This window comes from Xenopus tropicalis, chromosome 8 (genome assembly GCF_000004195.4).
Source record: "Xenopus tropicalis strain Nigerian chromosome 8, UCB_Xtro_10.0, whole genome shotgun sequence".
NCBI classification, from domain to species: Eukaryota; Metazoa; Chordata; class Amphibia; order Anura; family Pipidae; genus Xenopus; species Xenopus tropicalis.
The window spans coordinates 45,747,485-45,865,778 of NC_030684.2; the positions used below are offsets into that span (position 1 = coordinate 45,747,485).

At 39.7% G+C, this 118,294-nt stretch overlaps 6 protein-coding genes across 7 annotated transcripts; 4 read left to right on the forward strand and 2 right to left on the reverse strand.

Moving 5' to 3' along the window:
- The first annotated feature begins 301 nt into the window (after positions 1–301).
- On the forward strand, positions 302–45,812 carry atp7a (ATPase copper transporting alpha). Its single transcript, NM_001374597.1, is given in 23 exon segments — positions 302–866; positions 16,548–16,692; positions 19,897–20,380; positions 22,156–22,899; positions 24,755–24,964; positions 26,575–26,738; positions 27,579–27,740; positions 28,425–28,501; positions 29,229–29,451; positions 30,264–30,497; positions 31,509–31,600; positions 32,067–32,194; positions 35,562–35,716; positions 35,827–35,961; positions 36,178–36,372; positions 37,085–37,267; positions 37,879–38,086; positions 39,346–39,492; positions 40,155–40,297; positions 40,823–41,026; positions 42,056–42,173; positions 42,621–42,723; positions 43,730–45,812. Coding segments are annotated over 22 exon segments (4,506 nt in total). The 5' UTR covers positions 302–866; positions 16,548–16,572; the 3' UTR covers positions 44,007–45,812.
- A 10,391-nt stretch (positions 45,813–56,203) lies between these two features.
- acod1lb (aconitate decarboxylase 1 like gene b) lies at positions 56,204–61,194 on the reverse strand. Its single transcript, NM_001103172.1, is given in 6 exon segments — positions 56,204–57,690; positions 58,916–59,121; positions 59,477–59,581; positions 59,850–60,037; positions 60,581–60,635; positions 61,119–61,194. Coding segments are annotated over 6 exon segments (1,497 nt in total). The 5' UTR covers positions 61,140–61,194; the 3' UTR covers positions 56,204–56,768.
- A 25,264-nt stretch (positions 61,195–86,458) lies between these two features.
- Positions 86,459–89,353, forward strand: phyhdlb (probable alpha-ketoglutarate-dependent hypophosphite dioxygenase-like gene B). The gene is made up of 6 exons (XM_002931805.5): positions 86,459–86,665; positions 87,051–87,267; positions 87,396–87,487; positions 87,632–87,771; positions 88,375–88,479; positions 88,735–89,353. The coding sequence occupies exons 1-6, from the start codon at positions 86,536–86,538 to the stop codon at positions 88,840–88,842; spliced, it is 792 nt and encodes a 263-aa protein (XP_002931851.1). The 5' UTR covers positions 86,459–86,535; the 3' UTR covers positions 88,843–89,353.
- Positions 89,354–99,102: 9,749 nt separating this feature from the next.
- Positions 99,103–101,619, forward strand: gatd3ala (glutamine amidotransferase like class 1 domain containing 3A-like gene a). Of its 2 annotated transcripts, XM_004915745.4 has the most exons (4): positions 99,103–99,276; positions 100,112–100,283; positions 100,405–100,606; positions 101,340–101,619. In XM_004915745.4, exons 1-4 carry the CDS (start codon positions 99,169–99,171, stop codon positions 101,533–101,535), a joined length of 678 nt encoding a protein of 225 aa, XP_004915802.2. In that variant the 5' UTR covers positions 99,103–99,168; the 3' UTR covers positions 101,536–101,619. The 2 variants fall into 2 exon arrangements, with proteins under 2 accessions (XP_004915802.2, NP_001120061.1); NM_001126589.1 differs by having other exon boundaries at positions 99,125–99,276; positions 100,405–101,617.
- Positions 101,620–109,230: 7,611 nt separating this feature from the next.
- LOC116406583 (probable serine/threonine-protein kinase DDB_G0277449) lies at positions 109,231–110,667 on the forward strand. The gene is made up of 3 exons (XM_031890855.1): positions 109,231–109,303; positions 109,701–109,829; positions 110,064–110,667. Exons 1-3 carry the CDS (start codon positions 109,283–109,285, stop codon positions 110,190–110,192), a joined length of 279 nt encoding a protein of 92 aa, XP_031746715.1. The 5' UTR covers positions 109,231–109,282; the 3' UTR covers positions 110,193–110,667.
- An 830-nt stretch (positions 110,668–111,497) lies between these two features.
- Positions 111,498–114,760, reverse strand: phyhdla.3 (probable alpha-ketoglutarate-dependent hypophosphite dioxygenase-like gene a3 [provisional]). The gene is made up of 6 exons (XM_002931801.4): positions 114,526–114,760; positions 113,700–113,916; positions 113,494–113,585; positions 113,231–113,370; positions 112,869–112,973; positions 111,498–111,839 (listed from the first exon to the last, which is right to left on the reverse strand). The coding sequence occupies exons 1-6, from the start codon at positions 114,653–114,655 to the stop codon at positions 111,732–111,734; spliced, it is 792 nt and encodes a 263-aa protein (XP_002931847.2). The 5' UTR covers positions 114,656–114,760; the 3' UTR covers positions 111,498–111,731.
- Between the last annotated feature and the right edge of the window lie 3,534 nt (positions 114,761–118,294).

Genomic DNA, 118,294 nt, shown 5'->3' on the forward strand with positions numbered 1-118,294 from the left:
ATTGTATGCAATCAATTAACATTTAGTAACTGCAATTTTATTTTAACAGTAGCAGCAACAAAACACATGTAATTGCAACAAATTAGTTCCAACTATTTGGAACTATTTTGCCACAAATATAGCACACCTGCGAGATATAAAGTGATATTTGTGCAAGTGAGCCATGTATGAAGTGGTTCCAAGGGGTTGGTATATGAAATTATAATTATTGACAATTGTGATCATAGTAAGTAGTGAAGCAACGTAGTGCCCTTACTAAATATGGAGGAAATACCTGCACTCCAGAGTTCCGCATGCCTACGCCGGATTCCCTTGCCAGCAAACGTGACGTCTCTGCCTCCATGCGTGGCGCCCCCGCCTACCTTTTGGAAGCGTCCAATGGCGGTGCGGGGCACTTTGTCCTTCCACCTCCCATAGTGTGTGCGTACCAATAGCGCTGTGCCGCCGCTCTGGCTTGCTGTAAGTGTTACCTGGCCGGGGCTGTCAGGCACTTACTGAGGTACGTTGTGTCAGTCACGGGAGGAGGCTATAGACTCAGGCGGCAATCACGAGGGCTACTCGGGACCCGGAGACGTCAGGAATACGTCCCAAGCACCGGAACTTCGCCAGGAACCCCGGGCAGTGCTGCTGGGAGCCGGCATGTTTCTCTACGTTAAACACAGACCTTGCCATTTCAGTGGGTTATTAAGGAAGCATTAGCTAATACCGGCGATACTGTAGCCTTGCTTAGACTGTAACAATACCTCGCTGCAATAGGAGCTGTTCTCAGGGGCTCATTGGGTCGGGTCGGCCGGTTTCTATGTATATGATGCATCGCTAAAGGAAACAGAGCCGGGGCCAGTGTGCTGGCAGGACACCCGCTTTTGGTAAGTACAGACAACCCTTGTGTAATAATAAAGGCCAAGTTAGCCTGGACTGGCTGTTAAACTATGGTTAACTTTATTACATTTCTTATTGCCTAATGCAGGATTTCCATTGTAACTCAGTATTGGGGAAATGTTAGTGTTGACACCCCAGTATGTTTTTGGACATTATTTAGGACCCCTTAGCTTTAGAGGAAAGACATTTAGCATGTATTGAGCTGCTGGGTGCAATGTTCCCACAAAGCTTTGAGCTTGCACACACATTCATGTTGATGCCAAAACACACAACAATATTTTTCGCAACAAGAGTTTTGTGAGAAAACGCAAACTTTTCTCATTCTGACCTGAGCACACTGTTTTTAAAAATGTGCGCACAAGTTTAAAATGTGTGTGCAAAATAATGTTTTTGCGTGCATAACCAAAAGTCAGCTTTTGGCCAACGACTGTTCTTTGAAATCCTTGTTGTCTGCACAGGTTCACTTTGTGTCTAAACCAGTGATCCCCAACCAGTGGCTCAGGGGCAACATGTTGCTCACCTCCCCCTTCAGTGTTGCTTCCAGTGGCCCCAAAGTAGGAAAACTTTGGGGATCCCTGGTTTAAACAAAAGTCACAGCTACAAAACCGCAGGTTACTACAGTAATGTTTAACGTCAAATTAAACTCATCATCCATTATCTTAATTAATGTCTCATTTTGTTTTATTACACTGTAGCTTAAGCTTAGAGACATGACACAAAAGAAAAGGGATATTATCATTATAAACAATAATTATTTTTTCTTTATTCTTTCTTTTATTTATAGGATCCATTATCTGAAAACCTATTATCCAGAAAGCTCCAAATTTGGGGAAGGCCAACTCCCATAGACACCATATTAATCAAATAATTCAGATTTTTAAAAATGGTTTCCTTTTTCTCTGTAATAATAAAACAGTACCTTGATCCTAACGTAGATATTATTTATTATTCGAGGCAAAACAATCCTATTAGGTTCATTCCATGTTTAAATGCTTTTTAGTAGACTTAAAGTATGCATTTTGGATAACAGGTCCGTACCTATCCTACATTAATTGTTAACTTGCTCCATTGAGCTGTAGAGATTTTGTATAAAGAGGGTCATTCATAGAGCAATTTGGTTGTTGACTTTGGAAGGACTGTCAACCATTGCTTCACATGAGAACAGCTGGAAATCTGTTTCATAAGAAAGCTCTGCAATCCCATAGGGTCTCGATTTTCCTGTTTACAGAGAGAACTCTGTCTGCTGATGTCTCATGTGGGTGTTTGTTGTGGGTTTGAGCAGCTTGTCCTGCGTCTCTTTAGACAGTTTAGACAAAAACAGAGCTAGGGGTTCAGTGCAGTTTTATGTTTATGATGAAACCATAAAGAAGCCAATCAACTCCATTTGCCTTAATGGGGTCCTCTCTAAAACTATTTTTTTTGCACAGTCAAAGAAAATGTATTGCTGGCTCAGGCCTCTAAACCAATATTGTTAGCCAGTTGATTAACAGGTCTGGAGGAGACCTGACTGTTACACTGTTTCCTGTCCCTGTCAAACCCAGGGACAGAAAAGGAAAAATAAAAAATACAGCTTTCAGTTGCTAGTCAGTTTAGGGCCATCTCCCATAGCAAATATTTGACATTTTTAGAAAAGATTTCCTTTTTCTCTGCAATTATAAAATATTACCCTTGTATTTGACCATGTTTTATTAGAAATACATTCTTTGCAGGAATGTATTAGCATTTTTATGTGCAAGGATATGATCATACAATTTCCAAGCCACTGTAATTCTGGTGGTCTTAGTCTACTTTCCTATATCTTGTTCCATAGCCATGCACCTTTCTGCCTGTTTGCATTATCTTGGGATAGGTGTCTTCTGGCCATAGGGTGGTCTCAAATGATGAGTCCCCTCAGCTGTAATTAGTATTTGTGGGGGATAGATCACCAAGTCAAACACCCATTTTACATGGGTATCGTAAGCGTAGCAATTTTATGATCCTAAACATGTAATTAAGAAGCCTGTTTTTTTTTTTTTAAATGTATGAATTAATTAATAGTAAAACATGGGGCTTGGAATATGCATCTACCAATCCCTTTTTGTGGGTTTTAAGATGCTTTGGTCAGATCAGCTGCACTTTTATTATAGTTTAGCTTTGGAGTGCTCCCGCAACATCCAGTGTGTTTTTAAAATAAAACAAACAGGCTCAATGGGAACAGCTTGGCACTAATGAAGTATCAATAACTTGGCAAATTTATTCATCTTTTCCCAGTTCTGGGATTGTATTGTAGTTACATGCAGCATTCACCATTGATGGCTCTAAAGATGGTCGTGGGCAGCATTTTTGGTACTTCCTCACAGCAAATAAAGCAGATCTGGTCCCAGCAACATACATTGATTCCCAGATTGGAGGTCCAGGTGTAACAGCAGCCATACATGGACTGAATTGTTATCAAAATTGTCATTTTGTGGGACAAGGGTAAAGACAGACGGTGCGATTAGTCACCACGTTTTTTTAAAAAAAAAAACTAGTCTTAGCGACTAATTACCCAGTCGTTGAAACTAATCACAGGGGCGCTACCTCCACTCTCAAACAATCAAGTCGTCATGAGCAAAGGTACCCGCGCGGCTACAAGTCATGATTAATTGTCACGATTAGATTTTTTAAATTGCTGCAATTAATCACCCCGTTTGTTTTTGCCCTAATAGCTACATTTGACATGCCTAGATATTGCCAAAAAGCATTGATTAGTTTATGTATTGCTATTAGGGATGCACCGAACCCACTTTTTTGGGTTCGGCCGAACCCCCAAACCCACCTAGCAGTATTCGGCCAAATCCTGAACCGAATCCGAATTCTAATTAGCATATGCTGATTAGGATGCACGCGGCAAAAAATTTTTTCACTGCCCATTTAACCTTTTTTGAATTCTAATCAGCATATGCTAATTTATGCTAATTAGGATTCAGTTCGTCCGGGACCGCAGATCCAGCCGAAACGGAATCCTTATAAAAAGCTGGGATTCGTGCATCCCTAATTGCTTTACTATGAATTAGTGGATCTGGTCAGAAATTCAATATACAAATACTCCATTTCCCCACCTACGTGTATCAACCTGCTACCAACAAGTCTCCTGTACAACTGCTCTGGGGTTAGGTGTGCAGTGCTTTTACCCACATTCTACTGCTTTAAGCCATGAGTCTTTATGCTATGGTAACCCTATAACCAAGATTGCTAGATCTCACTGGGGTGGAAACCTTTCTTTTGTTTTGCTGGACCTGAAGTCCAAATTTCACCTGGAGTGCGTCCCATTCAAACAATTTTGTTTTCCCACTATCTATATGATACTTTTCAGACTTATGTATAGTGTCCATAGTTTAGTTGCTATTTGGAAACGGTTGTTATCACCTACCATTATCCTAATGTCATGTTATAACCCCATAGTATTATGGTATGTGTTGTATGTGATGTTGTTTAGTCACTATGGGTATGGCAGGCAGAAAACAGACTCATGTTGGTTTTTATAGGTACAGTATAGCCACAGCAGGAATTGCCACCTAGGTTTGCTCATATTTTGTATATAGAAATACTGTAAAACAATATTAGCATAGGAACTCCTCTGTACGGAAGCAGAATGGAACACAAACATCAGAGAGTATAGTGGTCCTTTCTGTTATATATATATCTGCTGTTATCTGAAGCTGATTTTTATTCTATCCTGTAGCTACTGTGGACCTTACAATTGTGCAATAGGCCTCTCTGCCTTATCATGAGGACTTTGCCTGTGAAAAACAAGGAAGTTTGCTTAGGAAAATGTAATTGGCCAAAAGACATCAGTGTGACATACTGAATTTAAATTCCAATTCATATTAAAATATAGATTAGTATACATAAACAAGGATACCCTCTCCCTTTATCAAAGTGTGTTTTGGTTTCCTCAGCCAGCCAAGTAAGCTTTAGGAATAAAAAGTCATTATTTTGTTGAATTACAGCTTCTATTTATATGATTAATTGTCTGTTTCAGTCTCAACCATTGTGGTACATACTAAATGTATTTTCTCAGGCTGGGGCTAGCTTGCTTTTATATTGAGGACTAAATTAATTACTTGTGCCTGCTGTTACATTCACATAGAGCTCAAATAAAGTGGCAAATTTAAGTATGTTATAGTTTGTCTAGGTATAAAGGGTTGCATAAGGATTATATTTGCAGACACCTTGTAAGTACAGGTATGGGAAATATTATCCATATTTCTTGGGACCTGAGGTTTTTCAGATAAGAGATCTTTTCATAATTTGGATTACCATACCTTAAGCCTGCTAAAAACATTTAAACATTAAATAAATAAAATTAGGATTGCTTTGCCTCCAATATGAATTTATACAGCTTAGTTAGGATCATGTATCGGTTATAACTACAGAGAAGGCAATATTATAAAAAAAACTATTTGCTTGAAATGGACTTTATGGGAGATAGTTTTTTTTTTCATAATTTAGTGCTTTCTGGATAACGCATTCCCGGATAAGGCTATGTGTAATATATGCATGTAAAGAAAAAAGTTGACAGCTGCTAGTCCTCTAATTTGTTTATTACGGGGCTAATAAATATAGTGGTTATGGATTGTAGCGAAGGGGTAGAAATAACAGCACATACCAGCAGTGGTAGAGTTGGCATAGAAAAGGGCAGGGAGGGGTCAGCAAATTAGGATAGAAGGAAATGCAGGGGCAGTAGAAATAGATGATATGAAAGTGGCAGGGGCATTTCAGGGGTTTCTGCTGCCACCCCCCTTGCCCACCTCATGCTTACTTGTTTCATGTTGGGGCAGGTCTAGTGGGGGCTGCATCACTAGTGCAATTTTGCCCTCTGCACTAGCAGCAACAAATTGCTTTTTTTTTAAAAAACAGAAATTTGTCTCTTACAGTTACCTCCTGCCCCCTGTGTGGCCCACCACTTGTCTGGCTGCTGTGACTGCTTACTATTGTGTAAGCATTAAATGATATCAGTACTGAGATTTACTGGCCTCCCTGCATTAATCGCACCTCAAATTCAGACTGTAAAAACCCCTGTATTGATCACAGCTTTAAACTCCTGTATTGTTTACACCTGAACAATGTGTGCCATAGTCTGCCTGCCCTATGCTGCCTGTGCGTGCGCCATACTCTGCCTGCCCTATGCTGCCTGTGCGTGCGCCATACTCTGCCTGCCCTATGCTGCCTGTGTGTGCGCCATACTCTGCCTGCCCTATGCTATCTGTGTGTGCGCCATACTCTGCCTGCCCTATGCTGCCTGTGAGTGTCATTATATGGACCCTAAGGTGTGTAATTATGTGTTGAAGGTTGTTGTGCTATCCACAGGGGAGGCATATGGATTTAAAAGTATGTCTTAATTTGACAAAATAAACTTCTTTCACATATGAATGAAGGGGGGTATCACCACCAACCTTTGGGTTTTTGCTGCACTACCACCATTAATGTGGGTATGATCTTAAAAGCTCTTGTGATAACATGGGTGTGGTTTAAAGTGGGTGCATTTTAAAAAAGGGTAGTGGTCAAAACTGGCTTCCATTACTGGCCCTCTACCATGTAGGCCATAAAACATCCGGCCCTTGGTACCACAGAAGTTAGACAGCACTGATCTACACCAATGCAGCTCTTGGCCACAAAAATGTGGAAAATCTTGTTTTGCTGGTAATCTTGGTAACAAAATGTCAAGTTTTTTTCTCTGAAATACAGTTAATGGATGCTGCCCTCCAGGGCATTTTATTACTCATGAGAATGCCTAAAGGCAGCCATACAAGGACCAATCTGGAATGCTCTCTGACCAGTTGGCTCACAAGCCAGCATACTCTAAGACCCACTGGCCCATAAGCCAAAAAGTTGAAGAGCCTATGAGGGGTCTTATATGGTATGGCAACCTTTTCTATTGTTCCGATCCTTTAAGGCAGTGCTGTCCAACTTGGGTACCAAGGGCTGGAATTTTTCCGGCTTCTGTGGTGGAGGGCTGATAATGGAAGCTAGTTTTGACCACTCCCCCTTTTAAAACCACACCCACTTGAAACCACACCCATGTTATCGCATGACCATAGCCATATTAATGGTGGTAGTACAGCAAAAACCTGCCATACTCTGCCTTCCCTACTCTGCCTTCCCTACCCTGCCTGTGTGTGCCATACTCTGCCTGCCCTGCCCTGCCTGTGTGTGCCCTGCCCTGCCTGTGTGTGCCCTGCCCTGCCTGTGTGTGCCCTGCCCTGCCTGTGTGTGCCCTGCCCTGCCTGTGTGTGCCCTGCCCTGCCTGTGTGTGCCCTGCCCTGCCTGTGTGTGCCATACCGTGCCTGTGTGTGCCCTACCCTGCGTGTGCCATACTCTGCCTTCCCTACCCTGCCTGTATGAAGAACTCATTTATGAGTGCACTTCCTCCTATATCCTTTCCAAATGTTGAAATAGATCCAAACCACATATACACATATGTGGTACACATATAGTCAACCTATCAATGGCAATGGCAGCATATTTTTACTCTTTATAAGCTTAAGGCTAATGGCACACAGGGTGTTTTGACATCTGCTGCCATTCGATGCAAAACATTAGGGATGAAAACACCCCTGTCCATCTTTCACTGCCCATAATGTTTTTGAATGGAAAGCACCCTGTCTGGTGCACATGCAATGGTGACAGAGAGACTGGTGACAGTCCTTTCTATTCAATAACAGTATAAGGGTGACAAGGGCTCTATAGGACATCTTCATCTTTTCATTTGGTCTTCATTTTTATTGTTCTAAAATTATTCTTCTGGCTCTTTATAAGGTCCAAATAGGGTTCAATGGCCCAGCAGCCAAAAAACTTGCTCTGTGATGCTACCATTTTGTTATTGTTACTTATTATCTTTTATATTCAGACCTTATCATATTCCTCTTCCAACAGAACTGGACTGGGATTCAGAATAGGCCCTGGCATTTTAAGTACACAGAGGCCCAAACAGCCCCACATAGGCCCAATAAATATATTGCCAATCCACACCTATCTTCCAGTATCAGAACATAAAACCATCAACTCTGACTCCTTAGTTTATGGTACATGCTACTCCTGGTGATCAAAATTCTGGCAAAACCAGAGCCCTTTTTTTCAACAGAATTCCTCTAAATCCAAGTGTTTGGCTGAACAGAATCTGAACCCTTAAAATCATGTGACTTGCTCACATGAATAAGGAAAACACTTTTTTTCACACACACACACAATTCTTTTTGACCCTTGTTTACCCCTTTTTCAGGATTTGCAAAAACCTTTATGAAATCCCAAAATAGAGGAACGCTAATTTAAACCACTGCTAGATGTTAGAGGAAGCTGGAAGTTCTAAACTGGAGAGCTTCTGAACAAAAAGCTAAAAAAAACCCCACAAACAAATTAAAAAAAAAAAAAAAAAACAGTTGAAAAAAATTCTCAGGTATACAGGTATGGGATCCGTTATCTGGAAACTCGATATCCAGAAAGCTCCGAATTACGGAAAGCCTGTCTCTTATAGACTCCATTTTAATCAAATAATTCAGAATTTTAAAATTGATTTCCTTTTTCTCTTTAAAAAAACAGTGCTTTGTATTTGATCCCAGCTAAGATATAATTAATCCTTACTGGATGCAAAAAAATCCTATTGGGTTTAATTAATGTTTTGTTGAATTTTTAGTAGACTAAAGGTATGAAGATCCAAATTACGGATAGACCCCTTATCCGGAATACCCTTGGTTCCGAGCATTTTGGATAACAGGTCCTATACCTGTATTTTTTTGGCAGGAAAACTCTTTGGCTTAAATGCTTAAAGTCAGGGTTGGACTGGTCCGCCGGGACACCGGGAAAAATCCCGGTGGGCCCCGACCCTTACCTGTGCTCCCCCTGCCCGACCGCTCCTGCCCCGACACGTTAAATTACGCGCGTTCGGGGGAGGACGTCAGGTGAGGGGCCCTGCGAGGGGGGTCAGGGGGGCCCCCGAATGGGGGGGGGAGGAGGGAATTAGGGGACACGGCCGGCGGGGGCACCTGCAGGGCCCCTGGGGCGGAAGCCCTGGTGGGCCCTTCACCCCCCAGTCCGACCCTGCTTAAAGTTGCAGTAGCTAAAAATATATAAGTGGGGCAGATTTACTGTATTGTGGGAAAAAGGATATTCAAAAGTGCCCATGGCACTTTTACTGTACCAATATAAATGTACAGTAGTGACAGATCCTTGCTAATACCTTTGAAGCATGGGTTCTAATTGGTCGCCATGTTTGGCACCAGAGCTTGTTGGCAGCTTGGCTAGCAGGCAGTTAGTCACAGATAAGCAAGGGAAGATAACAACTTTGTTTGCTTTCTGTTTCATACCTTTTCGAAGGCCCTACAGAGGCGTGAGGTTGTACTTGTTTGTAGGAGGCGTGCAGATATTAATTTGTGCACCCTTTCCTTTTCTTCTGAATGCATTCAGTTTGGATACTGTGAAAACAGTGTATTCCTGGAAATCTCCATAAAGGTAAAAAAAAAGTGTGATATATTCTGGATAACAGGTCCCATTCCTGTATGTTATTATTTAGGTTGGTAATGGATGACCAGTGATATTTTTAACTGATACCCTGCTGTTTCTTATTAGTTACAAATAAGGTGAAAGAGTTAATTGTGAGAGTTATAACAAGCTATTGTTTCATTGCAACTTCCTGCTTTGTGGCACATGAAATATTTCAGGATCTAAACTTGTATTTTGAAGCCACAGCTTCCTAGAGGCTGCCTGCATTTATTCATTGACTTTTAGTTTTCTAAATTAATTGTCACATGCTTTATTTTATCTGAATTCACGTGCTTCTCACAATGCACCGCTAAGATTCCAGTTCAGTTTAGTGTCAGTCACAACATACAACTCTGTGTTATATTATTGTTACCCTGGAATCCAGAGACCCACTTACACTGTAGGTGTTTTCACTATCCTTACATGAACTAAGTTGTGTTTATCACTACAAGGTGTGGGGCCTGATATCCAGAATGATTGTGACATGGGGTTTTACAGATAAGAGGTCTTCTGTAATTTGGATAACCATGCTTTATGTCTACTACCCTTATTCCTGTATGAAGCAAGAGATTGTGTGTGTCCAAAAGTACAGTATCATGGGAGGGAAAGCAGGCCCATAATAAATAGATTTGTAAGATATACATCTTGGTGTGTTCAGTACAGTGGTGTGTTTGCACTTACATTCATTGAACATTAAATATTTGAAGTGGGTAAAAAGCTATTTCAGGTTCACCTTGAAAAATGTAGAAGTCATGCATGGTGCGAATTAGAGCTAAGTGAATAAAAAGCATTCGTTACATGCTAATTCCAAAAACAAAAAAAAAAAAATAATATTTTCAGCATCATTATCGTAACTGCTGGAATTTAATCAAGGATATATTTGTAGTGAAATATACCTTTGTTCTATTTGGCAGTTGTACCATAGACTCTTAATTACTTGGGTAATTAAAAGACTGTGTCACGTATGGACCGATTTGTCCGGGAACCAGTTTTCCATCCTGCTCTTTTATACAGAATATGTTGTAATCCATAATATTTCATTTATCAGTATCTTGGATAACCTGGCAAACCAGATCTGGGCAGATATAAATATAGCATAAACTGAAATCACTATAGAACTGCTATAAGGTACTACCACCAGTTGTGCCACCAATATGGAATTAGGCAACTTAGTTACCATCATTACTATACAAGGTACTGTTTTATTATTACAGAGAAAAAGGAAATAATGTGTAAAAAATAGAACTATTTGCTTAAAATGGACACTAATTTGTGTAGTGAAATGTGAACTGTCTAACGTGTCTGAAATAAATGTTGCATAAATAAAAATAGACTCTATTGGAGATTGCCTTCCCAAAATTTGGAGCTTTCTGGGTAACAGGTTTCATGATTAGGCATCCTATACCTGTTATAATCACCAGACACACTCTTACATTGGAATGGAGATCTCTAACAGAACAATATTCTCATCAAACTAAATCTGAGATCACATAACCACTATATGAATATTTTAAGGCTTCTTTTGTTTCCTTTTACATGTATGGGAACTGAGAGACATTCAAGGGGTGTAAATGTCCTCAAGAACTTTGTATTATTGCATCTTTTCTGAGAACTTTTTCATCATTGTTACTTTGCAGTAGTAGGCATTTATAATAATCTTGCACTGTCCCACACCATGTAGGAACACTGTCCTGTCTTGTTCTGGCAATTTGTGCTTCAGAATATCTGCTTGTCTGTCTGCCTGTCTATCTATCCTGGTTCAGACTCTCTCCTAGTGTCCTGTAGGCAAGCACACATTAACAAATTGTACCATAATTAGCCTACTGTTTAATATAAGGGGAAATATGGAATATGTCATTGGTTGTGGGAAGATGATCATCCATAGGACTCATTATCCAGAATGCTCGGGACCAAGGATATTCTGGATAAGGGGTCTTTCCGCAATTTGGATCTACATATCTTAAGTCTACAAAAAAATCAATAAAACATTAATTAAACCCAATAGAATTATTTTGCATCCAATAAGGATTAATTATATCTTAGTTGGGATCAAATACAATGTTCTGTTTTATTAATGCACAGAAAGAGGAAATCAATTTAAAAAATCTGAATTATTTGATTAAAATTGGGTCTATGGGAGACAGACTTAATGTAACTCAGCAGATTTCCAGATAACGGATCCCATACCTGTACCTGGTGACTACGCAGAGTAATCTGGATTCTCAACGGAGAGTAAAAATTCTGTTGTATCAATAATAAAGTTGGAGCAGAAAGCTCAGGTAGTTGTGATAAGTCACCGACATCACTGAGCCTTAAGCTGATTTATACCTGATGAATAGGAATGCATGTGCCCCATTTAATTTGTAGTACTCAAATTAGATATATAGGATTACATTTATGTAATGCTGCAGATGTCCTATAAAGCAAAGGGGCAGTTTCGCTAACATTTGTACCAGGTAGTCTTTTTCAACCGGTTTCCATTTTTTTAAATTTATTTCTTATTTATATTCTGCTTCTTTCTGTGAGACATCAGTTGTTTCATTATTCTTATTTTTTTATTGCTTATATTTCTATTCAGGGCCTTTACTATTAATATTACATTTTAAGATCATAACTGATTCTGATTTCGTAAGGCATTTAAGCCCTAGCAACTGGATAGGTTAAAACTTTTTTGAGGCCTGACATCTGTGCAACAGTGATGTAAACAATTCAAAAATGGCAAAAGATTTTTAAATTGGGCTAATTGGAGAATTATAATTTTACTTTACTTTTGAAATTCAACACGCCAACACGTCAACACGTTACTGCCTACACCATACTAAAATTACTAAGATGAACTACTCATTTAGATGTTTTCTTGACTTGCCAAACCAAATCGATTTGTCAAAATTAAACCAACTGCTGTGAGCACTAAACTCAACACCCTAATGTTGTGGTGCTTTAAAAGAAAGTGCATTGCATACAATTTAAGCAGTGCTTTTCTGTTGGCACTTTCTGAATCAGTGATTTTCCACATTACTACAGATTGCTAGTAAATAGGAAAATTATTTTTTCCAAGCACTACTACATTGGCTTGAAGTATTCTGATATTTTAAAAATCCTGTTCTCAGGAGAATATAGTTCTCATGATCTGAAATGCCTCTTTTTTTGGGAATGATTTGAATCCTTGAGTAAGTATGCCATTGTTGCATAGACTCCTAGATTTATTATATTGTTTTATTTACATTTAAATCACGGGTGCTAGACCTTTATAGCATAATGGCCAGTCAAGTAAATACTCCACATAGTTACACTCAAACTTCAAGGTCTTTCAGGGATCATAGAATCCTTTGCTACTAGGCATAATTTTCTAAACCTTGAAGGGGGGACGTTCGTAAGTGGGGAAGGCTACTAAAAATCAGTAAAGATATCAATAAATAATCTTAGGGGTGAATTTATTAACAATCAAGACAAACATCACCAGTGATGTTGTCCATAGCAACAAATCAGATATTTGCTTTGGTTTTCTAACTTGTAGGTAACTGTTCAAATCTAATTGCTGATTGGTTGTTATGGGCAACATCACTGGGAATGTTCGTCTCCAATTTTAATAAATACATTGTTGTATATGCTTGTTGGCCCGCGTCACCAAGTGGAACCGATTTAAAAGCGAAAGAGTTCCTGGCCCCTTTCACTTTTGTATTTTCTTATGGCTCATGCATGTGCCAGGATGAGGCGTGTTGAATTTACATTTTTAGACGAGACATACAGACCAGTTAGAGGGCTTTCTGTGCATTCTGTTCCCTGTGGTGCCAGTACATTGTTAGATGGTGTTAAGAATAAGGTCAAAATCTGCCAAACTGCAGAAAAAAGTGATATTGCTCAAACTATTCATGTGTTCACATTTGTAATTTAGGTACATTTTTGCTTTAATTGTAATTATATTAGCTGTTTTTTGATATCATGGTTCTAAATAGCTGTGCTGCACTGCTGCTCTATCCAACCAACCAGTTAATTGTCTGATGCTCCATGCTGCTTTGAACAGTTCTCTCACTAATCATTAGCTATCAGACTTATTGGCTTATGTAATAAATAGTGCAAAGTTTGCTACAGGGCTGCGTCAACTATAGCAACCAATCAGCAGGGAGCATTTACTAGTCACCTGCTTCAAAGCAAACATCTTTTTGGTAAATAGGTGGGTTATTATCCTTCATAATTAATCCAGCTGCATAGACTTGCATAGAGCTGCTTACGACTACAGTTGTTCATGCATTTCCACCCAAAAACTTATGTAAGGTAATTCTGAGAAACTCTCCAATGTGTATTAATTAAACACTTTTACTAGTTTTACAAGTCACTGAAATTCTATTTTTGTCATCTGTGCTTACTCCTTAGCTCTGACTTTTGAAATAATGTAGCAAAAGGCATTTCTCTTTCAGCACTATTACCAAGCTGGCTTCTGCTTTGTTGTTTCAGGAATCAGAACCAGAAGTTCAAGGAATTTAAAGGACAAGGAAAGGCAAATTCACTTGGGGGTGCCAAAATGTTAGGCACCCCCAAGTGACTTTAATCGCTTACCTTGTACCCCGGGCTGGTGCCCCTGTTAGGAGAAAACAGCACCAGCCCGGGGTACTTGTAGCGGAGCGCTTCCTCCTTCCGCCTTCGTTTTGGAAGGACATAACGACAGGCGCATGTGCAGTAGAGTGAAAAGCCGACTTCTCTGTTAAAGTTCAGCTTTTCACTCTACTGCACATGCGCGCGCGAGCGAGCGAAGACGGAAGGAGGAAGCGCTCGCTGCTACCCCGGGCTGGTGCTGTTCTCTCCTAACAGGGGCACCAGCCCGGGGTAAAAGGTAGGCGATTTAAGTCACTTGGGGGTGCCTAACATTTTGGCACCCCAAGTGACTTTGCCTTTCCTTCTCCTTTAAGCAGGCAGACACATGCTTCGTTCAGTGCATTTACATGTAACGTTTAAACTAGTGAAAAATTATAATTATTGTATATTTAAATTACATTTTCTTTAATTGGGCATTGGCCATTGAGGTGGAGGACCCTTTATAAAAATGTAAGCCTGTTCTTAATGCATACATTAAGAATAGCTTTTGTATAATATCCTGATAAAGGTGTGTGTTTTTACATTTTTGGGGGTGCTGTTTACCCAGGACCCTCCTTTGCTGAAGCTGAACGTATAACTTGTGACTAAGCACAAACACACCCAAAAGTGCTGTGTCACTGAAACCATTTTTGAAAATGTCTGTAAGAAAACATTAACATTTGGTTCTGCTTATGTTGCGTGGGAGATTATTGCTAGCTCTGAGCTGATAGTTTACTCTCGACACTTTTATAACAAAGCCGGCAATTCTTAGTGACTGAGGCAGCATAATCAGATGATGGGAGCACACTTCCCCTTGTGTCATGTGCCAAATTAATGTGACTAACACATTCACAGATCTACAAAAAGGAAGTTAAGAGGATTAATTCCATCTGACACCTTGTTTATGGACATGAAATGAAATTACAGTGCAATTAGTGTATTTTTATTGGATAACAGCAAATAATGTACAAGTCAAACATAAAAATAGTTCTCAGTTAACTAATACAGTAGCGGGAGTCTGTGCTGTAAAATGCACGTTCTGTGTATTAAATATATATCTGCAAAGTGCTGTAAGATGACTGGCAGCTGATAAAAGGCGGTTATGGGAATGTTTAATACTAGCTGTTGCTGAACTGCAATTTCCACCTTTCCAAACCTTGTTGCTTCAACACAATGCTGACAGATTGATGTTGATTCTGTAACTGCTTGAGTATGTAACAGTTGCTATTATTAATGATTCCCTGCTGCTAAATTTGAACTGTACTGTACTCTTTATAACACATTAACATGCACTCCCTGACCGTTCACTGCCGGCATACACAGGCAAGTACTTGCAGTAGCACAGTGATAAGTTGGTTAGATATAGATACAATCCTTTGCTTAAAGGAACAGTAACACCAAAGCATGAAAGTATATCAAAATATTAATATATTATGTACTATTCCCCTGCATTGGTGTGTTTGCTGCTGTGTAGCCATGGGGGCAGCCATTCAAGCAGGAAAAAAAGGAGAAAGAACACAGGTTACAAAGAAGATAACGGATAAGCTGTGTAGATTGCCATTTCATTCCATATAGAGCATAATTGTTATCTGCTATGTAACTTGTGCCTTTTCTCCTTTTTTTCCAGCATGAATAGCTGCCCTGACTTTGTTTATATAAACTATAGAAGGGTTTTAGGAAGCAAACACACAGCTTTAACCGGCACAGGCCAATAGTACATTACATTTTAATCACTTTAAAACATTTAATTTAATTTACATTTTCGCAGGAGGGATGTCATATCAGGAAGTTTAGTCGCCCGCAACAAGGGAGATTTGTCGCGGGCGACTAAACTCCCTTGTGTGCCAGAACCCTTAAGAGAGTTAGTTTATCTCTTCTAGACATCCTTTTTATTATAGGATGCACATTTAGCTGCAAAGCAGCAAGCTCGTTGAAAATTGAATAAGCGGGCTTTGTTGTCCTTTAGGCTGATGCCAGACATGGCGGTTTTACGCTGCGTATTTTCTAATTCTCTCGGCGGCTGAAAAACGCACAAAATCATCATCCATAGAAATAACTTAAACAGTCTCGATGGAAAACACACTATGCGTAAATACCCTAGAAAACATGTTACCACGGACTTTTCATGCATTTGCCGAAATACGCCGTTATTTGCACAGCAACCTATTCCTATGTATACACAAAGGCAGCTGCCAGACCTTGCGGAAATACGCAGCGTTTTTACTATTTCACACTATTAGCACCATGGGAAATGGGATTTGCTACGTCACCAGTACTAGGTTGAAAAATGCCATAGTCAGGGGCTGTGTGGGTTGTGCGGCGGTTTTAGGCGGAGAAAATACGCAGCCACATCTGGCATTAGCCTTAATTTCAGATTTGAGGACATTGGATGTGTGGTGCTTCAGGGTGAAGACACATGTGGCGATTAATTGCCGCGACTTTTACAAAAAGTAAACTTTCCCGCCATGGGGTACAGTGTAATGTCACTGCAACTAATCGTGCATGGGTTTTGCTGCACGGATTAGGTGACTAATTGCTGCTTGTGTCTTCGCCCTTATGGTACACTGTGCTGATATTCTCCCATTCCTTGTATTTAGTTGCAGAGGAGTGGACTAAAGCAGAATGGAAACTGACTCCAGGGCATTTTTGGCCTTTATTCCTGTGGAAGGGATGACCTGTAACTCCTGTGTCCAGACAATTGAACAAAAGATTGGAAGCATCAACGGTGTCCACAGTATTAAAGTAAGTATAAAAAAATACATTCAGATCTGGTGCATATTCTTTCAGGCCCTGGTTTAATTATTCCTGCTACACCGGTCTGGTGTACAATACACTAGTACTTCTATATCAAATAAAATGAAATTGAAGCAACAAATAGCCTTTTTTTTAAATTTTGCTGAATAACCGATAATAATAACTGAACTGTGTCAGATTTGAAGAAAGAATAGCACTAATTGGTATAAAATGGATCCGACTTGCTATAAATAAGATGGCATAAACTTTCTATGTGGTGCTCCAGAAATGTGTGGGAATGAGATTATCACAATAAATTGATCAGACTTTGGCAGGAATGCTGCAAAGCCTTCTTTGAATTTGTGGAACAATAGGCCATCATGCACACCAAACTTTTGAATGCAAGTACAAGTTGGATCAAATAATGAGCTATTAGACACCAATAAACTGCTACACTGCAGTGATTGGAATTCATTGACATTCAAATTATTCATTTTTTAAACCCTGTATTTGTTTTGAGGTGGGATTACACATGCATTGACCATAGTTATTTTTATATTATAGGCCCTAGGACAGATACTATCTGAGTAATGCCCTTCTCCTTGAAGAAGCTGCCAAACACATGCACAAAGCTTTTAAAGCCTAATAATCCACCAACAAGTAGATTGAAGTAGTTATCAAGAAAAGCACTTTGTCAGTCTTTCATTTTTTTTAGAGGGTTTCATCCAAGAAATACAAGAATGCTATAGTTTGTGCCTTTATTGTACCCTCCGCAGTCATTGCTGCTTGGCTGATTACAAGACACCAGTTAGCTATATAATCTTGTTATTATGATGGTTTCTAGGATTTTATAGATCTATATAATGACAAGCAAGCATGGAAAAGTTCATTTAATGTACTGTAGAGCCCACAGGTACAAGCAGCATCTGTTTGTTTTGATGACTGTATCCCGTTAATGCAGCTTCACCTTTTTAATTAAATTGCCTTAACATTTTACTCAGTTGTAATTGTTTTTTCCTGGAGCGTTTGACCTAAGGCAAGGGCACATTTTATATTTAATTTAATAAGTGTTGGAATTACTGCCAAAATGTGCCTGCTAACTGCAATAGTTTTTTACCCTCAGGGCAACTGAGGAGTCAGTGACGCGGGCAGATCTATTTAAATTGCATTACCCGATGTCTGGTTATAATACATAGGGCTCAGAGTCCTCTTTGTGCCCAGACAGGTTTTTCTGGACTCTGTATTAAAAATGTGTTTCCAGTGGTATATGTCAGTATATACAAAAGAGACCGGATTAACTGGCTGCTGGTTTCTTCTTATATAAATATGAAATATATATAACTTTTTTTAGCACATGTTTTCCTCTTTTGTAGATTTAGGTTTTTAAGGAATTACTTTATGTGGTCCTATCATTATTACAGCAGGGGAATATCCGTAATGAACTATGGTACTGTAGTACAGATTAAGGCTGATGCCACACCAGGCGTAGGGCTGATTTTTTCGGCAAGCGGAAAAACGCTTGCCGAAAAATCAGCCCTACGCCTGCTACTTGTGCCTGCACCCGAATGAATGGAATACACTCGGGTGCAGGCACATGTAGCCGATATACGCAAGAAAACACGAGACTTTGCATTCTCTCGCGTTTTCATGCGTATATCGGCTACATGTGCCTGCACCCGAGCGTATTCCATTCATTCGGGTGCAGGCACAAGTAGCAGGCGTAGGGCTGAATTTTCGGCAAGCGTTTTTCCGCTTGCCGAAAAAATCAGCCCTACGCCTGGTGTGGCATCAGCCTAAGAGGCTGGTAGAGGCTGAATGAATGATTCAGTGGAATTATTTGCCAATCATGGTCCAGCCTATTATCTGGATTTGCCCTGGACCTGAAATACAGAATGAGCTTTTAAAAATTGTGTAACCTCTTTCAGTGGGCCTTTTTGCAAGGTAACCTTTTCCAGGGTGCTTTACTTAACTGGAGATTTGATTTCCTTGTTTAGTTGATACTGCCACACCTTGTTCTCCATCAGGGTGCAGCCGTCTGTTAAACTCATTTTGTAATACAAAGAGGAAGTGAAATATGTTGGAGTTTATTCCAAATAAATTCCTAATGGGTTCCTTGTTAGCTGATTTCTGACCTAAGTGACTGTGTTTAGTCAGTGTTTAGTGTGTTTAGGCACTACAAAGGCACAATTTGAATGTTGATTTAAGAATCATTTGCTCCTTACATAGCATCAATTAATTAATTGCCTAATAACACACAACTGTGCTCTGTCGAATGACATTTCTTTATTATACCTAATCTTGCTCATCAACATTGACAAATGACCAGTATTCATTTCTAATTGACCCTAATGACATACAAGGTGACGTGGTTGCCTGTAAACATATACAAACTGACTGATAAGATAAAAGATTTTTTTTTCTTGTCCTTGTTAAGGGTGCATTTACTCAATACCACTGTTCTTTCTATGGCTGTCCCAGGAATATGCTGACTCTTTCTAAAACTCACCTAAGAAAATTTTCAGTGTTCTTAAAGGGTAAATGTGTGGCTTTAAGTGCACTTTTAGTATGTTATAGAATGTCCTATTCCTAGCAGCGTTGCAGTTAGTCATTTATTATTTTTTTATACTTTATGAATTATATGCCTTCCTCTTTTGCCTCTTTCCAGCTTTCAGATGGGGGTCACTGACCCCGGCAGCCAAAAACTATTGGTCTGTGAGGCTACAATTTTATTGTTATTGTTACTTTTTATTTCTTATCTTCCTGTTAGGTCCCTCCTATTCATATTCCTATCTTTTGTTCAAACCAGTATCTGGTTGCTAAGGTAAATAATGCTCTAGCAACCACATAGCTAGTGAAATGCTGAACAGGAGAGCTGCTGAAAAAAATCTAAATTACAGAAAAAATAAAATTAATGAAGGACAATTGCAAATTGTCTTACATTATCAATATCTACATAATACTAAAAGGTAATTCAGAGGTAATTAACCCTTTTTAAGGTAAAAAAAAATCACTTCTCAGTCTTTTCCTTCACTCCACGTGATGGAAAACATGAGTATCATGATATTTTCTTCCAGATTCAACTGTGAGGCAGTTTTGTAGAACGCTGTTTATGATGTTTGGTTCTCCATACAAATGTTTGTCAGATTTTAATTCTTTTGAGTTTTACCTGTAAGCTTTGCCTGCTCACTCTTTTTTTTGTTTTGTTTTGTAAAGGTGTCTTTAGAAGGAAAAAATGCTGCCATTATTTATGATGCTAAGCTTCAAACCCCAAAAGCCCTACAGGAAGCTGTTGAGGACATGGGCTTCGAGTCTACCCTTAGTTATGCAAACCCTCAGCCAGTGCCTATGGACAGCACCTTTCTCCGTCTTTCAGCCGAGCAGTCAGCTGAACAAATACGCAGTGGCCTTTCACAATTTAAAGGGGTTCTGGACGTTAAAACTTCTCTTGAAGGGAAAGTGGCCTGTGTGACTTTCATACCTTCTGTGGTTAACCCAGGACTGCTAATTCAGAAAATTCCCGGACTAAGCCTAGATTCTATGGCCTCGAAGAAGACCACTTCAGGTTCTGTTGAAAGCAGGTCTTCCGTAGCTAGTGATGTCCTGGTGAAAATGAAAATAGAAGGGATGACCTGCCATTCTTGCACTAGCACCATTGAAGGCAAGGTGGGGAAACTTAAAGGAGTGCAAAGAATCAAAGGTAATTGTGCAGTTCTGTGGTGTCTGGCCTTTGTAGTAAGGAAGATGCTTTGTAGAACCTGTCTATGTGTAATGTCTGTAATAGCAGAATCATTACTTACTTTAATATTTCTATGACCCACCCTGAATTGTATGAATTGTATGTATACATGGATTTTATGCGTATAAACAGTGTGCATTCCCTCTTTCAAGCTGATTTTGATACTGCAATATCAGGCACCTGAGTACTGTAGTGGCAGGTTGCCAGCAAGTACATTTTAAACAGGCAGGTACACACAAAATTTGGGGAGCAGATTACAGCTAGTAATGTGCTAGTAATGTGCATGTGTGTGAGCACCTGGGTCTCTAAAACTGGCTTCTTTGCCTCCCTTTCCGCAATCCCCCACCCTTGGATTATGTCACTTGGATTCATGGCTCCCAGTAAGTAGTGGTTTGTACTGTGAATAAATTCCTTGAAGGCTGGATCAGGAAAAAGGCAGGTTGCAGGTCACATATCAGTGGTGCTGGTGTTGGACAAACCGTTTGTCTCTACATCCAGTTATAAGGATCACTCACCTTATACATTCATACATCTTATGCTTTCTCTTACTAGGCTTACTCACTTTATATGCTGTCACATCTCATACTTTCTGTTTTAAGTCTTAATTACCCTTTACACATAACAACCCATATTTCCTTTTACTAGGTTTAGGCTGATGCCACACCAGGCGTATGGCGTATATTTTCGGCAAGCTGAAAAGCGATTGCCGAAAATATGTGCCATACGTTCCTACCTGTGCCTGCACCGGAATGAATGGAATACGCTCGGGTGCAGGCACATGTAGCCGAAATACGCATAAAAAGGCAAGACTTTGCATTCTCTCGCATTTTTATGCAGATATTGGCTACATGTGCCTGCACCCGAGTGTATTGCTATGAAGTCTTACATACCTTATACACACTCATATTCCATGCCTTCTGTTACTAGAAGGCATGGGATGTAGGATGGCATAGGTAAGTAACTCTATTACTAGACTTATTCACCCTATACACTCCCACATCTCATGGCAGCTGTTACTAGTTTAATGCACCCTATACACTCCTACATCTCACACTTTCTGCTTTCAGGGCTTACCTTATACACACTTGCATTCCCTGCTTTCTGTTACTAGACTTATTCACCCGGTGCACTGCTACATCCCATGCCTCCTGTTACTAGGCCTACTCATAGTATGCATCCTTCCAAATCCTATGCTTTCTAATGCTAAGTTATCTCGGATTACGCACATCCAATACATAATATAAGGCTTACTTATGAAACTTACCATTTACATTCCAACTTTTCCAGTACCTTTGGTTCATAGTTAATGACACTAAAATTATTTGGATGTTGTTCCCGGATTCCTAAGATGCCGCTTTTCACCCAAAACTTGAACTTTTCAATAGTACAGTCACCAGAACTCCCCTAGAATTCAGGGTGTTCTCCACATTCCCCAATGGAATCTTACAACAGCCCAGCACCAGAAGTGCTACTGTGTGAGTTGAGACAAGAATTTTGGGTGCATAAAGCACCAAAAATATGGCATTTAAAAAAAAGAAAAAAAGAAAAAGGCATATCCAGAAAGTCAGAAATCTGATGATTGTAAAAAGTTGTAAATAATTCTTTGTGAGGAAAGATAAAGCCCCCAGTGGGAATAAACCAGATTCAATAAGCTTATCTGAAACCTTGCATTTTAGTGCCTTAATCATGTATAGAAAGAGTTGTACAAAATGTGTTCTTATTTTATTTTTCTACAGTGTCTTTAGACAGCCAAGAAGCCCAAATTTTATATCAACCACACCTTATTAAACCTGAAGATATCCGGACCCAAATTGAGGAAGCTGGGTTTATAGCTCAAATTAAAAGCAAGCCCCCTCAAAAACTGGGAGCCATTGATATTGAGCGGTTGACAAATACACAGACCAACAGTAATGGGGACTTACCACAGAAAATACCAAAGCATCAAAATGACCTCATCAGAGCCATCTTCCAAATCGAAGGCATGCACTGTAAATCCTGTGTTGTGAACATTGAAAGTAACATAGGTTCACAACATGGGGTATCTAGCATTGAAGTTTCATTGGAGAATAAGTTAGCTGTTATACATTTTTATTCAAATATCACTACTTCTGATGCACTCATTCAGGCAATAGAAGCTCTGTCACCTGGCACATTTAAAGTAAGTCTTTGCAATCATCCTGAGCTTGCAGAGACATTCAGCATGCAGAAGAATTCAGAAGCCTCTTGTGCCAAGGAAATATTTTCTAGTCCATCCAACCAGGACTTTTGCTCCAAAGTAACAGTGATAAACATTGAAGGCATGACTTGCATGTCCTGTGTCCAGTCCATTGAGGGGCTCATCTCTAAGAAGCCAGGGGTAAAATCAATACAAGTCTCCTTGGTTAACAATAACGGCACTGTGCAGTATGATCCAGCCGTTACCAGCCCTGAAGATATAAGAGCAGCTATAGAAGATATGGGATTTGATGCCTCCCTCCTTGGTAAATATTCATTTTTTTATCTTCTTGTTTAACCAGGCCAGGTTTTTGTGACTTAACTATTAGTTGCATTGTGTAAATGGCCGATGCCGTCTTTCACTAAGCCTTACATCTAAGGCAAATGTAGTCTGCTACAATTTTCAGAACATCGTAAAAACACCCTGAATTGTCCCCTGCTACCCCCATGCTCCAATTACCACATTTTATATTTATAACCGGTCTTTGTATGTTTGTATTTATTTTTTTTTTAAATTCAGTTCTTCATCTAAGTACACATCGTTTGCTTAAGCCCAGTATTTTTTATTTTTAGTCTTTTGCAAATGCTTTCACAAAATCTAGGTTTTTCACAACGCTTGCAACCCCAAGGTATAGGTTTCTGTTCACCTACTCATAGAAGGCAAGATCTCTTGCCCATAAAACCATGGTGCCACAAAACTTAAAATGAGAAATTAAATGTGTTGGAAATGTTCTTTGTCCTTCTTTTAAGCAAGGGTTTGCTCTTAAGCATAAGTATAACTATGGGAATCATTGGTTAAAGCAACTTAATGGCTCATGTTTTGTGTGACTTTGTAAGGAAAATACATATAATGTGATTGAGTAGAAAAAATAGCTGGGGGGAGGAAGGAGAGGTCAGGGGAAAAATATTTAACATTTTTTTTCAGTGTGCAGGCCAAAATAGAACATTTTCTGGGGAAACCAATATGACTGCATGCTTTTGCGAAGCAAAAACAGCAGAGTGGCCAAGAAAAAAATGCAGGATGATGCACTTATCAAACCTGCCTTGGGAAAAACCCTGAAACCCATGAAGCCTATAGGTATGGGACAACAAACTAGGTGTGTTCACATGTATTTCCTCTCCACATAGAGAGCTAGCACTGTAGGGTAATAGGCCGGTTTTAAATGTAGCTCCAGTAGCTGGAGTCTTCCACAATCTGTCCATAGCCCAATAAAGATACAAGGAATGCAGAAAAGGGAGGTAATACCTTGTCATTTAGTTCAGTTTTTGTTACTGTAATAGATAAGCTGCCTTGTCAGCCAGATGGCAAGAAATAACTGTATAAGGGACTGTACCAAAAACAAACTCTAAATGGCAGTAAGCCTTGGTGCTTCTGTACACTGTACAGGACAAATCTTTCCTAATGGAAAAAAGGTAGTATTGTGACTTGCCATTTTACAGACACGGTATCTGTATTTTTTGTTTACTTGGAAGTGTAGTTATCTATAAATGTATTATTCCAAATCTACTAGAAATTCTGTATATTAAGAACTTTCAAAATATAGTAATTTTCATAAATCCGTTAAGCCACTTATAAAAGTATAATGCTGGATCCATGTCATATTTTATTCATGATATGGGAGAAAACTAATTGGTGACATGTTACTTATTTGCAGTGGTCCCCTTTTTAGTTTAGTTCTGTTCACCTTCATGTGTCTGTTCCGGGTGATTTTAAGTCAGGGGTCACCGACCTTTCTTAACTATGAGCCTCATTCAATTGTCAAAAAGTCTGAGCAACCCAACCATCCAAAAAGTTCCAGGGGGTGCCAAATAAGGGCTGTGATAACCAATCACAATTGGTAGCACTTGTGTAGCCTGGCAACCTACAGGAGGCTGTGTTTGGCAGTACACATGTTGTTTTTAGTTTTTTTTTTTTTATAACTAAAGCTTACCTCCAAGCCAGGAATTTAAAAATAAGCACCAGCATTAAAGCTACTGGGGATTGATGAGCAACATGTTGCTCGTGAACCGCTTGTTGGGAAATTTGATTTTGAGTTATATTGCAGCTGGTACTTGCACTAAAAAATGTGTATTTGAGACCTTGCTTAAGGAATTCTCAAAGATATATATTTCTGTTTTCAGCAAATACTGGGCAAGCAGATGCATTTACATCAGAAGCCTCGCAGAAACCTTTCCTCAATTCCCTTCTTCCTAAAGAACGTACCAACAAAGAAACTCCTGTCCACAGTAAACCGGAAAAAAGGACTGTGAACAAATGCTTTATCCAAATCACTGGAATGACCTGTGCCTCCTGTGTTGCAAACATTGAAAGGAATCTCCGCAGAGAAGAAGGTAGAATTGCCTGCACATCTGCTCCAAAGCTGGGGAATGTTTGTAGCATGTCTCCTGCTGCTTCCATTATGTGCACACTAATGTATTCCCTCAGCTGGGGAAGCAGGCACATATTTACCATAGCACATCAACTCACCCGCCTATTGCCAACACTCATTTTGCAAGTGATGTAATGTTACCATGCAGGTCAACCACACTGATCATACTTTCAATTAGTAGTTTCATACTTTGACCTATAAGTGCCAGAACTGTCAAGGTTATGAAATCAGCTTTGTTTATGTACAGTCTTCTCCTTTAAATATATGTCTTTATACACCTAATCCTCACAAACATATCAGTAGTTGAAATGCAGGACAAGCCCTTCTAAACTAATCAAGCACAAAAACAGGGCCTGATAGCAATTATTCTATTGAAAGGTCACCCCCCTAAAGAGACCGGAGAATAGGACAGAGTAAAGTAAATAAAAATATAACAGGAGATGGGGGGAAAACAATAAGAGAATAAATGTGTCTATATGCAGGCAGATTTAAGATGCCAATTTGGCCCCTTCAGACCAAGTCAGCAGTTTATCTGCCAGTGTATGGGGCCCTCTGACTGGCTTGCCCAACCAATATCTGGCGAAAATTGGTCACACGTTGATGGGGCAGGTTAAAAATCCTGTTGAGACAAGGACCGCACTGGCTCATTTATGTGGTATATCAGGAAAAGATTGAGAAATGAGTGGATCATTCAGTGTTTGGCCTGTCTCAGACAGTGTAAGATTTATCAAAGTGTGGATAGGCATTGGCCTCGAAAACGCTCCAAAATGGTAAATAAGCCAAGTTCTATTTGTGAGTGATATGTGGTAAATTGTATGTTTACCCTTTGATATTTAATTATAATAAAGGGGCAGTATATATCTAAAAACACTTCTGCTAAAATTAGCACTATAAATATACTTGTATTGACATTACATTCTGCCTATACTTTGTATCTTAAAAAATATCTCTATTTTCCTATTTTGTTGCCATTATAAAGCACTCATTTTAAAATGGTATTATTTTTACTGAACAACCCGCCGCCCCTTCCTTTTTAAACAGGACAGTTTGTTTAGGGCTCCCTATCTTCCTTTGAACAAACAAATGCTTCCCGTCTCTAAGGGCTCTGGCACACGGGGAGATTAGTCGCCTGCAACAAATCTCCCTTGTCACGGGTGACTAATCTCCCCAAACTACCATCCCACCGGCGAAAATGTAAGTCGCCGGTGGGATGGCACACGCTGTGCAGGCAATTTCGGCAAATCGGCGAAGTTGCCTCGCGAGGCAATTTCGGCGATTTGCCGAAAATCGCCTGTGCGGCTTGTGCCATCCCACAAGCGACTTACATTTTTGCCGGTGGGATGGCAATCCGGGGGGATTAGTCGCCCGCGAACAGGGAGATTTGTCACGGGCGACTAATCTTCCCGTGTGCCAGAGCCCTAAGCAGCAGCCTTTAAACACCTCATTATCAGGGGTCTCTTTGTTGACTGGTAATTAGGTATATCAGCTCCTCTAAGGTTTTGTAGGACAGGAAGCTGTCTCGCTGTATTTTACACATACCTTCAGTAAAATGGCATCCTTTTGCATTTTCAGGGATCTATTCTGTGCTTGTTGCCCTGATGGCTGGCAAGGCAGAGGTAAGGTATAACCCAGAGGTTTTACAGCCCTCAGGCATTGCAGAACTCATCCAGGAACTTGGATTTGAAGCCTCTGTCTTGGAAAACTATGATGATGGAACAGGCATTTTAGAGTTATTGGTAAGTGTAGATTATGTTTTTTTTAGCCTTAAAATATAATGAAATAACTTTTGATATTATAATATCAGTCTTCCTCTCTTTAAGGAACAGAAAAGCCCGTTGTCCAGAAAGGGAGCCATGAGACAGTGCTCAGTGTCAGGCTGTAATATCACACTTCATTGATGGATTATACATACATCAATATTATATATTATATATATTTACTTACATATAGATTCTTGCGTGTAAATTAATTAAAGGTGTAGTCAGAAAAGTAGCTTTTAAGGTGATGATCTCTGCTGTCATTTATTATGTATAAGATATGATATTTATTGACATTGCTATGTCAGTAAATATTGCTTGTTACTCACTGTTATTCATTCAATAATTCAAATCTTATTGTACAGCGCTGCGGAATATGTTGGCGCTTTATAAATAAATGTTAATGTAATGTAATACTACACTGTGCACTCTGGGCAGCAGTCTATACAAGTTCATAGTAATTCTAAACTCCCATTCCAAGTAAACTCCAAGGACTGCACATGTAATGAGATTTACCCCCAAATGTAATAAAAGGCACAAATTTGCCCAGTAGCAGTAAGCTATAGCAACCAATAAGATGTTTGCTTTTAAACAGGTGACCAGTAAATGCAGCTTGCTGATTGGTTCCTATGGGTTAATGCTCCCTTTATCTTCTGTAATATCTTCTGTAATGATGTGACTTAAACATAAATTCTAGGTTGCTTGTGTCTCTTCATATCTTTATATTAATCTGGAATTAATGAATAGTATGTTAAAGAGCAAAGTGTATAATAAATCTCTTTCTTTTATAAAAAAAAAAACAAAAAACTATTGTGACAGGTGAGGGGAATGACCTGTGCCTCCTGTGTGCATAAGATTGAATCCCGCTTGATGAAAACAAAAGGAGTGTTGTACAGTTCAGTGGCACTTGCAACCAATAAAGCTCACATTAAATTTGATCCAGAGGTTATTGGCCCAAGGGATATTATGAAGATAATAAATGTAAGTAATACGGCCTTTATCTCTACTCCACAGTCATAGCTGCTGTTTATGGAAATACAGTATTAATTGCATCATCATCATAAATGTAGGTAGAGCAGTCTTTATAGTTTGAAATTAGAAGTTAAGTTAGCCACCTCTTTGCTAACCTTGCTCAGTTGGTGTTCGCTTGGCAATCTTTACCCAATACGGCAACCCACATTCTGGGCTAAATTGGGCCAATCCAATCATTTACACCCCAGAAGGCTTATTGAGACTTGTCGGGAGAGGGCCTCATCAATAGGTCACTGTAGTCTTTGCCCAGTGGTCAAGTTACCTTTTAGATATATGGCCATCTCTTGCCCAGATATTCATCAGAGAGGCTGTAGGTTTGCTTCTATACACAGGCCAATAAAGTAAAAACTTGGTTAGAAGGGGCCAAGTTGGCAGCAATCTCAGCCTGTATGTGGCTAACATTACATGTAGGCCTTCATAGCTTACGGTAAGCTTCCCTTTATTATGTGCACTTACACTTCAGACCAAGAGAAAATTTGATTTAAATTTTTACTTACTAACCTATTCAGGCTAAATATGAACAATAAAATGTATAAATCCTAATAATAAATGTTATTCTTTCCCATTAAAATAGGTTTAAACCACAATTACTTTTCAGAGTAACATTATTGTTACTTTTGTTTCCCAATGTAGGATCTAGGCTTTAGCACATCTTTAGTTAAAAAAGACAGATCTGCAAGCCACCTGGATCACCGAGTGGAAATACAAAGGTATGCAAAATATATGTTTTCTTTTTACACCTTTTTTTAAGCTAAAATCTGTTCCTTAAGGCCAGAGAACACAATGTCAGATGCTTATGAAAAACAATTTGCTAGGTTCTATAGTTTTATGCCAAACACATTTCATTCTGCCACCTTCTAGATGTTTTATTATAGCTTCAGTGTCATATGAGGAGTCTGTTTTTATCACTAATAATTGCTTACAAGGCAAAGTATAGAATTTTAATGTCTTTTACCTTTTCCTATCTCAAGCAGGTTCTTAGCTTGTAAATACAATAGCACAGCATAAATACATATATTTAAATTCATGGGTAGTTATTAAAAAACCAAATATGGTAAACTTGTACCCACCAGCGTTCTTAGTAATTTGACAACTGGGGTTACACAGTGAAAATAATATCTGATAAGGATCACTAACACCAACACAATGTGAAAATTAAAAAGGGCCAGTAATAAGGGAAAAATTATACAAAACTCCCCCACTGCAGCCAATGGGTTGCAACTACATTGTTTATTATGCACAGGGAGTCTAACTGATGTAATTACTAGTCGGTAATTAAGTACCTTGTGAGCATATTAAGGTTTGTCTGTGCAGTGCCGTGATTGCACGCATGAGTGTCACATGGTCTTGTGTTATTTAGTTTATTTGGCTTCTATCTGTGTGCATTGGGTAGAAGTGGTTAGAAGGGAAATTAACTGAAAGTTTGTTTTTGGTAAGGTGGAAACGCTCCTTCTTAATCAGCCTCATTTTCTGCATTCCTGTAATGGGACTTATGGTACACATGATGTTCATGGAGAATCACTATCTAATGCCTCACCACCATAACATGACTATGGAAGATATAGCATCTTACCATCCTACCATGGTCTTGGAATACCAAATCATCCCTGGATTATCCATCATGAATCTGGTTTCTCTTCTCTTATGTATTCCAGTACAGGTAACAGAACATAAGCATATAGTTCTTAGAATTCTTGAGGGAGGGGAGAGCTGGAAAGAGCAGAGAACAGGAATTACAGACACAACTAATCTTTTTTTAGAGAAGTCAGTGCAGTGTTTCTGTGAGTGCTTATGTCTGTATTTACATAGAGTTTTCAGCATAGAGCTGATAAAGCTTATTTAGTTTTTAGCTTTCTTTCTCCTTTAAAGATAAAATAAAACCCAATAGGATTGTTTGGCCTCCAATAAAGACTAATAACATCTTAGTTGGGATCAAGTACAAGGTACTGTTTTATTGTTACAGAGAAAAAGGGAATCATTTTTAAAAATTAGAATTATTTGCTTATAATGGAGTCTATGGGAGATGGCCTGAAAGGTTTCTGAACTCTCTGTATAATGATTTCTGGATAATGGATCCCATACTTTTATTATCAAATACACCAATCATAATAAAAAAATATATACATTATAGAACACATAAAACAATGTCAAAGGTCAAATTCCCTTTGGCCAAATACACGGTCTTTAGGGTTTGCTTGTTTTTTTTGTTTGTTTTTTTTAAATACTTCATATTCTATTTAATTGCCCAAGACCTGGTAATTTTGTTATAGACGTGGGAGCTCATTGCAGATTTACTTTTGTGAGTATCTCCTAATGTATGAGGCTGTACCTTAGAGTGATGTACAGGTCAATGAACAACAAAACCAACAAAATACAAACTCTTCATTTGTTTATTTAAATGTTGCATGTTCTGCTTCTTTGAAAATATTTTCCCGGTGGGGGTCTGCTGTCTGATTATTGCGTCTGTGTTAGTTTTTAGGGGGCTGGTATTTCTACATTCAAGCTTACAAGGCACTGAAGCACAGGACAGCCAACATGGATGTGCTTATAGTCCTTGCCACCTCTGTTGCTTTCATCTATTCATTGATCGTCCTTATTGTTGCAATATTTGAGAAATCCAAAGTGAACCCAATTACGTTCTTTGACACCCCACCAATGCTGTTTGTGTTCATTGCTCTGGGCCGCTGGCTTGAGCATATTGCCAAGGTAAGATAGTATCTTTTTGTGGCATGTTGGAGAGGTTTATAGTTTCCTTTTGCCATGTTGAGGCTTTAGGAGTAATTCCTGCATATGTGTATGAGAACTGCACACAGATATATACAGGCATTTATAAAACAATATATAAAACTGCCTATACTTGAAGGGAATATAAACCCCCTTAAACTTAAAAAATGGGAAAAAGTTTGCTACCTTTAAAAGCAGACATCAGTTGTCTCACTAATCTCTCTTGACTGACTGGCCAGCCTAAAGATAGTTTCGTACGATATTCGGTGCATGTATGGCAACTCGGCAGAAGGCTGCTGATATTGGTCAACTTGCCGATAGGGCGGGTTAAAAGATTTTGATTGGGCGCCATTGAAGGTGCCTGAGCAAAATCTGCCTTCAGGGCTGAATCGACAGAAGGAGGTAGAAATCCTTTTGCTTCTACCTCCATATCTGACGATTCAGCCCTGAATGTCTGTGGAGGGTTGGAACGATCTTTCATGCGACCATCGGTAAGATCGAAAATCGCCATGTGTGTCGCCAGCTTAAAGCTCAAATGAACGTTCATTAATGAATGTACGTTTGCAGAGAGATAACGGTGTGCTCTCATACTTTGTGTTTAATTGCGATGTCTATAAAGGTGCTTATTTGCTGCTCCGCAGTTCCAGAACAAATATTTACAGGTGCCTAAATGCTTTTGGCAACAGAAAAAAGACTAAGCTCAATTTAGCAGGATAATCCAATGAAAAACTGCTCAAAATACATTCACAGTTATAGTGAGATAACACTTTAGGGCTCTGGTACACGGGGAGATTAGTCGCCCGCGGCAAAACTCCCTGCTCGCGGGCGACTAATCTCCCCGTGTACCAGAGCCCTTAGGATAAGACTTCATTATCTAGTTTAAATGCATTGTAAAAATGGAATTTATTTAGCTGTAATCCTATAATTATTTTAGTTGGCATTTGTTAGATTTTCTGTCCTGTCTACTAATTAAGGTATCTTTATTGGTTTCAGAGCAAAACTTCAGAAGCACTTTCACGTTTAATATCTTTACAAGCTACTGAAGCAACTGTTGTAATACTGGACCCAGACAACACTGTCAAAAGGTATATATTCTCTGTGTTTGTTAACATCCATAACAAAGGAAATTGCTATGGTTAATACTAAATGCATCCATACAAGCAAATGTAAAAAAGGGGCTTGTCTTAATTTTACTCTTTTGTTTTACATTTAAATTATTTTGGCAGATAAGCTAAAAGAATTTATTTATTGTTTTCCCTTACGTTTATTTTCCAAGGTATTTCTATGGGAGAGACAGGGAGAGCACACTATTCAGCCAAGTAAAAGTGCTACGTGCCCAGAAAGGATAGCTCGGGTATATGTTTTTGTTGAATTCTGTGAGGGGAAAAAAAAAAGTTTCATAAAATGTTTTCACAGAACCCATTTACATGCAATACCCTAAGCAGAAGTTTAGGACAGGAACTAAAGTAGCTGTGTGTGAAGCTGTGATTTGACTATAATTTTGTCATAAATCTTATATATACATAAGCATTTCTTTCTCCTCTTGAACAGCGAGGAGCAGGTGGATGTGGAACTGGTGCAGCGTGGAGATATTGTTAGGGTGACACCAGGAGGAAAGTTCCCTGTGGATGGGAGAGTTATTGAAGGGCAGTCTATGGTTGATGAATCTCTAATCACAGGTATTCAAACTCTTTACTGCCATTGTGATGTTGTTTTGGGCCCATTAGAAATCTGTAAAAAAACAGCATAAAGCTTGGCCATACACGCACCGATAATATCGTACGAAACCTGGTTAGTGGCGGGTCTGACGATCTTTCGCCACGTGTGTGGCCACCTTTACATTGTAAAATGTTGAATATAAAGAATTCTTTGTCAAATAAACATATATAGAATGTTTTTTAAATACTGTGTTTGCATGCTTAGCTTTATGGGCCAGCCTGCTTGTCATAGGCTGCTTAGGCAAGGCTAAAACCTGTAAGGACTACTATGAAAAGGCTATATGTGTGACGTACACCTAAGGGTTATTCTACATATATATTTTCCTCAAATCATATAAAACATTTATACTGTTGGCAAAATGGCAGAGCAGTGAAATGTGTAGGTATAAGGTACATAGCTTGGCAAATTAATAGAAATATTCATATAGGGGCAGTGTATAATATGAATATTTGACATGCAACTAGTGTGACATTTATTGTATAAATGTATCATTCAGATGATTCAGAAGCATTATCAGTTGTGTAGGACAGGTGCCGCAGGTATTGCCACTCCGCCCACTGCAAGTAAATAGATTGTTAAGTGAAATACTGCTAATACTTATTACACTGGGTAGGCATGGCTGGCTGGGCATCACTTTATACCAAATTACAAGAAAGTACAAACTGCACTCATGGCACTTTGCCTTGTATTAATCCACAGACGGATGTGAAGTGAATTAAAAGTTTCTGAAGAAAGGAGGGATTGCTTCCCCCCCCAAGTGATTAATTCGCTGCACACGTTAATCTGTGGATTACTAAAGTGCCAGAAGTTTTAAGCGAGTGCTGTTCCTGCTTTGTTGTAGTCTTACCATATTAACAGCCAGCCCTAAAGCTTTTCTTGTTAGGCCCATATTTTTAGTTCCCAGTATTAATTCCCAGTGTGCGACAAATCAGGACAGGCTGCAGTACGGAGACAATGGCAAGATGCAATCTCACTCATAAGCATTAATGGATTTTGAATGTGAGGAGTGTTCTTGTAACTGGTAACATTCAAAATCCTTCAATGAAACTTAATATGTCTGTTAGACAGAGAATAATGTTTAGGATGTAAGATGATGCTTAAGAACTAAGAGAATGGGGGTGGAGGGGGTGAACAAAATGATGTAAGTAGCCAATAGAAGGTGCCTGGCCATCCTTTTTTAATTGAGCATTGTCTGGTTTTTATAACTGACAATCATTGCGCTTACATGATATGCTAAACAAACATCACACATTAACTTGGTGTCCAGACTGCCCTCTGTGCACTGCTATGTATTGGGGTCAGTTTGCCAGTACAGATTAGGTTCAACAGTGCTCTGTTCTACTTTACTTGTGAATAAACCTAATTTAACGTAGACTTCTTCTCCATTTCTCAGGTGATTTACATTCATTTTTAAGACTACAATGTTGATTTGCATACATTTATTAAAGTGTCAGGACCTTTATTGGTCCCTCTGTACAGGGCTGCTATCAGAAATCACGGGGCCCCTCACAACAAAATTTTCTGGGCCCCCCCTCCTCCCACATCCCGCCCCCAATGGCCCCTCCCCCAGTGAACCCTCCCATTAGTACAAAGGACACAGACATTGGTAGCCAGGGCCCCCCCTAAAACATTGGTAGCCAGCCCAGGGCCCCCTAAAACATTGGTAGTCAGCCCAGGGCCCCCTAAAACATTGGTAGTCAGCCCAGGGCTGACTGGTGGTCCTCCCCCAGTGTCCTCATACTATGGCCCCCATCCCGCTGCTCCTTTCTCCGGCTCCCCGTTCCGGCTCCCCGCTGCATCCTCAGCTTTCACCCCCAGGCTCCCTGCATCCTCACTTTTAAAGGTTGCGCCCCCTGCGTACTGACGTTACACGTGCGCACGGGGTGCAACCAATCAAATTACCCACTGACCACCAATAAAAGGGCCCGTCATTTTTAAAGGGGGTCCAGGCTAAAAAAATTGTATCACGACCGGTTCCCCTTTAAAGAGAGAAGTGTCCGGGCCCTGATGGTGGCCCTGCCTCTGTATACCCAGGCCCTGAATGATCATGTCATTGGACCTCAAGGGCCAAGCCAGATAATTATGTAAAGTTTAAAGGATAAGTAAACCTTTAAAATAAGTTAATGTGAAATTGATGAGAGTGCTATTCTAAGCACTTTTTTCCAAATTGCATTCATTAGAAACCTCAGCTAACTTTTTTCACACCTTCCCTAACCAGAGCAGTCCTCTTTCTTTTACCTGGCAATTTCCTTGACTGAATCAAAGGTGGAAACTGACCAGCAGGTGGCGCTGTTGTAACACAATGCATTTAAATTAACAGTACACATTTCCCTTAACATATTGGTATCTTTAAAAAGATAGAATCAAAATGACAAATTAAAACAGTGTAAAAAAAAAGTCAGACATATCCCTTTTGGTGTGCCTTGTACTTGAGCACAATCTATACTTAATTTATGCTTTCTTCTCTACTAGGCACAAACAAACGATAAGCCATGTTAAAACCCTAGGCCCCTTTAGAGGCCTTTCTCTACCCTCTCCTGAACTGCACCACTGGGGACCCCCAATAATGCCCTGTTTGGCGTACCTGGGTATAGAAAGCAGAGTAATGCAGTGAGGTTGGCAGGCACCGTCTCAGACTGCTTGATGGCCTGCTCCCCTCTATCTCTCACCAGGGGACATACAATTGAAGTGACCCAAATTACCTGTGCTGTTACCACACTGATTAAACAATTTAAAATGCCTCATCTCCACTTTCTCTTGTACTTTGCGTTTTATTCTATAGTTAGTAGTATACAAAGCCTGTTTCAGACTTTTCCAAGACCACATGGTGTGTTACAAATGATTGCATTATTTACAGAGCAGTATTTCTCTCTTCCACAATACCATACACACTGACTGCATGAATTATTTACTGAGCACACATGACTAGGCTCGAATTTCTGCCATTATGTCTGTTTGCATTTCTAGCTATGGCTGTGTTGATTTGTCACTAGAGATAAAAGCTAGCCATACACAGGCCATTACAAGATGCTGACTTGTCCCTTCCAGGCTGAGTTGGCAGCTTGCTGCCATATCTGTGTGAGCCTTTAGGAGATCCTGCAGAAGATCAATCAGATATCGATCAGGCAGGTTTGAAAATCCTGTTGGGTCAGGACCACAGATATGGTATTCTCTCCAGGCCCCCATTATGATCCAGTCATTGGTCTGTGGGCCAAGTGTCAGTGTCATTCCATCTTGTTGGTGTATAGAACTCGCTCTTTTACTATTTATAACAACAAAACAGATTCACATTGGTTTTAGTCACATATTCCATTCCCTTTATATCAGGAGAAGCGATGCCTGTGTCCAAGAAACCAGGGAGCAGTGTTATTGCTGGATCAATTAATCAGAATGGGTCCTTGCTCATTGCTGCTACTCATGTTGGGTCAGACACTACTCTCTCCCAGATTGTAAAGCTTGTGGAAGATGCACAGACATCCAAGGCATGTATCTTCATTAGAAGCATTATCCAGTTTTATGGTATTTCTTCCACTCTTATCCTTCTGTCCACCACTATTATATTATATAATGTATGACCCTCTTTCTTTACCAGGCCCCAATCCAGCAGTTTGCAGATAAACTCAGTGGCTACTTTGTCCCCTTCATTGTTGCCGTGTCAGTTCTCACCTTGTTTGTCTGGATTATAATTGGATACCACAACTTTGAAATTGTTGAGAAATACTTTCCTGTAAGTAGCAGAGAGTGGTTTTTACTTTAAAATGATTGTGGCTTCAGCTGGAAATGAAATGTAATAATATTTCAGTAAGTTGATTACAGCTTTAAAAAGAACTGAAACATTTAGATACTTTCTGTGATTATCAGGTATCACACTTTCCACTCTTTTTGTTATGTTTCGTACCAAATATATTTCCTTAATTTAATTACATGCATCTTTCACACGCAGGGCTACAACAAGAGTATATCAAAAGGAGAAGTGATTGTCCGTTTTGCCTTTCAAGCTGCCATCACAGTCTTGTGTATTGCTTGCCCCTGCTCACTTGGTTTGGCAACCCCAACTGCAGTGATGGTCGGCACAGGGGTGGGTGCGCAGAATGGCATACTGATTAAAGGAGGAGAACCATTGGAGATGGCGCACAAGGTACTTTTGTACTGTTTATCGCTGTTCAGGCCGGCAAGCAAGTGCTACCCCCTGTGTTGTGATATACTGCTGATGGGGTGAAAGCTTACCCTCTGACATGCTGTTGCAGTTTTGTGTTTTCTTTGAATTGAGTTTTAATTAATTTCTCAGCCTAAAATTTAAAATAAGTGAAAAAACCTATTCTTCTGGGGAGGGTTGGATAGGTCCCTCAATTAAAATTTTCATATATATGATTTTTGTGCAATGTTTCACCAGTGGCCACAGCCTTAAAAACAAAAAAAAAACAACCAGGTGTTGCTTGATTTCTTGCTAAGAATGTAGTTACCTTTATTCTGTATTATTTAAAAGATACATCCTGTGTAAAACACTAGCATCTTGTGTACATCACATGTTGGTTCAGCTTTCAGCCACTAGGTGCAGCTCCTGAAGCAGTAAAAACCAAAAGAACACAAAGCTTTTTGCTAAAATCATTGGAGAATGCAATTTATGCAAGGGCCCCAGAGATTGCCTCAACCCGCCCTCTAAAATTTCCAAGCATTACCCTCTAGATCAACTAAAATTCCTTGGAGCAGACCTTTGGGGGCCAGTACCCATAATGGCACAGGTGCACCCACCTCTGTAACATTATATACCGCTGTATGGTGTATTATATGCGTTACCTGTTGATACAAGTTCTGAATGGGTTATAACATCTGCTGTTCTGTACTTGCAGGTAAAGACTGTAGTGTTTGATAAGACTGGTACCATTACTAAGGGGACTCCTGTTGTCATGCAAGTGAAGGTGTTGGTGGAGAGTAACCGGATGCCTTCAAACAAGCTGCTAGCAATTGTAGGGACAGCAGAGAGTAACAGTGAACACCCGCTAGGTTCTGCTGTCATAAAGTACTGCAAAGAGGTAAGATCTATTTGTCTGTACTGTTGTAGAGCCATTGAGAAATAGTTTATAGTTACTGTAGCAGGTTGATACTGGTATCATTTCCAGGCAATTTGGGAACTGCATTCAGTTTGAATTGTACTACAGTGCTCCAAACACAGGTGTTTGTTTCTTTATATTTTAAATTGTATTTTCTTTAAAGATGGGGACAATTTGTTAACTTTTTTCACTGTGGCACAACTGCATCAACCGTTATATACAACTATTATATACCGTTATATATATATATATATATATATATATATATATATATATATATATATATATATATATATATATATATAACAATCTAAATAAATTCATTATATTCCAGTGTCCTCTATTGTGTTGTTTATCATATCATGTTTATAGGCCGTGATAGTATCTTTAGTAAGTTAAGAGCAAGCATAAATGCATAGAAAATAAGCATAGATGCTGATTGTAATGCTGCAGGGGGGGTGAGCTAGCAATTACCCTAAAGAGCAGGTCCATGTCTTCCAGCTGTGCAAGATCAAAAAGCCATTTTCCATGATCTGTAGGAATCAGTAACTGTGCTGATCTGGTTTGGCTTTTTGTATTTCTTTTACTCGCAGGTGTTGAATGCAGAGACCCTGGGTACGTGCTATGACTTTCAGGCAGTTCCTGGTTGTGGAATCAGCTGTAAAGTGAACAACATTGAGCCACTCCTGCATGCTGCAAATGGCCCAGATAACAAGAGGAATGCAGTGTTAGTGCAGATTGATGGACAGCACGAGGACTCCATTCTGCCCTCCATCACAGTCTCCCAGAATCCAAGCAATGGTCTGTCCTGCCTTATTTTTTTTTTAATTCTTTTTCAGGTTCATTTAAGTTTCTAGTCGGTCAAACACACAGTAGCATGAAAGAGAGAATGGGAATTGTAACAGTGTCAGTACAAAAGTTGACTAGTTATTACATGTACCCATTGATAGGGCTGGGTACAGTTCTACAGTTACGGGATCACTTATCTGGAAATTTTTTATGTAAAAAGATATGAATCATGGGAAGGCCATCTTCAGTGAAGTCCATTTGAAGCAAACATGTTTTTTTTAAATTGTATTTCCTTTATTCTATGTAATAAGTAAGACTAGAGTAATAGATCCTATGCCTTTTTATTTGGGACCAAGTCATCTACGATACTTTAGAGGCAAACTCGGTGGAAATCGTAAGCAGAGTTACATGTACTTCTCCTGTCAAAATGCTAAAACACAAGCAATAATATGTAGTTGCATTCATCTGTAAACTGTGGTGAATTTAGTTTACCATATATTGTTTCTCCTTGTTACACATAGTAGGCACACAAACTGAGTCTTGGAGATAATAGTTCTTGTAACTCTAGCACGTTGTTATTACTCAATACATCTTTTAGACTGTTCATATCATTTGATATTCATCTAGGTGGGTTTTTAAACTCCAGTAGTTGTGAGAGTTGCTGATTACTCCATATTGGGGTTTAAGGGGTTAGACTCTTCATCATCTTTTTTTGGCTGAGCACCACACCTCCTTCAATTTCAAAAACAAAGTGGGTAAGCTCTTTTTTGCTGATTTAGTGGGGGTACTAATAGGTAATAATAATAATAAGGGAGGTCCCTCAGTCTTTTAGGGGCAATGAGGAAAATACAATCCCCTACTCTAACATTTGAATTGCTGTAGTAAATCACGTTATTTTTGTGGAAATGCCTTCTTTCTCAGATCAGATGATTAAGCTGAATTGCTGCCAGTAATGTGGTTAACTTGTCGCAATTCAGATGTTAGTGAAGGGGATGGTTTTTTTTCGGGAGATTTGTCGTCCAAAGTCTCCTTGTCTGCCGTTGTCCTTAGAAGTTACAATTTGCGCTTCTTACCTCTCCCTTGTCTAAGAAAGTTTAGAAAATCTTCAAACAGGTTTTGTGAGCTTATTTAAGAGAACTGTAGTTTATACCTTGTAACCCTTTATTCACAAACATTGGTTTGGTTGATTTCATTGTGCAATACATCAACTATAGATGCAGGGTATGGCCATAAATAAAGACTTATTATTCATGTGTATTTCTCATTAATAGGTTCCTCTCCACCCCAAACATATTCAGTCCTTATTGGTAACCGTGAGTGGATGAACAGGAACTTTCTGACCCTGACCGCAGAGACGGATAGCCTCATGACTGAACATGAGAAGAAAGGACGCACAGCAGTACTGGTAGCAGTAGATGGTATGTAGTCTGATTTTCACTCTGCCATTATATAGGCCATTTCTGTGTAAGGTCCTAAAATGCTACTTTCACTTGTAGTTTCCATTGTATTGGTATAACCTTACTTACATCAAGAGAACTCTCATAGTGGACCCCATTAGATTTTCTGTATTGAACCATTTTCATAAGCGACAGTCATATCAGACTATTTATATATTTAATCACCCTCTTTAACCTAATCTATCATGACTAGTACTGTAACATCTTATAGAGTGTTCTGTTTTCAGCCCTTAAATATTAAGTCAGTGTTCCCCAACCAGTGGCTCAGAAGCAACATGTTGCTCCTCAACCCCTTGGATGTTGTTCTCAGTGCCCCCAAACCAGGTAGTACTTTTTGAATTCCTGACTTGGTGGCAAGTTTTGGTTGAATAAAAACAAGATTTAATACCAAATAAAGCCTCCTGTAAGCTTATAGGGTGCATAGAGGCTGCCTAATAGCCAATCTTAGCCCTTATTTGGCACCTCCACGAACTTTTATGGTGTTTGTGTCTTTTTACATTTAACTGTGGCTCACGAGTAAGAAAGGTTGGGGATCCCTGGGCTAAGTAGTATGTGTGGGTGACTTATCTCTGTAGTAGAGGAGTGACTGTGGAACTAAAAAGCCATGTTACCTCTGTTTGCAGGAGTGCTGTGTGGATTGATTGCCATTGCTGATACTGTAAAGCCTGAAGCTGCTTTAGCTATACATTCCTTGCGATCTATGGGTTTGGATATTGTTCTTATGACTGGAGACAACAGCAAGACTGCCAAAACAATTGCAGCACAGGTATGCCTGATCTTGCATTCCTATACAGCTTTACACAACATTGTTCCAACCCAGGAAGCCGGCCACATAGAAATAACAATCTATTTTTATTGTTTGAGGCTCAGGTGGCTGAATATGACATTGAATTAACTGTGTTTTTTTATTTTTTAATGGTGATTCCCACCCTCACTTTATCAGTGTCATTGACAATTAATTGAGCAATTATAAGCACACATAGGGGTTATTTTTCTCCAAATTCTGGAACAATATACAGGGGTTTATGTTTCAAAATCTAGGAGACATTAGGGGTCTTTTACAATCGCAAGTGAAGTTGACAGCCCAATAAATTGATCGGTCAGTTGTGTATCAAATGCCATTTGTTATGTTCTTCGGTCAACATGCGTTCCTTGCACTTCTGTATGGTTACGCTTAGCACAGCTGCCTTCTTCCATTTCCAGATTTTGTGCAGTTGCACTTATTGACACAGGGGAACCCTACGTGATGAACCCTAGTGCCATTTTTTTCTTCTTATTTCCTTTCTTTTAGGTTGGCATAACCAAGGTGTTTGCTGAAGTTCTTCCCTCACACAAAGTAGCTAAAGTAAAGCAACTGCAGGAACAAGGGACTCGGGTGGCTATGGTAGGAGATGGGATCAATGACTCTCCAGCTCTTGCTATGGCAGATGTGGGAATTACCATTGGCTCTGGTACTGATGTAGCCATAGAAGCTGCAGATGTGGTTTTGATAAGGGTAAGTAAAAAAGCTAAACTGGGTAAAGTGTAGGAGATGCAGTGGCACATAAGCAGTATCTAATTAATTGTTTATGGGATTTCTGTTGGACATAGCTCCATATAATAACACTTTTATATTTAAGACATGCACACAGGTGGCTATACCAGTACCTGAGATGTGGTACATTTGGCATGCATGTTGAACTTACAGCAGGTCTTAATAATTTGTGATATTTTTGTACTTTATACCTTAACCTTATCAGGAGGCTGATTTTTCCCCTTTTAAATCCTGACCACAATGACCAATGGTAAAGGGGTGGATTTATATAAACATTCTACTATACATATGTATTAATTACAATAACACCATCTGTTATGCTTTGGGGAATGAGGGCATGACACAAGCTCAGTCATAAAGGTGATTGTGTGATCCTATTGTATTAGGCATCCTAATGAAAAGCCTTCACATTGTAAACTGCATTTTAAAACCATATAGAGAGTGAACATAAGAGGGGCTATTCTGTTAGATTCAAGTTCCCAGCCTTTGTATACTCTGGGTCAGAGAAACCTTTTCTTGGGCCCAATGAAACACATTTAAAACCCACCATACAAATAAAGGAAAAGCGAGAATACATTAAGCACCAAACTCAGAATGTAGGGATACATTTGGTAGTAGCATGACTGCTAAATATTCTGCCTTCGATATTTTGCCTGTTGATATTTTGTACAGTATTTTGGAATTGGAACTTTTTTGAGTGCAAATGAAGGTTACCTTTATCTAGCATTGTAATGCTACACTGTGTCTCTTGATGCTTTCCTATAGATTTCTATAAAGTTATTGATATTATTTTCAAAACAGTATATTTCATTAGGTAGGTAGAATAAATGCTTCATACAAATAGGTGATAGCTGGCTTATTGCTTGCTTTTACTACTTAGATATTTAAATATCAGATACACATCCAATTGTCGGGTCCTATTAGCAAGGGGGATCCTTACAGCGCTTTGTGCCTGGCCCTGGAATAATCCCTTTTGTGTTCTCCTTACAGAATGATCTGCTAGATGTGGTGGCCAGCATTGATTTGTCTCGCAAGACTGTGAAAAGAATCCGAATAAATTTTGTCTTTGCTCTAATCTACAACCTTGTTGGAATCCCAATAGCTGCAGGTACCCAGAAACTGCATTATTAGATGGGGGGTTCGGTTTATATTTGTACAGCTACTGTAAGCAAAGCCGACCACTTATCATCCCAGTTCTATGGCATCAATGATCATATTGCGCCTTTTGGCCAATATTTGGCTGATTCTATGCCTGTGGAAAAACGCTTGCTTACAATCAGCCCTTCCGCAGGCCTCCGACCTTCCTTGTGCTTGGAACCATTGTGCTTCCCAGGGTGCAGGTATTTCAGCTTTGAAATGTGAACTCTTGCTTTCTAATATCTCAGACCAACACAGTGGTTCTGGGCACAGGGAAGGTAGGAGGCTGATGCTATTGGAGGGGCTGATTCTTGGCCTTGGGTGGCATCAGCATTTGTCTAGGGGTTTTGTCCACCATTTTATTGGGCTGATTTTTAATCAGAAATCCTCAAAATGAAATCCTGTTCTATTTTTGCAGGTGTGTTCATGCCAGTAGGGTTGATTTTGCAGCCATGGATGGGATCAGCTGCTATGGCTGCTTCCTCTGTTTCTGTTGTCTTTTCTTCTTTGTTGCTTAAACTGTAAGTATGGGACCCACATTCACTCCTGCTTCCTTCCATAATGTGATAATACACTCACTTTCAATTTTACATTTTCGCATATTAAGTTTTCCCAACTTATAATGCATTTCAGTGGGTGCTTTTCCCACATTTTACACCAGAATGTTTGCCTTCTGTGTAAACAGTACATTTCAGTAAATTTACACTTCCTCCACAAACACTTAGGAGGGTGCAAGAGCTCACCCCTCAGTGCTCATTCTAGAAATACTTGCGCCCCCTTTGTGCTGTTCCAGGACACGCAGCTAATCCCTGTCATTACTATCTGCCTATGTGACTCTCCACACCCACCTCCCTTGGATCTAGTGCTGACTAACTAAGACCGTGAGGCAGATATCAGCGTTCTGAAATAGAGTTTCACATGTTGCATGCTGCCTTTGGCTTTGTTAATGAGGCCTATAGTGTTGGATTGTGTATCTGACTTTCAGAGTGGTTTTGCAAATGCTGTACCATAGGGTGCCATTAATGTTGCACTGCTTAGACTTTGTCCTTAGCACAGTAACGTACTGTTTGAAAGTGACTCTTGTTCCTTTGATGCATTTTTTACACTGCTAAGCACTGTGGACAATTTTACATTCATTTGTTTTGTGAGTTTAAATTTCCTTTAACGGTAATTCCTGGTAATGTCTTGGCTACTGCTGCCCTCTGGTGGAGAACATTGGCAATAAAGATGCCCATCTGTCTGTTACTTTCAATACCAATGACAAATGTACATAGGGGTGTTTTGACTGCTGCTGTTTTCTGCCAAATGGCAGTGCTGCACAGAACTCTGCCTGGGACCCATACCCATTAGATGCAGTCATTCAAATAAATTTCATAATTTGTTCTGTTGCACTATGTCAGGGAGCGATATACCCAGCAGGTTGCTCCATAGCTTTTTGATCTGGCAGATGAAGTGATATTATCCACACACAATTCTTGCTTCTCATTTTCAATGATAAAAGCAGCGACTGTGTTTGCCTTTGTGCAGGTACCGTAAGCCGAGTCGTGAGAAACTTGAGCAGCGGGTCCAGGGCCAGATGAGACAGAAGTCACTTTCCGACATTAGTGTTCATATTGGACTCACGGAAAACAGGAGAACTTCCACCAAGCTGGACCTTCTGGATCGCATTGTCAACTACAGCCGAGCGTCTCTGAATTCCTTTTTGTCTGACAAACATTCCCAGCACAGCATCCCACTGAGTGAGCCAGACAAACATTCCCTGCTCCTGGGGGAACTGAAGGGTGAGGAGGACACGTTCCTATGAACGACGGATGGAACCTTCAGCTGAAGAAACTTTCTCTTTCACTGTGCTGAAACCTCTATGCAGGTTTTTCCAAACAGCAGCTAGGATCCCAAACCATTGTCCAACTAATGAGATTCCTATGAGGGATGCAAAAGTTTCCCTTGGGATACTGAGTACCTTAAACCGGTGCCTCCTGTAACCTATTGTAGAAAATGGACACCATGCACCTAAGGTACCTAGTGTTCCTTTCACCTTTCAGGCAAGGAGTAGGCGGACAGGGATGCAGAAACCTGTTATTTGTGCCTTATTGCCATTGGATAATTATTCATCCATTTCATAGCACTGGACATCTGGCAGTAAAATAAATTAGCCTTTGAGTATTTTATTTTTATATGAGATAAAGGCCTGTATAGTGATCTTATATGTTCTGATTAGCATTCTGATTCCATTCCTCCCCCCACCCCAAAGAGAATATCCTATTAGCCTTTGCTTCCAGCTGCTGCACTGCACACTTTTGCTATTGAGATTTATTGGGCGACTCCGACCTCACTGAACAAAAATTTTTATTCAGGGCAACGGGGTGAGGTTCTTTTCTGTTTGTGGCCTTGGTTCCTAATTCACAGATTTCTTATTTATTTGGGAAGTTCCCCAGTTGAGCCCAAATAGCCTTGATTGTGACAAGCCCTTCCTTACTAGAACACGTGAATTGCGTATGCCATATGTACCTTATGCACTTATTGGCCGAAGAGATCTTTCCAATCATTTCTTCCATGGAATGAAGTCTGCAGTATCTGCCAGCCATACACTAACCTTGCAGCAGCATCTCCACGTGGGAAACTGTGAGGATGAAAATGAAAATGCACGCTTTGCTGAAATAGAAAAAGAAATAATAATGAAGGAGGTTATTTTGTTGATTCTTTCAGTCCATAAACCATTGGGCTTGCAGACCTTGGGATTAATAGACTGTAGCACTGTTGATTTTGGTAGGTCTGCTCGCCTGCCGTGTGACTGAGATAATAAAGGGCAGTGGTTCCCAGCCTGCATCCTTGGGCTATTACAGATGGTCAGCTGAACCAAAAACACAATGCCTTCCAACTTTTGCTGAACTTCCACTCCCATCATCCTCTGTGTTTGGCTTGAGCACATGATGTGTGCAACTAGAGCATGCTGGGAATCACTGCCTATCAAATGTCAGCATTGGTTTCCTGATAAAATGAACCTCAGGTTGGCCATAAGGGTATTAAAAGAAATATTAAATTCACTGCACACCTATCAGTTGTGCCTGCAGAAATGTCACGGTCATGTCCTTTATTGAGGCTATTACTAGGTTCAGATAGCAATGCCTCCTGTATACCAGAGCCACTCACAGGCAGGGCGCTAATATTGCTCCCATTCCTGACTAGGCCTGATATCCTGCAGAGCACAGTAAAGGCCAAACTGCAGGAGCCAAGGACTCGGCAATCCAGTGATTCTGTATGACTGTACATGGCTGATATGTAGCTACAGTGGCCCAATGTTAATGTTGCGCTCACAGCACTACAGGGAATAACTGGCGCCTCAGCAGTCGTGGTTGCTGCGCCTCTGAATGTGACACTTATCTCTGTTATTCACTTATTCATTGTACCTCCGTTTATATTTATTTCCTTTTATGGTAAAATATAGAAACTTGTGTGAAAATAATACAAAGAGAGGTTTTTACTCTGTTCTGTAAAATAATGTTGTCAATTGGTCTGAGCGGAGTTGCATGGAGATTACAGACGAGCGCTTCTGATAATAATGTTACGTGTTTACATGCAAATTTCATATAAATTGGATTGTGCCATCTAATGTCTTGTGTGCCCTTCATGAATACAACTCGCCATGACCGATGCTCGCTAAGCCTGGCTTACGCCTAGATATCGTTTCTCTAATTGGGTATTGCAAGGTTCAAATGTTCTCCCTGTTTGTGTAACTTTTATTGGTCCGGTGTGACCCTCCCAGTGTGACATTAAGGGCTCTGGTACACGGGGAGATTAGTCGCCCGCGAGCAGGGAGTTTTGCCGCGGGCGACTAATCTCCCCGTGTACCAGAGCCCTAAGGCACCCAGCCGCCTAAACCATAGAATCCTTTGTATGACATCATTTCCTGTAAGAGTTTATCAGTCTTGACTGGAGCCAAGGGGTAGGGGGCATCCAAGGGTCTTGCTGGGATAGAAGATCCTTTTTATTTTTCCCTACTTTCTCATAAAACTCTATGGTGGTCTGGAGGTCGGTTATTATCTGATACCCAAAACTGAAATCACAAATGTTAAACCCAGTTGAAAGACACTTGATTTGCTTTGAGTCTGCACATTCTACAGTGCCTTAAACATCAGCATGAAGTGCCAGTTCCCAGTCCCCTTCCCCCCTTCACCTGTGTTTAACTAAAGGAACACAGAGACAACAAGGGTGATTTCTCTTTATCTCCCCATGTGTTGGTGCAACCAGGGCCAGCCTTAGGCCAACTGGAACTATTCAGTCCAATAGGGCCCAGCACCCATGGGCACCCAACACCAGGGGAATAAGCACATAAACCTGTCCAGCCCACCCCCAATAACAATTGCCCGATAATGCTGCTATGTGTTTTGGGACATTAAACACAAAGTGGGCACTGCATTCATACTGCTACTTGGGGCCACATTGTGCCATGAAATGTTGGGGGCCAATGGAACAAAAGAGATGAAAAGGCAGGCCACCCAGCCCTGGAACCCTGTGCCGGCTGGCAACACCTTGTGTAGAGGGCCCAACAGTTTATAAGACCGGACCTGGGCAAAGTGCCTATTGGTGGGCACACAGCAGCCCCAAGAGATGTGCATTAGGACAACCCTCAAGCAGGCATATGATGGTAGGAAGTAAAGGAATACTCTGCTTAGTGAAGTAGTCATGAGTTCCAGGTTTTCCCTCCATAACCAACAGCCACAGAAGCAGATAAATCAGAATAAAGTAAAGAACTTTTTTTAGAAGGATCCCATAGCAACATTTGTTATAAAGTTAAAGTGAGGCATCTGCATTTCTGGGGTCACTTCAGTTCTAAGTGAAAGAAAATTCCAGGTTTGCTGGTGGGCTCCCACTATTGGCAGATCCTGGGCCCGTTTTGCTAGTTTATTATCACGGAGCACGGTCAGGCATGGCATCAGCCTCTTAGTGCACAGACATAAATGGGACTATTTATCAATTTTCAAGTTTGTGAAATCAAGTTTTTCTACATGAAATTAATTGCATATCGAATACTAATTTATTTAAGGAAACTCATTAGAATAAAAAAAACAAAAACTCGAGTACCTCCAATTTTCAAGTTTATAAACTCGAATAAAACTTAAGAACACGAATATCTCAAGTTGAAAATATGCCTTGACTTTGCCTATGACAACTCCCATTGGCTTCTATAGAATCTCGCAAGCTTTTAGATGGGAAAGTTTTACATTCCATTTAATAAATACCAGACATTTGAGTTTTTGGACCATAATTCGAATTCCAGTTTTTTTTAGTGCAAAAAAACGAATCTCGAATTGTGAAAAAAATAAAGTTTGAACATTGATAAATCACCTCCTACTGTTCCACCAGGTCAGGACTGGGGGTCAAAATAGGCCCTGGCATTTCAAGTTCCAAACAGCCCCCACCAGCCCAAGAAATAGTGAGTGACTATGGCAGCTTACAGCAGCCCCTCTGGCATTTGCCAGAACCCACAGATTGCCAGTCTGGGCCTGATTTCAACACAGAAACGTGAACGTACGCATTTTTGCCCCATGCAGTGCCTGTTAATGCACAGTGATTTCAGGGCAGAAAGTACTTAAGGCCATACACAGGCAGATTTCAGCTGCAGATTCAAGTCTATTAGATCAATCCAGATTCCTGTGTATGGGCACTCCCAAGGGCCTACCTGACCTACATCTGGCCTGAAATTGGGCAGATCTCATTGGGCAGGTTTGCTTTTTCCATCAGATCGGGGACTGCATTGGCTCGTTAATGTGTTCCTTGGTCCAAGCGCCTATAGCCACCGTTTTCACTTTTTGGCCCGAGGGCCAAACAATCAAATTAACCCGATATCGCCCAACTTAGGTGTATGGCCAGTTTTAGACTTTTTACCCGTTTGTTAAATTCCCATATGAGAGATCAGTCAGTCAGCACTGAACCTGCAGGGCACTGGTGCCAGTTCTCCGGCACACACACACCAGTACCAGGGCACCGTGGATTCAGAGCCTACTATGATTTCTTTAGAAGATTCCTGTATCAGTGATCAAACAGGTATGAAGCCTTGTGTGTATCATTAGCCTTAGCAAAGCTTGGAAGGCTCAGTAGCTGCTCATTTAGCTGTAGTGCAACAAAGGAACGGATCAGGCCAAATGCTGCCTGCGGGTAGGGTGTCTGTGTGCCTGCGCTTGTGCCAACCTGCCATGAAGATTAACAGATCTGCAAACAGCTTTATGTGCCTCATCCCTATAAAGCTGAAATCACACAAGGTGACTCCGTGCCAGTTATATCATCACTTAAACAAATCTAATAAGAGAGCTGTGCATGCTGGGATCCAGAAAAATCTCTTTATTTTATTCCCTATTTAATAAGGGAATGTCACACAAAAGCAGAGTTTGCATAATAAAAGAAAATGTCATTCCAGGCAACTTCCCTTGTTTTCTGGTTCTGATTCTTGAAACACTGTAGCAAGAGTCACTTCTCCTCCAGGTCTTTTCATCGCCTGGCTTTTGCTACATTGTTTCAGGAGGCAGAACCAATAGTGCAGGGAATAAAAACAGCCAGACTGATGCTTCTTTTTTTTTTTTTTTATCATTAATTTTTTTATTGTTTTATAGCAATCATTACAATATTTCACGTGTTAAACAGAAAATTGCATTCTTTTTTTGTTCTTTACAATAATTTAAAGATATGAAGTAACTTCTAAATATTACAGATTGCAAAGACATTTTCCATCAATTGGTAACAGTGTAAATATATTTCCATACACATATAAAACCTAATGTGTTACTCAGTTTCAGAAAAGAACTGGGGAAACAAGGGGGTAATTAGTAACCGAGGGGTATGGTATTGGCCATATATCGCTTCAATAACATTTCACTACAGTCAGGTAGATAATATCGAAGTGGAGAGCAATCTTCCAAACCTATAGTCAATCCACGGTTGCCAAGTTTTAAGGAACAGTGGGTATTTATCTAGGGCAATACTGGTTAACTTCTCATTTACAAATATCCAATCGATCTTAGGTTTAAGTAGATTATAGTTAATAGCAGGGGACTTCCAGGACCTCGCCAATACTTGCTTTGCGGCTAAAAATATCTGGTTGATTAATTTCTGCTGTGTCCTGGTCACCCCTTGTACTGGCGCTCCCAATAATGCTTCATATGGGTTTTTTTGTACATTCACATTTAAGACCGCAAATATCATATTATATACCCGTATCCAGTATCTAATTGCTTTCGGGCATGTCCACCAAATATGGCCCATAGTACCTGGTGTGCAGCACCCTCTAAAGCAGTTTTCGTTAGTGTTGGGATAAATATGCGCAAGTTTCTTAGGAGTGAGGTACCATCTAAAAAGGACTTTATAACCTGCTTCCAGTAGAATTGTATTATTTGAACTATTCCGTGTATTGTCCCATATTTTCTTCCAGTCAGATTCTCCTAAGGTTTTGTTTAGTTCTTTACTCCATGACTTGATATATTGAAGGTTTAATATGTCTTTAGGAGAATTTATATATTGATATATAATCGTAATAGCTTTCAAGGGGGAAATACCATCTAGACACCATTTCTCAAAAAAAGTTTGTTTTGTAGATCGGTTAGTGTTTTGTTTCCAACATTGTGATACAAAATGAAGGATCTGAGATGCCCGAAAGTATTCCGAATTTGGGAGCTTATAGTTTTCTTTTAGATAATCAATTGTGAAGGGGCCTCTCACTGTAAGCAGGTTCCCAACTCTCCCCAAATTCTGGTCCCTCCACCATTGAAATGCGCGTATTTGCTGGCCTGGTATGAATTGCGGGTGTTTAAATATCGGCAATACCGGAGTGTGGGGCGATTGCAAGTTATATAGGGCTGCATAGGTGTCCCAAATTACCAGTGTGTGTCTCAACGTAGGGCTATTGATAATTGGTCTGTGTTTCCTTTGCGTCCAAAGCAGGGACTCTGCTGTATAAGGTGCTGCCATACTGTTTTCCAGGTACACCCATAGAGGAGAGATATTATTGATATGTAAAAAGGGAATATGTGTCAATTGAGCTGCTATATAATATTTCCAAAGATTTGGAAGACCCAGACCTCCATCCCTTTTGGACCTCTGTAGTATATTGACCCGTATTCTAGGGGGTTTTTTAGCCCAAATAAATGCAGAGAGGTTAGCTTCTAGTTTTTTAAGGTCTATACGTTTGAGCGGAATAGGGAGCACTCTAAATAGATACAAAAGTTTAGGAAGTAACACCATCTTTATTGCCGTTATTCTACCTATCCATGATATATGATATTTGCCCCAATCCTCCAAGAGTTTACTTATTTTACTATATACCTTGGGGTAATTAGCCTGATATAATTGTTCAAAGGTTTTAGTCAACTGAATTCCTAAAACCGTTATATGATTTTTATTCCACTGAAATTCGAAGTTAAGGGATAACAGTTTTGTTAATTCGTGTGGTAGATTGATACTTAATGCCTCCGTTTTGGTGTGGTTTATCGTGAGACCTGAAATGACGCCAAAGTTTTGTAATGTCAAGTATAAATTAGGTAATGATAGTAGTGGCCGGGTGATAAATAACGTAATATCGTCAGCGAACATATTGAGTTTGTGATGTTGGTCGTCTTGGTTACAGCCACAAATATCCTGATTGTTCCGTATTGCTATGGCCAAGGGTTCTAGTGCTAGATCAAAGAGTAATGGGGATAGAGGGCACCCCTGTCGTGTGCCTCTCTTGATAGTGAACGGGGGGGATGTATATGAACCGATATGGATCTTAGCTGTAGGATCGTCATATAACGTTTGTATCCATCTCATAAAATTTGCACCCACTCCCCATTTTTGCAACGTATATTTTAAATAAGGCCAAGCTAGGGAATCAAATGCTTTTTTGACATCTAATTTCAGAAGCAGTGATGGAGTTTTGGTTTTGTTGGCCCAAGCCGTAAGGAGAATTAATCTCCTGATAGCGTCCGTTGCCTGTCTCCCTCGAACAAATCCTACCTGATCCCTTTGGATCAATTTTGGTAAGATTACGCTTAGACGGTTTGCTAACACTTTAGCCAGTATCTTAACGTCTAAGTTTAGAATCGAAATTGGGCGATAATTTTTACATTCTGTCAAATCTGTATCTGGCTTAGGGATAGGTATTATTGATGCCATTAGTGTTTGGGCTTGAAACTTATCACCTGTCAGGAGGTGGTTAAACATCTTTGTCAGATGTGGAATAAGAATATGGGAAAATTTCTTATAGTAGAGGGCCGGAAAGCCATCAGGGCCAGGCGTTTTAGGGAGTTTAAGAAACTTAATTGCTATACCCACTTCTTCCTCTGTTATTATAGCATCGAGAATTTGATGTTGTGGTAAAGTAAGGGTTGGTAGATTAATGTCTCGAAAAAAAGCTTCATATTTGGTTTTTGCAGGCGGAGGAGGTGCTTTATAGAGTTCTTTATAAAAATTATAAAATTCCTGTGTTATAGTATGAAGCGTAGTAGTGGTGAATCCATTTTTAGTTTTTATTTTGTTAATTGGGGTATAATCTAATCTCTTATTAAGCTTCCTAGCCAGAAGCCTACTAGGTTTATTGGTATAGTAATATAGCTTTTGTTGGGTCCATTTCCAAGCTTTCTCTGTTTTGTGTGTGAGTAACAAATCTAGCTTAGTCCGGATTAAATCTATGGAGCCACGGAGGTCTACCATGGGGTTGTCAATTTGTTGATATACCAGGTCATTTAACTGTGTTGTGGCCTGGCGTATTTCTAAGTTACGTGCCTTTTTCCTCTGTGCTCCACACTGAATTAGGAGGCCCCGGATTACCGCCTTATGAGCTTCCCATAGTGTGGCGTAAGAGGTAACTGAATTGATATTTTCCTGAAAGTATGTTTTCAAGGAGGTTTCAATCTGGGCATATAGCTCCGGAATTTTTAATATAGATTCGTTCATTCGCCACCGCCCTCTAGAATTTGATAAATGGAGGGATGCAATTGTATATAATATTGGCGAGTGGTCAGACCATGGGGTGTTCAGGATTCTGGAAGTCTGAGATGCTTCTATCAACCCCTGTGACACCCAAATGTGATCTATCCTGGTATATACTTTATGAGCCGCAGAGTAGTGGGAGTATTGTCTAATTGCTGGATGTAATTCTCTCCAGATATCTACCCACCCTTCAGAAGTGCATAAGTTTTTTATTTTCACTCCCTCTGGTGAGATATGAGAGGGGCTATTAGTACTTTGCAAAGAGATAGTCTGTCTGTCCCAATATCTATCTAAAACACTGTTTGTATCTCCACCAATAATTAACTGGCCTTCTGCCCAGTGGGATAAGTGGCTTATTAGCGTTTCAAAAAATAACACTTGATTAGTGTTGGGGGCATAATAGGAAACCAGGGTTAAAGTTTGGTCCTCCATCAATATTTTCAATGTTAAGTATCTACCATTCGAATCTCTATAGACCTCCAAAACTTGCAGTTGTAACCCGGCTTTAATACAGATTGCCACCCCTTTAGTTTTGTTAGAGCTATTGGCCATAAAAATAGTAGGGTAGGCCTTATGTAGAAATTTAGGATAAGATGTTACTGAAAAATGGGTTTCTTGGAGAAGAAGTATATCTATCTGGAGAGAACTATAATATTGAAAAGCTTTTCTCCGTTTTGTCGGGGAATTAAATCCCTGTACATTATGAGACAAGATTTTCAAACCCATTTTGATTCTCTAAGTACAGATATACAATAGCAATCGAAAGGAATACTGTAGTGAAGGTAGAATAAATCGCTTCATTATCATATAAATCTTGCATTAAATACTCCTCGGGGAAATAAACCTTAACAATAAGAAAAACATAGAAACACATTGTAACCAAATCTACAGAAAACTTGAGTAGTGACTAAGTTCACTTCACTTAGTGCAATATATCAAATACTAAAACTAGATTTCGCCTCGTATCTCCCTCAAATATTCAGGGGAGGTTGAGGCAAAAACTTTCCTTGGGGGTCAGCAAGGTAATCCCATGGAGGGTCTCCCCAATATTGCAGCAGTTCTTTGCGGGTAAGTTACAGTAGCTGCGAATTTAGTCCCCGTAAAAAAAAAAAAAAAAAAAAAAAAAAAAAAAAAAAAAAAAAAAAAAAATGGGGGATAAACACTGATTAAGATATTCAGTACCGCTGGCAGTACGTTAGCGGTCCGACATAACTATCGTTGTAAGGAGTCCAAGATGGACAAATAAAAAGTGGAGAAGGTAAAAAGAGGAAGAAAGAAGAAAAAAAAAAAAAAAAAAAAAAAAGGGGGGGGGGGAAGGGGGGGTGTAGAATAAGCTTTACGGGGGTCTCTTCAAGCTGTAAACAAAATTTTGTAAATCCTCTGGAGTGGACTTTCAGAATCGAGTCGAGTCTGTTTGTAGGCCTGTGGGTGCTGGCTGTTGCTAGAAGTTGCAGAGCCATAGGAAGTATGGTGATCCTTCATCCTTACTGATATTAATGGTCCGATTTTGTAAAACTGGCTGTTGCTAAGAGTTGCAGGGCCATAGCAATTACTGTGATCTCTCGTCTTAATTAATAGGAGTAATCCGATTTTGCGAACCCTGTACTCTTTCCCAAATGGGGTCTATTCGGCGAGATTTAGGTGGCTGACGGGGACTTTCATTTGAAGGTGTGTGAAGGCCCAGTTTAGAGAGAAGCTCTAAACCAGCTTGTACAGTGGAGATCTGTTGTGGATGGCTATTATACAAGAAGGCCAATTTCACCGGGAACAGCCAACGATACCTTATCCTGTGCTGTTGAAGGATTTTAGTGATCGGTGCTAGGGCCTTCCGCTTTTGAAGCGTGATTGGGGCCAGATCGGTATAAATTTGAAATAAAGTACCTTGATATTCCAGGCGGTCCTTCTGTCTCGCGGCCTGTAATGTTGCAACTTGTGTCTGGTGGTAATGTAATCGAAGGATTATATCTCGCGGCGGGTCCCCTTCCCGCATGGGTCGCAGAGCCCGGTGTATCCGATCACATTCTAGACGTTCCGGTGGTAGATTTGGGAGTAAAGAAGTAAAAATAGATTCCACTGCTGCCGGTAAGTCAGTAACCGTCTCGGGAATCCCCCGAATGCGTAGGTTGTTGCGTCGGGATCTATTATCTGCATCCTCAATCTTGTCCCATACCTCGCGTAGTTGCATCTGCAGGTCCAGTATATCATTCTCGTGAGCATCGAGGACTGTGGTAATGTCATCTACTTTATGTTCTATCGCGTCTGTTCTTTGCCCCAGCTCATGGAGTTGTTTCGTGATGTCTGCAGTAATAGTCGCAGCGGTTGAGGCTAACTCTTGCTGCAACATTGTTTTAAATTTGTCCAGTAACACAGACTCCTCTACGGGAGCTTGTGACTCTGAGGTGGAAAGAAGTGGCTGCGAGTCCGCTTCTAGCCATGAGTCTGCTTGGGAGGCCATTGGTGAGGGTTCTACCACTTGTGGCCTAGCCAGGTATGACGCAACGCTCCGTGTAGTTCGGAGCGGGGAGGCGTTAGACCCTTTTTTCTCCCTTTTCCGTCTTTTATGTGCCATCCAGAGGTCGTCTAAGGTATCTGGTTCTTATGTGTGCCGTTATTATACCCGAAAAGTCATCTGCGCGGTGATTGCTTGGGGATTAATCTCCTCCACGGTAAGAGCGCAATCAAGATGCGGCCATCTTAGATCGCGGCTCACTAGCGCCCCCCCCAGACTGATGCTTCTTTTAACAGCAATTACATTTACAAATAACTATAAAACTACTGAAATGGTTGAATGAATGTATATTGAGTTATGTATAGTTGAGTGATATTTTGGGAAGGGATCTCCTTTAATGGGCAGTTTAGATTATGGATGGAATGGAATCATTTTAAGCACAGCCCCTGCTAAACCTGGGGAGGAGCCCAGAGCCCCTGTGTTTATTTCACCTGAGCCCACTCTCAAATACCCAGCATGCACGGCGCACCCAAATATGGCTATTTGCTCTCTGTACAGATAAAAGCAGCAGTTGTTGGGGCTAGCGCTGGTCTTATACACTGCAGGGCCCAATTGGGACCATTTTGGTGAGTTGTTGGGGGCGGGCTGGACAGCTTAAGTGCTTATTCCCACTGGTGTGGGGCCCCTATTGGGCCCAATAGGTCCAGTTGTTCTAGGGCCGGCCCTGCCTGGGCCCACCAATTGGAGCTTTGCCCTGGGCCCACTGCACCCTGACTCCACCCACATTTGATGCAGAAAACATTATAAATACCATTAACCCTTGCATGTGCCTCACCTATTACTAATTATTTATCAATATAAATATGTATTATCAGATATTGCTAAAAGAATTGGTTCTTAAAGGGATGGTTCACCCTCAGGTTAACGTTTAATATGTTACAGAATGGCCCATTCTTAGCAACTTTTCAGTTGGTCTTCATTATTTATTTATTTTTTTTATAATTTTTAAATTATTTGCTTTCTTCTGCCTCTTTCCACCTTTCAAATAAGGGTCACTGACCCCCTCATCCCAAATACTATTGCTCTGTGAAGCTACAACTTTATTGTTATTGTTTATTTTTATTAGTTATATTTATATGTAGGCCCTTCTCTGTTTATATTCCTGTCTCAACCACTGTCTGGTGACTAGCAACCACATAGCTGCTGAAACACCCAAACTGGAGAGTTGCTGAACTATAAGCTAAATAATTAAAAAAAAATGCAAATAATAAAAATAAAGACCAATTGCAAATTGTCTCAGAATAGCACTCTTTACATCATACTAAAAGTTAATTTAAACTTTAAAGTTCTTGTATAAGAACACCATAAAGTATCTAAAACTCTTTTAAATCACCTCTATGTGCCACTATCAGCAGGCAGCATTTACTGCTTCTTGTTTAAAAGCAAACATCTAATTGGTTGCCATGGGTTACTAGACCAACCAATTGATACTTGCACAGTGCTCCTCCTATATTACCTCTAGTGACTGTAGATGAATCTATTCAGTAATGATGTAGCCTTCATTTCATGGGCAAGCAAGTATAGAAACATCAGTGTTTAGGGTTTTCTTTCCCTTTTTATTGTTATTTAAGGTTTAACAACAAACAGACATATAAATGGGACCTTCAAGGAAACCAGAATACACTATAAACACAATATAATAACAAAACAATGTGGATCACAGTGAAATAATACAAATATAATATAAATGCATTCAAGTCATAGAATAATAAATAATATGTAAACAAGTTGGGGTGGGGGGGGGGGGGGGGGGGGGGGGGAGAGGTTTAGTCCCAAAAGATCACTGAGGTTGAATTGCAATTATCACCATTACAGGGGATTCTAATGATCTGTTTGTTCCAGCTCTGATTTACAGGCGCTATAAAAAAAAATGCTATTAATAGTTGAGGTATTAATGCCAATCAGAGCCGGGGGCAATTACCCTGAGTAATTAGGGAATATTAAGCTGAAATATATAATAATGATAAATACATATTAATCACATATTTACACATAAATGAAAATGGCCTGGCCAGGCTGCAGATAGGGTTGCCACCGGGCAGAGAAGGTCAATGTACCATAGAAACATTCAGGGTATGACTGGGTATTTGTGACTTTGTGTTACTGAAGGGACAGTGGGAGCTGAGAGACGTCGCTGACACTTTCTATGTTCTCTACTATCTCTATCACATCTTCCACTTGGCCTTCCCCCAGCACATGGAGGGCATTGGAACGGAATTTCTTCAGCAGAGACTCCCTGCTCAGCGGGTTCCTCCAATGACCATAGAACGTGTCGGTTCTTCCTATCTTCACATCTCCGTTTTTCAGCACAATGACGACTTCTCCGTACATTTTATCGAAGTTTGCCACATTGTCTTCCGGATGCTCCAGTACCACCTTCTTCAAGAGGCGGTGGAGGTCACGCCGATGCAGGTTGTCCTCGCTGAAGGAGCCAACGTTGACTTGTCCATCCAGGAGAGCTGTGCAAGCATTGAACTGGAAAGAGTGGCGTGCCTCATGCTCTGACTCAGGATAAGGCCTGTTGATGTATTTGGATACTGGGACTCGGAGAACTATGGACTGAATGGCAGATGGATCGAATGAGCCATAGTGGTTTATGAGTCTGTTTCTAACAGAGACGGAGGCGTCTGCTATCCAGTGCATTCCCAGATGTGCCGGGAAAGACTTAAAGGCAATGTCTTGCTTCTCCAGGAGAAATTCATAGTCCTCTCCTGCCGGGGACAATGATTTGGGCTGATAATCTCCATAGAAAGCACTAAAACCTGAGCAGCCGGGAACGTAATCCAGAATAAGAGCATTGGCTTCCATTCCCTTTGAGGCCAGCAGTGCAGCTTCTAGGCCCAGTCTGGTGGCATTTCCAATGTGCAGCGGCTTTGAAAGTGTTGCAGCATTTGCCATGGGAGCCCCAGCCAGCGAGGCGGCAATGGCCAGTGCGTGGGTGCATTGCTCTCGGTTTAATGACAGGAGTTTGGCTGCTGCTGCTGCACTTCCCATGGTTCCGACAACTGAGGGAGGGTGAAACCTGCAGGAAAATAAATAGCGTTGAATGACCTTATTCTTTATTCTTTATGACTTTATTCTTTATACAGTAAGTAAGTAAAAATCCCATAGGAATGAATAGAACATGGCTGAGTTTGTATGAATTAAAGGAGAAGTAAAGGTAAAAACTAAGTAAGCTTGATCAGAAAGGTTTATGTAAATACAGCCATAAGCACTCACAGAAACGCTGCACTGAGCCCTCTATCAAAAGAAACACAGGGTTTCTTGTCTCCTCTTTTGTAAACATGTTCTTGGGGTATCTGATTTCCTCTCTTAGAAAAATCCCTCATTCCCAGAGCCAGAGTCTGCACAGCGCTCTCCTCTCTCCCCTTTCCTGCTCCCCCCTCTCACAAGAATGCTAAGAACTCCCTCCCCCTCTCTTAGGAATGTGTGATCTGTGCTATTATGGCTAGAGACTGCAGGCAGGAAGCTACTTAAAATGGCAGCTGCTATCTTAAGCAAACGGAGGGAGCTTCTAGTGCTCTTTACTCAAGTATGGTAAAGCTTTCTGCAGAATAAATATAGTGTTCTAGGTGCCACTAATGTGGCAAATCTGTTGGCAATAAAATGCCAAAATGACTTTCCTTCTTCTTTAAGCTTTAAACTCACATTTTGATAAATTCGCCCCTATGTGTGCAACACAACTGGGTAAAATATACACCTTTTAGTGGACTTTCATGGACAAATTAGGATGAAAAATATATGTAATCTGATCTTTAAAGGTGAAACGTCATTTAAGTTTAGATTCCCTTTAATTAGTAGAAATGCACCTAATGATTACAGAAATCTGAGCCCATCTGAGTGCATATATTTGCCTAGTCCAAAAGCCCATTGTAATCAATCAGCAGCTTTTTACTGCAGTGGGGGGGGGCAAGTTATTATTCTCCAGTCTGTGGGTTCTGGCAATGCCAGAGGGGCTGCTGTAAGTTGCCATAGACACTCACTATTTATTGGGCTGGTGGGGGCTGTTTGGGCCTCTGTGTATAATAAAAAGAAAACTATAATATTTGCACCAGGTCTAGTAATGCACAGAAACAAATGAAATGCTAGTTTTCAGGTGACCAGTAAATGCTACCCTCTCATTGGTTGCTATGGGTGACTAGACCAGGTGCAAACATTGCACCTTTTATTACATTACCCATTATTATGCATAGTAGATGCACCCTTTAGTCTAGAAACAATTGTCCTGTGTGTGTTTAGCCACTTACTTTTTAGGAATATTCTTGGCTTCGTGGGAGAAACACATGAGCCGTCCTTGCACCTCAATCCCCACGTTATAGGCAGTTAGTAGGTCTTCCCCACTGATTCGCTTCTCTTTAGAGAACAATTGGCTCAGTGCCAGAATGGAAGGCACCACTGCGCCTGAGGGATGGGTGGCAGGGTGCCAGGTGTCATCGAAGTCCATGGAGTGAACCTAGGAAGAGACACAAATAGAACTTTATTATAGTAACAAGTTATATTAAACGAATAATTTCTCATTTATACCTGTGAAGCCTCATATTTTTATTGCAGTTAGTTTGCTTTTAGCCCTGTATTAGCTAAACAAAGCCCCACCTGGTCTATCGTGTTCAGTGGAGCCTTAGATAAATAGATACTCATGCACTGTCCCCAAACACAACAGATACAGGTATTGCTTTCTACATACAGCACCAAATTCCCAAACATCATTAGTGAAAAAAGCGCATTGGGCAGTTCCTGTTGTTCCTGACCCATTCAATAAAACAATGCCCATATCATCATGGCCAATGACAATATTAAAGTAGACTTACTGCAACTCCATTGACATAGGCAGCCAGGGTTGGTGACAGCATTAGGTCCTTTCTTCCATACACTGAGCTAACAGCTGCTTTCCCATATCCAGAAGAGTGCAAATCCTGGGACAACACAAGCATGACCCGATATAAGTGACAGAATATTAAAGTTCTGGTCTCAGTAGTAATTATAAGTGAAGTTATTGCAGAATGTGGTTTATCCTGTCTGGAACCTGGGGCTAAAATGGTCTCTACCTATGGGGCAGGTATGGGTGAGGTACAGACAGTGGGGAACAAATGGGAGGGGGCTGGTCCAGCTGAGGAGGAGATGGGAGGGAGGAAGGATATATATATATATATATATAGGGCAAGCAGTTGGACTGTGCTGTACCTGGCAGTACTGCAGAATAATGTCGAACACATGAGTGGTTGTGCCCACGAGGCCGACTCCGATGTTGTCCAGGATCATGCGCTTACTTCTGTGCCGTACAACGTCTGAGAGGTGCTCAGGGCGAATGTCAGTGATGAATGAGGCAAAAGTGCTTGTGACAGATTCTTCATACTGAGGACTGACAGCGACTGTAACATCGTAATAATAATGTAACGTTACATACTGCAAATAACTGAAGTAATAAAAGCATTGATTTGTATTCTATGTGGGTTTTATTAGTCTCAGTACAGACATTGAGAGTGGTCACTCTTTTGACTTGAATGGGACATGTCAGAAAGCTCACTACAGCATTTCTGGGCTCTAGCATTTCCCATTCAAGTCAATGGGAGGAAAGAGGGGATACTTCAGCTGGGTGCTTTATAACAGCTGGAATAATGTCCCATGGGCTGTCAGCCTATATGTTTTATAGTGAATAAAGTACCCCTATTGTAAAATATAGGGATATTATAAATCACCAAGGAGTTCCATGACCATATTAAATGCGTTTATACAGGTCATGGAACTCAGAGGTGACTATAACCATAGTATAACCATAGTATTGACAGGAAAGACTTTATCTCAGGCAAGAAAAATAATATAATATATAACAAGCAGAGAGCTATAATTTTCAAGGCAAAGCTAAAGGAGAGATATGCAAACATGGAAAAGCCAGTTCCCATAGAGGACATAACCTTTTAAAGCAGCGCTGTGGAGCTGTCTGCATATCTGCTGAAGTTTCTTGGAATTCTGTTGTGATTAAACAAACCAAACAGCAAATTAATGTTACGAACTAGAACGCTGCTTCCTTCAAGTCTGCTGAAAAGTCACATATTAACTCCTCTCTAGTGCTTCCAAGTTGTACAGAATTTGCTCATATCATTTATTTTCCCAAAGGCTGCACCTTCTAAATCTTCCTATATGACTGTTAGGCACTAACTACTGGGTTTTCCTGAATTACATAAGTGCAGTGGGTTTGTTTCTTCTGCATTGCTAAGCTTTCTCATATACTGGGGGATTAAACCATTAAATAAAAATCTAAGTACACTGTAATTCCTATGCATTTTCATTGAGAATAAAAAGCATTGTGTTATTGTAAGAAGAATAGAAAGTGGAAAGGATATCATAATCACCTAGTGAAAATGTATCCATGAGTAAAATCTTAAATACAGGTAGGAGGTATAGAAAGTATAGAGTTCTGTGCCCAGAGGTGGCAGTGATTGGCACACTTACCTGCAAGGTGGCTGAGAACATGTCTGGGCAGTGAGGGCAATAGCAGAGCTTAGTGAGAATGGAGAGCTGCTGCTGTATCTCAGGTGAGATCTGACTGCCCTCCTGCTCTACCTATGGGGCTATTTATTGAGAGTCCTTAACAGATGACATGACATCACTATGGTGAAAGACAAAATGGGTGGGGCCCAGTGTGTAGGCGGTGCCACCCAGGAAATTGTGATACCTTGCTTGGGAATTTCCTAGGAAGTAAAATGCTGAGAATGAGTGTGAGAGAGCTGCTGTGTAAAACTTAAAATGCCAGGCAGGGCTGATTATGTGAGTTTTTAATTGGTTTATTGTGATAAGCCCTATTGCTTGTTATTGTATTTGTTAGTTCTCGGCCACTGAAGGAAACGGCACCCAATATTTTATTTTATCACCATCCATTTTAAAGGGTAAATAGAGTGAAACCTTAATTCTACATACCCTGTTTTATGTTTTACCAGTTTATAATGAATAACGCATGCCCCAGATTTGACATTTTCCAAGATTTTACACCATATTTTCTTGTCCCCTGAAAAACATAAAATGGGGCTTCTGCTGTATGCTGTATTCACACAGTAGATCTAGTTGCATATCCAGTTAAACATCTTATGCACAGAAACCTCTATCTGCCATTTGTGTTGTTGCTGCCATACTGCTTCTCCTTCAAATCGATACATCAATTAAATAATAGCCCTAGAGGCAAAATGACCATGAAAACTGATAAAGTATCGACTTGGCTACTAATCAAACATGTTCAAGTGAGGTGAACTTTTATGTTTAGTGAGTAATACTCTAATATTTGCTGTCCAAATTCACGACTGGTCAAAATAAACCTAAAATCAATATCCCTATTTTTGGAGGGGGGAAAGAGAGTTATATATATATAAAGTCCCACGAAGTACAGCACTCAGCAGGTCTTATGCAAGCAAAAGTACGTTTTTTTTAATTTAATGTGCAAACCCGACGTTTCGGTCACTGACTGTGACATTTCGTAAGGGAATACAGACACAGTCAGTGACTGAAAGAAAAACAAAACATATTTTTGCTTGCATAAGACCTGCTGAGTGCTGTATTTCATGGAACGATTACATTATTTGTTACTAGAACCCAGGCAGACTATATATTTTTAATGTGAGTGCTCCTCCATTGGGACTCCATGACAATCCAATTGTTAGCTGATATCATTATGCCTTTGGGTCTGTATCCACAAAAGCAGAGACTAATGCAGTGTTGGCGCCCAGAACAGACCCACAGAGGAACCTCCTACATTGCTAAGCAGCAGAACACACAAAAAATGCCAACACATGGGAACATAGGTAAAAACAACCATGTCGTATACCCATTATGTATTTGGCTTTGGATAAAGTTCATATGACCTTGAAATTATCATTATTATTATTATTATATAACATTAATGGCACACTGGGCTCTTGTGGGTGCTGTGACCGCCGCATTTTTAAATAACCCCAAACATATGACACAGAGGAGCCCAGAATTACCTCTATAACTACCCCACTGACTGGCAGTGCAATTGCCTGGAAGTGGCCATAGAAGCCCTTGTCAGGCAGCAGTTTCCAGGAAAGCCGGCAGCATTACCCTAATAATAGATCCCTCGTTATTCCTATTAGCTCACAAAAGGCAGCCCCAGGCAGCTATGCACCTAAAGCTGCAAACTGATGGAAACTTTCAGCCTTTCAGCATCTAAAGGAAGCAAATAAAGGGACAAGTTAATATTAACCACAATAAGGTACAAATATTCAAAATATTCTTTCCTTTAACTACAGCTCAGAACAAAGGGGTTTTAACATTCAATACATTTCAGCTGAGGGGAACTTTTTAAAATAGATTTAGCTTCCTCAAGTGAGAGAATAAGGAAATATACAGGTAACTGGGTTTGTACAGTTAAAAAAACTAGCAATATATACATGTACAGTATATTGGAGGCAAAACAATACTATTGCATTTATTTCATGTTTTCAGACTTAAAGTGTGTTGATCCAAATTATAGAAAAATTCCTTATCTGGAAAATCCCAGATCCTGAGTGTTCCAGATAATGGATCCCATACCGGAGCTTAGCAAGTGCATAGTAAAATTAATAATATACTGTTATAGTATAAATATATTTTAATTATAGTAATTCATTATGTATATTTCTATTGTTATTACACTTAAATGAAAGTTACATTTTACCTAATGTTGCATATTTTTTATTTTGGCATGGTTTTGTGAATTGTGAAATCCATTTTTTATGGCAGTTTGTCACATTGTGCTATTTCAACCAATAGAGGGAGCTGTTGAGACACAGTTACTGTATTTGCCCTGATTATTCTGTACTTTCTGACACAGACAGGCTACCCAGAAGGTACTGATATGTCATCCTGTCATACCAGTTACAGGGGCAAAGGTTCCTGTACTCTGTAAGCACACACACATACTGTATATATATATATATATATATAGCATGCAAAACAAAATGCCGCCTGTGAGTGCGATTTTTTCTAATACTGCACCCAGGCATGATTACACCTTATCAGACTTGAGTGCCTGTTACCTTTGAACTTTTATATATATATATATATATATATATATATATATATATATATATATATATATATATCATCACATTTTTTCTTGAAATGTAAAAATTCATCCTGTAAGGTTTGTGTAATGGGCTTGTAGGAAAGAGAGGTAACTAGGCAGGGGTCGTAGGGCAGATGTAGCATGTGAGGAAGATGATGCACCCATCAGGGTAGGTCAGCCTGTCATATAGAGATTGATTAACCCTTTCACTGTGTGACGTTGTGCTGCAGCTGGGCAGGCCATGTGGTTACAAGCTAATGAGGGGTTCTTAATGCTTACTTGCCAGGGAGAGAGGATGGGTGGTCCCTCTGACTGCTGAGGATGGTGTGCCACTCTATCAGAAACACCACAAATACTCTGAGAGATTATTAAAAGAAAGTTGTGATGCTTCTCTGTATCAGTACAGCTATCCCTCTGTGAGGAGAAGCTATAAAAAAGGAGACATTGCACAGGTTACATAATATTATAACTGATAATCTCTGTAGAATACTATGGGAATCTATGCAACTAATCTGTTATTTGCTATGTCACCTGTGCTTTTTCTCCTTTCTTCAAATTGAATAGCTGCCCCCATGGCTACATATCAGCTTTGTGATGTAAACTATAGTGGGGTTTCGCAAGCAAACACACAACTTTTACCAGTGCAGGGCAATAGAACATAATATATTAGACTCTTTCATTTTCTTGTGTTAAGGGGGGCTTAAACTCAAAAAAACAGACGACCGCTGCTCTTGACTAAGCAACATCAATTCAAAAAGAGAGAAAACACACACCCTGCTAGAAGCATATAAACCAACCAGATTGTCTTGCCACTATTAAGCCTTCATACAATCATGCTGATGTACTGTAATTACCTTCTTACTGGGATATAATCTAAACTGGAATCTCTTATCTCTTATTTCTCCTTCCCAAACTTTCCCCCTCACTGGGCTAAATCTCACACGCATGTCACTTCCTGCTTGGCACCTTGTTGTCTTTTTAATCGTGGGTAAGTACATTGCCTTGATGGCAAAAAAAAGAAAACACTCCCCTCTTAGTACCCATGAGTTGGTTTCAATAGTAATTTTATTTGGTTCCATCTCTGCTTCTTCCTGTGTTAGGCAATGGCCTCAGTGCCAGACCCACAGCAAACATTTGTTGGCATCAGCACTGAAGTAACAAAGGCCATAAAGTTCATATTCATTCTTCATAATTTGATCTTATCATAGTTTAGGGGTTGTTTGTTTTTTTTTGGTTTTGGATCCTTTGAATGTACCACTTTTTGTCTCAGCGTGTTGCTAGGTTTGGAAAACACAGGGATGTGGTGTTTGTTGAAAATCCTCCTGAGTTCTCTGACACTCCAGCCACACATGGGATGACTATATTGCTATTTTAATGGGGATCCTCTAGCTGCTCACAGTATAGGGGTACAGTGATGCTTTAGCTGGAGATATTCATAGTAGGGAGAGACCTGGTGCTTTTTCATTTATGGTTTCTCATGTTAAAAACATTTCATGGGCCTTGTCTGTCAAATCTTGTACAGTAAAAACAGGTGTGTGGATCCAGCGACAGAGATATTGTGGAGATAGAGCTGGTTCAAGCTGGGGGTTGCCTAATTGGGAAACCAGTAAGGATGAGGCAGACATCAGCTTGTATTTGAATCTAAGTTTCCACCATAGTTTCAAAGTGAGTTCTTTAGATGTATGCATTGGAACAGGGGGTTTAGGGTTTTTTGTTGCAGACCAGATCTATACATTGGGGTGACAGGGAATAAACTCTGTTGCTTCTGTTTTGGCCAAACAATATCAGAGGTCCAGTGGAATGCCAAAATTTGTCATGATGGGCTGCTTCATAGTGGTGCTGAACCTTAGGGGGTTTCCAATCCCCCTAAACAGACCAGGATGGTGAGGGTCTTTTCATTAATCCTATGTGTAGGATGTGTAGCATTGTTTTCCCTTTTTTAATATCTGGAGTGGGGTTACTGGGATAGGTAAGGTTTTAAAAAGGTATAGGAATTTTGGAAGAATAGAGATTTTTATGGTGACAAAAAATAGACAGTGAATAGACAGTGACAGTGAAAGCAAGCGGGGGGAATTCAATTTAAGAGCTCAGTCAGATTTTACTTTTTTATTGTCATGTACAGAAGCGCTTATTCCATTTCTGGAGGTCTATACAAATGCATTTGCAGAACTGGTCTAAATAATAATGTTGCACTGTAACACATTACCCACACATAGGGATATCACAATATAGATAGTACTACTGGGGATCCTTCAAGATTGCTAAATTTAATCTAAGATAAATATGCCCCATAGAGTGAAACCCTTCTGAGATGTTCTATTCTTTCCATTTCCATTTGATTACAATAGAATACTAATCCGGTGCAGCAGGACTGTAAGGTGCTTCTTTATTGTCTGCATTATTCCAAGCTTGCAAAATTGTAGTTGTTTCTAGTTCCATCTTGGCAGTCGGACTGAATTTTTATTTAGCACTAGCTGAAAATCAGGTTTTCCTGGTAAATGCCCTCTGGTAAATGGCAGTTAATTCATTAGGGTGTTGAAATGATTGGCTCATACATTGCGTTGGAAGCTTCAGATAAAACTAAAACTGATGACTAATATTCATGTCAGGGTGGTTCTGTGTGGCTTATTGCTAAGTCATCTAAAAATGAAACCTAAATACAATACATTTAAAAGGATTATCTTTATTAGGAAATCAGATAATGAACAGGTGATAATGCCACAGGGATGCCAACCCGGAACTCTGTGCAGGAAGTAACTCCTTGGGGAAACTGATTTACCCCAGGAAGGTAATGGAGGTAATTTACTGTTATGTTCTGGGCTCATTATAACATTATACATTAAGGGCAATTAACTGCTATATGCTGGGCTCACTATGCCATTATGCAGTATGCTGGAATCTCCCATTCCCTGCTGTACTACATAGTTACATAGTTACATAGGGTTGAAAAAAGACCAGAGTCAATCAAGTTCAACCCTTCCAAGTAAACCCAGCACCCACAAACCTATACTGACCTATCTATACACTCACATACATAAACTATATATACAAACATTAATACTAACTGTAGATATTAGTATCACAATAGCCTTGGATACTATGCTTGTTTAAGAACTCATCCAGGCCCCTCTTACAGGCATTAACAGAATCTGCCATTACCACATCTCTAGGAAGGGCATTCCACAGCCTCACTGCCCTCACCGTGGTGCAGTGATTGTTTTTATGGGAAAAAAGAACATCCCCTATCTGCCTATAATCCCCTCTAATGTACTTGTACAGAGTAATCATGTCCCCTCGCAAGCGCCTCTTTTCCAGAGAAAACAACCCCAACCTCGACAGTCTAACCTCATAGCTTAAATCTTCCATCCCCTTTACCAGTTTAGTTGCAGTCTCTGCACTCTCTCCAGCTCATTAATGTCCTTCTTAAGGACTGGAGCCCAAAACTGCACTGCATACTCAAGGTGAGGCCTTACCAGGGACCTATAAAAAGGCAAAATTATGTTCTCATCCCTCGAGTCAATGCCCTTTTTTATACAAGACAGCACTTTATTTGCTTTAGTAGCCACAGAATGACACTGCCTGGCATTAGACAACTTGTTATCAACGAAAACCCCTAGATCCTTCTCCATTAAGGAAACCCCCAACACTCTACCATTCAGTAGATAGCTCGTGTTGATATTATTTCTACCAAAATGCATAACTTTGCACTTGTCAACATTGAACCTCATTTTCCAGTTTGCTGCCCAGTTTGTCAAATCGCTCTAAAATTAAAAATATTATGTTCAAGGCCAATATTCCTCAGTTTGATCATTAACCTTCTGTGAGGTACTGTATCAAACGCTTTAGCAAAGTCCAAGTAGATGACATCAACTGCCATTCCAGCATCGAGGTTCCTACTCACCTCCTCATAAAAGGCGACTAAATTAGTCTGGCAAGATCTGTTATGCATAAAACCATGCTGGCACAAACTAATAGTATTGTGAACTGCAATGTATTCAAGTACCCTATCCCTTATTACCCCTTCCAAAAGTTTTCCTACTACTGATGTCAGACTAACAGGCCTATAGTTTTCAGGCTGAGAACGGGATCCCTTTTTAAATGACAGCACCGCATTGGCAATTTGCCAGTCTCTCTGCACCATGCCAGACCTCAGTGAATCCTGAAAAATTAAGTGATATCCAGTCCTGGACCTTTGTTTACCTTTACATGTTCAAGTATCTTTTCAATTTCCTCCCGAGTGACCCACGTGTCAGTAGCTAAATTACTAGAACTGGGCAAATTAAAAGGGAAGCCTTCATTAGCTGGCTCTTTAGATGTATAGCCAGATGAAAAATAAAAGTTAAAAATGTCTGCTTTGTCCTTGTTCTCATCAACCAACTTACCCCCCGTGATAATAAAGTTCCCACCCCTTCTTGCTTCATTTTTTTACTATTCACATAATTAAAAAATAATTTTGGATTATTTTTACTCCTAGCAGCAATATCCCTTTCCATTTCTATTTTAGCTTGCTTGATAGCTTTTTTGCATGCTTTATTTGCTTCCTTGTACCTGATGAAAGTTTCTGCTGTCCCAGCTGACTTGAATGCCCTAAAAGCACGTTTTTTCTTACCAACCTCGACACTAACACTTTTATTCAGCCATAAAGGTTTTGCTTTGCGATGCCTCTCCTTGCTTACAAGGGGGATATACTGTTGTGTATACCTGCAAAGCAATGTTTTAAAGATGTTCCATTTTCCTTCTGTGTCTAACACCATGAAAAGCCTTTCCCAGTTGACACATTGCAGAGATGCCCTTATACTGGCAAAGTCTGCACGTCTAAAATTGAGCGTTTTAGTTACTCCCTTATAGCGCTGTCTCTGTAGCATTATCTCAAAGGAGACCATGTTGTGATCACTGTTCCCCAAATGCTCACCCACACAAATGTTAGAGATGAGTTCATTATTATTAGAAATCACCAGGTCCAAAATAGAGTCATTCCTAGTGGGTTCTTGAACCGCCTCAAATAAAAAGTTGTCATTTAGCATATTTACAAACCTACTAGCTTTTTCTGACTTGGCCACCCCATTACTCCAGTCAATGTCCGGATAATTAAAGTCCCCCATAATAACAACTTGACCCAGTTTTGAAGCCTCCTCCATTTGCAACAATAGCTGGGCCTCATCCCCCTCACTTATATGGGGTGTTTTATAGCATACACCAATGATCATTTTCTTTGTAACTTTCAGCCCTGCTGAAATTTCTACCCAAAGAGATTCGACATTTTCATTGGTAATGTCTTTATTACATGGCTTTAAATCTGACTTTACGTAAAGACAAACCCCTCCACCCCTTTTTAATCTCTCTGTCCCTCCTAAAAAGTGTATAACCATTTAAATTCACAGCCCAATCACATTTTTCATCCCACCAGGTCTTTAGTTTGTAAAGCTGGCCATACACGAGCAGATCCGCTCGCTTGGCGATGTCGCCAAGCGAGCGGATCTTCCCCCGATATCCCCACCTACGGGTGGGCGATATCGGGGACCATTTAGGTAAAAAAAATAATAATCCGATCGTTTGGCCCTGGGGCCAGACGATCGGATTATGTGGGCGGCAATGGGGCAGTCGGATCGGGGACCTCATCAACGAGCCAATGCGGTCCCCGATCCGACCAGATTTTCTAACCTGGCCGATTGAGATCTGGCCAATTTCAGGCCAGATATCGGTCGGCCAGGCCGATCTGCTCTCCCCATACACGGGCCGATTAGCTGCCGAATCGGTCCAAGGGACCGATATCGGCAGCTATAGTCGGCCCGTGTATGGCCACCTTTACTCCTGTGTTTATAACTCCAAGGCAAGAACTGTTATCTATCTTTATGTTTATTATTATCTATGTTTATTACAGACTTTATTTAATCTTTATTTTATTTGCTGTCTTATCTATGAGCATATAAAATGCTAATTATAAACCTCCCTAATTACTGTTTTATTTTGAAGCGGAATTTCTGGTTTTACACAATCACAATTGTTCATTTGAAAAAAATGAGTCAATTTGGTAGTGTCGGTAGTGCCATTTGCAAACCATTCAGTCCATTTACTCAAACTGAAAATATCAGTTTCACCTTTATTACAGTATGGTATAAAGGTCAGTGTTTGCACCGGAGGACTTGTGATACACAGAGACATCTACTAATTCTATTTTATTGGGGTTATAGTAAACCATTTTGGGCATTTGTGAGTCATTATTACCATTTGGGGGGGGGGGGTGAAGAGGAAGGAGACTTAAAGAAAATACAGGACTAAATCATTATCACCCTAATGACATGGATTGATATATAATAATAGTTATTACATTTTTAGCAAATAACATTTGTGTGTCAATTCTTCAGACCACCATTCAGATACCCCAGTATTGGGTATTATTAAGGATTCTATCTGATTTTTTTCTATGCTGACATTTCCGCTGGTGCCCTGTAGGCCCAGTCCGACCCTGGCAGTCACTACCAGTTGCTGCGTTTGCTGTCTCTGCTCCCTAACTTGTGTATCTGAAGGTAATATATCAAAAAGCTGCTCCCGGTAACCAGTTTAGGAACCAGAAATTTGTCTCTCTTTTAATGCAGAGAGTGCAATTGGGCCCTCTACACTAGCCATGCAACCCAGCCCAACTTTGGGGCTGAAGAGGTAACTGCAGCACCTCAAAATCTGCCTCCGTATGGCACAGGGTGCTGAATTGCCCCTGGATCATTCATATCAGTCCCTACACTAGTGGAGCTTACAGTCTGAATTCCCTATTAGATCTATAAACATGTTCTCACTCAACCATTGTATGGTACCTGGTCACGTCTTGCTTTATAGATGTTGCCTGTTATGCAACATGACACATTTCATTAACAATATTTGGTACAACAAGGCCACAGTGGCAGAAGGAAGCAGGATGTATAAAATCATATTCTTTTCTCTTTATCTCTGCAAATAACAAAGTAATTCCCGATTAAACCTTAGTAAGAGTTTCTATTTTATTATCTTTGTATCTTTAATATATTGACTTTTGGGATTTATTGATGCACATGCTTTTAGTATCTATCAATGGCTGTAAATGTGATTGTTCTGTAACCCAGCACCATAACAGAATAGAGAATGAGGTATACGCTTGGCTTGAGGCAAGGTGTAATTCCTAGGCTCAGGGAAGGCAAGGGAACAGGGTCAGACTGGGGGGTGCAGGGCCCACCAGGGCTCCCGACCCAGGGGCCCTGCAGGTGCCCCAGCCAGCTGTGTCCCCTACTCCCCCAGGGACCCCTACCCCCCCCCGTAGGGCCCCCACCTGACGTCCTTCCCGAGCGCGTATAAATTGAACGCGTCAGGGGAGGAACAGTCAGAAGGGGGAGCACCGGCAAAGGTCGGACTGGTGTCCCGGCGGCCCAGTCCAACTCTGCAAGGGAAGTACTGCTTCTAATGACATTTATACTGGCTTAACTATTATATTGATTAATGTGAGCATGAAATTATATATCATTCATTTATATTACTGGGCAATCAAGCCACTTAGGCCACTGAGACATCTTTGCTGCACAAGAATTTCTTACACACTGAGACATCTTCATTACACACTTTTTGCAGAGAGATAAGCAGTACTATCCGGCCTCTAGGTATTTATCATGTATTAAGACTGAAAAGTATCAGGTTTTCTCAGTTCCTCTCCCACCTAATTGGAATTATGTGCTTTCTCTCAATCACAGGGGAGGGATCGCAGGGAGGTGGTAGGACCCAGTAATATATTTGCTGGTAAGCCTGAAAATGTAACATCAGGCATTTTTTTCACAAAAGACACTATGGGGAAAGATAATCAAAATATTGAAATACCATCTTCAGTAAATATTTTATAAGGCACTGAATGGTGAAACAATATCTTAATACGTAATCATTCTTTCAAAATCAATATTCTGTTTATAAGCATTTTAAAAGTTAAATGATTCATTATTGTACCTTAAGTCAGATATTTTCTATGGGCAGTACAAACAAGATCGGTCAAGCTGAAAAACATTGGTAGGTTTGTTCCATCTTGGGATTCAAAGATTTAAACCCTTGACAAGGGGACTCCTCAATTGACCCTTCGCTTGAGGAACCCCACTGAACCCCTTGTTACATACCTTAATGAAACACCAGGAGACAGAGGTGGAGACTTGAATGAGTATTAGACTGCCTCTACCTACAGAGAGGACGGCCCCAAACTCTGCTACCAGCAGAAGCTGCATCACCAACCATGAGAGAAGTTCAGCAGCCCTGGATCTGCAGTGTCTCGATGTTAGGAAATCCAAGCAGGCTGTCACCTAGCACAAGCAGTAGTAGCGTCTGTATCTATCAATCCACAGTGCAGTCACAGGAGAGAACCTCCTTTCTCCCTCTGCCAAAATTACCTGTGCAGTACTCTGGCAAGGTCCTACCGCTGCTGTGACAAATAAAACTTAAAATACATTATCATATATTCACTGTTTTGATCCAGAGGAAGGCAAAAAACCCAACCTGAAGCCTGTACCAATTATGCTTCAAGAGGGAAAAAATTCCTTCCTGACCCCATGGCGATCGGAAACATTCCTTGGATAAAGCAATTGTAGTTAACATGAATTAAATACAATACTGACTCTCAAGTTTATACTGTATAAAGATACAGAAAGCACAATATAACAATGCATTTAGGAAAACATCCACATTCAGTTATTAATAGATAATATAAGAACAAAAAGAAGAGAAACTCCTGACATTTTGTAAAATATGCAAAAAGGGGGAGGGTGGGATGTTTCTACCTGCTTAGAGGATAAGGATTTGAGTGCTTCTGTTTCTGACATCACATCCCTCTCTTTCTCCACCCCCCAGGCCAGATATCTCCTGCCTTAACTCTTTCCTTCTTACCTAATCTTTCCTTTCTCTGAGTAAGTACTATCATATTCTGTCATATTCTTGTCTGCAAATATGCTGCACACCTTTACCACTCCCACCCAGGACCATAGGCTACATACATATACAGGTATCAGACCTATTATCCAGAATGCTCGGGACCTGGGGTTTTCCAGATAAGGGATCTTTCCGTAATTTGGATCTCCATAACTTAAGTCTGCTAAATATCATTTATGGGGGCTTGTTTTGCCCCCAATAAGGATTATTTGTATCTTAGTTGGGATCAAGTACAAGGTACTGTTTTATAATTACAGAGAAAAAGGAAATCATTTTTAAAAATTAGAATTATTTGCTTATAATGGAGTCTATGGAGTTGGCCTTTCCATAATTCGGAACTTTCTGGATAACGGGTTTCCAGATACGGGATCCCATACCTGTACTACTCACTTTTAATGAATCCCTCTTTGTGGCGGGTCGGTGTTACTGTGGATAGAATGGGAATAAAGAAACTATCCATTCTCACTCTAATTAATCTCCCTGTATTATATACGCCAGCAGTCAGATGTGGGGAAACATTTAATGCCATAATCTATTTTGTATTGGGGGAAAGTAAATTACTCATTCCCTTTTGTTTAACTTGTAGGGGTTTGTAAGGGAAATGTAAAATAATTCATGCTCCATTTGCACTATTTAATGACAAATTATAGACCGGTCAGTAAAAGAAGAATAAGCAGAATAAATAATGAGCTATTTACTCAGTTACTCCTGAGCACAGGTGTATATTGCTCTATGAAAAGGGGATTAAAGGGATTATGTGCTCAGGTATAATTATATGGAGAATGACTGATCTTTGCAGCCCGTGACTTTATGTTGATGTTGTTGATCCACACTAAATGTAATGTATTGGGTTAATCATGAAACATGTCAGTCAATCAGTTCTAGAAAAACAAATCGCGGTTTTAAATAAATAAAAAAACCTGTTCCGAGTATTTTAAACTCTGGTCTTAATTTAGTATCTGTGTACACTAACAACATAAGCCTCTGTTTCTTATATCCTTCATTCCTATGTAACAGCTTATCTGATCCTTGTTGTTATTACAAAGAGGCACAGTAAGCTGATTACTGATAAACATTACAACAATGTTAGCTGCTTTATTTCCCTTTGTGTCCCTTCCTTGATGTCATTCAGAACAATATAAAGTCAGCTATAGAGGTGCCAGAGGCTATTAAAATCAATGAAATTTGTACAACAAACCGCAAAACGTCAAGATAAAGTTGTCACTCCCAAAAAACTATTTTGTAATGCGCGTGTCTGTGTCGTTAGGTAGATGAGTAATATAGTAGCTAGTTTATTATTTACTTTACTGAAGGCCATAACAAACATTGACACACATAACACAATCACACTACGTGAATTACAACATGATGCATAGTTTACCCTCGTCTGTAAAATGATGCACCAAAAGCACAATATTAGCTGTTCTTCTGTAACATAGAAAATGTTTTGAACAAGAAAAAAAAAATAATAATTATTTTCTTTATATGGGGCTGATCCTAGGATTTGAGAAAATGCGCATTTGTTATGGTAACATATGCTTCACCTTACCTACTGCCCCTCTCACTAATTAACTGCACAATAATTTTCACTGAGAAAGTCATAAGGGGTTATTTACGACTGCAAATATAGTGTGCAAAGTGCAGTTTTGGGCACAAGTTGTCCTATTTTTAACCACAATGTAGTGTTTTTTTCCCCATAATTCCATAGTAATTGCGGTAGTGGGGGGTGATTCCCCTGAAGCATTTGCGGCCAATGCATTAAAACCAAGCAGTTGTTTTAAAAATCTTCTTTTAATGGGATGTCATCTTCCACACTGGTCATCAAAATCCATCTAGGTGGCACTAGCTCCAGAGTTCCCCTGCATCAATAGGGTACTGCATGCAATTCACAAGGGGAGGTGGGGGTAGAACCAGCAGCGATGGGCACAGCTATGTGCAAGGATCGGCTTTAGACACAATTCTAAATAATAAGACTCAATAACTGTGGCAAAAACTGTATAATTGCAACAGCATTTGCCGTTCTTAAATGAGCCCTTATTGCTTGCAAATAAAAAAGTCCATAATGGTGTGAAAACAGGTTGCTGAGATTTGGCCGAGTAACTTGGGCTAACATCCAAGTAACATAATTCAATGATAATCCATTCAAAGAAAATGCATGTATAGACCCTATCTCAGCCATCTCATGACGACTGAATAGAAAGAATGGGGGGAATGTGTTGGTTTAGCTGCAAGAAACATCAATGATATCATACAAGGAAGTTTTTCTTTCAAAAAAGGTCTTTTGACCCCATTGGCATTGTTTGAGGACTGACCTATAATCCGTCAACACTGAACTTCCTGGTGTGTTCGTGTGTGTATGCGTGTGTGTTGGTGGGGGGTAGCTATTAGAATGTTAGAAACATCATTAATATCTTTCAAGAAAGTTTTTTTTCTCCAAAAAAGGGCTCTTGGCTCTTTTAGCATTGTTGAGGATTGACCTATAATCATTCAACACTGAGCTTCCTGGTGTAGGGGGAATATTGCTACGTGCCTCTGTGCCAGGCAGCTTTTTATCATTTGGAAATTGGTAGCGTTTTATCTCAGTTCTTCCCAGTCTCACAGGGTAGGCTTAAGGGGTCCCTTGTGACCACAGTGTTATTCTCTTTACTATCCCCTACCATGACACTTACGTGGGAGAGATAGGTACCATAAAGGTTAAAGGCCCCAAGTATGAGAGGATCTTAGAGATACCTGCTTCAGTTCCCTGTCCCTTACCCTATAATGCACAATGTGGGGATTTCACTGGTGTGATGCATAGTTTAGTTAAGTGACTATCTCTGTAAAGGAGATTATAGTTTTTATGGCTATGCGCCTTCATGAGATCATGGTATATAGCCTAGGTTTCATTTTCTTCAGAAAACTCTTTCTTATCAGTGGATTATATTACCGGGAAGTCAGCCAAAGTAATCTCAGCAACCTGTTTCTGCATCTTTATGGGCTTTTGTTATTACCTAAGCTGAAAGAAACAGTGGAAAGCATCCTTCCCCATCAGCTTAGACAATAAAAGGTCTATATACATACTTTGGCTGATTTCCACGCAAAATAAACCACTGATAAGAAAAGGTATTCCAAAATGCACACATAGACTATATCCCGTGATCTAATTGACCTCAGTTAAGCTTTAAAATAAATCCTATTATTCAAGGATGTTTCCTTGTGTAGGGAAAACCCTGCAACGTGCCACTGTGCCAGACAGGTATTTTTTCCAGTTATAAATTAAATTATATTGGCAAGAAAATGGTTCATATGTGTTCAGTGCTCCCCCATAGTTACCCGTATTGCCCAATTGTTTCCAATAGACAAATGCTAGTATATTTTATGCAATTCCTGTCCCAAAACCACACTTTTGGATAAAAATTTAGTGAAAATTCTTACTATTTTTGAAGTTTTGATACTACAGGTTATTTCAGGTTAGAAACAGTTTCAAAGTTTAAGCAGTAAATATGAAGATGCGCAAAAGGTAGAAGATGGCTGCCCCATAGAACAGAGATCCATCCATAGCATAGCAGCAAATTGGTTGCTGAATTGTACTTTGCAGTCACTTTACACACCCTTAGGGGGTTTAGTTTTTTTTTCTTTTACTTTTAAATTAATTATCCTGTAGATTGGAAATGTATTTCCTTTCCCTGTTCCTAATTTAACTCATTAACCTAAAATTCTATACAGTACCTTAGATCCCACTGAGCATGTACTGGGCTTTGGGAAGTAACACTAAAAACTACAGAGCTCAAGTTCATTGGTGTCTGTCCACAAGATGTTGGAATTGAAACTTAAAACAATTGGGTTATGGGAAAACCCAAAGGCCGATTAAAAAGCAAAGTTTGCTGATTAAGTGCAAATGTTACTTATCTAACCAGTTATTTATGCTCAACTATAGATTTTTAATTTCACTGTGGCCTTTAAATATAGGCGTTGGTTTTGAAGAGCTCTCTGTTACAAATACCTACCACAGGAGTGAATCAATCTTTAAGGCCAAAATATGGTTAGGAACATCTAATGGGGTTTATTCATAATTTACCAGATCATTTGAAAACTCAGGAATGCGTCTTAGAAATGCATTGGTTGACCTGCGAGTATTGGATTCTAGCAGGGCCGCCGCTCCCTATAAGCAGAGTACACAGTCTGCATAGGGCACCAACTCCCTGGGGGGCACCATCCCAGCTGCTCAAAAAAATTGTTTTTATATATTATAACATACCCCCCAAACTGTCCCGCCAGTTTTTATAGCGCATCCCGCTGTCCCGGATAGTTCAATCAATCTATGGGGGCAATTGGGGGCACTTACTATGGGGGCATTGTCTATGGGGGCTATTGGGGGCACTTACTATGGGGGCATTGTCTATGGGGGATATTGGGGGCACTGTGTGTGGGGCCCCTATAGTAGGTGTTTTTTTTTTAATTTTTTTATTTTTACTTCCGTAATATTTGGGGGAGGGGGCAAAAAAGTATACCACACACAGGCAGCATAGGGCAGGCAGAGTATGGCACACACAGGCAGCATAGGGCAGGTAGAGTATGGTACACACAGGCAGCACAGGGCAGGCAGATTATGGCACACACAGGCTGCATAGGGCAGGTATAGTATGGCACACACAGGCAGCGTAGGGCAGGCAGAGTATGGCACACACAGGCAGCATAGGGCAGGTAGAGTATGGTACACACAGGCAGCACAGGGCAGGCAGATTATGGCACACACAGGCTGCATAGGGCAGGTATAGTATGGCACACACAGGCTGCATATGGCAGGTATGGAATGGCACACACAGGCAGGGCAGGCAGAGTATAGCACACACACAGGCAGCATAGGGTAGACAGAGTATAGCACACACACAGGCAGCATAGGACAGACAGAGTATGGCACACACAGGCATTGTAGAGTAGGCAGAGTATGGCACACAGGCAGTGTAGGGTTGGCAGAATATGACACACACACAGGCAGGGTAGGGAAGGCAGAATATGGCACACATACAGGCAGCATGGGGCAGGCAGAGTATGGCACACAGACAGGGTGGGGCAGGCAGAGTATGGCACACACAGGCTGCATAGGGCAGGTATGGTATGGCACACACAGGCAGGGCAGGCAGAGTATAGCACACACACAGGCAGCATAGGGCAGACAGAGTATAGCACACACACAGGCAGCATAGGACAGACAGAGTATGGCACACACAGGCATTGTAGAGTAGGCAGAGTATGGCACACACAGGCATTGTAGAGTAGGCAGAGTATGGCACACAGGCAGTGTAGGGCAGGCAGAATATGGCACACATACAGGCAGGGTGGGGCAGGCAGAGTATGGCACACATACAGGCAGGGTGGGGTAGGCAGAGTATGGCACACAGGCAGTGTAGGGCAGGCAGAATATGGCACACATACAGGAAGGGTGGGACAGGCAGAGTATGGCACACACAGGCAGGGTAGGCCTAACAGGTGTGAACAATACAGGGGCTTATAGTTGTGAACAATACAGGGGTTTATAGTTGTGAACAATACAGGGGTTTACAGCCTTAATTTGAGGTGTGCACATGCAGGGGGCCAGTTAATCTCAGTACTGATACCATTTAAAGATTACACAAAGGTAAGCCATCAAAGCATCCAGACAGATAGGGAGCCATACAAGGGGAGGCAGTGGGTCGATGTGGCTTGCGGATCCAATTGGAAAGAAATGATTTATAGGATTGTATTAATGTCTGGAACATTCAGCACTTAAGGGCCCTATGTGTGTATGTGGCTACATTTTAAAATGTCTTGTTAAATTTATTGTTAACTTCTTCTTGCCCATTGCCATGCCACAAATTTCCATTTTTATGGATTCAAATAGGCTACATTAATAAGGCAAAAACTGGTTTGTAGTTGGGACTTAATTAGCAACTTCCTTGGAATTTCTTGCTTCAAATTTCAGTGGGTGAGCTTTAGCCTGTTCCAGGTCCAGACTGGGATTTAAAATAGGCCCTGGCATTTCAAGTACCCAGAGGCCCAAACAGACCCTCACCAGCCCAATAAATAGTGACTGTCTATGGCATTTTACAGCAGCCCCTCTGGCATTTGCCAGAATCCACAGATTGCCAGTCCGAGCCTGGCCTTTTTCCAGTATTCCTTCTGTATTGCGTACAAACGAGAAGTGGAAAAGAGATGTGGAATCCCTTCCCTGGATGTACTAGCTTTGGCTGTGCTTTAAAACCCTGTGACTGACTTTAAGCTTATAGAGTATTCAATGTAAAAGTAAATTGTAGGAGAAAATCTGTGTTCCCTTCCCAGGATTCAGTCAGTTTTGCTTGTATAGTACTATGATTTAATGTAATTCAAGTCAATTCAACTCATGCAGAACACTGACAGATATAGTGCTTTAAAACTCTTGCTCATCACTTGCATATATACAGTACATACCTTTGGCAGACTCTCAAGGTGGCTATACATGGGCAGATTTTAAGCTGCTGATTTGGGTCCTTCAGACCAATGCAACAGCTTAGCTGCCCAGGTAGGGGGCCCTCCAATGGGTCCCTGCAACCAATATCTGGCGAAAATTGCCCACACGCCGATTGGGCATAGTTGATTTTCCATTGGATTGAGGACTACATTGGCTCGTTAATGCATTCCTCACTTGGATGGCTCCAATCCCCTTCATTGTAAAGCACACCATATGTGGGCGTTTTGGGGTAAAGACCCATTTATTTGGTGACTGCACCAAGCATCTTATAGTGTATAACCACCTTTAGAAGAGAACAGCAAAACACACAAAGATTTTAGTTGTTAATTCTTGGCTTCCTCAGGCAACTATTCTCTCTGAAATGCCTTACCACCGGCAATAAAGTGAATCGCCATTGGGAAGGCCTATGCGTCACTTCATTTTCACTTTAGGCAACTTTAGAAAACAAAGTGCGCGTAGGCCTTTCCACCATTGATTCTCTTTATTGTCAATGGGAAGGCATTTTGGGGAGATTAGTTGCTTGCATTAGCCAAGATTTAACCACAGGCAACTAATCTTCCCGTGGGCCATTGCCCTAAACAGCCCAAAGATATACCAAAGATACCAGATCTGAACCTAATTTAATCCAAGATAACACCATACTATTAGGCTGATATCCCATGGAGCGGTTAAGTTGCCTGCAATAGGTCTCTGCTATAGAGGGTGTCTAAACGCTCCGAAAATTCTTTCTACCAGCAACAATAGGAGCCGCTGGTGGAAAGCCCTTTGCATTGCTTCGGTAATATGAAGTTGTGTGATTACCGAAGTTGCTCCTCACCCCAGCGCCAAACTCCTCAACCCACAGGCAGGCGGCTTATCTACTTGTGTGTCATTGCCGTAATTCTTGGGGGGACATTGCCTGCAAGGGAGATTAGGTCCTAAACGATGTAATGAATATTAAACTAAAGGAATGGCAAGGCATGGTCACTAAATGATAGTTTTTAAAGTGTTCTCCCACTATCACACTCACTATGGTAGGTACTTCTAACCATCAGTGCAGACAAGTAGGGCAAGTTATTCTCTCATTTGATTCCGCATGGGAATTTACAAGTATTGCCAAAGGCAATGTCACAGAAAGTAGGACATCAGCACACACCTTAACTGAGCAGGAAGCCACTTAATAGAAAATTCCATACAGGTGCCTGAGGCATCACATAACTAGCAACAGATGTGTATGATTATATAATTGCATTTAACTTATGTACAGTATATCACTTATGAATATAACTTATGTTTGTAATAACATCTCTTTCTATTATTTATATATTGTTACTTCCTTCCTTGTTTTACAGTTTCATAGACCATAGTTTTCCCTCTGTAGCTGTTACAAAACTGGCTAATAAAAGCTGCCGATTTGGACCCTCCACACTAACCTAGTAGTTTCTGATTCCCCATAATTTAATTAGTATCCAGTTCTTTGGATTCTTTATTAAATGACCTGTCTGTATTACTAATTCTGTGAAAACTTTTGGAGTAATTAAAGGGAACCTAAACCCTAAAACTGAATTGATGTAAATCTGCTCAGTGATCACTTTTGAAATGTACATTAATTGTTTACATTTAGTGGTTTCTGAGATATTAACAGTTTTAGACTGCTCCACAGCTCTTTTTGAAAGCTGGAAACAAACATCACCAGTGATTTTGCCCATAGCAACCAATCAGACTTTAGCTTTTGTTTTTAAACTTGTAGGTGACTGCTTAAATCTAACTACTGATTGGTTGTTTGTCTCCACTGTTTTTATGCACTTTTCTAAGCACTTTCAGTATTCAATTAAACCTAGGGATTCCTATTCTCAGTTGCTGGGGTGGGCCAAGCCGGCGGGGTGCCACTTTCTCCACCCCCCTTCCCTCCCATTGTGTGAACGAGCAAATCAAATGAATACACATCACAGGTCGTCAAGCATCGGCAGGAGCAAGAGAGCGTGGACTAGGAACCAAATGCTTGATATAAAAAGGCAAATGAATGTAAACTGCAAAAGTGCTCAAAGGATCACCCTGAGTTCATTTTTTGGGGTTAGACACATTATAATGACATCCACTTCCATTTTAATTTATGTACAGCCTGCATTATTATTTTTCTGAAAGTTGCTTGAATTATCTCTTTTTCAAAAACATTGATTTCAGTTAACCTTCTGAATTTCTGGCACTGTCATATGCTGGCAACAGTAATAACATTTTTGTTAGACTTTCCTCTTTTGGTTTTGTGCTTTCTGACCAATACATTGCAGCTTAAAGTGATACTGTCATGATTTTTATGGTGAACTTTTTATTTCTAAATTACACTGTTTACGTAGCAAATAATTCACTCTTCCATTGAACATTTTATTCTTGAATCAAAAAATGTATTTTTAGCTGTAATATTGGTGTGTAGGCGCCATCTCAGTGCATTGTGCCTAAATCTGAGCTTTCAGAAGGAGCCAGCGCTACACATTAGAACTGCTTTCAGGTAACCTATTGTTTCTCCTACTCCCATGTAACTGAAGGAGTCCCAAGCCGGACTTGGATTTCTTACTATTGGGTGTTATTTTGATATCTACTTGGAGCTGCTATCTTGCTCCCTTCCCATTGTTCTGCTGATCGGCTGCTGGGAGGGGGTGATATCACTCCAACTTGCAGCACAGCAGTAAAGTGTGACTGAAGTTTATCACACATGACTGTGGCACCCTGGGAAATGAAGAATACGGCTAGCCCCATGTGAAATTTCAAAATTAATTATAAAAAAAAATCTGTGTTTTAGAAAAACAGATTTGAATGCAGGATTCTGCTGGAGAAGCTCTAGTAACTGATGCGTTTTGGAAAAAATGCTGATTTTAGTACTTAGCACCCTATTTTCAAATGTAACAATTGTTTGAAACTTAATGAATTGTTTACTGCTGCCTAACCGCTCTGTAAAATGGCCCTATGATGTTACATTAGCTGTACTGTATGCTGCCATGTACATGTCTTCCATAAGTCCTACTTTATCCTAAATGCAGTACTGCAATGCAGTAAGAATGCTTTCAGCAAATGGACAAATATGTAATTAAGCAGTAAACCCATATGCACTTAGTATTCTAATTCAGTGAGGCAAGCAGGGAAGCATTTATCCCAAAAAACAAAGGTACATTTGTTAAGAATTGTACAAAAGACTTAATGGAAACTAGAAGCAATATTTACAGACTTAGCAAAAATAAATCAGCAGGGCTCAGTTTCTTTCTTTGTTTTGTCAACATTTAATAAAAGCCTCTTTAAAAAGACATTAACATGCCTCCTGCTATACTCATAGAATTGCCTAATAAAACTAGAAAAGTAAGAAAAGAACTAATTTTAGGGAGCATCATGCGACCTACCTTCAACTAACTAAAACACACAAAACCTGAACTGCCGGTTTAATAGCAAAGTCATGATTTCAGAGCCAAATACCCAAATAGCAGATAATATATTATAGAAATCCTTATAAGAACTCCTCAGTTCTATAACAAGCAGCAAGGTGGGCTAAATAAGCACTAAAAGTCCTGTCTGTAAAATAAATACAAAATAAATAAAAAATGTGCAAAGAGCGGTAGCTGCAGATCTAGCTTTGGGCCTTAAGCATTAGAGATCCTTTAAAATTTCCAGTGATTGATTAAGGTCCCCATACACGGTAAGATCCGCTCGCTTGGCGAGCGGATCTTCCCCCGATATCCCCACCTACGGGTGAGCGATATCGGGGAGCTTGAAGTTAAAAAAAAAATAATCCGATCGTTTGGCCCTGGGGCCAAACGACCGGATTATGTAGGCGGCAATGGGGCAGTCGGTTCGGGGACCGCATCAATGAGCCGATGCAGCCCCCGATCCGACTGAATCTTTTAACCTGGCCGATCGATATCTGGCCAATTTCAGGCCAGATATCGGTCGGCCAGCCCGCTCGTTTCTTCCCCTACACGGGCAGATAAGCTGCAGAGTCGGTCCAAGGGTCCAAGGGAGCTCCCATATCTTATCCCCAGGATAAACAATTCAGATCTGTTCAGAGATTCAGGTTCCCATTTCTCATGCACAAGGGCAGATCCAGGCATAAACCTGATATCATTTAGAGCAGGGATCCCCAACCTTTGTTACTCGTGAGCCACAGTCAAATGTAAAAAGACTTGGGGAACAACACAAGCACCATAACAGTTCATGGAGGAGCCAAATAAGGGCTAAGATTGGCTATTAGGCAGCCTCTATGCACACTATCAGCTTCCAGGGGCTTTATTTGGTAGGAAATCTTGTTTTTATTCAACCAAAACTTGCCCCCAAGTCAGGAATTCAAAAAGTACTACCTGGTTTGGGTAGTGTGAAATTTCAATATTAAATAAAAAAAAACTGTTTGCAGTAAAGGGTATGGAAAGTCTCAGTTATGAAGAAAGACTGGCCAAGTTGGGTCTGTTTACACTGGAGAAGAGGCGCTTAAGAGGTGACATGATAACTATGTATAAATATATAAGGGGATCATATAATAACCTCTCTAATGTTTTATTTACCAGTAGGTCCTTCCAACGGACACGAGGGCACCCACTCCGTTTAGAAGAAGGGAGGTTCCATTTAAATATTCGGAAAGGATTTTTTACAGTGAGAGCTGTGAAGTTGTGGAATTCCCTCCCCGAATCAGTTGTACTGGCTGATACATTATATAGCTTTAAGAAGGGGCTGGATGGATTCTTAGCAAGTGAGGGAATACACGGTTATGGGAGATAGCTCTTAGTACAAGTTGATCCAGGGACTGGTCCGATTGCCATCTTGGAGTCAGGAAGGAATTTTTTCCCCTCTGAGGCAAATTAGAGAGGTTTCAGATGGGGTTTTTTGCCTTCCTCTGGATCAACTTGTAGTTAGGACTTGTAGTTAGGCAGGTTAGGTATAGGCATTATGGTTGAACTTGATGGATGTATGTCTTTTTTCAACCCAACTTACTATGTATGTTACTATGTTACTATGTATTTTGAAATATGTATTTCAGTGCAGGATTCTGCTGGAGAAGCTCTTTAAACTTATGCGTTTCGTAAAAAACATGTTTTCTCAGTATTAATTTAAGCATATTGTGGTGACCTGCCCTAAACATCGCACTGACCCATTCCTCTCATTCATTCAAGTAATATATGTATGTAAAACATAAAATACACCATTACAGCACAATGCCACAGATTGCAGGAACATCACTGAGATCATATCTGAGCAAGAGAGTCAGGAATTTTTACAAAACCTCTCATAATTTATTGAAAAATTAGTAACAATGTATAAATATTCCAATAACAATAGCAAAAATGAACATTAATAAATATTGAAACTCATACAGTTTATACAATGTACATACAGTATATACAAAACAATTGATAATCTAAGCAGCTTTAATATTGTTATAGACACCCATAAGAAAATTAACCATTATTCAAGTTTTAAATGGTTTGTAATGTGTGGCAAATCCACCAGTAATGTAGACTGAGCTGTTTGTCTTCCATTTCCACATATATTTGTGGGTTGAAATTTCTGCAGTTAATCAGCTGTCTCTTTCTTCAATTTCTGTATTTATCTGTGGGTTGGAACTGTCAGCAGAACTGTGCAGCTGGTCAGTGGACTTCTTTGAAAATCTGTAATACCTGTAAGGAGGATTTCCCATTTCATATTCTGCACAGGTGGGTCTGCGCTCCACAACCAATGCAGCAAAAGCAGCTGATTCCTGGGCCAAGCTCTGAGTCACAAAGGGACAAACACTGCTCTCAATAGCAATTACATTTACAAAACCTATTAAAAATTTTTCAGCAAAAAATGTATACTGAGGGGCAGATTTAATAAAGTACGACAGATAGGTAATACATATAAATTGTATTTGGTCATACTGTGTGTATTTTCTGCAACATTTTCGTACCGTTGCGCGACTTTTTCCTACTTTGATAAAATTTGTGCGACAAAATCGCATTGTTGCGCCAAGTACGAAAATTTCGGATTCATTCAAGCTTCGGTATTGTGACTTTCCTTGGGCCAGGTTGGAGCTGCAGAGTGCCATTGAGCCCTATGGGAGACTTTCCTTGGGCAGGTTGGAGCTGCAGAGTGCCATTGAGCCCTATGGGAGACTTTCCTTGGGCCAGGTTGGAGCTGCAGAGTGCCATTGAGCCCTATGGGAGACTTTCCTTGGGCCGGGTTAGAGCTGCAGAGTGCCATTGAGCCCTATGGGAGACTTTCCTTGGGCCAGGTTGGAGCTGCAGAGTGCCATTGAGCCCTATGGGAGACTTTCCTTGGGCCAGGTTGGAGCTGCAGAGTGCCATTGAGCCCTATGGAAGACTTTCCTTGGGCCGGGTTGGAGCTGCAGAGTGCCATTGAGCCCTATGGGAGACTTTCCTTGGGCCAGGTTGGAGCTGCAGAGTGCCATTGAGCCCTATGGGAGACTTTCCTTGGGCCAGGTTGGAGCTGCAGAGTGCCATTGAGCCCTATGGGAGACTTTCCTTGGGCCAGGTTGGAGCTGCAGAGTGCCATTGAGCCCTATGGGAGGCTTCCCTTGGGACAGGTTGGAGCTGCAGAGTGCCATTGAGCCCTATGGGAGACTTTCCTTGTGCCAGGTTGGAGCTGCAGAGTGCCATTGAGCCCTATGGGAGACTTTCCTTGGGCCGGGTTGGAGCTGCAGAGTGCCATTGAGCCCTATGGGAGACTTTCCTTGTGCCAGGTTGGAGCTGCAGAGTGCCATTGAGCCCTATGGGAGACTTTCCTTGTGCCAGGTTGGAGCTGCAGACTGCCATTGAGCCCTATGGGAGACTTTCCTTGGGCCAGGTTGGAGCTGCAGAGTGCCATTGAGCCCTATGGGAGGCTTCTAAAATCATGCACAGAAGGATCAAAGTCGGAAAGGTTTACGATTGTCCGATACGAAAATTTTGTGACTTTCGGATCGCCAAGACGATATTATCGTGACGAGTCCGATAAGCATTTTCGTGATATTTGCGATCATCAGAAATTATCATATCTAATCTGAATTTTTCCCATTTCGGGATTTGAACTCGTACTGAAAGTGCCCCACAGAGTTACAGTTTTGTGGACTGAATTTTTTATGACAGCCTTCCTCATTCCACCTCCCCAGCCTTCAGTGAAATTTCCATTTACCATGGAAAGCTAGCCAAACAGTGGTGAAAGAAGGAAACTTCCAAATAAACACGTGCATTACATCATGCACTGAGATTAATTGCTCCTCTCTACACTATTGCACAATCAATCAGGTTTTTCAGTCTCAGTTTGTCATGCAGGAAATACAAATAAAATAATCTTGTTTCTAAAAATGGTCCCTTAGGGCAGGGCTGCAGTCTGTGACTGTATATATAAGCCAGAGTAAGACCAAGCCAGGTAGACTACATCCCAGCTACATCTCAGCATTACTGTACAGCAGAAAATCCTGTCCCTGAGCCATGAAGGCAGAAGCCACTCAGCTGAAGGCTCTTTATGAAGCTAACGGCTTCCTGACAGCTATTGATGTGCTGGGGAAGGACGAGCTCAATCAGGCCTGCAAGGAACATGCAAAACTGGAGAACAAATTTGGTAAGTCTGCAGTTATATTTTTCTACAGTGAAAGTAAAACATGATATTTTTGAAAGTGAATAGCAATCTTTGTATTACAAAAACCTGACAAAGATAACAGGTATTTCAAATTACATTTTGTCCCTAATTACTTGCTCTAAAGTATTTGTAAAGCAACATTTTGGTACTGTATTTCCTGTAATGTTCTAATTGGTCATGTGACACAAGTTATTACTTTATGACATAACTATGCACTACTTGTAAGCATATATTTTACTGTTTATTCATAGCTCTCACTATATATAGGTGCAGGAAAAGAAAGAGAAACAAATAACAGTTTTTATCATATGATTTATATATCACATCCAGTCACCTTGATTTATAGGATTCTCTATTAATTTTGCAGGCAAGGAATACACACAGTACAACCTGCACAACATCCACATGCAATATGAGTGGGTGATGAATCTGGCTGCTCATCCCAAACTACTGGATGCAATCATTGCTGTGTTAGGGCCCAACGTTATTCTCCTGGACTCCAGGTTTATCTGTAAATACCCTTCCTCTGACGTCCCCCACAAAGATAACACTGTCCCATACGTTGCTTGGCATCAGGACATCAAGTGAGTGAATTGATATTTTTATTATTTCCTGTATGAAACTGAGTCAGGAATCTGCCCCCTGGTTATACACAGTGTGGGTCTCATACAGAGAAGTGCAATTCCCTGATGGGTTTTCTATATTTCTACAGGTATTGGGGATTTGAGGGGGGTCCCGTGGCGTCTGTGTGGCTGGCCTTTGACGACGTGGATGCAGAAAATGGAGTCCTACAAGTTATCCCAGGTAATAATTTTTTGTACCTAACACTATACTAAAAATGACAACATTTGTCTTTTTGAAATAACACATTAAAAATGTTAATACCTGTTTTCAGGCTACATTCTAGTACGTAGGCAATTTGTTAATGGTTAATCGACAATTTTACAGGAAGCCACAAACAAGGCATATTGGAACACAGAGTGGCAGAAATCCCAGGAAACTTACTGACTTCAAACCAGGAGATACCCCGGCACTTGGTGCAGGTGGAAGATTTGGTTGAGTGTCCCCTCAAAGCTGGGCAGATGTCTGTAAGTGCAAAAGTCTTTTATAGCAGCTGGTTAGTTATTAAAAAATATTATTATTTATTGTAGCATACACTGTGTATTGATAGGACTTAAGATATTTAAAATGATATTTAGTGATACAAATAGATGATGGTATCATGTCTTGATTTTATACCCTTTTGATCAATACACGTAACTCGAGAATTGTTAATTTTATAAGAAATATTCAAATTTTATAAGAAATATCCAAGGAGAGGAAATGATAAAACTTATATAACATTACACAGCTTCCAGCACACAGGGCGTGTTTATCATAGGGTGAAATGATAGCTCACCTCACTGCCCTCTGTTGTTTACTATGGGATTTTTAGATTCATATTTATCAAGTGCTGAACTCTAAAAATTCCATATAAATACAGAGGGAGGTAGAATTTTACTGTGGAGAGCTCTAATTTCACACTTTGATAAATTATCCCGCAGAGAATCAAAGATTTAGTTTTGTGACTCAAAAAATGAGTAAAAGGAATATATACACCATAATTCTTGGCAGGGTTTTAGTCATAGTTTGCTGGGAGAGGCAAGAGATCACAACATATGCCAAACGTCATTTTAATTTATTGATTTCAGATCCATGACGGGCTGACAGTTCATGCCAGCGAACCCAACATGTCAGAAAGAAGAAGATGTGGGTTTGTCATCCGCTATGTGCCCACAACTGCATATCCTGTCAAGGTGAGAAAGAAATGTCGACAGAAATACAGACGGAGAAATAAAAAAGACAGAGGGCAAATAATCAGTAAATGGACCTTAAAGCACATTGTTGTCAGGAGGAATCAACCATACATGAATACATAGGAAAGTGATTAGTCTCTTTATTGGCCCATAAAAGGCAGCAGGGGCTCTTATTCATGGTATTTTTTATTTTTAGTAGGTTACATTAAGCTCATAGACTTATACAAGCTAAGCAAGTTTTATTTTATTTCACAGGATCCTGAACGTCCCAGAACATTTCCTGCAACTGTCCTCGTGGCTGGAACTGATGAGTTTAAGAACTTTGAAGACCACGCTCCTAACTTTTTTAACAAGACCTATTAACTGCCTTCAGTTGTCTCATACTTTTGTGTTTTTACAACTCAAAAGGAGAAGAAATATTTTTTTGCCCACTCTGTACTGTATAAACAAGAGGCACTGATTTACATTATGGCAGTGAATATGTGCAGTGATCTGTTTAATGCTCACATTGATGTACTGTATTGGATGCTTAGCTGAAATTCACATTTACCTCATAGTTCATATTTTTAAAATGTGGGGACACCCCATGCAGTGGGGATACACTGGCCTGGCATTTTTCCTTGCTGGAGCAGGTACAACCAGAAATTCTGGGGCCTTGCCCTATGCTAGCCTCCTAGGGGTTTATTGGGGATTCTGCAGCTGTGGGCAGGCCCCCATATATCCACCTCTTCCCTCTGGTCCGTATCTGCAGGGAAGTCTCTTGCTACAGTCCTGTTGGTCATTATTTTAAATGTATTTTATTTGTTATTTAAGATTATAAATTATTACTGTTTTTTTTCTGTTCTGCTCAATAAATCCCACATCTTGGCGTAAACATTGGATTTTTAAAGTTTTTTATGAAAAAAAGTTACAGGTGTATTAATAGTTCTGGAAAAGGATTTAACAAAGGCCATTTCACTTCAGATCCCAGTCCTAAAGGGGCTTCTTTACCAACTATTTTGTGGTCAAACTTATAAAACAAATATTATTATATTATTATTTTAAATTATTATTATTATTATTATTATTATTATTATTATTATTATTATTATTATATACCTTCTATGCCATAGCCACAGTCCCTTCCCAGAGGCTATTATCCCACTGCTACTATAGGCACCATCTCTCCCTACTATACCTGCTATCCCACAGCCACAGTCCCTTCCCAGAGGCTATTATCCCACTGCTACTATAGGCACCATCTCTCCCTACTATACCTGCTATCCCACAGCCACAGTCCCTTCCCAGAGGCTATTATCCCCCCACTGCTACTATAGGCACCATCTCTCCCTACTATACCTGCTATCCCACAGCCACAGTCCCTTCCCAGAGGCTATTATCCCCCCACTGCTACTATAGGCACCATCTCTCCCTACTATACCTGCTATCCAACAGCCACAGTCCCTTCCCAGAGGCTATTATCCCACTGCTACTATAGGCACCATCTATATATATATATAAATTATTACAATTATTAGAAATGCATGCCTTTTTGATTAGAAAAAATCTAAGGCATTTAAAGCTCCTGGTTTATTGTTCCCCTTGGTAGAAAATGTCATATTCCTTTATTTGTTCTTAGCCTCTGTCTATGCATGCAATACTGTTGAAGGAACAGAATTCAACTGACTTCACACCTAGGGTTCAAGCCTACAAGGAATTGGATAATGGGAAAAATCATTTGCAAAGGGAAGTCATAATAGCTGCTAAATTAATAAAGTACCTATTATATTAAGAATTTGTATTATGTAGCTGGATAGACATAGCATAACCACATAAGTTGTGTTAAAATATTTTAACATTTTATTATCTCAAAGGTAAGTAACTGAAGTCATAGAAGAAATATCTTGAGGCTCGATTTTTAGCTCACTTTTTGATTAGCCTTCCATTCAAGAGCAAGAAGCACTCTGGTAACAATGGAAGAAGGAAACCTTCCACAAACCAAGTTTATTCAATCATGAAAGGTGTTTCATTACTTTGCATGAATAGGAATTCCAGTCTGTTCTTGGCATTAAACAGGAAATGCAGAATCCTTCTTTAGGAAACAGGCTGTGATCCTTGAGGAGAGGTAAGAACTAGGGCAGGACAGGTGGTCTTCATCTTCATTATTATCCATAACTGCATAGTCATTTAGGTTTATTCTTGGCACACAAAAGGAAATGCAGTTATTCAGAATTTCTCTCTAGGAAACAGGTTGTAATTCTTGATGAAAACTTAAAACTTATAATTTAAATTGCACTTAGTTTTGCAAGAGACTGTTTCTCTATACTATAATATACTATATACTGTATTACATACTGGATATATAGGAAAGAGCTTTCCCTAGATAGTCCTAATTACTTCTATACAGTATGGCAGGATAATTTATTATAGAAATATTTGGGAGAAGTCCAGAGGGGTGAAGAGATGAAACTGTGGATTAGATTATATAACTAGCAAATGGAAAGATGGGGCAGAATATGAAACAACAATAAAATGTAGGATATGCACATACTGGTTCTGACAATCTGTTGCACACACTGCTTTCAGCAGCAGCCATCACTTCTAGTCAGTCTCTCTGCAACCCACTGAACAGATTGGAAACACAAGCTCACTCTATGGGGCACATTTACTAATCCACGAACGTCCGAAAAGCGTCCAAATGCGTTTTTTCGCAATGATCGGTATTTTGCGACTTTTTCGCGAATTGTCGCAAATTTTTCGAGCGTTCAATACGAAATTGCTAACGTAATGGCTATGCAAAAGTCGCGACAATTCACGAAAGTCATAATGGCTATGCAAAAGTCGCGACAATTCACGAAAGTCATAATGGCTATGAAAAAGTTGCAACAACTCACGAAAGTCATAATGGCTATGCAAAAGTCGCGTCAATTCTCGAAAGGCATAATGGCTATGAAAAAGTCGCGACAATTCTCGAAAGGCATAATGGCTATGAAAAAGTCGCGACAATTCGCGCAAGTCGTACCGGCTCCGAAAAAGTCGCGACAGTGATGAAAAAATCGCAAAAAATACGAAAAAGTCGCAAAATGTTCGTTTCCAATGCGATTTTTTCCCATTCGGGATTCGGATTCATGGATTAGTAAATCAGCCCCTATGTCACAGCTCTGCCCTCCCCTGTCATGGCTGCCTTCCTCTTCCTGTCCCTGTTGCTAAGAAGAGGGGGCAGAACCTTAATAGTCTTCTTAATAATTGGTTCAAGAAACTAATTGATAATTGGCGTTCCTCTGCCGACTGTACTGGATGGTACAGAGGGCTTTTGTGGCCCGGAGTCATCACAGGCATAAAGACAGGAAGGGTGCCCATAGTTAACTGTACCTCTATGGGTGTGAGGCACCTTGCCCTCAGGACAAATGATTTCAATTGGTGATTTCATGGAGAGACAATCAGTGCCATAGTTGCCTATTGCTTACAGTAAATATTCATGTTTTATTTAGCTATTTATGTTCAGGGTTTCTTTTGCACATTATGTCAGTGTGCACATTATTTTTGATCCCACAAAGCCTCACTTAATTTGCAAGACATGTAAGGAAACATCCATGTCCCACTGGCATGATACCCCTAATGACACACATTTAACTTGCAAGGTATTTACAAATGACACTTTATTTATTATTTGTAAATTCATGGAATTTTTTGGGGGGGAAACACTGTATTGTGTAAAAAATGTAGCATTTCTTAGTAAATGAAAGTTATCTCTAAACTTAGGAAGAAAATAAATAAATAAATAAATACAACCTTATTAATTTTAAAAAAGGCAGCATGTACCTTTGTTTCACATGTCAGTTATATTGGTCTTGTGTTCTGCATATCCTTTTAATGTAAATACATTCCTTTGAACATCATATGTACATGATGCGCTACTAAGGGTTCATTGCCAAGTGCAACGCTTTCGGCTCCATACTGCTAGGCCCTACAGTGAGGGGACCATAGAAACTGGTGTTTTAGATTGATACTATAAAAACCTATATAAATGGTTATGCCCAAAGAACAAAGATTTAGAACAGGACACTGGTAGAGAACAAATGCATTTGTTAAAAGAGTTTTAGACCTCAAGGCTTGGATCTTAGAATGTTTATATAGAACAAGGAATGCCTTTGTTGCCTCCTGTAATAAGTATGTGTAGTGCAAGGCCAAGAAAGTCGCAAATAGCCTCAGAAACACCAACTGAACTAATTCCATTCTGGACACTGTGCTGACAAAGCAGATAAGCAATTTTAACAGTGAGATAACTTTTTGCTCTTTTGTGCTGAGACAGCGAGACAGTTAAGCCTTTCCTAAAGATGGACAGAGACACGGTTATGCTAAAACAAGGATGATAACTGGATGCCATGGGATCAGCCCCATGTAGGAAGAAATGGTTAAATGGCAACATTGTATTGGAATATGTTCCCCCACGTCCTCACAAGCTTTCAGGATGTATGAGCAATTATTTAATACTCTGTATTGTAATACTCTGTATTAATGTATACCTCAAATAAAGTTGTCTGGTTAATATCAAGAGTGTATTTTAATGGTTCTAGTCAGGCCCAGGGGGAACTTTAGGGCCAGGCTTGATTTGAGTAAGTATTTATTCATATCCAAAAGTCATTTACTCACTGTGGGTGAGAATCATATATCCCTAGGGAAGGATCATATAGGCAGATGAGCCCATGAACCCAACATTCTAATAGGAAAAAAGACAGGAACAAGGTTCAAACCTGCTAAATTGCACCGGTTTTGTAGTGTCACATACCGAATAAAATGGAACCTCTGTTCCTTTATTTAATTTTACATAGTGCATAATGCAGAACGGGGGGCAGAAGTTCAGAAAACGTGGTTTGCATCTGTTTTTTGCACTTTGCACCCAGCGCTTTTGTACTTGATGCCTATAGGTTATGATAGTTATTGTGTGAAATTATTGGTGCTCATTTATCAACATAGGCAGTAACCCATAGCAACCAATCAGTGATTGACTTTTTTTCAGCCAGTTGCAAATGAAACAATTTGATTGCTTGCCATGGGTTACTGCCCACAAGCAAATTTACCCAATGTTGATATATTACCCCAAATTGTTCTTAGACACTTATGTTACCATGTTGCTCTGTAGAAGGAAACTGAGAATTACAATAACATCTATGGCTTTTGTTATTTTTTGCACTAAGCAGAGCAGTTAAAGTGAAACGCCGCCCAGAATATTTGTAAATGTAATCTTATACACTCTACAACTCACACCCAGCAGAGATACAACACAGCACTACAGATTTGTCTGAAACTCCTGAGTGATGTATTATATTGCTAATTACCAAGAGACGTTCATTGTTAATTCTGTAGTATGATTAATAGGTATCTCATGTTAACATATAGCCAGATGAGGATCTCTTAAATGATAAAAGCAGGTAATTCAGGTTAATGTGGCTGAGCAAGTAAATGAGAGCTGTGACCTATTCTTTTTATTTGTATGACATCACTATTGGGTTTTCTCCAGTCTGGCAAGACTGAAAATTCCCAGAAAACAAAACAAAAAAGGGTTAAGGTTTTTACCTAGGGGGCACATATAACGAAGAGAAATATTTCTGCATGCTCCAAAACCATGTTTTTTGGCATATACTGTATGTAAAAATATATATATTTCTGATCTGTAAATATATCATTGGTCATAGTTGAGATAATTTCAGAGTACAAAATAACCAATAAATATAATGCAGCCACAGCAGTATATAGCCATTACATTACAGCACAGTTTATAACTGGACTGCTAATGTGTAGCACTATACTCCAAAGGCACCATAGGCCTTTTTGTGTTCCATTATCATTTTAATGTAATCTGGCTTGAACCTATGGAAGGACAAATAATTGTCCCACTACATGTAAAAATGACACTTTACTGTTCTAACATACAAGCAGCCAGGGATCTTTTTCAGAAAAAACAAATAAATGAAGCCCGCCCCTTCAGATTTGAAGAACATAACTCTTATTTGAAGCAGTGTAGGTCTTTATGGTGAGGGCAGTGCGTTTCTGGAACACCCTGCTGTGTGATATTGAGATGGCAGATTCCATTATTTACCTTAAAGCGATACTGACACATTTCTACAAAAAGCTATGAAAAGAATGAGAGTGAAATTTTTTTTTAATGATAAATAGGTATCTCTATAACTCTCAGCTGGGTGAGGGTCTCTTAAATTGTAAAAGCAGATAATTCAGGTTCATGCGGCTGAGCAGGTAAATGGATGATGTCATTAATTCAATCCTCTATTGAACATAGATTGCCCTAAGCTGAGAAAACAATCAGTCCTTAAACCTTCTGATGCTCTGACCTATTCTTTTCATTCACGTGACATCACTATTTTTTTATCCAGTCTGGTGACTTTCTGAGAATTCCTGGAAAAAAAACTTTTGACAGGAAAGAACTAATGCTTTTACCTAGGGGGCATGTTTAACTAAGGCTATGGGCACATGGAGCATTTGCTCCACTTTTGTCAGCCAGCGTTTATACTGCCTTACGCTGCTCCATTTACCTGAACTGAAAAATACAGAGAATGCAGATACACAGAACTAACTAGGAGTTGGCTCTCCAACAAAATCACACAATACCATGTGTTCAATAAAAATATTCCCAAATACTTTATTTTTATTTCCGTGCATTTAGTGTATCAATAAAAACAAAGCTACGTTGGTTGTCTATCAAGATTGTGAGACTTATTTAAATCTCTAATGCTAACTTACAGTGAGGTTTCTTAAATCACATTCGGTAAGTGCGCAGTTTAATTTATATCCCGTATAGCACACATATAAATTAAGCCAAAGGTACCAGATATTCAAACAGGGATAGCGAATAGAGGATGAGAGTTCACTTTCTATCCAAATTACATGTATCCATATAACGTCGGTATCCAATTTATAAGTTATACCTATTATTATACCTATTATACCTTTTATTCGGTATAATACTGTTTATGGTAGGACAATCTCGTCCCTATTTTAAAACATTGGGCCGAATTCAAATCAGGAAACGTATCTCCCACTTGGGGATTTCTATATTGATATTATGATGCACTTAGTATAAAATATACATGTTTGGAATCTATTTTCTCAAATGAAATGTACAGGTATCTCCCGTTGTAATCTCTAAAACCCCCTTATATTTAAAATAATTATATGTTAAAAATGTTACATTTCATATCCTTTTTTTTCTCTTTTACTGTTTTGCATCTCTCATTAATTAACTGTTCACATTATCAGTGATTTTGTGTGCAAAAAACATGGAGGCTTGCACCCATTTTTGCATTTTGCACCCTGCACTTTGTACATTAGGCCACTAATGTTTATTATGTGAAATTATAGTTCTCACCAAACATATTGTTCTCACAAGTTATCATTTTGCTCTAAAACTGGACTGAAAAATACAGTTAGGAACATCTATGGCTTTTGCTATTTGTTGCACTAAGCAGAACAACAACCAGAAACAGTTTTTTTGAATAATGCAAGAAAAACTTCTGCAACTTTCCAAGAATGTTTGTAAATGTATCTTACACAGCCAATAACTTTCTCAATTTGTTGCCTTATGGCCAAAACACCTTCAGTCTCAAAGGATACATAACAGATTAAGTTCAGTACTGCTAATGTTGCTTCCCACATGGTTTATTCTATAATGTCTAACACTTAAACTGAATTCCTGATATAAGGGCATTTCTATCATTTATTTCTGTAAATAGCCTCACCCAGCAGAGATACAACACAGCACTATAGATTTGCATGAATAGGAAACACTGGAGTGATGTCTTGCATTGCTAATTACCACTGTCACTTCTACAGCAAGATAAATAGGGATCTCTGGTTAACTATTAGCTGGGTGAGGGTCTCATAAATTCTAAAAGCAGGTAATTCAGGTTCCTATGGCTGTGTATGTACATTGGTGATGTCATTGAGTCACTACTCTATTCATATTAACTTGCCCTAGGCTGAGGAAATCAGCCCTGAAACCTTCTGATGCTCTGACCTATTCTTTTTATTCGTGTGACATCAGTATTGTTTTTCCCTAGTCTGGCGAGTTTCTGAGAATTCCTGGAAAACATAAGCTTCTGCCAGGAAAGGGCTAACGACTTTACCTAGGAGGCACGCTTAACTAAGAGCCCTTAGATTGGTGACTAAGGACCAATAGAGGCCAGTGTGTGAAAACAAACATACAAAGCTCTATGATGTGCCCCAGAACCCATTTTTGACATATATATATTGCTCTGCTGGGAATATTTTAGTGGTCATATTTCAGGAGGTTTTAGCATACAAAAATGTAATACTACATATATATAATATACAGCTACAATACACTTTTTGTTATGCTGGGCAAAGCAGAACAGTCTGTGCCCCAGCAAAAAAAAAAATTGATTGTATGCTGCATAAAACAAAAACAAATTGTACAAACAAATGCAAGGAACCAGATAGCAGTAAAAGCAATGACAAGAATTATATTGACTATATAACTGTAGCAGCAGTGGCATAACTAGATGTTATATAAATATTCTCAGCTCTTTGCTTTTGTGACAGATGTGCGTAGAGTTTTGCTTTGTTGCCAGGCACTCTAAATGCAGTTTGTTCTGTAACTCAAGAACTTGTAGAATTGGATTGATGGACTGTAGTGTTTCATTGCACCTCCCTGCCATACCTCACTCAGCGTTGGTGTTGTAAGCCACTCATGAAAATGCCAAATTAAAAATCAAGGATTCAGGCAAACTTATCAGGTACTCACGGCAAATACTCCGTTTTATACCAAAATCCATGTTTGAATGATATTACCTGTGATATGAGCTTACGATTGTGTAAAGAAAAAAAAAGTTTTTTTTATTTTTTCTGCCATTTATTTGTCTTCTTTGCTGCAGAGCTGACAGATTTGATTTTTTTTCTTTGTTTTTAGCTTTATTACTACTGTTATTACCATTTAACAGTTTGGAGTTCTTTTTCAACTGTGTGTAGGAATGCAGTGCTGCCCAGCCATCCATATATATTTACTCGCTAAAATTCGTCATGTTACTCTCATTGCAAGCTTATAAGAGGTATGTCCTTTTTAATTTTTCCTACCCAGTAGGAGACTGTCAGTCATGTTGTAGTTATAGTGGCGGTTATGGAATTAAAGCAAGAGCCCATTTATTTTCCACTAATTTCTCCTCTATTCTGCTTCTCTTTCCATTTTTTCCCTCTGTTCTAAAGTTTTCCTTTTCTCTCTCCCATATTTCTTTTTCCTTCCTATTTTATTTTTTTTTTCTCTGTTCTGCAATCCTCTTTTCCTCCTGTCTCTACTGCTCGCTTCATCATTACCATTTCCATTTTCTTTTCCCTCTTCTTCCCCTTAATTTACCCAAGCTTTAAAATAGAAATGCCAGGGGAATTGAGACAAAATGACATGGAGACTCTGACTGCTTGCTACTTCCTTTAAGCCTGAGGCCAGCCTGACCCTGGTGACAGTTGCACTTGAGGATCACTGATATAGTTCAGTACTGTCCAACTTCTTCCATGTAATGGATCATGTATGCCCTATATCATATGTCTGGGAGCCTGAATAAATGATGAAGTTATAAGCAGCGCCGTATTTAAAGAAGGCGCACCCCTAGGCCCTCCCCCCCGCAACACCCTTGAAGCCCCCACCTGCTTGAACCCCAAAACCCACTCCCACTCACATAACCCTCACTTTCTCCCCGCTGCTGCTACAGCAATTCCATCTATCACCAGTACTGTGAACCGGGTGGGAGAATCAAACAGCTGTCAAAATCCTCCCTCCCAGTCGCCAGTTCGGATGCGGCCAGCGGGCAACATGGTGACCCCAGATCTTTGCCTCCCTAGGCCCAGGCCTTTGTAGCCTGCCCACTAATCCAGGCCTGGTCATAAGAAAGAGACCGATGACTGTAAAAATAAAAAAGGTTTACATTTGGCCAGCAGGCCTTCTTGAATTAGCGCATGGTTACCCATGTGAGCAGTAACACTGCGTCAAGGCTTCAACCATGTTACTGCCCATTCACACACCTTTCATTCCGGGCAAAACATGCTTCAGGGGGTGCTTACCCTAACTACCCTAGCTACTAGCCTAACACTAACTTATCACTAACATATTGAGCAATTAATTTGTTTTAATGGCTTATATTCCTTTATGGTCCTGTCGATTATTCTGCAATTTTTGTTATGTAGACCATGAACCACCTTTATTGTCCATCTCCTCTCTAAGAATAGTTGCATCAGAAGTAGCTGACCCCCTTTCAGTGACCAGTACATTATTGCAATCCCATTTCATATAAATAACTGAAAGGATACAAATGATAAAGCTTACTGACAAAAAAGAATGTTTTACTGAATATGTTTGTAAACTAAAAGCAAATGAAAACCCTGTTAATAAGTAGGAGCTGTTCAATGGGAAACTGTATATATTTGCTGAGTAATCTCCTTCCTCCCCTGCAGACAGAGAGAGCCAAGGAAATATTCATACTGCCGATGTAACATAGGGAATTCCTATTGTTTGCAATGACTCAGGTATCCAGGTTAGGAAATAACAGACAAACTTCCTTGTTGGGTGATAACCCCACCTCCCTGCCTCTCTGCCATGTGTATAAAGAGCTCAGAGAGGCTTCCTTCCCACACTGTTGTGCTCCTTATCACAGAGGCACCTCTGTGTTTGCAGCTCTCCCTGAAGCCATGGCTAAGAAGGTGGCAGTGATCCTTGCTGGTTGTGGGGTTTATGACGGCAGTGAGATTCATGAATCGTCGGCTGTCTATGTTCATCTGAGCAGAGCCGGAGCTCAGGTAATGGATTCTTTACAAAGGAAACTTAATAATTTGCCTTCTTACTGTTAGGCGCTTCTGTTATGGGAGGCACCAAGAGCTCTATTTGTACTTACTGTGTGTACTTTATCTTATTTATATATATATATATAGTGTGTGTATGTACATTATAACTTATTTTTATTTAGCGTTACTCTTTGCAGAGTGAACTGTTTATGCACAGATGCTCCTTGTATGTACATGGTATCTAATGTGGCAATATGACTTGCTTTATAGTATGCATAGGCACCCAGGACTTTATATCCTTATGCTAGGATACATTAAAAACAAGACCAGACATAATACACTTTGAAGCTAAAACAATATTATTTTTGTATTGTACCCTAAAATATTCTAAAAAGAGACAGTCACAGACTTTTTATTGCAGGATATCTCTGGATATAATTCTTGCAAAAGCCTCATAGTAAATAATCGCTGGCACATGTCACATTATCTGGCCACTTTGTGTTTGTTCCATGGAAATCAGGTGTCATTATTTAGATTTACAGCACAGCCACGCCCACCATTTATTAAAGGAACAGTGGCCATTTTCTATTAGCACAGTAACCCATGCAAATATCAGACTGGGTGCTAGATATTACTGCAATTGTGCAAGGTTGCATATATAAAGTAGCAGCTCTGAACATGGAAGCCCTTTTGTGCTGGCGGGGTGGGGGAGATGCCTTTTTCTACTTTTCTGTTGATACAGCATACAAATAGAGATAGGCCTAGATGCCTGTATTCAGTTTTAATATACCTACCAGTTTGCATTACTCCTTGCTGTATGATTAATAAACATAATATTTTGCTCCCACAGACTGAATTTTTCGCCCCAAACACAGACCAGATGCACGTAGTGAGTCACACCAAAGGGCAGCCCACAAAAGAGACACGCAATGTGCTTGAGGAGAGTGCACGGATCGCAAGAGGAAATATTAAAGACCTTAAAGATCTTGATGTCAGTGAATATGACGCAGTCATTATACCAGGTAAAACTGACTTTGCATGCTTTATACACAAAATAATATAACAAGTTAAGAATGTAGTGAAAATCATACAATTGAATATGTGATTATTGTTATTTATAATGTATTTTACATTTATGTGCAGGAGGTTTTGGTGTTGCCAAAAACCTGTCTACCTGGGCTGTAAAAGGAAAGGACTGCTCGGTGGCAAAAGAGGTTGAAGCAGTTATTAAAGGATTCCATGGAGCCAAGAAACCAATCGGTTTGTGCTGTATCTCCCCTGTACTGGCAGCAAAACTCTTTCCTGGATGTGAACTGACGGTTGGCTGTGATACAGAGTGTGAAAAGTACGTCCATCTTCAGTTACCCCAAATCTGTTCAAAGTAGTTGGTCTGTCTCTGAATGTCTAATGAAGGCATTATTTTGCTACCTAAAGAAGTACTTTTTCATAAATTCTACATAATAGGGTTAATAACAGAATGAGCAAAGCTGTCCTCCATCTTGTAACAAATCACCACTTAGTTTATAATCGACTAATGCAATTACAATAATGAAATAATGAAAACAAGCATTTTATTAGTTACTGGACTGGAGCAAATTCTAACCATGCTCCTGTATAACTTCCATTAAGGTAATAATTCTAAAACAGAGACAGAATAAGACAAATCTAAGAAAGCTGAATTACATTCATGTATAAAAAAACCCAAAAAACTCTTAAACTAAATTGGCTGAAAGTTGAATAGACATTCAGGGACTTGTGTATCTGCAATAGAGAGGGGGAAAACTTCATTTCTGATCCATCAGTACAGAGTTAAATTATTAGTGACTGAATAAATGGATACATACCAAAGAGTAGGGACTATTGGAGCCAGCCTTTTGCCCCTTCTCCAACCTACTATAATTATACCTGGGGTATTCCCTAATTTCCAGATCTCAAATGGCAAAAATATTAACACAAATATGTCCTGTGCTGTTGGTTTGTTAGGGAACACCCACATCAGTAAAGATGAATCTCCTTATTAATAGTCCTCTTAAATTTCTCTGAAGACCCAGTGTAACTTTCATTTGTTTGTTCTGTAGGTGGCCATATGCAGGCACAGCAGCTGCCATTAAGGAGCTCGGCTGCAAACACGTCAACAAGCAAGTCAGTGAAGTTCATGTGGATGCAAAGAACAAGTTGGTCACCACCAGCGCCTTTATGTGTAACAGCCCAGTTCATGAGATTTATGATGGAATTGGGGAAATGGTGAAATCCGTTCTGCAGCTGACAAATTAATTAGTATTCATTAGGGTTATTTCAAATGTGTAACTAACTGTATTTATATATTGTACAATAAAATTGCATTATTTCACCAGAATATTCAAGCAGTTGTGTGTTGGCGTCTTATCACTTGATCCCTACACAGATTCTAATATAAGATACTATCACTGAGAGCTCAGCTCATGCCTGATATTTGAGTTGTTTTTGAGGATGGTAAGATTCAGAAGAGTTCAGATAAGGTTTTGGAATGTTTAAAAACATCAATGTTACATTACAGTAACACTATTTAGGAAAAAAACATTTTTTATGTAGTGTAGTAACCCCATAGCAACCAATCAGCTAATCTCATTCTGTTGGAGTATGACTAAAGCAAATATCTGATTGGTTTATGTGTGTATGAGGTAGACACTGAATATAAACATTTGCCTGTTGCTGGCTGTGCTCCTGTCCCACTTGAGCCATACCAAAAGCAACAGCCAGGTGGGGATCCACATCAGCCAATTCTGCCACCAAAAGCTTAAAGGAGAAGTAAAGCCTAACTAAACAAGTAGGGCAGAATTGTTCTACATTATGTTTTGGGCTTTTGTACCAGCCTACGGCAACCACAGCGCATTAGCAGGGAAGATCTGTGCCCCCAAAGATGTCCCCCAGTAGCTCCCCATCTTCTTTTCTGCTGATTAACTGCACATGCTCTGTTCTGCTGTCACTTACCTGAGCTTAGGGACCCACTCAAAATATACTGTATGAATAGAATATAAATGTCACAGTAAAAGTCTGTTTAGTAATTCATTCAGATTCACATTAAATGACAGATCAGGGCAACTGCATGAGAACTGAATAATTAACCCTGTAGAATCAGCTTATATGACAGACATATCTCATTTTCTGCTTGATAATTTGCAATGACCCCTAATGGCCCCATAATGTTGGGTCCTAACACAGTGATTGTATCCAGTAGTTTGGGATGAGCAGCCAGATTCATCACCCACTCATATTGCATGTGAATGTTGTGCAGGTTGTACTGTGTGTATTCCTTGCCTGCAAAATCAACAGAGAACCATATAGATGAAGGTGGCTGGGCCTGTTATATTTAACCAACTGATACTGTAATTTTCTCTTTCTCTTTCTCTTTCTCTCTCTCTCTCTGTATATAAACATCTCACCTTCATTTTCCAGACTCATGGCTCAGGAAGAGTATTTTCTTCTGTACAGTAATGCTGAGATGTAGCTGGGATGTAGTCTACCTGGCTTGGTTTTACTCTGGCTTATATAAACAGACTGGCAATCTGTGAATTCTGGCAAATGCCAGAGGGGCTGCTGTAAGATGCCATAGACAGTCACTATTTATTGGGCTGGTGGGGGGCTGTTTGTGCCTCTGTGTATGTGGAATGCCAGGGCCTGTTTTAACGTCCAGTCCAGACCTGATGCCAGGGCCTATTTTGAATCTTGGACCTGAAAAGAGTCATAGACAGCAGCCCTTCCACTGGGGTACAAAAGTAGAATCGGGTTTATTTCTTTCTATACACCAAACAGAGGCTGAAAATCCTGAATGCCTACACAAGGGCAGAGAATTGAGTAGTACATTTCAGTGTGTGATGTAATGAACTTTAAATAATAATCCCAATACACTATTTTCAGTCTGTTCCACCTTCTTATAAAAGGTAATGGAATATGGACCACCAAGGAAGAATATGAAACACCTTGATTTTCCATATAAAAATCCATGATATTGCACCAATGCCATTCATTTAAGTCAAGCTTCCATTTTAAAAAGTATTTTTTTCAGCCTTCAGCTGTGTAGCCCCATTCCCTGGAGCTTCAGTTTTAACAAGTTAGTGTACGCAGTAAATATTCTGCAGCATTGGAATGGTTAAAAAATTATGTCATTGGTCCACCATGGCAAAATGTGCATCACTGCGTGGATCCACCAGCGGGTCAGCTTCAAAAGTTGACAGCTCTGAATTTGTACATTGATTTCCACCTTTTAGTGCTACAGGTGTTCTGTGTCTTAACTACATGGGAGAGCAGGTACATTATAAACTGGCATGCCTTTCTACTCAGACCTCTCCTATTTATCTTTCAGTCTTTAACCAGGGTATAGTTACTTGGGTAAATTGCCTTTAGAATATCACTGATCTACATCATACTAAGAAATCATTTGACGTCGAACTACCCCTTTAAAGGTGCACCCTAGGGTAAAGCCTTAGCCCAGTTATCCCCAACCAGCAGCTCAGGGGCAACATGTTGCTCACCAACCCCTTGGATGTTGCTCTCAGTGCCCCCAAACAAGGTAGTTATTTTTGAATTCCTGACTTGGGGGCAAGTTTTGGTTGAATAAAAAAAAGATTTACTACCAAATAAAGCCCCTGTAAGCTGATAATGTGCATAGAGGCTGCCTAATAGCCAATCTTAGCCCTTATTTGGCACCTCCATTAACTTTTATGATGCTTGTGTTGCTCTCCAAGTCTTTTTACATTGGACTGTGGCTCACGAGTAAGAAAGATTGGGGACTCCTGCCTTAGCCCATTCCTGGCAGAAGCTTATGTTTTCTGGGAATTCTCAGAAACTCACCAGACTGGGGAAAAACAATAGTGATGTCACACGAATAGAATAGGCATCAGATGGTTTAATAGCCAGCCTAGGGCAAGTTAATATGAATAGACGACTGAGTCAATGACATCACCCATTTGCATCAGCCATGGGAACCTGAATTACCTGCTTTTAGTTGATACTAACAGAGATACTAATTTAGTGTGGAATTTCTTCGTAATTAGAACTGTAATATGTATAATATCTGTCACTATTTCCTATATGGACAGATCTGCTGTACATCTACTAAGTGATACAGTTTCTCTGTTTAGAGAAATGGGTTAGGGATATTCCATTTTATTTCCATTATTAAATTTGTCAGTCACAAAGCGGCTGGTGCTTGGGCAGATGTTCATGTGTATTAGGCACAATGGGCATGGTTGGGCTTTGTTGGCTTAGCCTTAGAGCAGGGTTCCCAATCTGTTTTACTTGTAAACAGCACTCAGATGGAAAAAGCTTTATTGAGCCACATAAGCATGAAAAGACTTTAGGGAATGCCAAATATAGACTGTGATTGGCTATTTGGTAGCCCTATGTGGACTGCTAGCCTTAGGCTAATATTTTTGGCAAACCGAAAAACACTTGACAAGAATACATTCCATACGCTTAAACATTCCTCTACCTGTGCCTGCACCGGAATGAATTGAATACGCTTGGGTGCAGGCACATGTCTGCCTTAAAACACGAGATTTTCTGCTGTAAAAAAATGATTATGAATAACTTGGTTTAAAAAATTTTAACACTTGTATTAAAAAGTAAATGACTAAAGTCATAGGGTAAAAATCACTTGGGGTTTTTGGAAATTGACAGATTTTGTAACATCATGCAAGGCGCTTATTTACTATACATAATTACACAGTCATTCAGAACTTCCACTCTATTCTTGGCATCAGGCAGGAAATCCAGTTATTTAGGGAACCTCTGACTCTAATAATGTAATAACCAGTGTAGGAAAGGTATATACAAGTAAGAATCAATGCATGACAGTAGGTCTTCATCCCTGATCATTTTGTTACAGTGGAAAATCCTATTGCTGGACTATGAAATCAGAAGCCAGCGAGCATGGAAATGGCTTCCTAGCAGTTACTGATGTTCTGGGGAAGAAGAATGCTTAAATAGGCCCAGGCTCAACCATCTCTCTTTATGAGGTTCTCCACCAATTTTGCAGGCAAGGAATACACACAGTACAACCTGCACAACATCCACATGCAATATGAGTGGGTGATGAATCTGGCTGCTCATCCCAAACTACTGGATGCAATCACTGCTGTGTTAGGGCCCAACGTTATTCTCCTGGACTCCAGGTTTATTGATAAATACTTTTTAGAATTATATTATATGATATAACTTATTTAATGTATTTAATTGTAAATTACAATTTATTTGTTTTAACAATGAATAGTGTAATCTCCCTTTGTTACAGGTTTGGGGCGCTACACCCAGACCATTGGATCAGTGGGGTGAGTGTCCATGAAAAACTTTGATCTATGGGATTTTTAAGAAGAAATAGTAATGGAAATGTTTTTCCTGAGTGAAGGGTCCTGGGCAAGGCAGCTGGATCAATTTTGTGAAAGGGTTAGTGAATGCTGACTGATACTGCTTTAAATTTGGTTTCATTTGCTGGGTGGCTGAGAGCAAATTTGGAATAATTGTAGTTGGTTGAAATACCTTTTATAGCATACAAGTATATGTAAAAGGCGAATAAAACCAGTTTCTGAGGATTCTAATCATTAAAAGTCATTAAAAACAACAAATCCCAAAGGGTATATGTAAGTGATAATGTATATTAATTGTATCTTTAAAAAACCAAAAAGACAACAAACTGCCGGATTTACAATTGATGCACCCTGAGGCCACTTTACATCACCCCCCTCATATACATGCTCCCCACCAGTGTCACTTGCGCAAACTGTACCTGCGCTTTGGCCGCACTCATCATCAGGTCCCAGAGAAATGAGGAATTAGCGCACTGGAAATTTAAACACATCTCCTGCTTCTCTATTTCCTCGGCACTCTGGGAAACAAACAATACGGCTGGGCAGCAAATTGCACTGCCCTAGGCCCAGGCTCACCATCCTATTTGATGTTGCTCCCAGTGGCCTCAAATTAAGTGCCTATTTTAAAAAAATTTTACTCCAAGCAGAGCTTTCTTTAGGCTAACAGTCCACATTGGGCTACCAAATAGCCAATCACAGTCCATACTTGGCCTCCCCAAAGAAGTTTTTTCATGCTTATGCGTCTCACCAACGCTTTTTTCCATCTGAGTGCCATTCACAAGTAAAACAGATTGGGAACCCTGCTCTAAGACTAAGCCAACAAAGCCCAACCATGCCCATTGCGCCTAATACACATGAACATCTGCCCAAGTGCCAGCTACTTTGTGACTGACAAATTAAATTACATATGTATTTATCTTACACAATACACAGCTTTCTCAATACTTACCTTATGGGCAAAACTTTATTATTATGAGTTTTCTTTCAGAGCTGCTAATTTTGCTTCCCATATTATTTGTTCCATTACACAGGTATAAAATGGAATTTCCCTAACCCATTTCTCTAAACAGAGGAAACTGTATCACTCAGTAGAGGTACAATAGATCTGTCCATATAGGAAATATAGGTAAGAAATGTTATACCTATTACATTTCTAATTACAAAGAGATTGCTGTCACTTCCACAGTAAATTGGTACCTCTGTTAAGTATCAGCCAAAAGCGGTAATTCAGGTTCATATGACTGAGTATGCAAATGGATGATGTCATTGACTCATTTTAACTTGCCCTAGGCTGGCCATTAAACCATCTGATGCCTATTCTATTCGTGTGACATCACTATTGTTTTTCCCCTGTCTGGTGAGTTTCTGAGAATTTCCGGAAAACATAAGCTTCTGCCAGGAAAGGGCTAAGGCTTTACCCTAAGGTGCACCTTTAAAGGGGTAGTTAGACTTCAAATGATTTCTTAGTATGATGTAGATCAGTGATATTCTAAGGCAATTTACCCAAATGCATTGGTTTAATCTAAGACTGAAAGATAAATAGGAGAGGTCTGAGTAGAAAAGCACGCCAGTTTATAATGTACCTGCTCTCCCATATAGTTAAGGCACAGGACACCTGTGCAAAGTGTAATCAGACCCTGGGGGAAAAGCTCTCTCGCGCCCCTTAGTGCTCTTTTACCAGTTCCCCAGGTGTAAGTAAATGACCCCTTACAAATATTTAAAATGATACCTACTTCCATAAAAAGCTGAGTTTATAGCCTGCTGGTTTGTATGCCCTTACTGATACCCGAAGAAAAATATTTTAAATATTCTACATTATATAATGAGTAACTAAGCAAGAGCAAATATTTCCTTAGGCTATTTAGGTGATGATCATTCTCTGACCACTTACAAAGGCCCATTTATAATAAACATTGTCAGAATAAATTAGGAAAAATAGGTGAAGTCCTCTGAGCACTTTTGCTGTTATTTTCATCTTTAGTGGTCTCTTGGATTTATACTTTATATAAAGTATATATGTTGTATAAAGTAAATAGAAAGTACATACTACTGCCAGACTTTCAGCTCACCAGGATCCTGAATTAAAAACTTCATTTTTACACTGGAATTTACACCAATATTTTACATGTCAAAAGACTTGCCGGAAAGCCACTCAGAGGGAGTAAAGAGCAGTAAAAGTGCATTTATGAATATTGCATGAGCTGCGCAATAAGTCTCTATGCAGTTTTTCATGACGCGGTTATGTCAGCGATTCCTTGTTTCATAGTTTCACACACTGGGAATTATATTTCTGTGCAGCATTTACATCACTTTATGTGGCCCTGAGTGTTCAAAAAATGGCGCTGGAGCATTTTCCTATGCTCGTCCCATGTAACTACTTCCCTGCGGCGTTTCCCATTTCAGTGAATGGAAGGAATCAGGCACAGACAATGGGTTTTTGATGGTCACATGTTTGTGAGGAATGTTTTTATATTTCTGCCTTATTGTGTATTAAATCTCACTACAGACACATTTTTAAAATTGTGGCCTCAAACCATTGTTAGTTACATTAAAGGGCAAAGCATGCTGGCATTGTAGTCCAGTCACATATGGGGACCCAGATGGGGATTCCATCAGGATCATCCATGGGTTAGTAAAATGCTCTTGTCTTTGATTTATTAGTTTATATTAGTTAGTTTATATTAAGGAAAAATCTTCCTGAAACCATTCATTTTGAGCATAATTGAATGAAAAGTAATGAGACTACAAATAAAGAGCCTGTAAATGTTTCTCCATGTAGAATCTGCCTGCATGACAGAGTGCCCAGAGCTTTAATCACTGTCAGGCTCAGGACAGATCTCACTGGTGGAATAGCAGAGCCCCTCCTCTCTATACAATTTGTGGCATTACTGCCAACACTTTATTGTGTTATTTATTGTAGGCCAGGCTAATGCCAGATTTTATTATGCCATTATATTACACCACCAGGGCTGGTGTTACCCAGTGAACTCAAAGGCACAAATCCAAATAGGAAAAACATTTCTGGAAGTGGGATAGAATGCTGTGGCAAATTATGCCTTTTGTTTTTTTTTTTAAGCTAACCCTTTTTTTTAACTCCTGACTTGGGAGGGAAGTGGTTAAAAAGGGATCAGTGTATAAATTCTTTGGCACAACTTGGTATGAGATAAAATACAAATATACCTTCTCTGCCTTATTATGTACCCCAGTAACCAGTAGTAAGTCAACAAAGCATAGATATTGCACCACAGGCACTGCAGTGTTTAGCACTAATACATTATTATTCACCCAACCAAATTAATCCATTTCCTTACATAACACCCAAAAACTCTGCAATTATAGTTTTCTGTACACAAATGTGTTATGTTTCCTGAATGCCACTTGGCCGAGTGGAAGCAGTTTGCTGAATCCTGTATCCTAACTGTCCATACAGCATCATCCTACAAAGTTAATTTACATCCTCAAAACCATCTCATCCCAAATTAGACCTATACAGACCTTTGTCCTACTGCAGCCAGTGGTTTGGGTTCTCCTGCAGTCTCAACAGTGAAACTAGTTAATGGTGTATGTGTATGGGCAGCCCCCCCATCTACGAAATGGCCACCAACATTCTTCCATTTTTCAGCGGGCAATCGGTAGTCTATGAGGAGCCCATATATTTCAGATGTTGCAGTACAGAAATGGTGGATCTCCTGCAAGCGGTGAGTATAAGTAATGATACTGTGGAATAATTTGAAAAAGCAATGTAGCTTAAATTCTCTTTTCAGAACACATTTTATCATAGCTCATTCTCAGATATACGTATTCCTCAATTCCTTAACCTTAGCCTAAATGAAGAATTAATGTAGGACTGGAGCAAATCAAGGAGCTAAAATCTGTGCACTTTAGCTGCAAATCCAGTAGCCATAATTCTGTTTGGGAAGCCCATGGTGCCTACTCCCACACCTCCTGTTGAAAATTGTTATTATGTGCATGGCAGGCTCCCACGATGAGATGACTTTTCTGTCTGTGCCACTTTTCATGGTTACTATATACTGGAATGTCAAAATGACATTTAATGCTTCTGGGAGTATATTTCTGTTATGATTTATCTTTTAGCTACTGAAGAAAGACCAACATCAACGCCTTGGCACCACTGGGAAGATCAAGGAGCACCCTTTCTATGGATCTATCGATTGGGTGAAACTGGAAGAACGCACAGTAACATCACCTTTCATGCCCATGGTGGTGAGTATATGGCTGAACCAATCAATGGGAAACTGCTGCTTTACTGTTAGAGTCCGACCTATGCCAGAATTAATCTTTACCCAAGCAGCACGTGAACCACTGCTCGGGCACATCCACTCATTACAGGTCACTTTTAGTTTTTTGCCCCAGAGAATAGATTTAAAAAATTCCTACAAAATTAGAGGCATATTATTGTTAAGTAGAAACAAGTCTAAAGATCATTTTTTTTTGTAGTGTTCATTTGAGGACTTCAGTGACTCCACTGGAGAATCCTCATCATTTGTGTCAGTTCCCAGTGAAGACGACAGTAATAACACCGTCCTTGAAGGGTTCTCTTTCCTGGATCCCAGTGGGCAGGAGTAAGTGTTGGCTGCAATAGGACATCCATGGCAGTCAGCTATAGACATCGGCACCATTTCTGAAGAACCTTTACACTGCTGTGTGGAAGCTACCATCGCCTTCTGCTGCATCTGCCTACATAGAACATCTGCTGCAGAGTCTCTTGTACTGACTTCCAAGTAAGGAGGGTAAAAAGGAGGTAGAAAGTAGCACATAAAATAGGTAAATAGGAGTTTAAGATAGAAATATAAAATATAATATTGGTTAGTCTAAGGGTAGAAGTACATTTTATTCTTCATCTGTGCATACTTACTCTGCACGGTTACATTCTGGCAAAACAAAAGACCAAGTCAAGAGTAACATGTTGCACTTACCTCTGTCTGATCAGAGGTCAAATCAGATCAGTTTTAATTGGACTGAGTGTCACCTTTAGATTAATTGCCTTTTTTCGCCCCACCTGGCTGTTTTATGTGGCCCTTGGTGAGTGTGTCTGACCATCCAGCCTGATTAATTTCCATTTTCCTCACATAGTAACTAAGACTAAGGGGTATATTTATCATGCTGTGTAAAAAGTGGAGTGAAGCATTACCAGTAATGTTGCCCAAGGCATCCAATCAGTAATCAGATTTCAACAGTAGCAAAGCATCTATTGGCTGCTATGAGCAACATCACCGGTAATGTCTTACTCCATTTTTTACACATTGTGATAAATATACCCTTTAGTATGTTACTAAGTATATTAATAAAAAATTTGGCCTGCGACTTAGCCTGTGTTTTAGATTTCGGCCCCCTTATGTGATTGAGTTTGACACCCCTGGTCTACTATAACTTTTGTATTTTCCATCAATAACTATATATCTGCATCTTTGTATTCTCCACAAAAGAACAGTAATGAGATTGTAACCACAGACTCGAGTGCATGCCCTTTACTTATAAACAGAAGATGGCGCTTAGATACACTGCTGCGCTGCGCTGCTTTTTTATCTTGGGGTTTTCTATAAGGCCACTTCACAAAGTTATAGGCTATGCAAGAAGGGAGAGGAGAGGGAGGGTTGATGCAGGGCAGTTAAGAGGGCTTTGGTGCCAGGGGGGGTTTAGTTCCCCTTTAATACAGGTACATTTTCACACATAGAAAGCAAGAGTAATAGGATTTTAATAGCTACAGTCACACATAGCCATAGCCAGGGATTGTTCCTGTGTTTGAATTAACAGGCACTGAGTCGGTCTTTGCTCATACTGAACAAAAACAGACACTTGCCATGACATTCCAAGCCATTAAGTACACCCATAATATGTGTTCTCCTTATGATAGACACCAGGGAGCCAATGTTCATGCCAGCATGTATGTTTTATTGGGAACAGTTAAGTCTATGCAAGCAAAACAATAATAATTTAACAAAGCTAAGCAACACTTTCAGACTAGGTTTCCAGCTTTTCAAATAAAGCTTTAAATGTGATGAAAATAATCAACTAAACATATATATATATATAAATATTTATTGGAATTTTATTTCCCTTTAATTGTAAAAAGAAAAGAAAGCTCAAATTTAATCTTGATTTTCATCAGTAGGTCTTGTTAAAAAAGTTTGGCGCGTGATCTTCAAAATAATTGAACTCGTCAGTTCCAGCCACAAGGACAGTTGCAGGAAATGTTCTGGGACGTTCCGGATCCTGTGAAATGAAATAAAATGTGATTGGTTTAGCTGCTGTTGGTATTTAAGTTGAATATTCCAATCTGCCCCAGAAGCAGATATACAGTACTGCGATGTTAGATTTAACAGTAGATAGTTAACGGTAGATAGTAAATGTTCATCATGCTTCTTCCATCTTTTATAGGGGTAACCCACAAGGTTACATTCAGGTGAATAACTAGAAATGGCTGAATCTTTAGCACAATCGTTCTTGAGGCACCTACACATCAAATATTAAAAAAGAGGATCTGTATGCCTATACACTTATGAGCCTATTTTCTTGTTTTTTTGTAGATCACATGAAATGCATCTTTTAGACTAATACAGTTAGAGACAAGAATTCTAAAGGCCTAAACAAGGCTTCCTTAGGTTGCCTTGTGCTATGTGTGTTTAAACTTTCCAAGCCTTTAGATCAAACAGATCTTTAGATCTGACTGGGCCTGGTTTCTAAAGCCATGCATCCCATTACTGAGGGGGATCTAAACCCATATACAAAGCAGAAATGTATTTTGGCTCACTGAATAGTATAATCATTAACCCTAGGTTACTAACACAGCAACTATCATAGAGAGTCAAAAGCAAAATATTAGCAGCCTTCAACTGCTGTCTCAGAAACAACTAAAAATAGAAAATGAATGCCAAATGCAAAAGTGATCAGAGATCTTTGAGTAACTTTACATCCCTTTTCTATTTGGGTTATGATCCAATTTAATCTGACAAGGAGTGTCCCTTTAAGAAAGATCAAAGAATGATCCATCTTTGGTCATACTGTTGTTGATATGGTTAGTGGTTGCTCCTGAAACTTTTAACCATCTGCTAAATCATTGAATATGTTCCTATTAGAATGTCAGCAAGAAAGTAGCCGCATTCCTTGTGATTTGTGCAAGGTAATAAAATATTTATTTTTAAACAAGTGACCAGTTAATGCTGCCTGCTGATTGGTTGCTATTGGTTGCTGCTCTTGTGTCATCTTAGTGCCTTTTATTAAATAAACCCCTTAGTTTCTCACCTTGACAGGATATGCAGTTGTTGGCACATAGCGGATGACAAATCCACATCTTCTTCTGTTGGACATGTTGGGTTCACTGGCATGAACTGTCAGCCCGTCATGGACCTGAAATCATTAAACTTAGGTTCAATATCTGTGCAATGTGCTGGGATATCATGTTATATTCCTACAGTGGCAAAATGTACACCCTCTATTTATTTAACCTAAATAGTCAATTACCATAAAAGATATTACATTTATTCTTATATAATAATTGTAAAATGAACTATTTGGAGATGTAGGTATACTCTCCAATACCTAAAGTTTTATCAAGACATAGCATCTATGCCATACAAAATGATTTATATAAGCTCGTAACTTACAGACATCTGCCCAGCTTTGAGGGGACACTCAACCAAATCTTCCACCTGCACCAAGTGCCGGGGTATCTCCTGGTTTGAAGTCAGTAAGTTTCCTGGGATTTCTGCCACTCTGTGTTCCAAAATGCCTTGTTTGTGGCTTCCTGTAAAATAGAACTTATCTGTTAATAAATTATTGTTGCACTAGATTGTTGCACAAAATACATACTGTTGCGTTATTAACAATTATGTCATTGTTAATTATCAGTAAGTACAAACTATAATACCTGGAATAACTTGTAGGACTCCATTTTCTGCATCCACATCATCAAATGCCAGCCACACAGAAGCCACGGGGCCCCCTTCAAATCCCCAATACCTGTAAGTACATAAGGAACACATAATTGATCTGTTAAGTAGTCAATCCTGTGTATATACAGTGTGCAGGTTACTTGGTTCATTTACTGAAGCAATAAGATATCTAGGTACTCACTTGATGTCCTGATGCCAAGCAACGTACGGGGCAGTGTTATCTTTGTGGGGGACGTCAGAGGAAGGGTATTTACAGATAAACCTGGAGTCGAGGAGAATAACGTTGGGCCCTAACACAGCAGTGATTGCATCCAGTAGTTTGGGATGAGCAGCCAGATTCATCACCCACTCATATTGCATGTGAATGTTGTGCAGGTTGTACTGTGTGTATTCCTTGCCTGCAAAATTAATAGAGAATCCTATAAATCAAGGTGTCTGTGCCTGTTATATTTAAACAACTGATGAGATACTGTAATTGTATCACTCTTTCCTTGCTTCTATCTCTTTTAATACATGTATATTTATCATTATTATTAACATTTATTTATAAAGCGCCAACATATTCCGCAGCGCTGTACAATAAGTGGGTTTCATGCATTGGACATACAGAGTAACATATAAAGCAATCAATAACCGATACAAGAGGTGAAGAGGGCCCTGCCCAAAAGAGCTTACAATCTACAAGATATATATATATCACATGAGCCATTAATAAATTGTAAAATATATGCTTAAAATGGTGCACAGTGATGTCATGAAGTAATAACTTGCATCATCACATGACTCATAAGAACTTGCGCATCATAGGAAATACAGTACCAAAATATTACATTTCAAATTACTTTCAAGATAATTCAAATTATACCCTGCCATGGCAGATAATTAAATTGCACTTTAGCTTTTATGTGCAACTTTGTTATTCATTTTACAATGCTGACATTTTCCAAACAATTTCCCTGAAAAATTAAGTCAGCTTTTAATATAGAAAGATATAACTGCAGACTTACCAAATTTGTTCTCCAGTTTTGCATGTTCCTTGCAGGCCTGATTGAGCTCGTCCTTCCCCAGCACATCAATAGCTGTCAGGAAGCCGTTAGCTTCATAAAGAGCCTTCAGCTGAGTGGCTTCTGCCTTCATGGCTCAGGGACAGGATTTTCTGCTGTACAGTAATGCTGAGATGTAGCTGGGATGTAGTCTACCTGGTTTGGTCTTACTCTGGCTTATATATACAGTCACAGACTGCAGCCCTGCCCTGGGGAAACAATAGTAGAAACAGGTTCATTTCCTTTTAAACAGCAAAAAGATGCGGGAAATCCCGAATGATTGTGCAAGGGCGGAGAGAGAACCAATTTAAAGTGTGATGTAATGAACTTAGTTACATAAAAATAACCTAATTTTATTATTGTCAGGTCTCCCTATCCTCTTATTAAGGAATTTATTTGAAGACTGGGTAGATGACATAGGAAGCAAGTTGTCCTAAATTCTTTCCTGTAACTTAAAAAAGTAAGAGCATTAAATTATTTGCATCCCTATGACTTCAGTGCTTATGTGTGTATCTGTGCTATTGCACCATTGTTAACTAATTCTTTAAAAGCTTCAGTGTATTTAAAAAGTCAGCATTATGGCCCCCTTTAATATGCCAAAATTTCCTGCTACTTCTGTATTATACATAGAATATATATACAAAAGTTATAGGTAGATACTGTACTGTAAGTTGGAAAATATCAGCAATTTTTTCAGTAATTTATACAACTTCAGCTGAGAAATGTTTTACATTGTAATCTGATGCAGCTTGAGTTTGCCCTATTGATAGAAAAATGTTATATTGTATATTCGTTGACCATAATTATAGTTGAGACCTGGTGAAATACAAGAATTCCATTGTTGCCAGAAATCAAAGCTCCTTACCCATCGACAGGCTGTTAAGAAGACTTTTTGTTTTGTAATATGGACAGTTTTAGGAAATCTGTTATCCAGAAAGGCCCTAATTATGGGAAGGCCATTTCCCATAGAGTCCATTTTAAATGTACATTTTTTTAAAAATTATTTCCTTTTTCTCTGTAATTAATGGTAACTTAGCTGCACGAATCCATGTTTGTTGCAAAACCCTCCTATTGGATTTATTTGCTATTTAAATGTTTTTTAGACTTAAAACATGTTGATCCAGATTACAGAAAAACCCCTTATCAAACCCCTTGATATAATTTTTGCTCATTGCATCTTTTTTCTTGTGCTAATATAGAAACATTTCTTAAGTTGCGAAGTAAACTGTGAATGTTTGGATTCTAGAACTTGAGTGCAACAGCCTTGTGAGTTTGTGTCTGCACACTGTGGCCCTGCAGGATAGCAGGAAAACTCCCCGTGGGCTCAGGTATCAGTGGCCCTCTTGCTTCTTACTATTAAGCCAATTTTATGGTCATTCCCTATTTCTGTATGGGAACATGGAAGCTTGATAGATGGAAGAATAGAGTATAGTATGTAGAAAAAAGAGACTAGGACAATAAAGAGGGAAAGGAGGAGGAAATAAAGTTTTGATAGTGGGGCCCCTGCCATCTCAGTCCAACACTGAATTTATCTATCAAATTGGGGAATCCAGAATAATTCCCAGCAGTTCAATATTTAACCATATATAGGAATGTTTCTTACTTAGAGGTCATAAGGTTTGAAATTTATTGGCACATTTATTAAATATGGTGGTGTTCGGTCCTGCTCACTATCACCCATCTCATGCCTATGGCATGCAGAGAGAATGAAAATAAATATATATATATATATATATATATATATAATAAAGTAACTGTAGACTGCTGTATGTTGTCAGTCCAGTTATAAACTGAGGTGTCCCAGGAGTGCAGAGGGCCCAGTAGGCCCTAATTAATTACCAATTTCAATATATCTTGTGACATTAGGTCAACATAGCAATGTTTTGGGGCCCTAAATTGGATTTGCTGCGGGGCCCAGTAACATCTAGTTACGCCACTGCTGCTACAGTTATATAGTCAATATAATTCTTGTCATTGTTTTTACTGCTGTCTGGTTCCTTGCATTTGTTTGTACAATTTTTTTTTTCATACAGCATACAATCAATTTTTATTTGCTTGGGCACAGACTGTTCTGCTTTGCCCAGCATAACAGAAAGAGTATTGTAGCTGTGGCTACATTATATATATATATATATATATATATAGTATCAACCTTTTGAAATCGCCTGAAATATGACCAATACAATATTCCCAGCAGAGCAATATGTATATGTCAAAAATGGGTTCTGGGGCACATAGAGTCTGTATCATAGAGCTTTGTATGTTTGTTTTCACACACTGGCCTCTATTGGTCCTTAGTCACCGATCTAAGGGCTCTTAGTTAAGCGTGCCTCCTAGGTAAAGTTGTTAGCCCTTTCCTGGCAGAAGCTTATGTTTTCCAGGAATTCTCAGAAACTCGCCAGACTGGGGAAAAACAATAGTGATGTCACACGAATAAAAAGAATAGGTCAGAGCATCAGAAGGTTTCAGGACTGATTTCCTCAGCCTAGGGCAAGTTAACATGAATAGAGGAGTGATTCAATGACATCACCAATGTACATACACAGCCATAGGAACCTGAATTACCTGCTTTTAGAATTTATGAGACCCTCACCCAGCTAATAGTTAACCAGAGATCCCTATTTATCATGCTGTAGAAGTGACAGTGAAAGTTTTTGGTAATTAGCAATGCAAGACATCACTCCAGTGTTTCCTATTCATGCAAATCTATAGTGCTGTGTTGTATCTCTGCTGAGTGACGCTATTAAGGACTCTGGCACACGGGGAGATTAGTCGCCCTCGACAAATCTCCCGGTTTGCAGGCAACTAATCTCCCCGAAATGCCGGTGGGATGGCATACGCGGCGGCGCGATTTCAGTGAAATCGCGGAAGTTGCCTTGAGAGGAGAACTATAATTTCATATAATAAACATTAGTGGCCTAATGTACAAAGTGCAGGGCAGGGTGCAAGATGCAAAAAATGGGTGCAAGCCTCCATGTTTTTTGCACACAAAGTCACTGATAATGTGAACAGTTGCTTAATGACAGATGCAAAACAGTAAAAGAGAAAAGAAAAAAAGAAGGGTGAGATTGTCCTACCATAAACAGTATTATACAGAATAAAAGGTGCATCTGGGGAATAATCACTTAACATTTGGGAAGAGGGTGCGTGTGATGATATAAATACCCAATAACTTATTAATTGGATACTGACGTTATATGGATACATGTAATTTGGATAGAAAGTGAAGTCTCATCCTCTATTCTATATTCCTGTTCGAATATCTGGTACCTTTGGCTTAACTTTTATGTGTGTTATATGGTATATAAATCAAACTGCGCACTTTTTAAAAAAAAAAAAAACTCACTACTGTAAATTAGCATTAGAGATTTAAATAAGTCTCACAATCTTGATAGACAACCAACGTAGCCTGTTTTTATTGATACACTGAATGCACTAAAATTGTGTCATTTTGTTGGAGAGCCAACTCCTAGTTAGTACTGTGTACCTGCATTCTCTGCATTCTCTCCATGTACCCATGGCCTTAGTTAAACATGCCCCCTAGGTAAAAACTTTAGTTCTTTCCTGTCAAAAGCTTTTGTTTTTCAGGAATTCTCAGAAAGTCACCAGACTGGATAAAAAAATAGTGATGTCACGTGAATGAAAAGAATAGGTCAGAGCATCAGAAGGTTTAAGGACTGATTGTTTTCTCAGCTTAGGGCAATCTATGTTCAATAGAGGATTGAATTAATGA

Coding starts and splice junctions, on each gene's coding strand:
- phyhdlb (XM_002931805.5), top strand. CDS start 86,536: ATGAAGGCAGAAGCCACTCAGCTGAAGGCTCTTTATGAAGCTAACGGC. Junction 86,666..87,050: donor AAAACTGGAGAACAAATTTG/GTAAGTCTGCAG, acceptor TTAATTTTGCAG/GCAAGGAATACACACAGTAC. Junction 87,772..88,374: donor TCAAAGCTGGGCAGATGTCT/GTAAGTGCAAAA, acceptor TATTGATTTCAG/ATCCATGACGGGCTGACAGT.
- phyhdla.3 (XM_002931801.4), bottom strand. CDS start 114,655: ATGAAGGCAGAAGCCACTCAGCTGAAGGCTCTTTATGAAGCTAACGGC. Junction 113,371..113,493: donor AGTCCTACAAGTTATTCCAG/GTATTATAGTTT, acceptor TCTATTTTACAG/GAAGCCACAAACAAGGCATT. Junction 111,840..112,868: donor CAACTGCATATCCTGTCAAG/GTGAGAAACTAA, acceptor TTCATTTCACAG/GATCCGGAACGTCCCAGAAC.
- gatd3ala (XM_004915745.4), top strand. CDS start 99,169: ATGGCTAAGAAGGTGGCAGTGATCCTTGCTGGTTGTGGGGTTTATGAC. Junction 100,284..100,404: donor TGACGCAGTCATTATACCAG/GTAAAACTGACT, acceptor ATTTATGTGCAG/GAGGTTTTGGTGTTGCCAAA. Junction 100,607..101,339: donor TGTGATACAGAGTGTGAAAA/GTACGTCCATCT, acceptor TTTGTTCTGTAG/GTGGCCATATGCAGGCACAG.
- LOC116406583 (XM_031890855.1), top strand. CDS start 109,283: ATGGTGGATCTCCTGCAAGCG. Junction 109,304..109,700: donor TGGTGGATCTCCTGCAAGCG/GTGAGTATAAGT, acceptor TTTATCTTTTAG/CTACTGAAGAAAGACCAACA. Junction 109,830..110,063: donor CACCTTTCATGCCCATGGTG/GTGAGTATATGG, acceptor TTTTTTTTGTAG/TGTTCATTTGAGGACTTCAG.